Here is a 144,179-nt window from a genome sequence, read left to right on the forward strand (position 1 = left end):
GAACCCCGGTAAGTCCAACGGAGTGCTCCTGTCAATAACAAATGGTACTCCAGCAGCAATTGTTTGACACGTCTGACTACGCCGATGAGACTTCGTTCGCTTAAACAAAAGCTGCTCGCGAACGGCATTGGTCCGAAAAGCCAATAGGTTGATGGACTTACACGTCCTCATTCGTCCGTGCAGCTCTGCGCATGCATGTGTGATGTAAAATACACGTTGATCAAAAGAAGCACATTGATAAGCGACGATTCTCGTGCGCAGCCATACAAGACTTGCTTTGCTATCGTTGTCAGCCTGGAACGTTACAATGTTTACCAAAGTCCCCCCCCCCCCCCCCCAATGTGTTCCATTCTTTATTTTTACTTTGCAGCTCCTGTTAAGCCGCGGCTTCCGAGCGCCGTGAGGTCTTCCGCCTTGCTGACTTCTCTGCTGTGGTTTTCGGGGCCGTTCATAAATGACGTCACGCACCTAGGTGGGGGGGGGGGTCAGACATTTGTCACGATGTGTGACGAGGGGGGGGGTGAGAAGTGTGACGTCACATCAAAATGCGAAACTTTAAATAAATATAGACAACACGTTCTTGGTTCTTTCGGTAAAGTCACGACGTAGAAGGGAAATAATACAATAATAAAAATGAAACACAATAAAATATTAAAATAAAACATGATTAAATATTATGTTTTATTTGTATTATTTCCCTTCTACGTGACGTTATGTTTTATTATTTTATTATTTCCCTTCTACGTGACTTTAGCGAAAGAACCAAGATGAATCCCTGCAGTCACGAAAGCTTTAAATCGAAATATAGACAACACGTTCGTCTTAATTAAATAGACCTTTTAATAAATGTTTTCTCCTACAACATCAGAGTGCAGCGCCACATTAAATACGCACTACAATGACAATAGTTTAAAGCGATTTAAAGCATGTTTTTTTTATTTTTTGGGGCGCAATTGTTTACCTAATGAGGCTTGTTTTCTGGAGCACGGCGGCGATGTGTCGGCTATATGCGGGTTGACGTAGCTTGGATCGTTGCCAAGATAGTTGTTCAATGAATCAATATTATGATTCTGATTCTGTTCGATAGGTTTGCAAGAGGTGAGAGTGCTGCGTCGGTTTGTGTAAGGTGCGATGGTGTGAATGAATCGACGGAGAACGAGTGATTTACCACGCGTGGTTCTTTATTTTTTTTGCGCACGTAATTGTTTTTTTGCTTGCGTTTGATGTCGCAACGCGTACCCAAACGCATTGCCGCACGCGTCTGAACATCCGGTTGTTGAGGACGTTTGTCGTTCCGGACGCTTGGATGGCGAATCGAGTGGCGGGCGTCATCGGTGAACGTCGTGACGGCAGTGTTAGGGGGCGCGTGTTGGACGTTGCGCTGGAAAAGTCGCGGGGACGGGAGAGGTTTCTTTTTTTTACTTCGAGTTGAAATTTAAAATATAAATAACGCACACACACACGCACAATAAATGGAGAGCGACACGGCACCCTTTATTACAATAACAAAGGGGGTGAAATCATATGGAATAAGCTCAACAAAGAGGGATTGGGGTGATTATTTTGGACCCAAGAACGCAACCCTATTTTTCCCATGAGGTCTATTATTTGTCGAACGCGGTTTTTCCCAACACGATATTTTCCAGAAATGTAACCCCCGCTTCCGGCGAGGTCTGCCTGTATTGGGTCAAGTAACTTTAAATCATATCTGTTCAGTTGTATTGTGAAGAGATCAAAACTTGTAATTTTAGTTTACAGAAAGTGAGAACATGCCTAGTACACACACGCTTGCTTGCAACTTGACCTCAATGATTCACTCACGTCCCGCGCATATTTTAAAAAATATATATATGAAGCTCTGTAGCTCATGGACAACACCTGTGTTAGTTTATGAAACAGCTGATTCCCCACTCCCCACGCAGGCTGATAATTTGGCATGGTTAAGATGCCCTCTCGTATTTACATGACAATTGAATCAGTTGTTAGTTTAATAAAGCCCATCCGCAGTGTGTGCAGATGGAAGCAATTATCATGGGATTATCTGGTTCGCAGTCTGCTTCGTCTTAGGTTGCAGTTCTGCACGGGACATTCATCGAGGGCTCAGAAGCACATGAATGTAAACCTTCCACAAAATCAAGCATCTTCGCCTCTTGGAAGTGTAAATGTTTTTTTTTCATGTGTCCGCAATTACCCATCTATTATCTATGCTTCATTTAAATCCGGTCCATATTAGCATAGAGACCTGTGGGAAATAAGGAAATATTTGGGGGTAAATCCTGCATAAAGGCAAATGGAATTGCATCGAGACGGAAAAAAGAACACAAATTGGACGGCATGTGTAGGTTAATGATGTCACTCAAACTATGGTATTAAGAAAAATAATTAAATACGTATATTTGTCCCTCCAAATTAAGAGATAAGAATGTATATTTTTTTTTGCTGCGTATATTCTCCACGACGACGCTCGTGATCATTTTGCATGCTGGGAATGATGGGCAATGCCCAGAAATACGAATGGAAGTGGCAGCCCGAGGGATGGATCGCGTCTGTGAGGACACGTCTGTAGACGTAATACATTGATTTAAACTTTGGTGGTGGGGTTTTTTCCACCAGAAAAAAAAGGTGGAGTCATCGGGACCAAGGGTAAGGGGTGAGAGAGGGAAGGTCAGAGGGGACAGGGCCACAGATATAGAAAAGCAAAGGCTAAGAGGCGGATTAACACGCAGGCTGTCGCGACCAATATTATCCATTAAAGGTTTTTGGGTTAGATCGCGTGAATATAAACGTGTCGTTAAACCCGCCACCACCCGACACAGCCAATTAATGACGTTTGTCACGTAAACGAAACGTGCAAAATGTGTTACTAGTTCAGCACAACGGTGTGTTGCAGAGTAAACCCACAACATTTACAATTCGAGTATGATGTTTCGCCTGGCTGTCCTGCCTGCTGGTTGTAATTGCTGGCGAAACTTCGTAAATGTTGTGGGGTTTACTCCCCAACACACCGGTGTGCTGAGCTAGTAACGAATTGTCACGTTTTGTTTACGTGACAAACCTTTACTAATTGGCTGTGTCGGGTGGTGGTGGGTTTAACGACACACATTTATATTGACGCCATCTTACCAAAAAAAACTTTATACCTACCATAATCACCTAGAAATGTCTGTCCTTAACGCTCATAACGTCACTCCACATCAACCAGCCCCCCTCATTAATATTCATGAGCAGCTGACATCCTCCAAATGGACCCCCCCCCACCCCTCCTCATTAATATTCATGACCAGGTAGCGTCACTCAATATGGAGTACTCCCCCCCCCTCATTAATAATAATGAGCAGGTGACGTCACTCCACATCGAACAGCCCCCTCATTAATATTCATGAGCAGGCGACATCCTCCAAATGGACACCCCCCCCACCCCTCCTCATTAATATTCATGACTAGGTGACGTCACTCAATATGGAGTACTCCCCCCCTCATCAATAATAATGAGCAGGTGACGTCACTCCACATCGAACAGCCCCCCTCATTAATAATCATTATAAGGTCATGTCCTCTAAATGGACCCCCCATTCATAATAACGTCACGTGATCTACGTCACGCTGTTGAGACATCGAAGTAAAAAGGACGTCATGATGAACAAGGGATTGTAACCTTAAAATCAAATAGGTCTGTGTCACCGCGGCCTTACAAATTGCACACGAATTGATGCAATGAATACATCACGTGGCGGTCTGCTTTTCGCATGCAAGTTTCAGATTTACTGCAATACACCCGTCCTTGGACGGGCATAAAGGCTGGTTATGGAGAAGAGGAGGATATTGGGCATCTGCATGTGTGCCCGTGTCCAAGCCTTCAGCACGGAAATTGGGGCGTGGCAACTGTTTCTGGTGACAAAGTGCCCTCCTGTTCCCGAAGTGTATGGCAGAGTTTACTTAAAGGCCTAGGGAGTAAACAGTGTCTGCAGGCAACGCTGAATGAATGCAGAAACCATAAAATTTGTAGCAGAATGCTCACATTGTCTCGCCGTGCAGCAGAGGCAATGTTGTGCAAAGAGGTAAACATCATTACGGTCGAAATTTGCATCCACATATTCGGAGAGCGTAATTAAGGATGATTTGCATATGAATGGAGAGTGAGAGATATAAAATGTTGGCAGTTGTCTGCTACGACCAGGATTGTGAAGGCTGGGGTCTAGAGTTTAACATTAATCGCTTTCACCTCTACACCCCAAGAGAAAAAAAAGCCAAATTCCTCGAGTCATGTTTTGACACAAATATGGAAGCAGTAATACTTTGCTGTTATAGGATGTGTAGCTTGTTAACCCGCCCGTACTGGACATCTGTGAACAAGAGCTTCATAGCTCATCTGATTCAGATCTGCCAATGCAAAAGGGTGGCCTGAGGCTTGGGAACTGTGTTAGGTTCAAGGGGGGAGCAATATGTACTGTATGTTGAACTTCTTTCGCACAGTACGTAGCCATCAATCCCCCCCCCCCATCCAGAGAAAATACATTGAAGCTTGAAATTTCTTGACAACCCTTCCCCCTCCTCATCTCCCCCCCCCCCAAACCGCACCTCCGATTAGCACGGTTAGCTACGTACGGTGCGAAAGAAATTACAACATGCATACATACAAATTCAATGTAAACTTTCGTTGCACATCTTAACGAATTGGTCAATAACGCTGTGAACTCAAAAGGAAAACACATATATAAAAAAATAGATGACGTTTCAGGGCAATGCTTGTACTTCAAAGGCGACGCAGCACCACCAAATTATTTGTTGTAGACCTTTAATCATTGTATAGCCAGCACACTAACTGTTCATATCCACACACAGCACTCTGTCAAGAAATCTTCTAGATTCATATGCATAGTGGCTGTCCATTCATTTGTAAATCAGGCTGCATGCACTTTTATTGCCATCACTAAACAAATGGCGAGTGGACTGTGTTAGATGTGGGAATGGGATTGTCTTGGAAATCACCCATAATTTGAGATTTCAGCCGTGGTGTAATGGTGAATAGACTGGGCTGGGTCTCTTGTGAACGGTAATTTGCAACAATGGTGTTTTTTTTTAACCCACCCCACCCCACCTCCCGTAAATCCAACCAGCAGTTATAAATGTATGTCAAACTTATTGTGCACCGTACGTAGCCATGGGTACAACGCAGTGCAATAGGCAGGTCACGTGCGGTGGGGTATAGTGTGGGCACTGCCACCTTTCGCAAGACATCTGGCCAGTGTTGGGAGACTGGGACAAATACCATACAGAGCTCCCTCTCGTAAGAGGCCCTGCCTCCAGCAGTCGAGTGAACACACAATTACTGTTACCAATGCATTCTTGAGACTATAATTTGGAAATGCGGTTCAATTCTCGAGTTATCAGAATAATTGTTCTCGGAAAATGTAGACATTGTATGCTAAGAAATGTAAAATGCCTGACATTGTGAATATTATTCAAATAAGCATATCTGCTTTGAGCTGTATGCCACAGTACAAAGTCTCGAACTTGATTTAAAGCTTTCGTGACCGCAGGACTTACTCTTTGGTTCTTTCGGTAAAGTCACGTAGAAAGAAAATAAATTAAATAATAGAGTACGACGTTTCGATTGCAACACAAGCAGTCGTCATCAGGTAGAACTAAATTTGAGAGAGAGGCAAAAAACAGACACGGAGACACACAGACAGACACACAAGCAGAGAGACACAACACAGAGACCCAATGCCTCTGTGTCGTGGCCTTAAATAGATAGAGAGGGGGGGGGGGGGGGAGCAGGGAGAGAGGTGGGTCTGCTGGAGCAGAGAAATTAGCATGTCAATGCGAGAGCTGTGTGGAAATCCACCCCGCGGTGGCCGGGGGAGAGAAAGACCCAGCAAGTCTGGTATTGAGAGTGTTTCTCATATTAAAATTTTGTGATCAGTAGTTCACTGCACCAAATTTCTGAAATTCACCTAAGCTGCGGTTTGGTATTTTGGTTGTGACTCTGGAATCACATGGCGGGTGGGCTCTTTAGCGGCTGGCACGAAAGAGCCACAAGTACCACGTGGTAGGAAGCACGTGACCGTGAGGTTTTGGAGTCACTTTGTACAGTCTTAGGCGATAATAATTTCAATGACGATTAGAAAAAACACAGCTCTGCTATGGCACACATTTTTTTATTCGGACCACTGGCGCGGATGTAATAATTTAACATGCCCTCCTCATGACCAAAGCGATGTTACCCGATGCCACGTAACACCTCTTTTGGCGAGAAGAGCACGTACGCGACATCATAAACGTTACATCACTTCTTTGTTACGTCATGTTTTCGGATGAATCCAAAACACGACGTAAATTTCTGACAATCCCTACGTTTTCGTATATCGAGGCTCAAATTTTGGGATTTTTCTTTTTTTTTTCCTTTTTGATTCATGCGAATATCGTGAACGCAATCCCGAAATCTTGCTGCTCATTAGCAGGCACAGCGAGCGACTGCTCATTGCCGATCAAGGGCGATTCCCATTGCTCGCAGCAACACCCGACGGAATCCTAACACTCGGACACGTTGGTGGCACAACATTGAAAGTCTCCGCGCAAAGACGGAGGACATCATCTTTTCCGATTCAAGATCACTTCCATTCGCAACAGATTGCATGTCACGGTCGTGCACAACCCCCGACGTGTTTTTTTTTTCCACACGGACACGGTGGCTTTGCACGGCGAGAGGAACACCTAAGGCAACAACAGGGCACCGCTGAGGTGTGCGGAAAATCCCACTTGGAGTCGCTCATTTTAAAATCAGCCGGATTTAACCCAGGTTTAGCATTGGCAGGGAGCGCGGCATTTGCAACTAATCCGGCGTGGTCGTCATAGAGTCCGTATTCCTGCTCGCTGCTTCGCGTTGTCAAATGGATAGAGCACCTTCGGGTGTTCAACGAGAGCGGCGCGGGGCTTTAACTCGACATCGCGCGCGTGCTTCGTCACCTGACGCGTGCTTTCTTCTCCGCTCGCGCTCGGCTCGGCTAACAATGTCGAGGGCGATTTGACAAAGCCACCCGTTAAATAACTTTGCGGCGTTTACATCGGCAACGGCTACCATGCCGAGCCTTGCAGGGTGCGCTCCGTGCTCCGCCAGCGAATGTCGTGGCCGAGCAGGCAACGCGTCGTTTTGCCGCAAAGTCGCAGGCGCTCCGCGGTTCGAGCTCAGCGGTCGCCCAGGTAAACGTTGCGGGTGTATTCACGGCGAAATGCGTGTCACCCGCTTCAAAACCGACGTCAAAGCTCCCGTCACGTCATTCGAAGGAGCGGGCCGCGTGCGTCGGTGTCACGGTGAAAAAGGTGCCATGCTTTCCATAAATTACACATTGGTTTGGAAAAAAGCACGCAGCAACGTAGCCGCTTGCTGGCAGACTAATGCACATTTGCGGGCCAGTAATTACATTCAACTTTTGCCACACAGGGACAGCTGCCACTGAGGGTCTCCTTGTTTCGACTGCAGCAGGGCATTGAAATAGTTGAGATGAGATGGAGGGCTCTTTGAGTTGCTGAGACATTTAAGCACCATATCAATGAAAATTCGTATGATAATAATTTATAAGGTGCAATTTATCCAGGGAATTCAGTGTGCCATAATATAAATACTGCAATTAGTATAGACTATCAGTGTGTGTATAATGTAACCCATTTACCAAAGTTTTGACCAATCCTCTAATACATATGATTAAACTCTAATTGCACACGTAATTTTACATTTCCCCATGTTTGTAATAAATACACACTATATGAATTTCGCTAATCACATATAATGCTGTCATTTATCTTCATGATTATAAATTATCCTGCATAATAACACTCAAAAAACACAAATCCTACGAGTCCCCATGCCCAAATGAAAATTGGGGTGTGCGCAGCCTTGAGGCAGACGTATAAATTCCACATTCCTATGGCGGGCATTATAGATTACCCGCTGTGCATAGCTCACCCACTGTCGATTTCCTTTTAAGTGGTAGAGTGCTTATTTTATTGAGCCCAGACGGATGCTGCCGCTGCTGCTGCTGCTGCTGATCTTGGACGATGCCTGTTCCCTTTAAACAGGTATTTTATGTTAAAGCTGAAGTCATTGCCTGGAAAATGTGAGCATAAATGCTTTCTCGAGTCGTTTTAAAACTTATTTAATCAGTGTATTTTGCTTTGTGTTAGTCTTTCTCATATGGTAACGATGTTGACTTTTTTTGTATATTCTCAAGAATATTTTTATTTTTATTTTATTGTTCATATTTTTATTTTATTTATTTTTGTACTTTTTCACCTACGTGACTTTACCGAAAGAACCAAAGACTATGGATCCTTGCATTCTTGAAAACTTTAAATCTAGATTATTCTCAAGAGTTTAGTTTCGCACTTTATTATTGAACTTTCTTCGTCATGAAATTGCATGTTTTAGCCTTTGCCCTGGGATGTGAAATCTCGCTTGAAAAGAAGGCGTTATGGCCTCATTGGGCTCTTATCTGGTCTGGGCTTAATGTTTCACTCAATTTTTTCCAGAATTCTGCTCGGCTGGCTTGGAGTTGGGGTCATCAACGTAAGGCCCTACCACTAGAGTGCAATGTGGGTCAATATTCGTTCTATATCATTGCACCCAAAATTCCTCTAATCCAATTGAAAGTGTCACGAGGACAATATAAGGGGAGATAGCAGCGGCATCCCAAAATACGTCCCGGAACAGCTTTCCGGACTGTTCCGGCTAAAATTAAGCACTGATTTTTTTTTAAAGTATTTCTTTGAATCAACGATTCAGGTACACACAGAGGCCATGTATGAGAGTTGACACCAGTATAGACACAATGCGAAGTACAATGATTCTGGCTGTCGCCTGATTAGGCTGGTTCTAATTGCCGGCAAAACGTCGTACTCGATTTGTAAATGTTGTGGGTTTACTCTCCAACACACCGGTGTGCTGAACTAGTAACTAATTGGCACGTTTTGTTTACGTGACAACCCTTACTGACTGGCTGTGTTGGGTGGTAGCGGGTTAACGACACATTAATATTTACGCGATCGAATCCCAAAAAACCCTGGTCAAGGATTATTACCAACGTATATCGTATCTTGAACATGTCTGTTACATGTGTTTCAATAAACTCGACATCCCTGGGTGTCCACTTCCTTAACTCGGATAACTCTCGAGGGGAAGGACGGCGGTGTGGGGGGGGGGCAGGGAGGGGGTGAAGGGGAGGGGTGCATGAATGAATTCACCTTAAAAATCAATGGGCACAGGAGGAGAAGCCGTGAAGCAGTTCTCAGTTTGGCGATATGCTTCTGCCCTTCCCCCTTCAGTTTGCACGCAGCACTGCTTTTAAACCTCAGTTAAAAATGAGGCTTCGTGACAACGAATCGTTTTACGACACAGCGTCCTCGTACGCCATTGCGTCTCAGAACCGCTTCGCATCTCATCTCAAAGCATCTGAAAGGGCACCCCCAGTAGCAGCTGTCCTTGTGTGCACAATGTGTGGCCATTATGGCGAGATGTTAACTACCTCGCCTGGTATACAGGACGTCGTGAGTTCGATCCCGACCCTGGCGACTGCTGTATATTTGGAGTTTGCATGTTCTGCCCGTGGCCGCGCGGATTTTTTTGTCCGGGACCTCCGGTTTTTCCCTCCACATTTAGACTCAACACGCGTTTAGAGTATTTGGCTGCTATACATTTCCACGTGATAAGCAGCTTCGTCAGGCTATCGTTTGTGATGGCCAGTTCGCTTCTTAAAGAGAGCTATGCAGCTCAGTGGGCCTTACCTGGTAAAATAAAAACTGTTTATAGTTACAGTACGTTTGTATTCACGTTGAACTTCTTTCGCACCGTACCTAGCCAGCTGTGCCAATTGGAGGTGACTCAGCACTTGACCTGCAAAATGGCATTTGTCTGGCAGGATAAATTTTGCGGGTAATTTTCTAATTGTAGTCTCAAAGGTCTCTTAACCTGGCCACATTAAAGGAAGTTAATGAATGAATGATGACACCAGTGATGGTAATGGACTCAGTCGACCCCAAGCCAGGATTTGAACTCGTTACCTACTCCTGATTGAACTTTTTTTAAATGTTAAAAACAAAATAGATAATGCAGACAACATGTCCCCGCCATGTTTGTCCCTCCGTATAAAACATAAAGTTATTTTTTTACACAACCCATCGGTCGCGTGGTCTTCTGGAAGTGCATCATTTGAGAAGCATTATTTTAAGTGAACGCAAACTCTGGACCCGTTAAGCCATGCAGCGTCTCGTCAGCAGAGTCAAGCTCTCTTATATCAATGCTCGTGAACTGCCAGATATTACCCTCCCTTTAAGTTATGGATCCTAATTATTATTATTTTGAATTTTCTCATGTTACTTATACAACTCAAAACCCTTCACTTGGACCAGCCTAACGCCAGGGCCCCAGCCTCTCTTATTATCTCGGCTAACCCGAACCTAACCTCCGTCAATTTGCATTCTACCATTGCTCTAGGCGTCTAGGGGGTGACGTCAAGTTTCCTTTTTAAAGGGAGCCTCTCTTATTAGCCACTGCAACACTCTCCTAGAAGGAAGTAAATATATAAGGCGACGTTTCCAATCAACAGCTCCTGAGAAATCACGTCTGCTTTTGACTGTCTTTTTTCATGATCTTACACTGCATGACGCTCTGTTTAATAACGCTCGCTTTGCGAGTCATAGAAGCTTTATGCGTGATTGCCTGAAACAAGATGTGAATTATAATTTTATTTCAGGCTTCAGACCAATCTCTCTGCCATGAAGCGTGTATATATCTTACGCATATCATTTACTTTCGTTTCAGGATAGTGTTACTGTTGGCGGACGGGCTTGAGTTTGAGTTATTTGTGCTTTATGCGCCACTAGCAACGCGGTATCACAGAAGATGTTTAATTGGCCACTTGCTTCAGGAGACCCAGCTCAACCAGGGCGTGCATTGAAAGCCCCTCTCTGTTAGCCGTGCATTGTAGAAAGCTCTTCAGCACCCGGGCGCCCATAATTCACTCTCGCTCCGCCTTTCATTCCAAGTGAATTCACGATACCCGAACTTCCTGCAGCACAAAAGTCGACACGCCTGCCAACAGAAATTCCAGTGGGGAAATGTTGTTGACCTACTGGCGAATAAAATCTTGAACATCCATACTTCACCACACTGATGTGAGGACTCGAGGTTTGTTCGTCAGGTTCATCACGCAGCAGTGCTAACCAATGCACCACCGCTTCAACTCTTTCGTGCCTTAAAAGAGAGGTTATTTTGTTGGAAGTGGTAATTACAAGTGCTTCGTTGCAACAAGCAGAGCTGGGATCGCCGCATACACCTCGCCTTGGTCCTTTTTTTAATTAGGATTTTAGGAACATATTAGGGTTTTATAAATATAGAGTACAATAATATAGGATTATTATAGACGGTGTGTACTTTCTATGCTAGTGGTAGTGCCTTACGCAGATAATCCCGACTCCAACCCAGCCTTTGCAGCATTCAGGACAACATCGAGTTAGAAATTAACCTGGGTAATTTGATAAACGTTTAAGTGAACGTCGTTTAACAATGTGAATGTTGCCAAAGTTAATAGTATCGGATTGCAGTTTTTTTGCTGAATCAGGGCTACCTAAATTGCTTTCATTTTTTCCATTTATAGTTGGCAAAACAAATCTCACAATATTTTACTTCGGAACAGTTAATTCAGTCATCATACTGGCAGGACATTATTAATGCACTTTTAAAAATAATGAGAATATAAATGTTAGACACTGGTCTACCTGTATGCCAGAGGTTTTTTTTTTATTCGTTTCACGAGTGAGTTAAATATTTTAAATCATTACCGTATTCTTCTGATTATAGGATGCACTTTTTTTCCCTCTGTACTCTAAAGAGTTGTGATCGCGTCTTCATATCTAGGGTCTAACTAGGGTTGTATACGTGTATTGACTGACAGCGCAGACATTCGGCTGCGTCTTACTTTAGGTCAACAATTTCTGCTATAGTACGCACATCGTCCCATTGTTGCCGATAACGATGCTGATGCTACTGTGGTCGTGTGTATGTAATGAAAACACGTACATGTGGGGAGCGGTGGGGTCAAAAATCGTCCAAAATCGCGTGACGTCATTTATGGGCGGCCACTCAGAACCGGTCCGAGCTCACCCCTCGGTCTCACTCAGGCGCACACGACGGCACGGGGGAAGACAGGGCTGTATGTGCACGGTTTCTGGCCACAGAATCACCGTGGTTGCGTCCTCTTCAACTTAATAGGTGCTCGCAAACAAGAGCACTTGCCTCAAAAATCCCACGAGGTTCAATAAACAATTTGGTGATGCTGCATTGGCGGCGGCGTGCAAGCACAAGACAGCAAAACACTCGGGTAATCATCCGCATATACGATTAAAGCGGGAGCAGTCTTTTGTAAGTGGGTATGCACAGCGGTGAGCAAGCGCTGTGAGGAGAGGCTTTGTCAACTTTCGGGTTTATTGTCAAACTCCGCAGGAGACGAATTTCTTGGTTCACCAGCTATGCGGAAAGTAAGTGTTGATTGAATGATTAAACCCAATCAACATCCCCGACTCTAATTATTATTGGTATTCGTGACTCACGTTGACATGTCGTTTCGTTGTTTTCGGGACGTTCGACAAAGCATACGCTGTAGGTTACACAAATCGCAGGGCTTAGCCGACTAACCTACTAAGCCCAGCTATTATCTGCTCACGTCATTGCTGGCAGGATATTTGGTCTACTCTTCCACTCTGGTCAGGCGTCTTGGTGAGCGTAGCCACACTTTAACCCACCGCGCGCGGCCTGCCTGCTGATCGACGGGCTACTATGGTGTTGTACAGAACTCGCTTCTGGGTTGTTGGTTTTTTTATGTGTCCATTGACTTAACTTCCACGCGGGGTCTGGGGGGGAATTCGGAATTAGAACCAGCGAAGTCCACGGCATCATCTCTGCACACTCGACGAAAACTCTCTGTACCAGGGTAGTCGAGAACCAAAATAACAAGAAAATCAAAAAATTTTTGTTGGAATTCCGCGAGAAATGAAAACAAACTCAATGTTTCAAGAGACGCGGTAGTAATGCGTCGTGTGGTGAATACGAGACGGTGGTATGTCCTTAATAAATAACGCCACGAAGCAGTCCTTTAAGAGCCGCAGGTTGCCCACCGTACACAAATTAATTTGACGTTGCTGTGGAAGATGACGGGTAAAGGCCATGCACGGCACAGTTGTAAGCAAAAACGCCTTCCGTGTGCACATAGAGAAAGCCGATCAACATTTAGCGATCAGCAGCGGAGACAGCATTCCATTGAGACAGAAAGAGGAACCCCGCGGACAAGCTGATTGATTACATCATTCAGAACCAAGTGGGGTTTGGTCAGCACATGGCACGGCTGCTGTATGCAACCGTGCTCGTTGGAGGTGCTGAAAGGGATTGATAGACGATACGGTCAAGAATAATAACGGAATGGCAGCCCAAGGAATGGAACGCGTCTGAGCGCACGCAACGCCGAGGGAGATGGAGCAATGAATTCAGTTCGCTTGCAGGTGCTCATGGGCGTTTGAGGTGCTCGCTAATAGCACTTGCCCCCAAAAGTCTGTTAAGGCTATACGGGGGATCTTTGTCCTTTTTTTGTACATAGCAGGGTCGTGGAAAGGTGGCAGCGGCTTGAGGGGCTCTTCATCCAGCAGTGGATTGACTACGGCTGTTGCTGCTGCTGCTGAATTTCAGCAGTCTTTGTTTAAAATTCCTGACTATGCTGTTGGGTCCCTGAAGGTAGAGACCGTTCCAGAATGTTGCTCGCTTAAACTAATGCTGCTTTTGATCATAATGATAATATTGGTCTGGAAAGCCAATAGGCTGATGGTCTCGCCACAAACATTTGTTATTTATACGCGGACGCCGAGAACAAAAGGTGCTGCGCCTCTGTTTGCTTTTGTAGCTTATATAGTGAGTCAGTGCCTATAGCCGGTATCTCTTATCAGGTGACGCACACGGTGGGAGTAGGGCAATGGTGGTGGTAGTGGTGGGGAGGAGGAGAAGGGAGGGAGGGAGGGAGAGAGGGAAGGAGAGGAGGGAGAGAGGGGAGGAGGGAGTGAGAGAGAGAGAGGGGAGGGAGAGAGAGGAGGTGAGAGAGAGGGGAGGGAGAGGAGGGAGAGACACAAAGACTCCCCATCACAGGCGCGCACATTCGGACTTGGAGCTGCACGCGTGCGTCTCACTCCAGAGCCCGCACGGAGCGAGTGGGCGCACAACTCACGCTGGGTGTACAACCCCACAGAGAGAGAGAGAGAGAAAACAAGCAGTTGTATTAGATATACATCACTGTTCTATTTATCGACGCTAGATTTTTTTTTTCTGTTTACTAACAACAACAAAAACGATTTTTAATAACTGTTAGATTTTGTTATTTTCTAGTGCTTATTATTTCGCAGTAATTTAAAAAAAAATCAAGCAGGGATATTTACAACAGACTACGACGACTCAATTTGTGCACGGGAACAGGTTTCCCAAGTGTTTATCTACTAGCTACTACAGTCGTCAGTACGAGCATTACATGGTATGTGAGTCGTGCACCGCCACTAGAGAGCATTCGACCGTCCCTTTGCACAACACAGCTCGTGCCGAGCTGCTACAGTTGCGAGGAAGACACGCACGGCAATAGAACACCCCTGGTGACATCGGTAGTATCAGGCAGACTGAAGAACTGAGAACAACATCCTCGCACCGACTCGATAAAGAAGAAGAAGAAGAGCGATATCAAACAGGAGGAACTTGCGCGCTTGCGCCGAGATTTGAACTTTTATTGAAGTCTGCGCGAGAGAAACCGGGAGAGCGCTACTTGTCCGTATACCTCGTGCCACCTGCTTTCGTGTGAGCAAGGGTGGCACTGTTATTATAATCATCAGCAGCAGCAGCAGCGGCAAGCGATGGGCATCAGCAACAAGCAGCAAGAACGTGCCACCAACATCATGTTCCCGCAGTACCTCGCGGTGCTCCTTCTAACCTGCATCGCCTTCCAAGGTAACAATCGTCACGAACATCATCCGGCATCAGCAGCAGCAGCATCGTCACATCATCCAGCGCAGCATCATTCTCGTTGTGATTCATTCAATCGGCAATGACACTGTCATCCAGCCCTCATCGGCATATCAATCATCATCGGTTGAAGCGTCCGTCAGCACCATCATATAATCCGTAGAAGTAGTAGCAGCAGGGTTCCAACATCATGATTATCAGCAGCAGCATTCATTATAACCAGTCGTAGCGGTGTTAGTAATAAGTAGCAATAGCATTAGCAGCAATAGCTGACACCATGACTCGCATCATCAGCAGCGGTATGGGCAATCGTGATGATCAGCATTTATATATGACTGGCACACGTGGAATGAAACACGGTTATTCTTTACGAGTCCAAAAATGCAATGGTGCATCATCACTGTCGGTGGTAGCAACAGTCCCATCGCTGTCATCACAAGCACGACACAACACCCCACGCGCTGCAGTTCACTACACGCTGGCAAGAGCCTCAACGACACGCATATCTTAGCATAGAGCACTGAGGCACAGTGCTGTTCACAAACATCTATTTGGGTCGACACAGCACAGGACTCGGTGGCCAGCACCACGTCCGACCGCCGGTGTCTCCCGCGTGCTAATGTTTACACACCGCACCAGGTACTCAGTTGAGGCCGAGTAGACCTAGGGGGGGGGGGATGGTGGAGGAGGCCCAGAACTGGTTCAGATATTCGCTATTGTTATTGGTCTTCAGAGCTGGAATCTCACTCGGCTCGCAGGGTTTGTAGCGCAGTGCGCTAAGCGCTGCGCCACCCCTCCGCACGAGTAAGATCACCATCACGAGCATCAGCGAGCTCACTTATGTGCACCTATTAATCATCATCCGTCAGAATCAACACGATCGATCATTCGGTCAATCAATGCCAACGTTGCATGCCGTGTTCTCTCCGCTGCTGAACAAATGACTTTCTCACTTCGGCCTATCCGCCTCCGACCTCGTCAACGTACTGCAAACAATACCTTGCACATTGTACACTGTACGTGTGATAATTATTACAATAACTAAATAGCGAAAAATTATATACATATTTAATATACGTGTACGTGTTGGAGACCCAATTGAACTAACACCTACAGTAAGCTCCCACCACAATCGTGGCTGTGATGACTGCGCAACATATTAAACAATGTGCTGTCAATTGCACTTAGTGCAGTCTTGTAAATACGAGCATAGCACGTGTGATATATAACCAGTATTGCATCGACTAGAGTTTTACATTGTATCGCATTGTATCAGCCACAATTGCACGCACGAATGTGTTATGGCACAGTCACTGGACTGTGCCATATTGCCGTGGTTACATCGGCGGAGCTCCGTTCGTGAATCCAGGGGATTGGATGGATGGAGAGGGTTCTTCAAAGAGGGGAAATCTTGTGTAACATTCACGAATTCATTGGCTGCGTGCGAGGGAGCCAGCCTACTGTGAAATGTGTGATACGCGTTCCTTTAGCGCCCTCTCAAGGGCAGATGCCCCCACCTGTACGCAAGCGGATGCAGGCAGAACTAAGTCCCCTCTCGACACAGCTATACAAAATGTGTGTATGTTGAACTTACTGTCGCGCCCTACGTAGCTAACCGTGCTACTCGGAGGTGCGGAGTTAAGGGCCAATAGACTAAACACAAAAAGTGGTTCTGAAGAAATTAGGGGGGCGGGGGGGGTTCAATCTCGATTTAAAAGTGCACAGCTCCAGTCGCCTCGCAAACATCGGAAGGAGGAGCGTTCCAGACGGCCGCTGAACGCGCGCATCTGAACGCGCGCGATGCAGGGAAGGATCGTCCTTGGTTCGACGCCTCTTTTCGGCCATCAGTGACCGGTCTATTGGCATTCCAGACCGTGTATTATTATTATTATCATCAAGCAGCAAGCGTTCGTTTTAATACGCAATATTCTGAACGGGGCCCCCAACCTCATGGGGCTCAGCAGTAAGTGACAATTGTTGAACCAATGCTTCCTGCTTGTGAAGATGCTCGTGCCAGGGGACAGCAACCCGCGGCTCTATAAGATCTTTAAGGACTTTGTTGCGTCACGTTATTTATGAAGGGCCCTCCCGTACTCACATTCATTGAAATATCTTTAAATATTGAGACGGGTGGTTTTTTTTTTAAGTTTATTACAAATTCCAGGGAGAAAAAAATACGTCTCTTGTTATTTTGGGTAGCTTGTTAATTTGGCTACGGATGTTCCCGTTCAATGCGAAACAAAAAATGCAATACCGTACGCACTGGATGGGGAGATACGTGGTGGACGTTTACGAATTCAGACATTTATCCTCAGCCCCGGCAAGAATATCGTAGCGCGCTTAATGAATGAGATGCGGCCCTCGCCTTATTTTATTTATTTATTTTGCAACGGACGCATTCGATATGCCAAACGATCTCAATCACAATTAGGGTGTAGTCACGGTTAGGGTGTGGTCACGGTTAGGGTGTAGTCACGGTTATGGTGTAGTCACGGTTAGCGTGTGGTCACGGTTAGGGTGTAGTCACGGTTGTGGTGTAGTCACAGTTGTGGTGTAGTCACGGTTAGGGTGTACTCACGGTTAGGGTGTGGTCACGGTTGTGGTGTAGTCACGGTTATGGTGTGGTCACGGTTAGGGTGTAGTCACAGTTGTGGTGTAGTCACGGCTGTGGTGTAGTCACGGTTAGGGTGTGGTCACGGTTGTGGTGTAGTCACGGTTATGGTGTAGTCACAGTTAGGGTGTAGTCACGGTTGTGGTGTGGTCACGGTTATGGTGTAGTCACAGTTATGGTGTAGTCACGGTTAGGGTGTAGTCACGGTTAGGGTGTAGTCACAATTAGGGTGTAGTCACGGTTAGGGTGTGGTCACGGTTAGGGTGTGGTCACGGTTAGGGTGTAGTCACGGTTAGGGTGTAGTCACGGTTATTGTGTAGTCACGGTAGGGTGTGGTCACGGTTAGGGTGTAGTCACAGTTAGGGTGTAGTCACGGTTATGGTGTAGTCACGGTTGTGGTGTAGTCACGGTTGTGGTGTAGTCACGGTTAGGGTGTAGTCACGGTTAGGGTGTAGTGACAGTTATGGTGTAGTCACAGTTAGGGTGTAGTCACAGTTATGGTGTAGTCACGGTTAGGGTGTAGTCACGGTTATGGTGTAGTCACGGTTAGGGTGTAGTCACGGTTAGCGTGTGGTCACGGTTAGGGTGTAGTCACAGTTAGGGTGTAGTCACAGTTAGGGTGTGGTCACGGTTAGGGTGTAGTCACAGTTAGGGTGTAGTCACAGTTGTGGTGTAGTCACAGTTGTGGTGTAGTCACGGTTATGGTGTAGACACGGTTCTGGTGTAGTCACAGTTCTGGTGTAGTCACGGTTAGGGTGTTGTCACGGTTAGGGTGTAGTCACGGTTAGGGTGTAGTCACAGTTAGGGTGTGGTCACGGTTAGGGTGTGGTCACGGTTAGGGTGTAGTCACAGTTAGGGTGTAGTCACAGTTGTGGTGTAGTCACAGTTGTGGTGTAGTCACGGTTATGGTGTAGACACGGTTGTGGTGTAGTCACGGTTGTGGTGTAGTCACGGTTGTGGTGTAGTCACAGTTAGGGTGTGGTCACGGTTAGGGTGTAGTCACAGTTGTGGTGTAGTCACAGTTGTGGTGTAGTCACAGTTGTGGTGTAGTCACGGTTATGGTGTAGACACGGTTGTGGTGTAGTCACGGTTGTGGTGTAGTCACGGTTGTGGTGTAGTCACAGTTATGGTGTGGTCACGGTTATGACGTCGTCGCAGTGGTTTGCTGCTCAAATGAGCATCGAGGCAGTGTTCATCTCGAGGTCACAGCCCTGAGCTGGTGGTGGAAATTCCCCATTTCTATGACGGGGCGGGGAGGGCGAGTCTATCCATAGCACGACCATTATTGACCCTCCCCCACGAAGTGGTCGTCGTTGTATCGATCTACCCCCCCCCCTCTCCCAAACGGATAATGGGCTGAGTCAACCCCCAACCAGGATTTGAACTCGCAACATGCTGATTGCGAGCCACTCGATCTCCCACTGAGCCACCTGTTGCTATGGAGTGCATTTGCAGTTTTGCACACCAACGTGGGTTTTTTTTTTGTATTCTCAAGAGGAGATAAAAAAACATGATGTGTTGCTTATGGGGCACCCACACTATTTTCATCATAATAGAGACAGCGATTTTGTATTCGGCTTGAAAATGAGTTCCCAATTACATTTGTATTGTCTGCGGCAAACTCAACTTCCACTGGAAGACATCCCACTTGCCTATGCAGCGGCACTCAAGCACAAACGAGAGAGAGTTCTTAAATATGCCGGCTTGTACAATAATGAATAGGTTGAGGTGATGCCCTGCCATTTCTTGCTCACGCCACTGCTGGCAGTAACAGCCTCCAGTCAGACGTCTTGGAATGGGTGAGGCGTGGCCGTACGTCAACCCAGAAATTTGAGAAATCTGCCCACTCTCTCAACAAGGCGATCTCGGGATCGCCGGTTGTGACAGTGCGCGAACCATTATAGCACAGCGGCACCCCGTATTGTTATCAATAGCTCGCTTCCCGCTTAATGCATCGTGTTGTAAGGTTCAGACTGCTTCGCTGGACACATTGTACACGTCTTGATTTTTCCACGGGAGGCCATTTAAGATTGCATGGGAGACTCTCAGGGCGCAGAGATATTAAACCGCTATCCCCGTTGAATAAACGGCAATTTAAAAAAAAACAAATCTAAGCGTATTACAAAATTGTGCTCGATATTGGTGACAACGGAGATCTTTGTGAGGCCAACAATTGTGTGGACTCCCTTGTTGTAGGAAAATTACACGCAGGGCAATTTGGATTTTTTTGGACGCGTTAAATAAATCATTGTCGACTGAAATTCTCAACAACAACAACAAAAGATATTAGCCATTTAAATGCTAAAAAGTTGCAACAATGTAAGGTGCCAGTAATTCAATTGTATCAAGGTTTTCTGCTGATGAGCATTTTTTTATTTTGCTCTTCAATCGTTGAATCCAGCCAGGTGGCTCAGCGATGGTGGCGAGCGGTCCACAAACGCAATGTGCGGGTTCAAATCCCAGTTGGGGGTTAGTTCGGCCCATCGTATCTCTCCAGGGTCGATACACCGAGCGCCAACATTTTGTGGGGAAGTGAACAGCGGTTGTCCTACGTCTAGACTCACCCCGTCATAGTAATGTGGATTGACTCGCATTGGCTCAAGGCTGAGCAGGAAATCACTTAGATTTGTTTATTTTACCACATACCATTGAGTGTGTCTTTAACCTCTTGGTAAACTCACAATTTGGGTTTCTCATTGACGCGGGCGGCATGGTGGGCATGTCCGCGTTGTTTGAAAGCGCCCAGATACGGGCAGGGCAGCATTTTTCACGTCAGGTTCGAGCGCTGTGCCTTCACGGTTATTTACGGACCAGTGAGCACGCGCTCTTTCTTATTTATTGCCCTTTTGACGGTTCATCGCAGCGCTCGGTGGCGGTCTGATGCCAGCTCCATATAGCATGGGGTCGTTCGTGAAGAGTCGATTGATGCCACAAGGTGAATGTAAACGAGACGCTCAGAATTGACATCATTGTTTGACCGGGGAGTGAAATAAAGCCAGCGTCGTGGACAGGGCACACGGTCAGCGCCAGCGCCCACACGGCGCGTTAAAACAGCTTTCCTGACACACAAAAAAATGTAAATTGATTTAACGTGAAGCATTCCTCCTTGTCGGAGGAGCACAATTCAGATTTACGCTGCGCGGCTGTTTCAAGATTTACGTTTGTCAGAGGAGCACACTTTCCATTCATGTTTACGTTGAGTTCACAGACGTTTACGTTACCGAATGCGCAGTCAGTCCTACACACGTCTCGGGTTATGATTTAACGATGTCTTTCAAACAAGTTAAGGTTCAGAAGAAACTTAAGAGTTTTTCTTTTCTGTGGCTTGTTTCCCATAGTTTTGGGGGAAGTAGGTGCAGTGCTGTATGTGCTCATGTACGGACCATTTGTAAATCCACTATTGGATGAATACCTCCCCACATACTTCCCCATGCTGGTCAGTGCACATTGGTAAAGGTGGGGAGCATAGATGTGGGAGCAGAGTACGACAATTTTATGTTGCTGCACTACCCTCTGCTGTCCACAACATAGCCCCCGCAGCAGCCGATAGCACCTGTTTTAGGCATGGTGTCTGCCCATCCAAGCAGTATCTAGGCTCTAATCCACTGGCTTGTGAATTTTGACAGGATCGGGCATAAGACTGTGTCGTTGTGATATTTATGTGTACAGGTAGGGCCCACACATATATTTACTTGTTTTGTGTGGTGGTGAAGCACAGTTGAACAACCTCTATGACCAATATAACCTAGGGAGAACTTAACATAAGCAAATCTCTGGATGAGACGCCGAATGTCGAAACTTGCCCGACTTTATCTTTCACGTAATTGAACCAACGCTGCTGATAAGATGCACTCCCAGAAAGCTGCGTGGCCAATGGGCTGTGTCAATAATACTTTGACTTGTTTCATGTGGACAGACAACTATGGGATGGAAGCATTATTTATAACGCAATCTACTTAGTTTCCTCAAAGTTAATGGACAGCGGATTTGCTCTTAATGGTTGCAGCATTTACCGCGTCTCTTGACAGGGCTGGTGAATGTATCCGCTGGCAGTAGGAATGCTACGATTGAGGAATGGGGATAATCCTCTGTATTGGGTGGGGCCTAATGCATTCCTTTCATAGGGAGATGCATTACAAATCGTGCTACATTTCCATTGTACACCCAAACCTGTATCTGTGCTATTGTTCATGCGTAGCCCTTTTGTCATTCAACTGCTGGATGGGCCTGCCCACAAGGGTTATTTGATTATAAGTCACCTATCCTGGGCTTATGGGTTGATGAATGCGGGAACGTAGACATGAAAGCAACACTTAGGGGCTGCCACCTTTTTCCATCGGAGACCAAACCCGGATATGTTTCTCAGTCACCACCGGGTGTGTTTTCAAAACTGTGCAGTTCTACTCAAATAAAGTCCCAACACGATACCGATACCAGATCTGGGTACAAATCCCAGACTGATTGCGTCAAACCCGGAGAGGTGGCAAACCCTAGGAAGCATAGAAGCGCAGTCCAACAATGCAGTGCTTCACAGCCCGCAACAAAGCCCTGCAGCCACCGACCATGACAATCTGGCATGTTCAATGGTCTCCCGTCCAAGCGCTATCCAGGCTTCACCCTGCTTGGCTTCCGAGAACTGGGGGAGATCCAGTGTATTTATGGGTCATTTCTTCATTGCCCATCTGTACTACATTATATCTCCACAAAGTGTGCATGTAACATGTCCATTTTAACACGTAGGTTTTCGCTACCAATATCATCCATAATAGTTTTTTTTTGGGTTAGATCGCGTAAATATATAAATTGTGTCGTTAAAACCCGCCACCAGCCAACGAGTCAGAACGTGCCAATTCGTCACCAGTACAGTAACACAGGTGTGTTGAAGAGCCAAGCCACAACATTTACAATCTGAGTACGACGTTTCGCCAGTAATTACAACCAGCTTCAGTAAATGTTGTGGCTTGGCTCTCCAACACACCGGTGTGCTGTACTAGTGACGAATTGGCATGTCCTGTTTACGTGACAACCCTTACTAGTTGGCTGTGTCGGGTGGTGGCGGGTTTTAACGACACATTTATATATTTACGCGATCTAACCGAAAAAACCTCTATTTTGGATAACGTGTCCATGTTCACTTTCGCATGCAACTTCCGATGCAAGTCAGATCGGCAACTAGCCCTGATTAAACTTGGTTCTCAAGCATGAGCGGCTAATTCCGTAAGCCCAGTTACCATTGATTGCACAAATAAAAGGCACCTCCTAGAATTAAAGAAAAAATCAGTTGACCAACACTTATTTGAGGTCAGGATTGTAGGAAGGTGCATCCCGTCGTGTGTAGATTAAAATTTAACAAAACACCCCTCGAAAGAAGAAATCAATCAACCTCGATAAATTAGGCTTACATTTTGTTGTCCTTCCCCCGGGCGGTGACATGGCCTTCTCTTGTTGCCGAGGTTCGCGGTTCGAATCAGGAAGGCGGCCGTGGTTATTGCTGCCGGTGAAATAGCAGCAAAGCACATGCCGTCTGCTTCACAGTCAAAGGTGTGGACCCTGCGACGTCACGCGAAACGAGAAGGCCGTTATGTGCCAACGCCTCGGTCCAAATTTGTCAAATTCACAAAATTACTCAATTGAGATGAAACGCAGTCATCATCGCCCACCCCCCCCCCCCAACTGGCACATCAATGCCCACTCGCAGGCCAGGTGCCGAGTCTCCTTGCGCTGCACAGGGATGGCTGCCACTGGGGGCGCCCGTTCAACATTTGAGATGCGATGTGACGCAAGTCTCTTGTTGCGTGTAAAGTTACCTGAGACGCCCCAGCATAATGGAGAGCACTCTTTCGAAAGTAAAACAATCAGCATCGTTATCATTATCTGCACTAAAGTTGGATGAAATCTGCTTCTGTTAACTGTTCTCAAATACACGGGCGGTAAGCGTAGATTTTGCGAGAGTTCTGGAAGAAATTTTATTTTTGCCTCACAAACTTTTGATTGCAATCACAGATGCTGATCCACAGGCCCAAAGGTCAAAACAAGCAGTGAGTGACAAACATCTCCATTAAAGTTGTAATGGATAAGAGTTGAAACTTTCTATTAAAATCGAGCAAGTTTATACGAACCTGTGAAAGGAGTCGATTATGCAGATTGCTCAAAGGAAATAAAATTTGATATTTCTTTTCTTTAAATTTTTTTAAAAGATTTGTCAAGCATCAATCATTGTAGCACAATTGACGTGCAGTTTGCACCTTTAAATAATGGGATTTTTAGACCTAACATTTAGAGTTGCTCCGAAAAATGATTTCTGCCAGGAATGACGGGCCTTTTTTTAGAGGCCCAGATGGACGTCGATGAAACGCGTGGAATTATTATGATTTGGGTCGCCGCTGCGCGCAATGCATATAACTCTGAGAATTTGAAGCCTCGTAATAGGCGGATGGCAACGGCGCTACCGTACTGCATTGGCTGGCAGCAACGCCTGGAGTAATTAATGGGTTAAGTAAGTGCGGTGAGCGTGGTTATTAAACATTTAAGGGAAAGTTTTACTCCTGAAAAAAAGAAAAGGTGACATTTTTTTGGCGAGAGCGGACGGATCTTGATCCCTTTTTTTTGTTCGTCATTTTGCTTCCCGCGTGGTGGCTGGCTGTCTGTGTGCCCGCGCTCGTATGCGAGCGAGTCGCCGCGCTGTCTGCGGCGGGCAGTAGCGCAACATCACAGAGCCGGCGCGCACGTGGCACGAAAGGGCCACGTCCTGTTGAGCTTCAACAAAGAACGGCAAGTGCAGCATTGGGTTAACTTTTCATACGGCCACTGCGTCGTGTGAACGAGATAGGGCCAATTAAATAGATAGCGGACGCGCACCAGTGCACTTTTTTCACTAACGTTGAAGATAAGTCCAGAGGGAATGGAATACTGTACTGCATTTCATTCTGAACCCTGAGTGGCCCGAATTTTTTACGTGGTCAGATTTTGGCCCACGAAAGCGTTGCGCGCAAAAAATGAAAACCCAAAAGGGACCAGCTCCGAGTCGAAATCGAGTCGTAGCGTACGTACGTTGAACTGCTGTCGTAGCGTACGTAGCCAACCGTGACAATCGGAAGGTGTGTAAGTGTGGAAAGGCTTCTTTTTTTTGTGCAATGAACCTGCAAATAGGTAATCTTTGCAGATGGACAGCAAATAAAAACTTGGATCATAATTTTCAGTTGAAAAAGAGTTTCGCGGAGAGGGGAGCGGGGGAGGGCGGGGGGGTGCATTCACTGCTGCCGACTTGTGCCAAAACGTGCCGTTTGATTTTTCAACCAACTCCCAGTTTGACAGATCTCCCTCCCTTTGTGTCATCTTACGGCCTCCTCGCACAGAGCACACCTGCTGTGCCCAAAGCACCGCGGAGCCGCTTGCGGCCCCGCTTTTCGGCGAGGGCGGGAAGAAAATTCAAAGCGGAGGTTTTCTAAGGGGGGGAGGGGGATGGGCGAGCCCGCGCGTCTGAAAGGAGGCTTCACAAGCTCGGTCTGTCGCGACTCGCCCACACTGAACAAACGGCCATTTGATCAGGACACAAAGCGAACACTGACGTAAAATAGCACAGGACTCTCATCCTGAACGTGTGATCCCAACAGAAGCAGTTTTAGAAACCGGCGCAGGCTTCAATTAGGCCCTTGGCATGGAGCCGGTCCTTGGAATGTCACCTGTCTGCCAAATACCCCGCCAAACATGACAAGATCACGTTTTTCCTGCCATAAAATATCGCGTGAGCCTGAGCGCACGCGTGTGTGTGTCTTTCCTAACGCACGCGATTTAGGCGACGCTTTTGGCTCAGAACCGTAAGCAAAGATAGAGTACAGTGGTTTTTCTTTGTCATGGCCAGGTCAGGTTGGTCTGGAACAACTCCGTCAAGCACCGTGACCCTGGTTTTAATGCAGCTTCAGAAGGTGGCCGGCAGCGTAGCTCAAGAGTTTTCCGAGTGCTGAGCGCGGCACCAATGATATCCTGGGTTCCTAATTTAGGCAGCTACCTATTGGTTAAAATTGGGTTTTCAAGTTCAGTAAACTAATGGTCTCAGAATGATGATTAAAACTCTTCACATTAAATTTGGTTCTGCGCTTAATTCGGCTAAAATGCAGCCCTGAGAATTATAATATCGGTTGACTGTCACGTGATGATCCTCACTATCATACGCAGAAAAAAAGTGAGAAGGCTCATCTTCTGCTGTGTGGACCATAGATCACTTGAAACGATCTCAGAGATAGCTCTGTGATATCCACTTCCGTGGGCCATTATCCGCTACAAAGGGTGGGACTGCTCTGCGAGAGATCCGTAGGGGGTACTTTGTCTTGTGACATGTCAAGAGCAGTACAGTCGGGGGGGGGAGAGGGAATGTGGGGGGTGGGTGAAATAGTAAAACACACAAGTAGAACTCAGGTGGCGTCAGCAGAAGCTATGGTCAATATTTTACCAACTTACATACAGCAAGCACTGTTGCTCCTCCGGCACTGCTTGTTTTACACTTAATGTGTCATCGGTTATCATTGAATTACCAAGCAGCAGCAGTAAACAACCGGTCCAAACTAATCAAACACATACATAACTATTTTACGTATTTGTCACAATTGCAAGATGCTTCGGAAAGTAAGACGCATGCCAAAGTTACGTGCAGTGTCAATCAAGTTATATACATTTTATCACGCACCCCTACCCGATCATTACAAAAACCCACAACTACGTTTGCATTATAGTACAGGGGGGAAGAAAGTGTTTTATAATCCAGAGTATACCGTAGTACATCTGGGATGTTCTGTGCTCGGATTCAGCTGAATCGTCGAGTCTCTCTTCATTGGCTTTGGCTGTCTGTGCATGTACAGGTTTCCCTTACTTTGTGCGGTGAAATTCGTTCCAATAAAAGGGCACAACAATGCAAAAATCCGCGCGAGACGACTGCCTATACCGAGCAGTGCGTACAGTACACACACGCACAAGTTTCCCACCTCCCAACCGCATAGCCGTATATGAGCGGATTAAAAGCGCACGTAACGAATTTTGGGTAGAAATCCGTTAAAGCCGCGTGTATACGCAAAATCGCACAAACCGAAACCCGCATTAAGGCGAGGAAATCTCGCGTTGTCAAAAAAAAATTTACATTAAATTGGAGGGAACAAGTCGGGTACATTTTTCTTTCCAGCCTTAAACTGAATATTTGATCAACCTGCAAGTTTACAACAGAGTGAGCAAGGCCTTGTGGTTACCGAAGGGGTTCCCATCCGTAAATAAACAGCTGTGTGTGCTCGTGGAACAAGTATGATGGCCTTTAAACGTGTTTGCAACAAAACTGTTCACCGCGCTGGTCCGCAATGTTGCGTATTATTCACGTCAAATAGATAGCTTAGGTTATTATTGCCATGGCCTTTCATAAGCACACTAATCACGTGACCCGAAGGCCGGCAAGAGCAAGGGTGTGCTTAGCGTTTTTGCATCCATGAATGTGGACAAAGACGTTTAATTTCATCCAAGGCGTTAAGTTTTTCATTATAACCTTCACAACCCAGGCTCCGCTCAGATGTTTATCAGTAGAGGGGAGTAGAATAATAATATATTTTTATACACATATATAGTAATTTAAATAAAACGCGTTTGATTATAATTTGTGTTTCTGATGCAAGACCTTTACCGGTCTCGGTTACTCTCCACGCTTATAATGAGGTCTTTTGAACTTTGAGTGAGATCTAAAGAAAAGTCACTTTCCCATAGAACACACGGCGCCGTCTTGATGTACGCGACCAGAGAAGCCAGATGTTTCCACTGAGTGGAATCTAAAGAGGGCGGCAATTGTTGCATCTTGAACGTGAGGATGCCAAGACACCAAAAGCAGTAGAAGAAATATGATCTGTTTTTCTTTCAACAAAATATCTGAAAATAAATTGGAGCGTTGTTTTTTTTTCTCACACCGGCTTGATGTCAGTTCATGCCACATTTTTTCCTGTTATCTTGAAAGTCGGCACCGCAAAAACGGAGTGTCGCGGGGGCCGGAGGCTATCGTCACTTTTTTTTGGTTTCAGGAAATGAAGATTTACAAAGGTTTGAATCAACCTCCAGCAATGCTCGGCAACATCACAGAGCTCTTTTGCAGTCAGCTGCACAACAAGGCCGCTGCAGAATGAGATGGTGTGTAGTTTAGATTAATGTTTGGGGGGGTTTTTTTTGGGCCCCCCTGTCCCAAACCAGATTCTTACATCACAGTGGTTTGACCACTTCAGACCTGTCAACTCTTTGACTTCGAGGCATACAATGCCCCAGTGTGAATGGCCATTATGTGGCCGAGGATGCATTGTAGTTAGTGGTGTATTGGGAAGCTAATTTCACGCGCATACCCCCACTGTGGGGAACCACTTTCACGTGTAAATTACAAGGGCGGTTTCTGTTTAAGGCTTTCACAGCTGTGCTGATTCACATTGAGTTCAAGGGGATTGAATAAAGGAGCACGCATCAATCGAGCAAGAGATGACTTCACATTTTTTAAAAAAAAAAACATATACTGTACCGTACTAACATTGCTCGGTTTAGAAAACGTGATCGTTAAAAAAAAAACACAGCAAAATGTAAAATATCCAACGATGAATATTTACAAGTGCAAGGCCACGCCTCTCACCACGGAAAATCTTGAAGGCCTACGGTTTAATTTCATGTCGATTACCGTGGTTCGGGCCGCACAATAATTCCATTTAAACTTTAAATTGCCGGTCAATAACGGCATCCGTTGTCAGAGTGACGCCCCCCGTTTGGGAAAGAGGGTTAAAGCGAGGCTCAGTAGGCAGCTTTGCTGCTCCGCTACTGCATTGAGCCGTGTCAAAAGTGCTCGTCACACCTCCATTGAGCCTCGCGCTGACACAATTGGTTGGTTAAGCCAATTAATCAACTCGCACTCGTAATCAAACTGCTTTTTTTTGGTCGCTTACTCGAGCACCATAAAAAAAACAAATTGCTCCCCGGCTCCGACATCCTGCCTCTCGAAGGCAGGCAAAACCCTCAACAATCCACACCCCGCGTGATGCAAATAATGATGCCCCTTTTACATCATCATCATCCATTGTCAATACACTGCTGGATGGAGACCTGCCCAAGCCACCTCTCGCTATCCTGCCACTCCATTATTTTGCTTCACCATCGGCCATCATCCCATTCTTTTGATGTCATCTCGGGGTGCCACGGTTGTGAGATGTTCACTACCACGCGTGGTATGGAGTTTGCATGTTCTCCCCCGTGGTCGCGTGGATTTTTCTCTAGATCCTCCGCGTTTTTCCCCTCCAGATTTAGAAACGTGCGTTTAGACTATTTGGCCGCTATATATTTCCGCGTGATAAGCCGCTTCGTTGGGCTATCAAATGTGTGGCCAGGTAGCTTCTGAAAAGAGAGCTGTGGACCTCAGTGGGCCTTAGCTGGTAAAATAAAAAAAATGTTAGTCTCTTGCTCAAGTCCCACTCTCTTCTCTACAAGCCCGTCAATGCAACATGTCCGATAAGGAAATCTCAAGAAAAAAGCTTTAATCGCCAAGAGCTCGGACCCGAAATGTCGTGGCAAACAATAGACTCAATTGCTTTAACGAATCCCGAAGAAGATCGCGCGAGTCCCTGCCAACGTTGTTCGCACAGGCGGCTTGACGTAATGCAAATCGCTGTTAAATGCAACCGGACATTCAGATAGCAGACTTTAGCGTGAAGCACATTTATTGACATGTTTTGTTCGAGTACCACGGGCCACTTTGATGCTCGTTCGCATTACTTATCTCCCCGCAACAACTTGCCTGCGGAGCGGAGTACAGAGAGATAAAAAAAACCCTGCAAATTGCTTGGGGGCGCGCATCGTGGTTTGGTGCTAGCCCATTTTCGGACAACTTATGAATCTGTTAATCTCTTTCATAAAGCAGCCCTTTCATATGAAATGACTGCATGGGTAGAGTTTAACAATAAATTGTCTGGTATGAATGGGAGTGCACACATTTCATAATCTTTTGATTTGCGGCTCGCTGAGTGACCTCCTTGTCCTGTATGCAGAGGGCTTCTGCATGCGAGCCCTTTTCAACGTCACTGATATTAACAGCGAATGCAGGGCCCCAGCAGATTGTTGTGTGTTGTTATTGTTGTGAGCCTGTAACTTCCCACTGCTGGGCAAATGCCTCCACCCCCCCACTCCCTGCTACTTCCCCAGCTGCTCCTGTGCGGTCTTGGACTTCAGACTCTTGCGATGTCGCCTCGCTGCCACCATCTCTTCCGCTGATTCTTTTCTCCCTAGGTCTCTCCGCTCGGCCGTTACTTCGGTCTCTCATCGCTCGTCAGTTCTTCACACGGCGCGTGGTGCCCATTTCCTCGTGAATTTGTGTTTGACAAGATTATCCGTGACCCCTTTCATTGTCCTTGCTTCTTCTTTTTGTTAACCCATCTCGTCGGCTTACTCCTTGTCACACTTCATTCTTCGGCAGACCTGTCGCTTTTTCACTCGTGTCTTGGTTAACGGCCGCCTCTTTGACCCATTAAACTAAAACCGTCAAAACACACATATTCCAAGCTAGCAGGCAGTAGACATTGCTAGTTGCTAGTATTACTACATGCGTGTGTACCACAGCTGCAACAATGCTTTGGTTAATATTGATTCTAAAGCTCGTGATAGATACATACATCAAATCACGTGTGCATGGATCGATGGTTATCAATTTGTACATGTTGTGCGTAATGCATTGGCATGACCCCCCCCCTCCCCCCACCTGGCCCGCAGCCACTAGTGGCCGCTACATTCACTGCGTTGTTAAAGCAGATCGTGATCCTGAACCACGACACGGCATCGCAACAATTTATGGAATTGCCGGAGCCAGGCGGAACGTTACTCCGCTAAGGTCCACCGGAATTGGTTCACAATGCTGTGGTGTCTGCATACCGCATTGAGTCCATAGTGGCGCATGTGTGAATGCGACAACACATGTGTCTGCATACCGCAGTTTTGTTTGGCAGATAAAAACGTAAAAAAACAATTATCATATTTTGCTACTGGCAAAGGAGGTTCCAATGGGGAACACATGTGTCTGTTTCCGTGATACGCGCTCGTGAGCACATTTTTCTCGGATGCCCGCTCTTTCACAACGCTGGGAAGTGCCTTATCTGCAGCTGTCCTTGGCCTTTATAACAAATTATTTGGTGATGCCCACTGCATTGACGGTGGTGCACAAGCACAAATAACAACACAATAACGCCGTGGCCTTGTGTAAGGAGATGAATGTGGCGGCCAACGTTTCTGGCAATGGCCCTTGTTCGCAGCACATCCACAGAGAGGCCAGAGAGAGAGAGATATAAGGGTTGGAGACTGGACTGAACACCACGGAGCCTGACAGGGCTTAACTTTTTCAGATGTTTACTTGACCTTCTTTAGGTTGCCTCAGCGTCGAAACAACAAAAACTGCCTTTTTGTGTTCAGTTCGTTGTCCTTCCCCCGCACCTCCGATTGCCGTGGCTGGCTATGTACGGTGCGAAAGAAGTTCAGCATACATACATATATAATAAAAAATAATGAGTACCTGGTTCAGGAAAGGCGAACATCAGCACGAGGAAGGCAAAGATGGCGCGGCGGGCAGGTGTGGCCCTGGCCATGCCATTGTCGCAGTGTGTGTCGGTGTGTGCTCGCCGGGCTTGCCCGTGCGCACGACTAGTACTTTACTGGGGACCCTTTGTGCTTTCCTGCGTTGAGTCTTCTTGCTGTAGACTCGGCCAAATATTGACAAATGTGGTCCGCCTGAAATCCCGCTGACCGTCGGAAGGTTACAGAGCAATTAAATTGATCGGTTAACCTTTGACCTTTGCGAACCAAAAATGTTTGCGTGAGAATGCATGGGCATTAACCAGGGTCAAAAATCACAACAGAGCCCTTTGTGCTCCATTGGCATGAATGCTTTGTTCGCCAAGTTCTCCGTACAGTGCGGCGGAGCTAACGACTTCTCGTTCGTGTTCCTTATTTGGTGCGTACAGTGTAATGCGGTGCGGCGTTTTTTTTGTGGCAATTCAGCTGCGTAATGTCGAGGTTAGAGTGCGCGGACCGCAATTGAATCGCTTCATGTCCATATCCCAGCCGGATGTAATAAAAAGAGTTACCACTTTCAGAAGTCAACTATTATAGGGGTGGGGGGGGGCAACCAGATTCAACAAGAACCATTTTTATTTAATTTAATAAAAAGTCATTATTTTTGTGCTGAGCTTGTTGTCCTTCCCCCCGCACTTCCGATTAGCACGGTTGGCCGCGTACGGTGCGACAGAAGTTCAACGTACACACACACGCACGCAATATTTCAAGAGCCTTACCTGGTCAAATGAAAATAGCTTATAGTTTATTTGTAAAAAAATAAAAAAAATTGTTTGAATATGAGATGGCCCTTAAATAACTGAGCGGTCCTCTTAGAGCCGCGTCTCCCGTGCCGTAGGTTTGCCGACCTCAACACTACGACCTTTAACGTGCACCTGTCATAGGAAAGTTGGATTTGCACCACTGGCTCAGGGCTGGTAAACAGGAGATGAGTGCCGCCCATTGCTCTTCAGATGTCAGCATACAGAGGCAAAGAATGTCCTTCAAGTATTATTATCAGTGTCAATCAGCAGTTTGCCTCTCCGTTGTACCCAGAGGTCTCTGCAGCAAGATGTGCTGTAGTGCTTTTATGGATTCCTTGCTGGATTAAAACTAAGGGATTTATGATTGATTGGCAGTGCACATCCTCATTTTCTAGAATGCGAAGCGCCGGTGGAGATGAGTGCTTTGCGCCACTTGCCAGTTTTTGGCCTTTCAGAATTAATGGCCGGCACTATACGGCACTGTAAGCCCTGTTTCTTAGCTCCTGTGGGAAAGCTGGGGAAGGGTTCATCAGGGTTGCTGAGCACAGGGCCCAAATGCTCAAGACATTAAGCAACCAGCAACAAACAGCGTCGTTGAAGTTGTAATAGTCTAGCGAAGCGTTTATATATTTCTTGAATTGAGCAAGGTTATTATTACAAGAACGTATTCTTTTGTACGGTTAAGATGCAGAGCAAATAACTACAATTTCACATTAAGGCGGTCAAGCCAGACAAACAGCGTCATGAGCAGTGAAGTGTATAGCTCTGATGTCTCCTTCGTATTTGTGGATCGGGCATTCCATCGTTATATGTCCTACAGCCTTTTCCGGATGACCACACTCGCACACTGGAAAGTTGTTTTTATTTCTTTTCTATTTGTGCATCAGGTATCCGCATCTGCCATTATAAGGCCTTGGGAAAAAAGAGACAATGGGAGAACATTCCAATGTTTAGCAGACGTGGAAGGGACGAAGCGGATATAGAAGAGTTAAGATCTGCAGTGCTGTGGTTGTGGTTGAATCACGGGGTGCGGGATGAGACGTAACCAGCAGTCCAGCAGTCCGGGAGTCCTCAACATCAGCGGAGGAATCAATGATCGAAGTTCACAAGAAGGGTAACAACGATCGGAGTGATGTCAGAGTGATAAGGAGTCAGCTGACCGCTCGTGAGCCGAATGCAATGGATTCCCTATGTGGACCCCCTTTATTTATATGTCTGTACATTTTAGTAATTGGTAGAAAGTAAATGTGCGCACATGCCAATAGCACAACAGGTAGTTTTATTTTGTGGGGGTGGGTGCGGTGCTTAAATTGCTAATTATCTACATTTTCTTCAACTTGACCTTTAAAATATGTTGATGCATATCCTTTGGCAAAATTAAAGTTTTCTCAAACTTATGTATTGGTGCCCTTTGTTACTAATCTCCTGTCTTATCATTTTTCATAGCTCGGGGAAAAGTGTGAGAGAAGGCACATTTACATGTGCTGTTTAGAACCTTGCTCCTTGACAGGTAGAGACAAAAGCAAGATACAGCACTTGCACATAAAATGTAGATTTCAGAAGCCGAGACAATGACCCTTTTTTGCGGGGTGAGGCGACGTTGTAGTTTTATGCTAAATATATATTAATGGTTTTATGCCAAAAAATGTGCTAAATGTCTTTGAAAGTCTGAGGCCTTTGGTCATAATTTCATCCATACATTGGCCACGTGTTAATCATATCTGTGTAAACCTGACAATCTTCGCAGGTGGATGCGGGGGGTTAATAGCAAGAATGTTGGCAAAAAACTACCACCACATTGCATAACCCAAAAAACAAATATGGATCCGTGGTAAGCCATTGTCATATGTACTATAATTTGAACTGATTTGGGGAAGATCCAGGGGCTTAATTCCTCACCGAGTAATTTCCTGGGGTCGCTCAAAAGACCGGAGTGTGGGAAATGACCAGTAGCTGCGGCCATAGTCGAAATCTATTCTGGTCGTGGTGTGGCCAGGATGCGGGAACGTTTCACGGGCCGTCGACACAGGTGCCCTCAGCTTGAAGTCGAGCGCTGGCAAGAGTTTTCCATGGTTCAGAAACATGGTCGTCATCAAGAACAAAAACAACAAAAATATATATATGGAACAAAAACTGGAAAAGGGTGTTTGGAACAGATGGGTGTTTTGGAAATTTTGCTGAAGGAAAGAAAGAGGAGCCACGTGGCTTAGAGCACATATGCAGGTTCATGACATCATTCCAGCTACAGTGAAAGCGTCGTCGGGGGCGAAGAGTAACACCGGCGGTTTGAGGCTACCCGTGTTATAATGGAAAATGCTTTCTGGGAGGGTCACTTGAGCTGTACAAATGTCTTTCCAGTGTAGCACTGCTTTCAAGCGCCAATGGCCCGAGTGCATACCCAACCTATAGGGTACATGGTTGCACAAAAGGACACAAGATGGGCGTGCAACGATATGCGGAGGACTCAAGTTTACGAGTGAAATCCTTCTAGCCGTGCCACCCTCCGCAGGCAAACACGACACGGTCACTTGAGAAAAGTGAGTAGCCCTGGGCAGGACGTGTCGCTAGAAGGGGTTATGGTCAATGGTCAGAATAATAAGAGAGTGGCAGCCAAGGAACGGAGCACATTGAAGAGGATGTCCGCCGAGGATAATGGAACAATGATAAGGTCAGCTCATGTGCAGGTGCTGGGTGGGTCGAGTGGTGGTGCAGCGGTTAGCGCACTGCCCTACGAACCCAGCGACCCGAGTTCGATTCCCACTCACGGTTAACACCAGTGGTGATTATCTGAACCGATCCTTGGGCCTCGCCTGGGTCGAAGATATCGCCACTCGGGAAACGAAGGCCGATGGGCGTGGTGCTGGGCCACCACCACCTTGTCTGCCGTGCCGTCCTTCAAAGGTGCTCACGAACAGCACTTGCCACCAAGAGTCTTTTGAGGCTATACGGGGGATCTTTATCTTGTTACATTTCAGGGTCATGAGAGGTGGCGATGGATTGGGGAGGCCTTCATTAAGCAGTGGATAGAGCGTGGCTGATGATAACGATGAGTTTTACACTCTGGCAGCAAACGGCGTTCACTTTGCTTCTCTGTCGCCGCTCACTTCATTTTGAACTCGAAGGTTTTATTGAAGCCCTGAAAAAAATATTTTTTTTAATTGTCTTGTTAGCTTTTGGTGAAAGACGTTTCAAAGTTATCTGCAGAGAATATTAACGCTTGTCTTGATACGGACGATTAGCTGGTCAGTGTTCTGTTGAGGTTCTTGCCAGGAAGAAGACCCGTCAGCACATTTCCTCCTGCTATTGCTCAATTACACACGCAGTTATTGTGAGACTAATGGGGAAGCATGGTACCATAATTACACAATTCAAAGCCAAGAAAAACTTTAACGTTCTGGAGGAATGGAGCTCGTTGACTCAAGTAATCTTTCATGGAGAGCCGGTTCACAGTTGTTTTGTGATCGCTGTTAACAAGGGCACAACATGACAACGTTTTATAGCCTTGTTGCTTGATCGCTACACGGCGGCTTCTATTCATGGCAAGTGCCTGAGGTTCCTCAGCGGTAGAGCGAGAGCGGCTCGCAATCGAAGTTTGTGAGTTCAAATCCTGGTCAGGGTTTGACCCAGACCCATCATCCCTCCCTCTGGGGTCAATACAGTGAGTACCACTTTGTGGTTGATAGACCCACGACCTGCCATAGAAATGTGGAATTACCACCAATGGCTCAGGGCTGGTAAACAAGAGGTGGTGAGCCATTATGGACAGCTCTCTTTGATTCTACTGCTGGATGAAGGTCTTGCCATGCTGAGTCGGCAATGGGGTTTGAACTGATAATACTGTGTAACATATTTTTTTGTTCCTGGGTAGTAAGTGTTATTTCGTAATTGCTTATGCCTAAAAAGTATAGAAAATGGCTATTATTCCCCACAAACTTTGTTTTTGTGACCAGGACAGTGATATTTTGAAATGTACCTATTTTCAATGAGAAAATGGGCCAATTGGTGTATTTTCGTTCACATAAAGTCAGAAAAAAATAACATATGAATCAAAATTAACATTTCGATTTAAAGCTTTCGTGACTGCAGGGATTCATATTCTTGGTTATTTCGGTAAAGTCACGTAGAAGGGACTTTACCGAAAGAACCAAGAATACAAAATTAACATGTATTTATACTAAAGTAATACAAAAATGACTACAAAAGATTTAGAAGTGAGTAGTTTTTAGAGATTTACGATTATACTGTAAATCACTTTCACGAATCAGCCCCCAAATGTAGTCTCCCATCATATAATTCTTCATCACGCTGGTCAAAGCAGGTTTCTGAAGGGTGAGGCATAAGCTGTATTTTCTCAGACCTCTTTTTTATATGTTAAAGCTATGGTAGGCAACAGGTTTAGTTGTTGACGCATCAAATGAATACCGATCAGATGTGAAACCATCTGCACTTGAAGCACGCGAAGCACTGCGTGTCGTGTCGGCTGATTTCACGCGAAGCCTTCCTGCAAAGTGCCCTAATTCCCATCGCCCACATTATCACGCGAAGCTTTTTGTGCTCGTAAGAGGCATCGAATGTAAATCTGCGCGTGGATGTGCAGATTTTCGACGACAACAGTGACGTAATTTGTTCAATGGGCGTGCAATCATTTTGGATGAAGGCAAGTTTGCGAGATGCACGCGTTTAAGGATTTCAGCGTTCTGCGTGAACCGCATTATTTATTTATATATACAGGGGCGGAGCCAGGATTTGAGGCCGGGGTGACATTCAACTAATTTTTATTTCAAGAATGATTAGAGAGTCAGGCTGTTGAACTAGACGCCATCGGTTGGCGACACACTCTGACAATGCAGTTGCTCGGAGTTCTGCCAGACCGAGTGTCGTACACTTATACTCAGAATGTCACTCCTGTCACCCCCCCCCCCCCCCCTGGCTCTGCCCCTGTATATATATACGTGTGTGTGTGCTTCACCAAGTACGACGTTAAATGCATACATGCATTGGATGCATATATTGTCATGAATTATCATTCGATGCATTGAAAGGTATGATACCTTTTTCAAGGCATCGGGTCTGCATTAACCACATATACTCGTGGAACACCATGCAAACAAAGTCTGATAATATATGCATCCATAATCGAGTTTTTTTGGGGTTAGATCGCATGAATATAAATGTGTGTCGTTAAACCCGCCACCACCCGACACAGCCACTTAGTAAGGTTTGTCACGTAAACAAAACCTGCCAATTCGTTACTAGTTCAGCACACCGGTGTGTTGGAGAATAAAGCCCCCGACAATTTCAATTTATAATTGTTATTATGGATAATATTGACTATGTGCATTGTCTTTGAAACTGATTGTCCTACACCAGAGACAGACTTCTTTATGGCCTAGTCTCATCGATTTTAGACCAGATAATCCAAAAGGCAAACAACGCAAAGACAATGCAAGTATCGGAGCCTTTATTGTTCGGGGTCTAGCAGTGATATCTTCGGGACCTGTATAAGTTAAGAAAATTGACATGTCTCTACGCGTGTGATGACTTGTTTGCTACATACATGTCACTTGACACCTCTGGACTCACCTTGCAAATCAGACGTTCCATCTCAAGGGATTATCCAAGGGGAAATGTTTTTATTAATTTAAATAAATGTGCCCCTCCCCATGTGAAGCAGTCAAATTTATTTTTTTATATATATACGGTAAAACAAAAAATGCCACTCATCCTGCCAAGCCAGAATTAGCGAACACCTTTGGGTACTCAAATGCTGAAAACGAGTTGGGGCATTGATTTTTTGATTTGGTTCTTTTTTTTGAAGTGCGGATCCACTGTGGTCATAAACACGCGCAGGTAATAAATTACACACATACCGGAATGAATGCGACCCGTGATTCTCGAGCCCTGCAAACTTATCCGTAGTCTGCGCCGGTTGCATTGTGTGTTGCAGCATTTAGGACCACGTATCGTTGTTGGCTGGACCATCATTTGTTTGGGGGTGGCATTCAGAAACGAGGTCGTCAACACGGAACACAGAACAACGATTATTTTTCGCAGTGCGCGAAGACCCTTTTTGCCAAAATAAAGGTCGCCAGTCACTGGCAAAAAGTCCCCGTAGCTATAACCGCTCGACGCGAGATATGTGTTCCGATACTTGCATTGTCTTCGTGCTATTCGCCTTTTGGTGTTCTCTGGTCTGACACTTTTGCGACTGGGCCACAAAGAAGGCTGTCTCTGGTGTAGGCTGATCAGCCTCAAAGACAATGCATATGTTATCAGAGCATGTTTGTTTGCATGTTTTGCCACAAGCACGTGTGGTTGATGCAGACTCGATGCCTTTAAAAAGGCATTTATTCGGTGTTTGAACATCTTAACACCTTTTTTTATTGCCAGAAAGGGTCAAATCTATTCTCTTTCTTAGAACACATGTCCGAGAGAACGCATGCAGGTGAATGCCATCATCCAAACTGCTTACGGAAAAAAAAAGTAATCGGGCATGGGCACAGGGCATGTCGCTAGAAGGGACGAGGGTCAAGAGCGATATCGGAATGGCAGCGAAAGGATGGGACACGCCGGAGAAGATGCCATGGAGGAGGTGGAGCATTGTGAGGCCTTTATCCAGGAATGGATTGACCATAGCCGATGATGATGATGATGACCATTTTTTATTCATATAACCATCTAGCTTTTTGTTATAATCTAACTAAAGTATGGAACCGGGTCAAGGTAAACATGTGGACTGGCTTTAGCTTCCATGGCCCCTGGAGTAAAAATGATAGTCGTGCAAATGCAATGCATGAGCACGTAGGTATGGGAAGCGGATATATATAAATCGTTGGGCATGTGAGAGCGTCGGTGTTAAAACAGAGAAATGGATTAGAGAGCTGAGTGTGTGAGACAGCGTTGCCTCGCTAGAGGGCGGAGATTGTAAGCGGGGTTTTAGATAAGGAAATAAATATGTTAACTGCGGGTCTATGTTCAATCCAGAACTCATTTCATTGATGTCAAGTGACAGCCTTGATATAGAACACATTTACACGTTGTTTTATTATGTCTAGGCTAATATGCAATGCGGCGTTGTGTGGTCAGTTCTGTGTGAAGTGGAAGCAGAGAGAGGAAGGAGTGAGTTTGAGCAAAACTTCTCGAAGCCAGAGTAATTATGGGGGAGAGACTTTCCACTTGTGGGGCATGTGCGGTATGAGCAAGCAAATAAATAAATAACTTCCACAACACAGGTTTTTTAGGTTAGATCGCGTAAATATAAATGTGTCGTTGAACCCGCCACCACCTGACACAGCCAATTAGTAAAGGTTTGGCACGTAAACAGAACGTGGCCAATTCGTCACTAGTACAGCAACAGCGGTGTGTTTGGAGAGCCAAGCCACGACACTTACAATCTTGAGTACGACGTTTCGCCAGTAATTCCAACCAGCTTCATCAGGCGACAGCCAGATTTGTGGAGAAGCCCTCCTGTTTCGTTCCTTAAACAGAGACGTAGATGTGATGACAACACTTGTGCGCTCTGCTAATAAATGCTTCTATTGCTACATATAAAGAAATCTCACACGTACCAATTAAACATGGAAAGTTGGCCCAGTATTGTAAGTGCAATTAACGACCGAAATGTGTGAAATTGTGACTGTGCAGGTCCATCCGACTCCCTTCCCACCGGCATCAAGCGGTGGTGGATGTCTGGTTCATTGGGTGTAGAAGGCTCAGATTCTCTGTCAGGTTGATTGCAGTAAAAGCAAACAGCAGTGTATTTGTGGATAACTAATTAAAATAAAACATGTTATTGAATTCACGGCAATTACTTTTTTTGTTTAAGTGTAAACCACAAGAGAGAGGGAGAGGTCTTGGCCGAGGCATCAGAGGGCTCTCTGGTTTACTGAGAGTGGCAGTGCTCGGTATTTACTGCATATATTGTCTGAATAAATGAAATACCTGGGTTAATTAGTGAGACATATTAAACATATTTAGATACGTTTAACATATTAAAGACGAATGTCCAAGAACGTCACTCATGTGTCTTTTGTAAATATTGCAACACGTGAATTGTTGTAGGGAAATGCAATTATGTGCTTTTTTTTCCCTTGCCACAGACCATTCAGCCATGTCTTCTTCTAAGCCACCATTCCCATTATTGCATTGGCTCGGGTGCTCAGATTTGATTTCTCCGTGTACAGTATCTCTATTTTGTGTCTCTTCTCGAGTGACATCAACTGTCCTCATATCTCGTTCCACCCCATCCTGCCATCCTCTCTTCCGCAGTCTCCCTCTGTTTCTTCTGCCTTGTCCTGGCCGCATCTTCAATGCCCTTCTAAGCATTTCTACTCTCTTTGTCTCTTCTCAACGTCATTCAGCTGCAGAAATAGTATTTTTTTATATATATATTTTATGCTTCTACGGTATAAGGTCATACCCTCGTCATTGTGAGATATGGCACAATCTTTCTCTCTTTCTTGCTTTCATTTCCCCGAAGCGTGCTGTATTGTAAAAATTCCCTTTAGTAGCCAAACGCGCGAGCAATGCAGGCAGAGAGATGGGGGGGGGGGCATTGGTCATTACCACATGCCGGTCTGGGCAACATATATCTGAATTCATCGCGCGAACATTTACTATCAATTATGCGTGAAATTGCGGGCAGTTTCGACGTTGTGAATGCAAGCTGGCGGGGCACCAACGCACTGTGTGATTCACTGCATTACGTTGTGTGTGTGTGCGCGCTGTGTATCCGGCTAGGTGACTCAGCGGTAGAGTGAGGGGCCCCGCGATCGAAAAATGTTTCGAGTTTAAAAATGCAATTGGACGTGAACTCGGCCCTGCGGTGGTTGTCCTATGAATGAATCTGCCACCGCCGCCATCGGGAGGTGGAATTTCCACCACTGGCTCAGATCTGTGAATAGTAGACGAGCGCCGCCTCTGTTTATTTGAGCATTAAATCGCTTTTTGTGTTTGTTTGGTGTTACCCTGCCTGCCATTCTGCCTGCCCCACGGCATCTTCATTCGTGTGTGGACAGGTGTGTGCGTCCACTGAAGTGAAATTTTACATTAATTGGGTTTGATTAGATTGCCTTCTGTGACATTATTTGAAATTGCAGCATTTTCATCTCGGGCCGGTGTTGCACAATTGTGCACGCAGGGATATTTGTGCCCCGTGTTTGAATTCGCGTCATCAAAACATCAGGCGCCGTTAACGCCCACACGACCGCCGCCGTACGATGGGAGTTTAAAAATATGGTCCTGATATTATTGCGCACAGTGTCCCGATTCTCCGGTATCTTTCTTTGCCGCCCCTTACAATACGCCAGTGGCTTTGCGTTCACGTTCACGATGCGCCAATTAACAGCCTCGTCTCCCCCCTTCCGTTGTTCCAGGCACTCTGGCAGCAATCACCGTCAACGTGAGCCCGCTTGTCGAGGTGGAACTGGGAAAGCCTCTGGAGATCCCCTGCACATACAAACCATCCATCGGCAATGCTGTGAACGTGCAATGGTTCATCGTGAGTACCCCGCACTTCTGATTTTCATTTCCCCAAGCACCTCCGATTATCACAGTTGGCTACGTATGGTGCAAAATAAGTTCAACATACGTACATACATGCATACGTAAATGTTTATCACCTCTGTTTGGATAAATCATTGTGTGCATTGGGACAGCACGTGGGCATGCTGCTATGCATTGCTGTGTATCCATCCATCCATGTAAGTGTGACTCAGCCTCACCACTGGGAGACATGGGCAGCCAGGCGTGACACTGGCCACCCACCCCTTCGGCTGTCATGCTGGCCTTTATAGGTGCTCGCTAACTGCACTTTCCCAACAGTCTGTTGAGGCTATACAGGGGAACATTGTATATGTGTATGCAGATGTATTTGCGGGGAACGGTCGTGTAGTGATAACGGACCCAGCACTCACGGCTGACATCAGTTGTTGAATATCTGAACCTATCCTGCGCCTTCCTGAGGTCAACTCTGGCCGCAAACGGTGTCATGACATCGGCACTGGGGGAGACAAAGACAGCTGAGCGCGGTGCTCACCACACCGCTCCCTTGTGCACCGTGTTGATCTTAGCAGGTGCTGCCCAGCAGCACTTGCCCCAACATCCTGTACAAGGCTACACAGGGGATAGTTGTCTTTGCATGTTACTGTTTCAATTACATCGACGAGCTCATGAAGAGCACCATTATCATTTACATCATTCATTCATACCGTCAATGATGTGACGCATTTTTACAACACATTCTATACAATTTTGCACTCATTGTGATTGTGCCTTTACCTCCCCCCCCCCCCCCCCTGTCAGTGAGTCACGTACACATTTCCTTTTTGCACGACATTTTGGAGAAACAACTCGTGCACTTTGTGCGGCCGGAGTGCCACACGATACACCCGCTGTGGGGGGGACAACATATTTTTGGAAGTCATGCGTTTTGTTTTTGGCCCAAGCGGATTGTGAATTTGGCTCTGAACCAAAGCGAGCTTGCACGCCTGCCACGGGCCTAGCAGTATGCAATATATTTGCCCTTGGTAAATCACAACAGCGCTGTGGTCATGGTCAAATTAATAATTAAATGCTGCTGCATTATGCCACCTAGAATATTTATCTTGATATATTGCTGGTAAGGAAAAAATACAATATGCCACCTGCCACTCACCTATTGTTATATAAAGACTTCATTTAAGTAAGTCTCAACTTTGAATAACCAGGTAAATATATAAAGAGCGTTGACGTTATCAGGAATGTTGTTCTTTGAGGGGACGGGACGGTGTTTTGATCTTCTTTGAAGTAATTGTCTGATTTCAAACACGACGCTCCTTCTCCTCCTCCTACTACTTATTCTTCTTCGTATGGCTGGGGAAGCCGTTGTAGTTTGACGTCGAGATTCCTGATTCATTCGACAGCTTCAGGCGAGGCAGAGTGAATGGTCGCAATGCCACCGAGTACGGAGCTCTCTCAGTTCTCAGAGCGGGAGTTCGAGGGCGATCGTTTGACTTGGGGTGGCGGCCATGGTCACAATCTGGGCTGCTCCTCGCGTTCCACTTGTGTGGAGCGAGTGGCCACATCGTCTTCCCTGGCCCTGTCCGATACGCCACCTCACTCCCAACGACGCGTGTCCACCTGCGGCAGCACGCGCTGTTCGCCTCAACGTATTTATTACACGGCCTGTTTATGCCGCAGCACTCTTTTAGATTTATCTCCCCCGCAAATGCCCGCGGCATGCCCAAAAACAGCCTCAAGCACGTGCGTGCGCGTGCATGCGTACGTGCGTGCGTGTGTGCGTGTGTGTTTGAATGAGCGCCAAGTGCACAGGAGGTTGAGGCCTAGGGGCAGCTGGCTTCACAAACGGCAGAGCAGCAGGGCCTCGCTGGAAAATCGGGGGGTTGGACGCATGTGGCACGGGGCATGCCGCCCTGTGGGCAGGCACGGAGAAACGTTTAGTGAGCACGGGCTGCCACGATCCTGGCAAGCCTGGTTTAATTACTTGTCGTAGTACACCCTGGCATGTTGTGGTGAAGTATAGTTAAACACCAACCTCCACCCCCATGACCAGCGTGACTTGGGAAGACGTTCACGCAGCACACGATTGACGAAGGGCTCCAGAAATACTGTGTGGTTCATTTACATTTCAACTGTACATCTTCCAATTGTGAGCCGAGCACTCTAACCACGATGCTACCGCAGCTGTATTATAATAAAAACACGGCTCTGTGATTGACTATGTCCAGGGATTGGCAACCAAAAGAACAAGAGGAGCCATTTATTTGGAATTCGGTGAAAACAACAACTCAATATTTCAAGGGCCGCAACGTGCATGAATACGAGACATGGTTGGGGGTCTTTCATAAATGACGTCACGAAGCGGTCACTGAAAGAGCCACACGCAGCTATGCAGCCGCAGGTTCCCGACCCCTGATCATGGCCGATGGCGACGATGTTGATGAAACATCGCTTTCTGGTTGACCGTCGTGCAGATTTCGAAATTGACCCGGCTGAGGATCATCTACAAGGACATGAACGAGTTCCTGATCGACGATGGCACCGACTACTCGGACCGCATCAACAAAGGCACCGATTTCACCCTGATGTTCAACACGACGATGGCCATGGACGAGCGCGATTTCATCTGCCAGGTGTCGGCGGGGCCGGCGGGCGTGGGAGAGGCGACAGCCAGCGTCAAGGTGTTTTGTAAGTGAGCGCCTTCGCATGTCCCCACACGTCCCCTCTCGCCACCTGTGGCCCGGGCTGCTTATGCAAGCCTTCAAATAATGTAGAAGCGTGTAGAAATATTAACAAGAACGGACGTAGACTACGTTTACTGGAGCGGTAGTGTAGCGGTTAGCGAGCTGCGCTACGAACCCGGCTGCTCGAGTTCGGCCAAAAACAGTGATGATGATGATGATGATCTGAACCGGTCCTGGGCCTCCCCTAGGTCGACTCAGCCTCAAATGAGTACCTGGGTGCAGTCAATAAACATCGCTACTTGGGAGACAACGGAGGCCGGGCGTGGTGTTGGCCACCCACCCCCTTGTGTGCCGTACCAACCTTCATAGTTGGCCGCTAACAGCATTTGCCCAAAAAGTTTGTTAAAGCTATACACGGGGGACATATATATATTTTGTAATAGGGTATACGATGAGAAACCTAATATAATACATCATGTATGTTAGAGATGTGTTCCAGATATTTTTTGATTCGTCAGAAAAATCTGAAAATCAGGCCTAGGTGTGAAATTTCAAATCATCCGGAGAGGGGCCGAGTTGTCTATGTCTCTTATTGTCTCAGTTACATTGACGAGCTCACGAAGAGCACCACTGTAATTGACATCACTCATTCATACCGTGAATTATGTCACGCATTTTGCAACATATTTTACAATTTTGCAACCCATTGTGATTTATACGAAAATGTGACGTCACAGGAATGATGTCACTTCCACGATGTCACTTCCACGATGTCATTTCTGCTCTCCCCTGACCACCCCACACCCCCCCAGGGTCATGTTGATGAATAGAAATGTTAAAACGGTTACATTAAAATAATAGTTTTACCGATGGAAACTGTTAATTCAATTATAAATATTTAACATTCATCAAATTGTTAAATTGTGTGCATCCAATATGTAAGTTAGGAAAATGTAGTAAATGCAAATCTGAAAAACAAATGAAACACATTTGTGGCCTAAACATTCAACAATCCAATATTCGAAGGGGATGGAAAAAAAATGGAATCTTAAACGCAACCATAGTGCAGCATATATTTAGACAAGGAAGCAGATATGAGTAACCAAAGTCAAAGTGCCTCCGTGCGGAGAGAAAATGACAAATCACCTGGCACTCGTACGTGCTGGTGGTCTTCAACCAGTGGCGGAAATTCTTCCTGCCCGTCGCTGGGGTCAGTGCATCAGATATATAGGGCTAGCGATGTAGTAGAATATATTTGCCCTTGGTAAAAACGCGAGGGACTCTTAGCCATAGTCAAACGGGGAATGGAATAACTGCTACGTTACACCTGGAGAAAATCACACAGGGCTGTCACGTTTAAATGTCACCTTTTTTTGTATAAAGGCCTTCATTGCAGTAATTCTTTACATTGCTAATAGAAGTCTCCCCAGGAAGTGGACATTCTTGTATGTGTTGTGGCGTAAATGACGACTCCGAGGCAGGTTGCTATTAGGGGCTCACGCCACGTTTATTAGGGGCTTACGCCTACCCACCCCCCTAGCGATAACTCCCCAGGGGACAGGGGTACCCAGATTCAACCCCAACCTCGGCCCGTCGGGCGGAGTGGCCTCCCCTAGCCTCGGGTGAGGATCAGCTCCCCTGAGTCCCCACTCCTACCCCCGACGAGCCCTGTTACATCCCTGGGTCCCCCTTTAAATACCCCCCTGGGGCATGACGTCACCGTCCCCCCAGGGTCCGCCTGACGTCACATTCTGCGACGCCACTCTCCGAGGGCGAGCGTGACGTGACGTCACCCACTACTCCCCTACATATGCATTCCAGAGGAGTGGATTTCAACTCTACGACCTTCAATTGTGAGACTAATGTACTAACCACATTGCTACCCAGTGGCCTTCATAAGCACACAGCTAAGCTGACGTGTGTGGATGCACATGTTGACTTGAATAATGTCATAAAGAACTCAACATTTTGTAATAATTGTATTTGTCTATCCACTACTGGATGAAGACCTTCCCATTCCATGTCGGTGCCACTGAGGTTGTTTTACCATACTTCACCATTCTCGTCGTCATTCGTTGGTGAAGGGGAGTAGGTCCCATTCAAACATCACTCGCTACTCATGACAGCTTTTGCTAGGAATGTAACTCTTGTCGCTTGGTTCGCAGTGCAGTGCTCTAACCACTAATGGCTCTAACCCTTGCATTACCAACCATGTTTAATCCACTGCTGGATGAAGGCCTCCCCCAATCCGCCGCAATTTTTCACGATTCTGTGATGCAATGATTCGGCTTGCACCTGCACAGGAACTGATTTAATCACTCCGTCTCCTCGGTTTAACGTCCTCTCAGACTCGTTCCATTCCTTTTATAATAGCAAATATCAACAATTAATAATAATGACAGCCACGTCTCTGGACTGTGATACATCATGAGGCTTTTCACTCTACATTCAAAAACATGCGTTTCGAGTATTTGGCTGCTATAAATTTCCACAACGATAAACCACTTGGCTGAGCTATCATTTGTGGCAAGATCGCTTCTGCAAAAGAGCTACATATAGTAGCTCAAGTAGACCATACCTGGTAAAATAAAAAAAATAGTTTATCGTTTCGTTTTAAACAAAAAATGTTTAATGATGTCTTCTGCAGAAGCTTTTGGGAGGCTTTCCTCTCATGAGGACTTGGTGCGTGGCTCATGGCCGTGATTATTTACATATTGAACGCGATGCCTCTCTCCTTGTTCTCCTCCAGCGGCACCAAAGGTGGACATCACGGCGAGCACCCTGCCCGTGCTAGTGAACAAACAACTCTATAAGGTGAGGCTTACCATACATTGACATGTTTTGCTGAAGTCAAATCTGTTTATAATAATAATAGGGTTTTCCCCTTTTTTCTGGCAACAAAACTGAAACCTTTTTTACGAGGATTCATGTCTGCATTAACCACAATACCTGCAGTCAAAATGCAAACAAAAAACATACTATGATAATATATGCATTGTCCTTGAAACTGTTTGGTCCACACCAAGGGACGGCTTTCTTTTGAGCCTCGACCCAATTGGTGCTCGACCACATGACGCCAGAAGGCGTACAGCTCAAAGACAATGCACTATCAAAGTAATGAGGGCTCGGGGTGAGCATCTACATCATTAGACCTCCTTTGCCAGTACCAAAATGTAATAATAGGGTTTTTCCCCTTTTTTCTGGCAACAAAACTGATCAGATCCGTTTATTGCTCCATCCACTGCCAGCCATTTGTTTATTACAATGTCCCCTTTGCAAAACAATCGCACGTCCGGCTGTGCTGTGGTCACAACCAAATCGTGCAGTGTCCTCTTCATTTCATCCTGTTCAGAATCGTTATCAGAAGAATCAGAATTTTTCTTTAGACTGCAGGAATCTGATGAGCTATGAAGCTCTTTTTCACAGATATCAGGTCCACCTTCAATGGAGTGTCCCAGGTAGACAATGCTCTGCTATATTTTCCAGCTGTGTTCCTCTTACAGATAATTTCACAATGGTTTAGCGAACTTGTTGTCCTTCCGCCCCCCCCCCACCCCCAACTTCTTTACGCAGTTCTGCTAAACATTTCTTGAAGTTCATTCCCATTAGGAATTTTAATGGAAGTATGTGAAGTGCGATTAAAGAATCAGGATTTCACTAAACTCGCCTGTTTATTTACAAGCGAGGGAAACATTCGTGGGAAGGAAACAATGGATATATTATGTGGCATCCCTCATCACCCCCATCATCAGCCATTGTCTATCCACTGCTGGATGAAAGCCTCCCCGTGCTGCCATCATCCCTCGTGGTGCTGAGATGCCACAATTCATCTCACTTCTGCACGTTACCTGATCTGAGTGCTCTACCTCCTTTTGCATTCCATCACCAGTCAAATACCACTTTTCTTAAGAGTCCAAATTATGCCTCTGGCTTTTAATTGTTCCCTGCTCCACGCGTTCCTCTTTCTGCCTCTGTGTCATTCTGCTTCTCTGCACACTTCAGATTTTGTTCAACTTGCTCTTGTAAGCACCCGTGTTTCTGATTCCCGTGCCTTCATTGAGTAACACGCGCTGATTGAAAACGCTCTTCACGAGGCACGTTACTTTTCATGGTAGCTTTCAGGTTTCCGAAGGAGCTCGATCCTGTGCCCGTTTGCCTCTTTATTACGCGGCGTCAGTCGCGCGGTGATGTCAGCTCAAAGTGGGAACGCGATTAGAGTGCTTTAGATTTGAAGAGTGCTTTCCTTGCAGTTTGGTAATTGTGCTTTCGTTCAGTGTTCCATATTCAACAGAGTCCTTTCGGTTATGCTGTAAAGCCATCGCAGCGAGCATGTATCAATCTGATTAGAGCCATGTTATATAACGTCGCGTGCGTTGCGTGGCACTTTGGCAAGAACGGGCTCACCCGTTCGTAATACAACGCCACAACCGCTGCTACGAAGACATTCGTCACAACGAACAAAGACGGGCTCACTGCATCGCACGCTTTCAGATGCCCTTCTGCGGCCTTCTGCAACGCTCTTCCTACCGACACTTTTAAATCTGGATCGAAAAACGAATTTCTTTGGAACTTATTTTTGTGTTTAGTTTTGCCATCCTTCCGCCCCACCCCCAACCAACTCCGATTAGCATGGTTGGCTACGTACGGTGCGAAAGAGGCTCAACGCAGGCACATTCGCGTGTCGATGAGCACCACTCAAGAGAGCTGCTGCCTTCACACTGCCGTGCGCTGCTCCGGCCTGAATGTTAATGCGAGCCCCTCGTGTTTTGCGGGCAACGTTATCAGCAATCGGCTCTTGGTCTACTAAACCTTTCGCTCGAGTGGCTGTAGCAGGGTGGAGGGCCATTATCAGTCACATTTCCCGAAAGGAATGTGCTCAGCTCAATTTGATAGTCTATGTCCTCATTAGAACTTGCACGTTTTAAATTACCTACAACCAAATGTTTTTTATATATATAACAAAAAAAATAATTCCTATTATTGCCTGCCCCTCCATATCCGTGTTTATGCAAATTCGTTCTTTCGCGATCGAGAATCAATCTCAGCGAGCCCTTCCTTGGTTAAATGAAAGCGCTGTGTTTTATTTGTTATGCGTCGGTGAAAGGGAGAGAAAAAAACGTAACTAGCACTCACGTGCTTCCTTCGCATACCATTTGCCCTTTGGCATGTACATAAATGAATCCTACAAATATATATAGTACAACAAACACATGTTCTCTTAGAGGCCACCTGCCACCCATTAAAACGATACATTTTAGCATTGCGGTGGTGCCTCATCTCTTGTTTACAGCCCCTGAGCCTGTCGTGGAAATTCCACATTCCTATGGCGAGGCGGGGGGCTATATGGTGGGTTGTCAACTCCCAAACCAGGATTTTGAACTCACAAATTTCCGATAGCGAGCCGCTCTCGCTCTACCGCTGATGCACCATGGGCACGTGCCGTGAATGGAAGCTGTTGACTTCCCCCACGAGGTGATGCTCGTTTTATCGACCCTTGGGGAGATATGATGGGCTCTGTCCAGCCCCCACCGAGGATTTCAACTTTTGGTACCCTTCCGATTGCGAGCGGCTCGCTCTGTCTACTGCTAAGCCACCTGACTGAATGGCTCGGTGGTCTTTAGCCGGTAAATTAAAAATGGTTTAGTTTAATTGTCTTGATTTTGAGTGATTTTCATGACCTTTCCTAGACTTTGCACCCCTGCCGTGGTTGTTTGATGTATTGTGTGTTGTCGTAACTTTCTGACCCCCTTTCCCTGACTGGACATCTGTGAAAAAAGAGCTTTGTAGCTCGTTCGGATTCTCCCTCCAGTTATAAATAAAGATTCTGATTAAGCAGCCCTTGAACTTTTGGCTATGGACACGAATTGCCCTTTGCTGTCCCCTTTATCCCTCCAGCCGACAACAACACCAACAAGGCACGCACAAATAGCATCTGTCTTTATCGAGTCGGACTCGGGGGACTGCATTGCTAAAACATTATTACCGTTGGTGCAAGGAAGCCTGGATCATCATACAGCCTCGTCTTAGAAACCTGCAGGCCCTAATTATGCGTCAGTTGGCATTTGCAGCTTACGCGCTGCTTAAATCCAGAACTAATTAACCCCACGCCTGGAAATATCCCTAATGTATATGAAGCGCTTCATGAGCGTTCATTGATTTAAAGCGGCTTGATCTTGCTCGGAGAGTAAACGAAATGCATTCCGTTGCCCGGAGCCCGCGTTCTGAGTCTGTTAGAGGCAGTTGGCGGCGTTCCCGCAATGTGTGCCAACGTTTCTCAATCCTAAAGCTGCTAACTGGATAAGACCCTTATCCAAAAAGCATATTAATTGGGTTATTTCGCTGCCGATTCTCTTAATGTGTGCAATGACCGCAAACGCGACACCGAACGGCAATAACTGCCAATTTAGAGCATAAACACAAGTATAATTTGGATTTTGTTTCATGTTCAGTGGCAATAAAAGCGCATCCTGTCTTTAAGTATTATTTACGTATTATTCATTTTACCCTTGGGTGTTGCATTGCTGTACGTATGTTTGAACTTCTTTTGCACCGTACGTAGCCAACCGTGCTCATCAGAAGGTGCTCACTTGCCTAGATTGTTACTTCAGCGTACGAATGTTCAATGTTCACATGCATGTATGTAAATATGATACGTGTCAAACACGGATACACGGATATGCATGCACACGTGTTTATACAGTTCACGTGCACATCGTCCGGGTGTAAAATTTGACCCCAATAGTGGGATTTGCCCGCTTTTCATCGGATTCAACTTCGCACTCAATGGGAAGTAAATTACAAGGTTCACTGACGATGGCGATCACTTATTTTTTGCTTCACACGGCTCTCTCTGGCACCAGCATCTTCGTCACTCTTAGGACCTTTAGGATAAACAATGAGAGCAATACTCATCAGCACGTCTGTATTGTGATAAACGAGCGAGGTCTTGCAATACGAGCAGTACGTATACGCTTTGTCTGCCGAGCGTCACGTGATCACAACTGATATACGAGTGCTTTGATATACGAGTGCTTTGGATTACAAACACGTTTCCGGAACGAATTATGCTCGCAATCCAAGGTTTTACTGTAGTCTGCGGTCCCCCAATTGAGTAATTTGCCGATATATATTTCCTAATTTGGCGCAACGGCCTACACATCTCAAATGACGTCACTCGATCTGTAATGGTCCCCTGTGAAACATGTGCAGTGTGTTTACAGTAAATACACCTGCAGTATTAACCGGGGTGGCCTGCCGGAATTATACTGAGAAACCCTTGAAACAAGCAGCGAACATTTGGACGGTGACAATACTTTGAATGAACCAAAAAATGTCCTTCCACCACTGCAATGTGGAGCGCAATATGGGAATTAATTTAACCTTACTTTACGATGCATTTTCTCCAGAATGCAGGTTTCCTGTCGCATGCGTCGCAGCCGTAAAGCACCGAGGGGGCACCGCTGAGATCTGTGGGTTCAAATCCAGGCAGCTGCCTGTTTGGTCAACCAGGTCCTCAAAGTGTAATGAGTTGGTGGTGGCCCATGGTCTCAGTCCACTCACCAATGACTGCGCGAAAATAAACATGTCACGTAAAATTGAACTTAATGTGGCTTAAATCCAGCTCTGAGAAGAAAAATCCGGCCTACTGTCGTGAGACAAATATCACTCATATGCAGAATTGGTTGCTGCCCTAAACGTTGTGTGGACCCGAGGTCTCAGATGCAGCTCTGTGATACCCGCTTCCATGGTGCCGTCTCTCCAAAATGATGATTTTTCTCTGCTCTGCGAGAGGTCTGGACAGTTGCTTGATCTCGTGATGTGACGCCGATGGCACGATTGGGATCAAATTAGGGGAAGATGACAAAAAGTAATTGACCAAACAACACAATCTAGGATATTCATTAAAAGGTGTCAAGGTGCTCAGTGAGGTTTACCGTATGCGTGGAGGAGTGATAATATGCTTTTGTAATTCTCCTGCGGAACAGCTGTGTAAAATTGAACGTGCACAAACTGGCTGAGCAACACGCCGCACATTTATCGGGCTCTCCAGCCAATCGTCGTAACGGAACCCACATCTCACAACGTTCACGCTTTCATAACTAATTCTCGCCATCGCTTGGTGCGGACGTCACCAGATATATATATAAAACGTCTGCGAGGCTTTGGTGGAAATCAAGTTGGATTACTCGAGGCGCTGGAATCTTGCCCACGGTTGTTGAACGTCCACCAAAAAGGCGCGTGCCGACGAGCCACGCGGGAAACGGTTGTCACCCTGGCAATGCGCCACTGCAGCCAGCCTTCGTTGGCGCAGCACGCTCGGAGATCGGCTCGGGCTGCAGAGACCCAGCGCAGCTTTTTGAAAAATCCCTCCTCATGGGGGCGCGCACATGCAGCGAAGCTATTGTGGGGCCCCGTGTCAAACGAGTGCCCATGAATGCCCTCCCATTAACTGGCGCACCTGGTGGGTGGAACGTTAATATCGCGTGTCGGATCGGTCTTTGGTTTTCGTTCATCAAGGCAAGATTTAAAAACAAAAATTGTGTGAGTTGTTTTTTTTCTTTCTCCGTGAGTAATGTTTTTTTTTGTTGTTGTTACACGTTGCGACGCCGTCCTGCGGCTGTTAACGCGCATTCTTTATAGATGTTTAGCAGCGATACCCTGTTAAGCAAAACACTTTCTTGTCACGCGACATCAAAAACTGAACACTTTCGTCAATAATAACACTTCCATAAATGTTGCGGGGTGGGGGGTGGGGGATGTGTATGATAAGTGACATTTCAGGCAATGGAACGTTCTTCATTGTATGCATGTTGAACGACTCTTGCTAATCAGAGTTGTTATGGGAAGGGCAATGAACACACAAAAATCAGTTCTAAAAAAAAAGATTTGTTTCCAAACTATATTTAAAAGCACATAGCTCCAATGGCCTCCTAAGATCTAAAGGAAGAGCGTTTCAAGCGCATCATTGAAGAGAAAGCAACGTCTGCCTGAAGCTTCACTTATTTTAGGGCCTTGTTATTGACTAGCGTGGTACGTTTTTTTATGGAGGGGGATGGCGGGATTCAGCAGATAACGCCCACCCCCCTCACCTGCTGTGTGTGCGTTCATTTGTTGTCCTTCCCCCGCACCTCCGATTGCCACTAAAGAAGTTCAACATACGTACACCTCCATGCAATCAAGGAGCATCTTATTGAACCGCTGCTGAATCGTTTCTATCGGGGCATCCTAGGTCTTGCCCTATGTGGGGTGTGTCTGCCACGCAGACTTCAGCCAGAGCTGGGTGGGTGCAGGGGGTGCGCATAATAAATAAATAAAAAAATATAAGCCACCACCCTAAGCTCATTGTATACTATGGAATGTTGATTGATGAGCATTCCTTTGTCATTGTGTGTGTGCGCGCGCGCGCTGTTGGTCTGTTTGTTTCCACTCTGTGTAGATCGGGGAATGTTTGGTGCAGAATGCTTACCCAGAGCCCAACATCACCTGGTACAAGGGCTCCGTGCCCCTTTTGCCATCTGCTGGTAAATATCTGAAGCAATTCACCTACCGATATAATGTGCAAATCACATCTTTGCCACCCATGTTTGCTGCGAAGAAGGTGCCATCGGCGTACGCTTTCCCAGCCGCCCGTAATCCCGAGTGTGGTCGCCTGCTTCGGGCGGCATCTTAAGCATTGATTCTGCGGAGATTTCGCCACGCACGACTGTGGGCGCCACCACCTGAATGCGCCCGCAGTAGTGGGTGGCGAAAGCTTTCGAGAAGATCTGCTCAACCAGGCTTTGCGGGCGGCGATAGTGTCGGGTGTGTTGAGTTTTCGTTCCTGGCGCACCACTCCCAGGACACAAATAACAATGTGTAAATATTCGGACAGAAGTATCTCCCTATCTGCGAGTATTTTTTGCTAGTATCATACTTGCATTGCCTTAGCACTGTTCGCCTTTTGATGTCCTTTGGTCTAACATTGGTGAGACGAGGCAAGAAAGAAGGCTCCGGTGTAGGCCAATCAGTTTCAAAGACAGTGCATATAATATCGGATCATGTTTGTATTGTATTTTTCGCCACACGTATGTGTGGCCAATGCGGACTTGATGCCTTGCAATAGGCATGAGTTTGGCGTCTCAACATCTTAACAACTGTTTTATTTCCATAAAGGGTAAAGCCTATTCTTAAAAGTCACTCTCTACACACAAAATAACACATTGTAGTCTATTGCCCTATAGAACTCCCCCCCGGTACCCAATGCTTTATCAGCAGCATTTGTTACAGCAGCAAACTCCGAAAACGGTTTCGACTTTCTGAGTCTCATCAGCAATCGCGCCCGTCAAACAAATACCGCCGCATTTCGGGATGCTATTGGCAAAGGGGCGTCGTTTCTTGGCAATTTAGACGCATGCTTCGGCAGCGCCAGGCTGCGTCAAGATTCTCAATAGAGCAGCAGCAGCTTTTTGACCTTGATTTTTACCGCTCGGGTATTACAATACAACAGCGGGTTCCGGTAATATGTTGCACGCCACAATTTGGCCTGGTGCTGGACGTAAATATACCGCAGGTTAACCAAGCAGCCCTCGAAAAATGTGTTTCCCACCGATAAGCAAATTGATTTCCATCGGCCATCCAGACCCTGTCTTAGCGTGATAAAATAAAAAGGTCTTCTGAAGCTCAGGGCTAATGGGCCGATAAGTAAATACATTTGAATCTCCTGTAGCGTCCTTAAAATAAACACGTGTAACCCCGGCTTCACAGACCGGCTTCCATCACCGGCCGCTTTTGTTTGAAGTGTGTGTGTGTGCTTGCACGGCATTAGCCATACGTGTGCGCGTGCACGGAACCTGCTCCGTTGATGTGTGTTTTTTCTCTTTTAACTTTTCCATAAAAACGTGAGCAAAAAAGCACAAAAGGCCAAACAAACGCATGGTGCGTGCGATGAATGCAAACTGAACGAATTTTAATGGTTGCAGGTGGGACAGCACTTTTTGCTGCGACGTGAATGTATTGGCACATCAAGTCATGGCGCCTCTTTTATGTTTCTACTCTGCCTACTCGATCACATGTGATATCGAGCTACATCACGGGAACAATAATTGGCTCAACTGATGCATTTGCATCACCGGTAGTACTCTGTAATCAATGAATAATGCGTAGTCATAATTTCCAGTCTTGGTTCAACATTTGCAATTTTTACAGTTAGTGGCCCGCACTAACAATCACTGATTTTATTTATTTCAATTAACAGAGCTCATGGGCAGGAATCACAAATGCACATAATTTGATTGTAAATTAAGTTTGCGTGTTTGTGTGCGTGTGTTTGGTATGGTTAAGCAGTAGTGCAGTGGTTCGTGCCCTGTGCTACGAGCCTGCTTACACGAGCCTCCTCTAGGTTGACTAAGTATATAACTGGTGCGGTGTGTAAACATCGCCACTGGAGAGACAAAGACAGCCAGGCGTGGTGCTGGCCATCCACCCTCTCATGTGCCGTGCAACCTTTATAGGTGCTCACAAACACCACTTACCCCAACAGTCTGTTAAGGATATAGGGAGGATCTTTGTCTTTGTGGAATGGGGAGCGGTAGCACAGTGGTTAGTGCACCTTGCTACAAACCTGGCTGGCCAAGTTCGATCCCGCTCACTGGTATCGTGGATAACGAATGCCTGAACCAGTTATGGGCCTCCCCGAGGTGAACCACGATTCAAGTGATATCTAAACTTGTTCTGGGCCTAGTCTGCGTTGACTCTGCCTTAAATGAATGCTTAGCGCGGTATGTGAACATAATATGTTGACGTGGTTTTGGCCGCATAGTCTGTGTGTCGTGCAGGCTATAATAGGTGCTTACTGACGGCGCTTTGTGCCCACAGTCTACAGTTTACAAGGCTAAAGGGTGGATGACTGCGTGTGTGCATGGGTACTTGTGGCAGACGTGAAAGTGACGCCGACGGTCACGAAAGAGACCGACGGCACGTTCACCGTCACGTCCGTCCTGAACTACAAGCCGCAGAAGTCGGACGTGAGAGCCAAGTACCACTGCGAGGTCAACTACAAGATGCCAGGCAGCAGCAAGGCCATCGACTCGGAGAAAATCAACGTGACTATGCACTGTGAGTACATGGGACAGGCAAAGGGCATCTGCGTGAGTGTATACATCAGAGGTGGACTCCCAAGTGTCGGGTTAATCCGGCAAAATCCAAATGTCGGGCCTAGATATGGGAAATTTTGGGTGATTGGATTTTTGTTTTTGTTGCTTTAAATCAATATGACTCCATTCCAATGTTGCATATGATGACAATGCATTAGAACCCCTCCTAATGACGGTAATTGGTTCCACAAAACCGGCGTTAATTTACTTGGTCATTAATGCGAGTATAGGAAATACATGTTAAAGGCTTAATTCGTTCCGATAGCATCGGAAATCATAATTTTTCACCCGGCAACTTTGTTATAATATTTAAACAGCGTATAGTAATACGCAAAGATACTAACAACATTATAAACACATACTGTTAAAATAAACATGGTTAATAATGCATTAATTAATATTTACTGTACCTCCAACAGGCCGTCGTTAACAGGGGAATTCTACTAAACACTACACTACTATACACTACACTATACACTACACTACTATACACTACACTATACACTACACTACTATACACTACACTATACACTACACTATACATTACACTACTATACACTACACTATACACTACACTACTATACACTACACTACTATACACTACACTATACACTACACTACTATACACTACACTATACACTACACTACTATACACTACACTATACATTACACTACTAAACACTACACTACTATACACTACACTATACACTACACTACTATACACTACACTATACACTACACTACTATACACTACACTATACATTACACTACTAAACACTACACTACTATACACTACACTACTATACACTACACTATACACTACACTACTATATACTACACTATACATTACACTACACTATACACTACACTACTATACACTACACTATACATTACACTACTAAACACTACACTACTATACACTACACTATACACTACACTACTATACACTACACTACTATACACTACACTGCTATACACTACACTATACACTACACTATACACTACACTACTATACACTACACTATACATTACACTACTAAACACTACACTACTATACACTACACATTGGGCTCTATGGAGGCCCGTCGTTAAGCGATTAGTCATTAATAGGGGTGGTCGTTAAGAGTAATTCTACTATACACTACAATAAACACTACTATACACTACACTATACATTACACTCCTAAACACTACACTACTATACACTACACATTGGGCTCTATGGAGGCCCGTCGTTAAGCGGTCAGTCGTTAACAGGGGTGGTCGTTAAGAGGGGTTCTACTGTACACTACACACTACTGCACACTACACTACATTACACTCTTAAACACTACACTACTATACACTACACATTGGGCTCTATGGAGGCCCGTCGTTAAGCGATTAGTCATTAATAGGGGTGGTCGTTAAGAGTAATTCTACTATACACTACACACTACTATACACTACACTATACATTACACTCCTAAACACTACACTACTATACACTACACATTGGGCTCTATGGAGGCCGTCGCTAAGCGATCGATCGTCAACAGGGGTGGTCGTTAAGAGGGGTTCTACTGTACACTCAGGAGCTAGTTGCCAATGTCATGGTCTGCTCGCCACGACGAGAGGGGCTTCAGGAGAGAGTTCGTGTAGTTTTGCTGTTCCTCCGTTGGAGGAGCGCAGACTACGGTATTTTACCATATGGTCCATAGTTTGGGTTGCATGACCACAGTTGTACTACTGTGGCTCGTCTTCAATTTTCCATTGACCGGAAGTGATGTTTTTTATATGACATCACTTCCTTCCTTTTGCTGCTAATAGTGGTGTCAAGTGGCATTGGGCGATTTCACCAGTGTTCGCACATTGGTACAAAATAGATACGATCCAATTATTCAAAAAACTATTATTTGTTGATATAAATCTTACCTTTAGGATGTATTATGCTCAAGAATGCTTTTAAACTAAATATTTTACATGGAACACGCTCAAGGAGGGAATATAGAGACAAAAGTCAATCAATGTGATAGTCAATTAGCCTATTCAACCATGATACATTGTTTCAGTGAGTGTTTCAATTGTTTAGCTAAAACATCGGCTTTGTGAATCATGAAAATATTGGCGGCAACAATTTTTTTTAATGCCACGCACCAAACCTTTTCCTGCAGGAGGACTTTGTGGGAAATTGCTTTTCTCTCTCCCCATAGTGGGAGAAAGAGGTTAACTTCAAAGGAGCTCAGAGGCGGGTGCTGTGACATTGCCTTCACTGGACAGTTCCAATGACATGACACCAATAGCACAATCGAATGAAAATTGGGGAAAAGGCAAAAGGGTATTTTAAAGAAAGTGCATGGAGCCGCATCTGTACAGTTTTTAACTTCATAAGGGTTCATCAGCATGCCTTTACCGTGCATACTGAACACAATGATCACCTGAGTGGCGTATAGAGGCTGTTGGTAGCGAGCATCCATTAAGTCTGGAGCAACACACGAATGGGTGGTGTTGACCATCAGAATGCCCGCTGACGTTAGTCATGGCCGGGAATCAAACTCGGGCCGTGGGGTTCAGAGCTCTCTACACCTCGCCACACCACTGCGGTTCGCACACGCCACGTGCGCGCGTTCTCACACGGAGGTGCACGCTCTTCCTCTGACGATGTCGCACTCAAACCCCCGCGCACTTAAAAAATGGAAACCGCAGATGGTAATTGAAGATGTGGCGCATCGGGCCATCACCGCGGTGACAAATCTGCATAGCGGTTGCCGGGGTGCCGCGCGTTCGCGCCGGAGACGCGTCCGGCTTCCGACACTTATCCGCGCGCCTGGGGACTCCAATTTGCACGTGTCCCTAGAGAAGGACGAGTGGACACCGTTGGTAAATTGGAGGACAATAAATAAAAGTGTGAAGCGTCATCCATTTAGAGCCCACTCTGGTACCCCCCACCCCCTCCCCCCTGGGATTACTACAGCTGTTTGACTGGTCGACGGGTGTCCCAGTGTTTGGCGTGGGTGCTCGGGGCTGGGTGTGCGCACGTTGCGTGCGTGTCACATGACACGACCTACCTGGCAGGTGTTGCCGTGTCTCCGCGACGCGCATATTTTGTCCGCGGTGGCGAGATGTTAACTCCCTCGCCTGATATACAGTCGTGGGTTCAATCCCGACCCTGACGCCTGTATATTTGTAGTTTGCATTTTTTCCCTGTGGTCGCGTGGATTTTTTTTCCAGGTTCTCCGGCTTTTCCCTCCACATTTAGAAACGTGCATTTGGAGTATTTTGGCTGTTATACATTTCCACACGACAAACCACTTTGTTGAGCTGTCATTTGTGGCGAGCTCGCTTTTGAAAAATAGCTATATAGTAGCTCAGTGGGCCTTACCTGGTAAAAATAACAAAAAATAGTTTTAGTTTATATCATTCTCATAGTTTTAGTTTAGTTCAAAGGTGGCTTGGCGCGGCGTTGACAGGCTTCATTGGCCGCACGCGTGCTCCGTCGCATGGCCGTTTCCATTCAGGACTGCCGGATGCCGTTACATATTTGTGTGAAGCAAAGTAAAGGCGCAGCGCTGCAATTGCTTTCTCATGCCACTGCCGGCGGAAGGGGCTCCAACCAGGGGGTATGAAGACCTACCCTTTGGATGCTGGCCATGCATCTTGGAAGAGATGGGCGTACCCGCGATTCACCTGCGCCGCGCGCGATCCCCCCGCCCATCGACTACCCGCGGTGGACACGTGGATTTAAGAAACTTTGCACCGTTGTTTCAACTGCCGCGCCAGGAAATTGAATCGAGCCGGGCGACCCTCGAGCGTGCGGACCGCTACGCCGCGGCGGCAATCGGTGACATTGCAGCGCCCCGAGTTGCCAACTTCACTCGAACTAAATTGCAAAGGGTTGCACGCGATTCAAATTAACTTTAGGTGTATGATACAGCTGCTTCTTGATTTAATAATAGCTTCATTAACGGCTTTGATTTATAACAGCTACAAACGGACGCCGTTTAGCACGTGGCAAACAAGAAACGTTTAGAATGTTGCTTGGAGAATTTCAACGATGTTGGTTTTCCTGCACACAATAAACGTTGTCCTGTTGCATTGCGTGTGTGGGAAGGTGTTCTCCCCTATAGTGGGGAAGAGGTCACTTGAACGGATCTCTGAAGTAGTTCTGTAGTATTGCCTGTTAGCGTGGTGTAATACAACTGAATCCACCATGAGTGTACAATAGCTTTGCTAGTCATGGACACTCAATCAGGGCATTTGTACTTCGCAGAGTGTCGAGGGTTCATGGCCGGGATCTGCAGTAGGGTTTATGAGAACAACACGGCATGCATGTTAGCTCCTATTCAATGACATTATAGTGCGCTGGTTAACTTAACACGTAGGTTTTGTATTCGTGCTGCACTTTGAGGTTTGTTTTACAAAGGTCAATGATGATAATGATGGCAGTGAAGAGGGTGATGACAATATTTCTGATAATCATGACTACATTAATGATCGTGGCGGTAGCACCAGTGGTAATTCACGACGATGATTATGATGATGAAAGTGGCATTGTTTTTAATGGTGAAGATGAAAACAACGATGACGACGACGGTAATAACGGTGGTAAACTTAATTATGACGATGGGCGGTGGCGGCATATGATGATTTCATGTCTGTGGAATTCCTTGCGGTGAACAGATCCGCCTGAGAAGGTGAACCTCATCATTGAGTCTCCCAGCGTTGCCGTGAAGGAGGGGGACACGGTGGTGTTCAGGTGCGAGACAGACGGATTCCCCCTACCCGAGATCGACTTCTACCAGGTGAGAAGCTACTCTGTTTTATTCTTCTCATAGCATCCGGCAGTTAATAGACAATGAGGGCACATACGTGTGCACCGATACCACGAGACTCATAATGCCACGGGAGATTTTCAGCGGAGCCCTTTGAAGTTTGCGTTGTGTTCGATGGCTCTGCTGTTCGTGACCACTGACTTTGCTCGCTCCCATTTACTCGTTTCAGAGTTTGCCGGCGAAGTTCGATTTTTCCAGCATAGCCCGGAAGGACAGACTGACCCTGCCTGCCGTGAATCGGAACAACACCGGGACTTACGGGTGTCACGCTTTCAATCCCGACTGGATGGAGACGTCCATGAACAGCAGCAAGGATCTCGTGGTGAACTGTGAGTGGCGCGAGAGAGTTGCCAAACAATAATTGTCATCGTCAATGTGGCTGTCTCCATCGTGATTGTCGTATTTTGCTCTGACTTACAAAATGCGCATCCATGTTGCGTACGCTCGCACACACAGGATTTCGTGGGGAACTCAATTACGGCCGAGCTTAATCAGCCAGAGTCAATCAATCTAAAGGAAATTACGCGATTGACCCAATACCATAACACAAACCCACTACCCAATTAAAACAGCCACCTCAAGCCCACCAGTCACACAGAAAAGCTGTTTGAAACAAATTGGTTTCCGAATGAGATTTTGGAGGATATTGAAACGATCAATTTGATGAACTTGAAAGGAACCCTAGGAAGGAAGAAAAAAAATCATCAGTTGGAATTTCTCATAAAATAGCATGCAACCGCTAATGAGGCAACCGAAGGAGCCACCTGCCTTGGTTTTTCCCCCCATGCGCATCGCGACGTGGCTTAATTGAACCATTGCATAAAATTTTGACACGAAATTAGGGAAGCAGAGTGTTGCGCTATTCGCAAGCGTATCAAATTCCCACGTCAACAGAACAATAAAGAAACACTTTGCGTCAGCCTTTGTCAGTAACAAAAAAACAAACGTCTCGCTGCTCAAGGATGCTCTATGTGACGCTTAGTACGCTGAAGTGGGGGGGGTGGGGGGGGGGGCTCTTGCATGCTGGAAGCTGTCACCTGCATCGCAGGCACCGTCGCTTCGCATAATGAGACTGGCCATGCCTCCGGGCGGTGCGGCTGTGCATTACTCAACGGCTCAACACGGAGCTTGTGCCCCGATCACAGTACCGTATTAAACGTGCGCGCGCACACACACACACACGCACACGCGCGCGCGCGCGTACATGCATAAATACACGTGCGAAAAGCGTACCTAGTAAGGCTTGGATGTGCGCACACTGTGATGCAGGCATATCATCATCAGCCATGGTCAATCCACTGCTGGATGAAGTGCCTCCCCAAGCTGCCGCCACCTTTCACGATCCCGAGATGTAACGATCCATCCCAGCAGCTGCGCACTGGATCTTACAGCCATGGCATTGTGCGCATAGTCGTTTATATGGGTACCAAAGGCAAAGGCACAAGCTGTTCTGCATCGCGCGCTTTCAGATGCGCTTCTGCGGCCGTCTGGAATGCTCTGCCTTCCGAAATTAGGAAGCCACTGGAGCTATTCACGTTTAAATCGATATTGAAAATTAATTTCTTGAGGACTGCTTTTAGTGTTTAGTTCGTTGTATCATCTTCACCATCATCAGTCATGTTCAATCCACTGTTGGATGAAGTGCTTCCCAAGCTGGGGCCACCAATAACGATCCCACGATGTAACATTCCGCCATGCACCTGCGAATGAACTCGGTCCATCGCTCCATCTCATAGACGGACGTAACCTCAGACACGTTCCATTCCTCTTCTCTCAGGGATGTCGGCACGCGATGGCCTCCTCCTTCCGAATAATGCCACAGGTTCCTCAAAAGCGGTCAATTGTGTAGTAGACGTCGCGTGGTATTCTACGGGCAAACACTCGATTCGATTAGTGAACGCATTACCGCTGGGTCATGTCCACAGCCCAACGTTCGTCTCGGAAGGGGAAGGGCAAAAAGGAAACCTTGGTAATCCCTGCAGAGCCGACCAGTGGGAAGTGAATATTATATACAGGCTGCATTGATTTTGCTTTTGATGCATGGTAAGTGGTATGCGTTTCTGGAAAGACACGTGCCCTGCGTTTGAGAGTGCACTCACAGCTGCTGTGCAGCACTGCACAGGTGTCTGGTTTTATTTTACGCTGCTGTGACCCAGCATATTTAGAGGAACAATTTGAAGCTGTGGGCAGGCACGCGGGTTACCTCCAAGCATTGTTTATTGTCGTCAAAGATGCATCCCGATATACGTCAAATGGCACAATAAATGAAACAAATTACTCGAGCGTTAAACGTAGCAGTACATTGCCTTCTCAGATGAGCATTGGTGCCACTCTAATCTACATTAGCAGTCCTGAGCCAGTGGTAAAATCTCCACATTGCTATGGAAGGAGCCAGTCTTTTCATAGAATGAACATGAACACTGTGGACCTGTCAAAGTTTGATACCCATTTTATCCACCTGGAAGGGATTGTGGTCTTGAAGTTGACTATCCACCAAAACTAAACCCTTTGCACATTCCATTTAGAATATTTCGATTATTTCGTTGCTATACATTTCCACATGATAAGCCATTTCGTTTGAGCGCTCATTTGTGGCCAGGTCATTTCTGAAACAGAAGTTCAGTGGGCTTTACCTCGTAAAATAGTTGTGTTTTGTTTCTATTTGATTGAGTAATTGGCTTGCCTTTCCTATACTTTGAACTCCTATTATGTTTTTGTATTGTTTGATGTTGTAACGTTCTGAGCCACCCCTCCTGGGCATCTGTGAAAAAAAAGCTTTGTAGTTCATCGGATTCCTCCAGGATGAATCAATATTCTGATTCTAAATAAAATTAGCCTTCCGGTTTTGTCTTTCCATTGGTTCTCCCCCCACCAGACTTGGATGATGTGAAGCTTACCCCTTCCGAGCCGATCAAGGTCATGGCTGGAGTGCAGGTGCAGGTGACCTGCGCCACTCCCTCGTCGTCCGGGATACCGACCTACACGTGGACAAAGGTATCCCGTCGGCCACGTCAGCCGCCGCGGTTCTCAAAGAGACGCAAACATAACCATTTCGGGAAACTTCTTTAACTCCCTCCTGCTCATTGCCCCCGGTTTTTCTCGAGATCATTCATCACCGTGCCACCCCGGCGTGCACCTTTGCCCATCCGCGATTTTCTCTCTGCGCACGCTTGTGTTTGTAACGCCACGCGAGTGCGCCGTTCTTTTCCGATCGCATCTGGACCACGTGTCCAAACCGCGGGAGTCATCTCTCTTGGCTGTTCTCTCTCAGTGTCACCTCGGGTCCCAGTGGTTCTCTTATTTGTTCCTTGCTTATTTGCTGTAGTCGAGACACTCTTGGCATTCTACGCAGCGAGCTCATTTGTGAGGTTACTGTTTTTCATTGGCCGGATTTCATTGGTCGGATTTATTGGTCGGATTTATTGGTCGGATTTATTGGTCGGATTTCCTTGCACTCCAACACTCGGAGCCGCACATCAGCATCCGGCAATACGTGCCCACTGTTGCGCTATTGGCGGTGTGAAATGTGGTTTCAGGTGACCAAAGAGGCTGGTGTTGAGGCCACTGCTATGCATTCAGGCCTGATTTGTTTGTGTGCTGACATCATTATCTTGTAGCTTTTCTGAATTTAATCACAAACCTGGCCTCCCTGGTGTGTAAAAAGATAATTGCTTCTGTCAATAATTCTGCTTTACAAAGATCATTTCCGGTGATGTCATTCTAAGTCAGAGTGCATTACATAAGCAAATGGTTTAGTAAGCTCTGTGAGTGTCACTGTGTATTGCTCAGTAATATGTGTGAAGCAAAATGATACTGTGCAACTTGTGCGATTCTCTTGGTTGGCATTGGGACAACTGCATGCAGTTGAAACATTTCGTGCTTTAAATTGTTTTCTGGAAACCTACGTTTCGAAGTGCAAAGTGTCTCCGTACTTCCATAGCTTTAGCCTGTTGCGATTCATTGCTTATTTCTCCCTCTCCTTCTGTCTATTTTCATAAGAACTTGTCACAATTGATCCCGCACTGGGCTTAGCCTCAGACAGCTCTGCAAGAAGACATCTGAGGTCTTCTCTCGCATGTCTGGTGGTGTGTGAGTGCAACCTGCTTTGAGCAAACTCTCTGGTGTGCACGCTGCGACCGTGCCAGCAGGCAATTGCCTCTTTTGCCACTCTCGTGAGATCCAGACTCTTTTGCAGCAAATAAAATAAATCCCAATGCACGTTGCTACTATTTTTTTTATTCCGACGGCTTTGCCCGAAAACTGCTGTCAAGCTCCTCCGTGCATTTGGGAAACGTTCCGGATGAAGGAGTCGCGACTGCCATGTTTTTTTTTGTCGATTGGCCTGCCACACGTTCGGACTAGAGGTGTGGCGGGTGAGGGATTTTGCCTCGTTGGCGTCACGTTGGCATCGGCGCCCTCCTCGTGCCTTGCTCAGGCTCTCTTGGGTTGACAAAGAGTAACCTTGAAATTATCATGAGCGGGCGGGCGGGCGGGCGGGCGAGCAAGCGGGTCGCTCCACTCGAACAAAGCGACAAAAACCAGCTCGTGGAACAAAAAAAAATTACCTGGAAAGGCATTTATTCCTTTAACCTCAAGTGACGGTGGCTTTTATCCCAGCCAGCGAGACACTCGAGGGCAATGGAGTCACTGTTGATCATTATAGATGAGCGTCTTTATGCAGAGCCACTTCAGTTAACAACTTTGCGCCCAACGGGTTTGCATTGAAGTCTGCTTGTCTTTGTGTGGTTAATCTGACGTGATAACAATGGGCTTCGCTTGCCCAAAAAAAGGGAAAGTCTCAACACTGAATGCTTCAAGCAGAGCCAGCGAGAGGGGGGGGCTTTAGGATCCTTTGAAAGATGCTGAGCCCCACTACGCTGTTTCACCAACGACACAAAGGTGACACGGAATTGTAATTCTTGTGAGCGACGCTGAAAATCCATACAATACAGCATAGATCTATGGGACAACTTTCACCTAAGCCAATGTCAAAGCGCCGAGCGCACCGTGAAGCGTGCATTCACAAAGCCGAAATTCCCGAGACCGACTCGAGTCGCGGTGTAACTAATCTCGGCCAACCAGAGGCCTTATCGCGTGAAGCCTCAAGCTCAGATTAAAGAACGGGCGAGGAATCTGTGACTTAAATGTAAAAAAGGGAGTGTTTTGCATGGTTAATGAGCAAAACTAGCAAATGTGGCCAAATTAAATAAGTGCGTGTTGGAAATTCTGGGCCACTTTGTGGCTTGTGTCCATGCTACGCATATGCGTAGGTGGGCTGCTGTGCCATGCAAGCATAAATGTTGAACTGGAAACGATGTCGCTGCGAGCCAGCGTAGGTGGAGGGTGGGAGGGTGAGGTGGTAAGGTCATTCCTATTCTCCATTGGTCTTCTCGGCAAACGGATGCTGATCTAGTGCAATGGTTACTGCACTGAAGTTGCAATCCAGAGGTCGCCGATTTAACCTTCCTGCACGGCAGTTGATACAATGAGGCAAGTTTCTTAAATCCCCACCGTATACTGGTGTGCGTATCCTGCCATTGGGTAAGAATGAAAACGATGGAATTCTCTATACTCACAGATCACACTTTCGCCGAAAAGTTGCCCACTCTGTTTCTGCGCTCCGCATTGCAGGCCGGGAAGGTGGTGTCCAACGTCGCCACGCTGAACCTGCCGAGCGCGAAGCTGTCCGACATGGGCGAGTACTCTTGCGTGGCCTCGCTGCCCTCCGTGCCGGGCCTCGAGAGGTCGAGCTCCGTCAAAGTTACCGTGGAAGGTACGACGGCGTGGCGGCAGTGGCGGCAGTGGCGGCGGCGGCGGCGGCGCGAGTTTCGCTTCCTCCCTCTCCGGTCTCCGAACGAGCGAGCGCGTTAAACGACCGGCACCAAAGCCGCGTTTTGACAGCGGCCATTGCGCACGCGCCTGTCGCTTTGCATTGCAAATGAGAGCGTTGAACCTGTTAGCAATTCAGCAGAATGATTTTTTTTTTTAAATAATAATCTTCAGCGCGCGGGATGGCCAGCTGTGTTGTTTTAATGGCACGATAGCGGCTGTTTGCAATTACCTTTTTCACGAGTCTGGGGAGAGAGTGGGGGGGCGGTGGGGGGGCGAATTTCAGCGACGGTGGTCTCATCAATGCGACTCGCCCTCACCGCCCGCACCTTCCGCCTTCGTTATGAAACATTAAACGCGCAGCGCACACGCACGCTGGTGCACGCGGCCCTCGGAGCGGACGTTTAGTCTCACGTCTCACGGACCAGGAGGCTAATGCCCATGTCAGTGCGGTGGGTGTCAAGAGTCACCGATATTATGTGTCATAATCCATGTTTTAGTCACCGGAGCGTGGTAAATTGATGGTTTCGGATCAGTCACCAATGACGGCAATGAAAAAAATGTCTTAATTTTTTTTTTTTTGCTCGCAAAAAATTCATCGCAATCCCAACCACCGAAGGTCTTAGCTGCACACTTGATAAACTCTTTCGTGAAACGAGCTTTAAACTCAGTGCTGCTGTCCTTTGGATGGGTGAATCAAATCTACCGGAGGAATGGCATAAGTTGTTCTTTAGCTGTTGCTGTCATCCCACCGGTGTCATTCCCCAGTGCAAATGCTTCTATGCTGTCAGAGAGTGGGTCCATTCTATATATTTTTTAGCGATTTTTTTCAATTAGAAAAAAAAGTCGTGAAAATGAAAAAAGTCTAATGTGTATCTTTGTGAAGCAAATTCCCTGCTTCAAAGTGAATATTTTCTTCATCTTAAATGTTTAATTTCTCTTCCAACCCCCCCCCCCCCCCATTTTATTCCAATTGTGACACAACAAGACGAGTGTCATGTGCCCTATGTTAGAGAACGGCTCGCAAAAGTTTACATCAAAGAACTGCTTCTGAGAGTCTCAAGTGACTTATTTCTCACGCTCAGGAGAAAAAGGAACGTTACAACGTATTCCACCCTAAATTTGTTCTTCGCATAGCAAGCAATGATATGAAATCTTGATTTTTTTTAATCCTCAAAACTAGATTTTTTTTGTTGCTGCAAAACTAAGTACAAAAAATATCATATGACGTCTCGTATTTTGCAGTCATCGATGGCCAGGCTTAGAGAGTGAATTCGCTCGACTTGAAGATCCAGTTGAGGCGTGGGTAGCTCCCCAGATTCTCATTATCGGCACATTTTCTCTATTACTATAGACCGTCCAATTTAACAGAATAGTGTTAGACAGCTTAAAATGGAGCATCCCAAAAAAAATTACCCAAATTCAGATTCAGTTTATCAAAGCCTTTGCTGTAATATTTCACTTCCATAACTTTATTTTTCATTTTAAATAATTACAGCCTGAATTCGCTTGCGCTTACAAAATGTGGAACATTCTAATGGTACCCTAAGTGAGGAAATTAGTAGATGGAGGCGCAAGCTTGGTCACATTTCTCACGAATGTCAATGGGAGATAGTTCGGCAAAGTGAATGGTTCTGTTTTCAGATTACCGGTACAGTTTTTGACCTGTGACTTGTAAAGTTATCGCCAAGGGACCCCGAATTGTTGTCAAGATATATTCTGAACGCTTGAGTGTTGGCCAAATAAGAAGCGGACGATTACTCTAGCTATGGAGATAAAGGTTTAGTCCATATCGGTAACAGCTTTTTCCGGATTGTGTGAGATTCTCAGGAAAGTAAGATGTACCCCAAGATCGTGCCCGGTGTCACTTTCAGTTTTCAGTTTCATGTATCAGGTATAACCCTGTGAGCCATGATGCTCTTGACTCGGGTGCAACCGCAACAAAACAAAAATAACGTTATACTGAATCTGATCATGCACACACACATATGCACACTCCTACCGGATGATAAGATTTACCCCAAACTTTTGCTTTAAAATGCCAGACAATGATAAACGCAGGGAGATTCCCTTGTCAATTAATATCATGTAGCTGTAGACTATTGACATTATGATGATGAATCCATGAACTGGCCAGGGTGGCACAGTCCTTACCAGCTGGTCAACTGGCTCAACGCATCACATCCCTGCATCTAATAAAATGAGTGCCACTTTTAACAAGCCCTTTGGCTTAATTCATCCCCATCATGGGTTTGTGGAATTTCCCCCACTGGCTCAGGGCAGCCAACGGAAGATGAGATTCCCCCCCCCCCCCCCAATACCTGTCACTCGTTTGAGGATGGAAACTTTTTTTTGCGTGCCGGCTCCTTCAAACTGTGACCACGCTGTCTTCCAGGGAAGCCGACGTTCAACGACTCCAAGGATCACAAAGAGACGCGAACCTTGGGTGACACCACTAGACTCGTGTGCATCGTGTCTGGAAACCCTCGTCCAGTCATCTCATGGGAAAAGCCGTTGGACTCTGTAAGTGTTTCCTCGCTCCTTTCCAAATCCGCTTGCCTTTTTCTGTTCGTTGGGGGGCCCGGGCAGTGCACGCGCCGCCACGCTGTGTTCACCCGACTTCAGCTCTTAGAATCCTACCACGGGAACCCGATCGTACGATTCGCGACGTATTCTTCAGTCGCAACTCGTAATACAAATTATATCTCCGAAGAGTGAGGTGCTGTGACCCAACTGGAACGCGCGGTCTCTGCGTGCGTGCATCGCCTGAGCGTGCAAACGGCCGAGCGGGCAGCAGAGGTTCACGGTCTGAGCCCATGGTCGCCCTGGTAAATTCTGAGGGTGCATTAAAGATCGTTGCTGCACACATCGTCACCTTCACAGTTTGACGCCAAAGACTCCGTGACGTTTTTTAGGCGAGAGAGTAGGCCCGTGTAGGGTTTTTCCCCGATGAATTTTCTCAATTTGGAAACGCGTAGAATTTGTTACCCCTTCTGCAAAAAAAACTTAGCGGGAATCTCCTGAACTCTAGTCTTGAGACTCAGGCATTCCAGGGTAAACAAGCATAAAATAAGATTGTCGGGATGAAATATATTCTCCTTGATTTGGCGCTTTCGTGTCTGCAGGAATTATTCTTTGGTTCTTTCGGTAAAGTCACGTAGAAATAGAAAGTAATAGATTACATAATATCATACGACGTTTCAATTGCAACGCAGGCAATCATCATCAGGTACAAATGAAAGAGAAACAAACCTAGCAAAATTGGAAATATAATGCAATACAGCGCAGATAGTCGGCTAACATAACAGTCAACACACTGCCTGGTTGATTACGTTCTTCTAAAGATTGCTAGATTTAAGAGAGAGATAAGACACAGAACCGGAGACACATATACAGACACATAAGCAAAAAGAGTTAACACAGAGACAAAGAGAGAGAGAGACACACGCGCATGGGCACACAGAGAAACAACGCCTCTGTGTCGAGGCCTTAAATAGGTGGAGAGGGGGGACAGAGAGAGAGGGGGGGGGGGTTAGAGGAATTAGCATGTCAATGAGAGATCCTGTGCCACCGCTGAAGAAGAGAGCAACAACCGAGGGGAGACAGAGAGAGAAGAAGGCAACACTAAATCAAACAAACTTAGTAAAATTTGGAAATGTAATGCAACACAGAGAGTCGGTCAACACACAATTAACACATGGCCTGGTTGATTACGTTATTACAAAGATTGCTCAATTAGAAGTTAAATGTGAAATTTGAGAGAGAGACAAGACACAGACATGGAGACACAGAGACAGACACACAAGCAGGGGGAGACAACAACGAGACACAGAGAGAGAGAAAAACTATTTTAAAAAAAACTTAAAACCTCCGCGTAGAGGTGGTTCAAACTTGATTTTGTGCTTTCGTGACTGCAGAAATTATTCTTTGGTTCTTTCGGTAAAGTCACGTAGAATGATTGCTTGCGTCGCAATCGAAACGTCGTATGATATTATGTAATTTATTACTTTCTATTTCTACGTGACTTTACGGAAAGAACCAAAGAATATATACTCCTATCACGATTCTTTGAAATATCCTTTTAAAACCAACGCATTTTCATAGCAACACCTGGTTTATACATGACAATTTCTTTCTAAGGAAAATAAATGCAACTGAGAGTTTCACTTCCCTTTTGAAGGTTTTTTTCCGCTAAAGAGACGCAATTTGTCAGCAATTCGACGACAGTTCAATAACATATTCTTGGTTCTTTCGGTAAAGTCACGTATTATTATTTTTTTATTATTTTATTGTTTCCCTTCTACGTGACTTTACCGAAAGAACCAAGAACATGAATCCCTGCAAGTCACGACAGCTTCAAATCAAAATGTTCAAAAACAACTCGCGAGAGCGCGTGGATGCATTGCTATTTGCGCACAATTACGCACGGAGAAAACGAATCAAAATCTCGCACGAGGATCCTCGCTCGTCTGGGGAGACCCTAATTTTGTGGAGTGAGGAGCTGATTTTCACTTCACCACGTGAGCAATCGCTACCTGTGCGGCTGCGTTGAGTGCCGTCCTCGTTCACGACACAGGAGAGCCTTTTGGAAACGCTCCATAATGACGGCGGCGGACAGGTTAAGTCAAGTGAGAAGGGAAAACTGTTAATTGCAAAATCAATTGTGTGATGATGATGATGATGATTATTGTTAGCATTATCTTTCCCGGCAACAATGCTCATCAAAAGCACACGCGTTCAAGGATTCACGCCGTTCCCTAATTCCGTGCTTAAAGGCCTTGATTAAGTGAACCCACAAACGAGCTACGAGAATGCGCACCTGTTCAGAGGCGGAACGCGTGGCGCTTTGCCACTGTTGAAGCGTCATTTCAATAAACATTTCAGCGTGAGCCCCCCCTACACCCGCCCCCGCCCCCCCCCACCCACCTCCGTGTGTCAGGGCTGGCTACCGTTTTGAAGCAGAGACATCCGCGGTAATGAGGCACAATCCGAGCAGCTAACATGTCACCCCTCAGCGTACAAATGCGTATATTTAGACAGGCATCCATCAGCTGTAAAAAAAAATACCCCGTGTCCCGTGGCGCGGAAATGTCATTCGCGTGCGACTCGGGGTAGCGGACAGACAGCACCCCCCCCGCCCTACGCCACCCCCCCCCCTCCTCTGTTCCCTTGCACTCGCCGTCCCACCGCTCGCAAGCCGCAAACGTTTGGCAAGAGTTGTCGCTCTCTCTCTCTCTCTAAATGAATTGGGCTCACCAACGACTGAATTTTCGTAATCTGGCAGGGCGAGCAGAACGACAGCTGGGATGAGGCGACGGGCGTGCTGACGAGCGTGGTGATGGTGAAGGTGTCGGAGAACATCCCGCCCATCAACTGCACGGCTACCAACAACTTGGGCCAAAGCACCAAGCGCTTCTACATCAGCACGCGGCTCGGTGAGCTCCCCCCCCCCCGTCGCCGCACCGACACCGTCAACGATGCCGCCTGAAGTTCCAGCGACGTCGGGTTGGCGGGTCTCGCAAGGATGAGGCCATGATGTGCACGAGATGCCCTTACCGTGGGGAGGACACACAAATGCGATTTCCGAACTGTCTCTGCAGGTGTTTGAGCGTTTGATTGGTGGTTCTCTTTGGGCACAGCAGTTTCTTCCCTCCCACACACAACTAACTGAAGAAGGGAAATGGAAAAAAAACGTCCAGCAGGATCATCGTGAACATGACTCTAGATGTTAATGATTTGTGTTGAATTATCATCAACAGCATAGCCATGACGTAGCCACTGAAGGCCCTCTCCAAAACGTTGCCGTCTTTCACGGTCTCACGTAGCAACGAATTCATGAACGATTCATCTAAGTTCCTGCACTCCTGTTTATTCCATTCCTCCTCCTCCACAAGTGCCATCCATACTCTTGGGCCTGTTCTCCGCTTTGGCTACCCGCCCTGTCGTTAGTCTCGACACCCTTCGACAGATGCGTCCCTCCCACGCCCACTTGCTTCTCCGAATAGTCAATATGATATCTCAAACTTGTATACGCCACTTGATCTATGCGGTCCACTTTTGCGCGGTGTAATTCCAAGCGTGCGGCTCCTCCATATTAATAGTTAACATTCTGATTCTAACTATAACTGTTGGTGCACGGTGCAAAAAATTAATGTGTGCTCGTTGAAGAAGTCAGCTGAGGTCCTGTCTACTCTTCGGACGCGGGGGGGGGGGGTCTGTGTCACGCTCGCATACGTGACGGCGACTTATCGCTGTTGCGCCCACTCGGCTCCATAGTTGTACACCGCGTGTTAACCTCTGGTAGGCTGGCCGACCACTAGGGGGTGCTGGAAAGGTCAATGGTCAGCCCGCCTGCGATTAACAAACGTCCTGAGCCAGTACGTGCACTTCCTGCAACCCGCCCCCTCTGGTCATTTCTGCCGATAAAATCAACGCATCCTGAGCTCCAGTAAAATTAACATTGATCACCGTCTGACACGGTGAGGAAGAGCGGACCATTTAAAACTGGCCAAAATCCATCATTTTCATTTACACATTGCCAAGACCTAGGAACAGTTTCTCCCCGTATTTTCTGGATTGTGGTGCACTTTTTTTTATTCCTTGTATGTGAAAGCAAAAATGTGGGTGCCATCGTATGATCCAGTAGGTGGGTGTATGAGACCAGATCTTTATAACTGTATTGACACCAGGCACACGTTTGGGCTGCATCTTACGTTCCGGAGCATCTTATAATGTGGAGAATCCGGTGATTACAGTGACCTAGATACCTCTCTCAGAGAGACTCAGCATCGCATTTGCCGCCCTCCTGATTCAGCGAGCCCACACACGCGATGAGCTATTTCATGTTTTCATGCAAACCGACATATCATTATACTTCTGCCTGTACACAGTATTCTATCACCGTCGGTCATCTGTCCACTGCTGGATGAAGATTTCGCCAAGCCGTCGCCATCTCACATGGCCCTGTGAAGTAACAATTCATCTTGCACCTGCACACGTGCCCATCTCATCGCTCCATCTCCGCAGTGGACGGACTCTCAGGCGTTTGTTTTCTTTCTCCCATTGACTGCCTACTCCAATCATTGCCACCGGGCACCGTCCTCTCGAGCCACGTGGTCCTGCCTTGACGCCACTTGCTTTTCTTTGCAGTCAACGTTATGTCTCTTCTCTCGTCCATGTATGCATTCCCCTTTGTGTCACCTCACTCAATGCGAATTTCAAGCATGCGTCTCCACGCGCTTCTTTTCCATTTCTCTTTCCATTTTCTTTGGACAGTGTCCACGTTTCTGATTTCTGATACGTCACAGCAGTGAATGCACTCCGATTAAATACGTTGGCTAACTTTTCATTATGAAGTTCGTTTTTTTTTTCAAAATGACTTCAGCCTGCCGAAATCTCTCTATTTACAAATATTATCCAAGTAACCTTTAAAAAAAAACATCGTTACTTTTACCTAGGAAAGTATCAATTGAGTTTTTAAGCCGACTGTTTTATAAAAAAAAAATCCGAATTATTATTGTCAAGGAGATCGCTTGACTCTGCCCGATCGTCAACAGAGTAAAGCATAGGCAGGTAGCTGGGACCGACACTGAACTGCGTGTGCATGTGTGGGTGCGTATGTGTGCACGTACGTGTGTGCATGCAATCACCTACTTCCATCGTTCAATTTGTTATTGTGTCGTGGTTTCTTACAGGACCTACAACTGCACCCCCTGGTAAGTGCTTGTGGGGAGTGGTGGCGCAGTGGTTGGCGAGCTGCGCTACAAACCCGGTGACCTGAGTTCGATTCCCGCTCACAGCCAACACCAGTGACCATAATCTGAACCGGTCCTGGGCCTCCCCTAGGTCAAATCAGCCTCAATTGAGTACCTGGTGCAGCGTGTAAAACATCGCCACTGGGGAGACAAAGGCGTCCAGGCGCGATACTGGGCACCCACCCCCTCGTGTGCCGTGCCGGCCTTCATAGGTGCTCGCTAACAGCACTTGCCCCAGCAGTCTGTTAAGCCTATACAGGGGGTGGGGGGGGGCATCTTTGTCTTTATGTACTCATGTGCATGCCATCACCTGCTTCCATCATTTAATTTATGTTTCTTTTTTTTTTGCGGTTTCTTACAGGACCTACCACTGCACCCCCTGGTAAGCGCTTGTCCTTGCTCTTGAAGCATTCACTCACAACATTTGCATTTTCCTCGCGATCAGCACTTGGCATGTTTTACTTCAACAGGATTGTAAATGTGTCTTTTCCTTTCTTCCATCCTTTGCATTTCTTTCCATTTCAAAGACTTGGAAGCAGGTGTGTACGCATGTATGGGTGCGAGTGTTTGTGTGCATGTGCGTGCGTGCGTGCGGGGAGCAGAGATGCAGTGGTAGCCGCAACGCGATACAAACCCAGTGGCCTGAGTTAGATTCCCGGCTGACGCCAGTGGTGATTATGGGCCTCTCTTGGCATAACTTAAGTGGGGAATACCTGAGGTGTGGTGTGTAAATATCTTGACTGGTGGGGTGCGATTCCTGGCCACACCACCCTCGAATGCACCGTTGTGGCCTTTATCGGCGCTCGCTCACAAGCTATTGACCCAGCAGCCGATTAGGCTTTAGGGGCATTTGTCTTTTGTTGTTTGTGTACAATGGTCAATTTGGAGTTTCTTGTTAAAATTATTACATTCAATTTAGCCAACAAAGGTTTCGACATATTTACAGGAAATTACCTTGATACAAAAGTGTGTTACACATCCCAAATGTAAACTCAAAATGTGCATTTCACGACAATAAATAAATGTATTCCTTGGGTCTTTCGGTAAAGTCACGTAGATGACGATCGCTTGTGTTGTGATCGAAACGTCGAAGTTTTTTGTTCACTTAATATTTATTTTGATTAGTTTGAACCTATCTACGTGACTTTACCGAAAGACCCAAATAATACAATGACGAGTTTTACCTTCATATTTTTTTCCGTCACAAATGAAATCATGGACGTACCATGAAGATAATAATTCCGAAACAAATGTAATCTTTACAGCAACTTGTAAAGCACGGGTGCCAATCCTAATGTGCTGTGAGATGTATCACGTCATGCTTGGATTGCAGCAGATGTAAAACGGTTTTACTATCTCCACGTCTCACTGTTTCTCGATAATTTGCCGCCCAAAGTAATGCGGTGCGGGTTTGACTGATGGTGCATATAACCCACAATCGTTGTCACCTCTGTGCCAGTTAGGGGAGAGGGCTTCTGTCTCTCCCTCTTTATTACTGCCGAGCCTGTGCAACGGAGGGTGCGGGTGGCACATTTGCATCACAATCGGGCCCACCAGAGATGCGTTTTTACGGGCCTGACACAGTCGTGAATTCGTAAAATTACTGCGCCCACATTCCAGCCGAGTGGAATTTGTGGCTGGATTAACGGGCGGGGGAATCCTTGCATGGGTCCTTATTACCTGCGCAACCGGGTCAAAGATCACACAATTCCTGCCTAGCCGGAGCTCCGTTAGCTTCTCATCATCCCTCACACAGTCTCACCTCACGCATTTGCCATCCGCAAGAAGCCCTTTCTCTCTTTCTCTTCCGTTCCTTATTACATTGTCAGCGCTCATCACAGCCGGGAGAATGTAGCCTTTTTTCTTCTTCTTCTTCAAGTTTTACAGCTGTGCAAGTGTAATTTACTACCCGTTTGTATATTGCACCAACTTTTAGGGCCTTAACTTTTAGGGCCCCCTTGGAAATGCTGTGGGGTTATTACCTCAAACACTGTTGGCATTATGCAGCCATCTGCAGCTGGGGCAGGGCTCATGGGCCATTCATCTTGATCTTCATCATCAGCAGCAGTCAGCATCTCTCTACCGTTGGATGGAAGGCCCCCCCACCCCGAGCCACCATCTCTTATTGTCTCGTGATGCAACAGTCCGCGTCGGGCTTTCAGACCTTCATCAGCAGGGGGTCGGCAACCTGCAGCGCCGGAGGCGCTTGCGGCTCTTTAAGGGCTGTTTCATGGCTCTTGAAATATTGAGGGGTTTTTTTTTACCGAATTCGAAAAAAATGGCTCCTCTTGTTATTTTGGTTGCCGACCCCAGACCGTGGGAGTCCAGTTCACCATGGAAGTCCAGTTCACCATGGAAGTCCAGTTCACCATGGAAGTCCAGTTTACCATGGAAGTCTATTCTTTGGGTCTTTCGGTAAAGCCACGTAGATAGAAAAAATAATAATAAAATATCACGACGTTTCGATCGCAACACAAGCAATCGTCATCAGGTGAAAGAATATGGAAGTCCAGTTCACCATGAAAGTCCAGTTCACCATGGAAGTCCAGTTTACTTGGGAAGTCCAGTTCACCATGAAAGTCCAGTTTACCTTGGAAGTCCAGTTTACCTTGGAAGTCCAGTTTACCATGGAATATCAGTTTACCATGAAAGTCCAGTTCACCATGGAAGTCCAGTTCACCATGGAAGTCCAGTTCACCATGAGAGTCCAGTTCACCATAGAATTCCAGTTTACCATGGAAGTCCAGTTTACCTTGGAAGTCCAGTTTACCATGGAAGTCCAGTTTACCTTGGAAGTCCAGTTTACCATGGAAGATCAGTTTACCACGGGAGTCCAGTTTACCATGGAAGTCCAGTTTATCATGGAAGTACAGTTTACTATGGAAGTCTAGTTTACCATGGGAGTCAAATTTACCATGGAAGTCCAGTTTACCATGGGAGTCCAATTTACCATGGAAGTCTAGTTTACCTTGGGAGACCAGTTTAACACATAGGCTTTCGCGACCAATATTATTCATAATAAAGGTTTTTGGGTTAGATCGCGTTATTTATAAATGTGTCCTAACCCTCCACCACCCGACACGGCCAATCAGCAAAAAAAGTGTCACGTTGACAAAAGACAAATAATTCACTACTTTAGCCCACCGGTGTGTTGAAGAGTGAATCCACAACATTTACAGTTTGAGTACGACGTTTCGCTGGTAATTACATCCAGCATCATCGGGCAATTCGTCAGAATGGTAAAGCCCTCGCTTGCTCCCGCTCTTAAATAGAGCAGCAGGGTGACGTCATCATTTAACTCATTCAGGTGCAGTGATTTGAGGCGGAGGGGGGGGGTATTGTAATTATATAATCGATTAGTAATCAGTCAATGGTTATGATTAGTAATGAGTTGTAGATTAGTAATTAGTTGTAATGTGTGTTAGTGATTATATGCTATGTTAGTAATCCGTTAATTAGTACGTGTTTCCCCTATAAGGAATTGTAATGTGTATTATTTAATAATACGCTTCCCGGCCGCACTAAGCCTCGGGAGTCCAGTTGACCTTGGGCAACAGTCGGCAACCTGCAGCTCCAGAGCTGCGTGCGGCTATTTAAGGGCCGCTTCGTGACGTTATTTATTAAGGAGACCACCGTCTCATGTTGAGGTGCACTGGGGGCTCTTGAAATATTGAGTTGTTTTACCAAATTCGAAAAAAAATGTCTCTTCTGGTTACTTTGGTTGACGACCCCTGGTCCGTCACTCTTCGCTGACTCTCGTCCGTTTGTAAAGTTTCGCGCTACTCGCAACCCGCTCCTGCCTTTCGCAAAACTCTGCAGTTATACTTTCCTTCGGCATGAACACAATTGAAAAACGCCGCCGATGTCCCACACGGCGCTGTTTGCCGTCGCGTTGGAAAGTACTCAAAGACCGCTCCGTGCAGCTGCACTCTCGCTTCGCACACGAGTTGCCTGATGCTGCCACATCAGCTTTGCAGCGACCTGTCACATCCTTTAACTAAGACTATATATCTAAAGTTTCCTATTGCTTTTGAATTATTCTATTCAATTCTTTAAACACAAATGTACTGAACATAGGCATGTGGCTTATCCCAGACTCAATAAATGCCCTTTTTTTATCTGTAACGATGTGATATCGCCTCTGGAGGTGCCTTTATGCTTCAGTAATATTTCAAACTAAATTGTATTGGTTGAGAACGGTTATATAAAAAAAGTGTCTCGCCAGGCATTGTGGGAAAATATTGACTTGCTTTTGTAAAATTTTGTTCATTTTTCTCCCAACAGAAAGAAAGGTTAAATTGTCATATTTTAATTAAGATAACTGATGGTCCTCTTTGTTGTTGCTGCAATTCTATTGCCCAGAAAATGAACATTTTGTGCTGGGCTTGATTATTGGACGCGACAGTTTCATGTGCATTTAGTTTTGCTCGCGCATTTCAGCGGCTCGTGGCAGATACGAGGCAATTATTCCACTGCATCACAGTCACACGATTGCCTGCCACTTGTCGTTATGAAGAAAACATTTTTTTTTTATCGTTTAATTTCCAATAATTCTTCCCACGACATTTAGTATTATCTTGAGCAAGCATTAATCGGCCATTGTACGCTTTTCAACAGCGTACTTTAAGCACTTAAATCAATTTCCGTTGCTTAAAACTCAACGTAGTTTAACAGGCCGGCCAAATTTTTCATATTTTGTTTGAAGCACTTTGCGGGCAAATTTGTTACTTTTTGAGAATGTGATTTTGAGAGGGCGGTCATGTTCATAATTGTGCGAGTTAAAGAGATAATGTTGGACGAAGGTACGAATACAACATCAAATAGAGTTTACATGTTGCCCTTAGCATAGAGATTCATAAAAAAAAATGTTTTCACATTTTTAGGATTATTTCAAGAAAGGCTCTTTTAATTGACGTTAACCACTTCTGCTCACGTATCCTTGTGCAATCAGTGAGTCATCCGTGGAAGTCAAACAGTTGTATTTATGATTCTGCGTTGGCAGTGGTGCACAAACAAACAAACAACAACAACAACAACAAAAACTCAACAAATCTGTCGATAATACTCGGTCACATTTCTTAGCAGCGGCCCCCTTCCTCAAAGCACATTAAATATTTAAACCACAGAATACACATCCTATTAGTCTCACACGGCCTTCTGGGAGTGCGCAATTTCAGCAGCGTTGGCTCGAAACGAGCAAAGCAGGGGTCAGCCTCGCTTGAGCCAAGAGACTGAAGAGCCGCAGAGTTTGCTTGCGTTCAAGCAACGTCACTGAAATTATGGCTATTGGGGTGCGTGAAATATGCTTTTGTATTTTTTTTTACGTGGAAAGACACTCATTTGCTCACGCTGTTCACTCGTATTATTTCGAGCGACGTTAACGACGGTTATCATTTGGCCTTTCATTGCAAGCAGCTCGTTGACGCTTCGGGTAGCCTGCCATTCTTTATGCCACATCCCGCATTAGGTGTGAAAAAAAGGACCCAATGGCCAAAAAACGACCTATCAAATGCGTTGTTGTTCCTTTTTAGGGCAGTGTTATTGACAATTCGTTGAGCTTTTGTTAATCATTCGCGAAAGGGGCACGGAGCCACCTTAATTTGATCTTACCGTGCGCTCTGATTCAAAATCCGAACGCTGGGTGGGAGGTGCTGGGGGGGGTTGGGCAAATCCGGGCCGTCGCAGAAATTTGCGGAGCGTCAATTTCAATCGCGGCTCTCGCGCCGTGCGGTCACTGCCGTAGACACAGCCCGAGCGCGGGATTATTCTCGATCACTGCCGTCGCCTCTCCCTGTTGCATTCGCAGCATGCGATGCGCATAAAAAAAACGAGGAGCCATTCAGAATGTTGGTGGCAGCCCTTGACCTATGCCCGTGTCAGGGCTGCGGAGACGGATGATGCTGTGAGGCTGACGTGTTGTTGTGTATGCGGGTTTCCCTTGATATGAGATGGGAATGTGTTTGGCTCGGGGTGGTTTTGCGTTTTGATTTTCTGATCCAGGGTCAGATGAGCTAGAGATATCGTGTGTGTGTGTGTGTCTGTGTGCCGGGCATGGTGGGGAGCGATAGTGTAGCGGTTAGCGCGCTGCGCTATGAACCTGGCGACCCGGGTTCGATTCCCGCTCACGGCCAACACCAGTGACGATTATCTGAACCGGTCCCGGGCCTCCCCTAGGTCGACTCAGCCTCAAATGAGTACCTGGCGCGGTGTGTAAACATTGCCACTAGGGAGACAAAGGCGGTCGGGCGTGGTGCTGGCCACCCACCCCCTCGTGTACCGTTCCGGTCTTCATAGGTGCTCCCTAACAGCACTTGCCCCTACAGTCTGTTAAGGCTATATGGGGGATCTTTGTTATCTTTGTTGTGTGCCGGGCATGGTGTGGGCGACCCACCTCCTCGTGTGCCGTGTTGCACCTTAATAGGTGCTCGCTGACAGTACTTTCCCCAATAGTATGTTCAGGTAAGATGGGGGGTATTTGTCTTTGTATTGAGAGTGTGAGTGTGTCTATGTGTGTGTCTTTGTGGGGAGCGGTGGTGTAGCAGTTAGCGCTCTGCACTACGAACCCAGCGACCCGAGTTCGATTCCCACTCACGGCCAACACCGGTGACGATTATCTGAACCAGTCCTGGGCATCCCCTAGGTCGACTCAGCCTCAAATGAGTACCTGGTGTGGTGTGTTAACATCAGCACTGTGGAGACAAAGGCGAAGCGGGCGTGGTGCTGGCCACCCACCCCCTCATGTGCCGTTCCGGCCTGCACAGGTGCTCCCTAACAGCACAGAAAATTAGTGTTAACGTGTGCGTGTGTGTGTGCCCTCTCCTCCCTTTCCTGCTGTCCGGTGCGGTTGCCGTCTGATCAGTCAGTGACAGCGGCAACGGCCGCGTGATCATCGCCATCATCGTGTCGCTGCTGCTCGTGGCCGTGCTGGGCAGCTTCATCTACTGGTCGTACAAGACCAAGAAGTTTTGCTTCGGCCAGAAGAGGAGCTCCATGTAAGACAGCCTCTGCACCTCGACGTGTACAACAGACGGTTGCATATGTTCACCGGACGGACGTTTGCTGCAGACAGACCGATACAACAGACAGACATGTACAACAAAAAAACGTGTACAGCGGACATACGTGTACAGCGGACATACGTGTACAGCGGACATACGTGTACAGCAGACAGACTGATACAACAGACAGACATGTATGACAGACCATCTGGTTGGGTTAAGGCCAGATTAAACACCTTACATTGTTTTATATATATTTTATTATTTTATTGTTTCCCTTCAACGTGACTTTATCGAAAGAGCTAAGAATACCTTACATTTGTTCACGGAAACAAAGCAGGCGTGAATGAATGAAAGTTACACAGTATGCTCTGGATTATCAGACGCACCGATTCTCCCGGTATTATTTTCCTCCCGCGTTTGTAATGCAGAGAATGTGGTCAATTGCACACACGCTTTTGCAGCATGGGCGAGAATAACGCAGTTGCGAATGAAGAATTACGTCAATGAAAGTGTGATTTTCACATTAAGCTCATTGCACTTTTAAATTAGAGTTGAGCAATCGCATTGACAGCAGTGCCGTTTTGAGTTTTTTTTATATATATACTGGTGTGATGACAGATGTGGTCTCTGTGGGAGCCAGTTCATCATTCTGTTTCTGAACAAGCGCGCAAATATTAGGACAGGTGTTTTGGTGGCGATCGTAAAAATCAAAGGGTAAAAAAAAGCACATGCACGCGCTGTGTGTGAGTTTTCTCACCGTAATGAAAGCGATGCTATGGCTTCAACCAAACAAAATGCAACACTAGGACAACACATCGCACCCCAATGAAGGCGATGCTGTAACACTAACCAAACAAACACTACACGTGGACAACACTTCCGACAAGTGTGCAGCTGGAAGCAGGTTGATCTGCCTTGAAAAGGGCTTTTCCCTTCAACCTCTTTTGCAATTGGCTGCACGGGCAACACTATTATTATATCTGCGCAACCGCCCGCGAGCCAACAGAAACTCAAAGGTGTTGACAGTTTGCGATGAATGATAACTAAAACTACGTGCAACGTTGACTCTGCTTTTTGTTTTTTGTTTTTGTTCCCACAGGCCACCAGGTTCCAATGGCGCTTCGAAACCAGAAACGGAAAAACTGAATTCTGACAATGCGGTTTAGGTAACAATTTCGCGACGCTGCACGGTTGCATGTCATTATCGTGTTGTTTTTTTTTGCTTGCGACTCATTCGTTTAGTGAAAAGGTATAGAACAGGAATACATTATTTATCCCCTGGGGAAATCTCGTGACGACTTTAGCTTCCTCGGCGAACACAGGAAAATAAGTGCGTCCTCCTCCACATGGAAGATTAAATCGAACCGCTCATGGGCATAAACAAGGCAAGGGTAGCCCTGCAATTTCTTTCTCGCATAACTGTCTGGCAGAAGGCCTCCAATACAAGGGTTTTTTTGTTTGTTTTTGGCCTACTCTTCCACGCTGTGCCAAATATCATGGAAGATGTGGGAGTGGCCACACTTGACAAGCCCACTGCACACGACCTGCCGATCACCTAACCATGTTGCGTCCACTTATATTGATGGGGCGGACAGAGGCAGGGGGGACAGGTGGGGTGGGGGTGGAATTGGAGAAACTGACATCGTCATTTCAACTGCAGCGCCGGGAGATCCAATTCCTTTGGCGAGCACCTCATGGGGAACCCTGTAGAGAGTCCCGAAAGGGATCCATTCAGTTGTGCTTCACCTCTTTCCCGTTTCTGAGACGTCTGCAAGTTGCACGGTGGGGTGGTGTCCCGTTCACCGCTGAATCGACGTTAATTTTAATGAGAGAGGCATAGCGCCATTGTCTTTAAAGACGTTGTACTGCACTCAACGCGGAGAACCGTAGCAACACGCCCTCACTCTATGATAGCACACGCCCTCCCGCACTGCCTTGTGGGAGCCTCGGCACCGATCAAATTATTCTATTTTAGTTTTTCTTCCGGCTCCGTTCCGATGACGTACATCACATACATACGTGCACGTACATCATCGGAATGGGAAAGGGTTAATATTACGTGAATGCAGTTCATATGTTTATGAAGTGTATATTAATTAAGCCTCGTTAGTGTGTTTGTGTCTGCCACAGGTGCCTTGTTTAAAATTAAAGTTTACTTCATCTGGCTACCAATGAAATCTTATATGGTAGTACCTTCAATGCGGATGATACAGTATTTGTATTCCAATGCGGATGATATTCGTATATATTACGTGGGCAAGTTTCTTAAATTCCACCACCTCTATTCAGGTACACCACCATTAGTCAATCGGCAGGTCACGTGTGATGAGATGAAGTGTGGGTACTCCCACCTCTTCCGAGATTTATGGCCAGCGTGGAAGGGTAGGCCACGTACCCTCTAGAGAGCATCTAGAGCTCCCCCCCCCCCCCTGAGTGGAGACCTTTCCACCAGCAGTGGTGTGAGCAGATAAATGCCAATTATTAGCAAGTATGAACGAGGTCCCTGTTTTTTGACAGAAGGGGTCATTGTGTAGCCGTTATGGACAAACGTACGTACGTATGTTGAATGTATTTCGCACCATACGTAGCCAACCGTGGTTAATCGGAGGTTCGGTAATCTTTAGGCCCTAGGTTTACATTCAGTATGTTTTTCCTTTTTCAGTGCAGCTTTAAGCTTACGTATCTCAAAAGTTGCTTTGGCATGAGCTTGCGGGGCCGTGAAATTGGATGTAATTTAATATTTTCCAGCGTTTTCAGTCTGTGAGCTATTTTAATTATCTTCGGGGGAAGCGGCGGTGGGAAACTTAAAAGTTAAATCTGCCCACGGGAAACGAAGTGACCGTTATCAGTGTTTTCGTGAGTCAAGCAACAATGCAGAGGAAGGAGGGCGGTAATATGATCCGTACCCTTTTTTTTAAACGCCCTTCTTATCTTGCCCTGATTTCGATTTTTTTCCCCCTTTCAGAAATTTGGCCAAGGTATTCCATTAAGTTAATAAAAAAACATAAAATAAATGCAACGGGGTTTTCCGCTACAAAGTGAACTCTGAAATGCACTGCGGCTGTGACAAGTTATGGCTTGGTGCTCAGATTGGACTGTGAGGCTCGCTCGCTCGCTCACTCGCAGTGATTGTAGGGTTGGCGTTACAACATTTGCTCGATGTATTGACGGTTATCCTGTGCTAGCCTTTGAGATGGATGTGGCTTTCGATGAAGCACATTTATTCGGCCAGAGCCTGTGGACTCTCGACACTGCTCGATAGACGGAGGGGAAGGGAGGCTACCATGGTGTGTTGGCTCTCACACTTGACTTAACATCCAAAAGGCTGCCCGTTCAATCGGATCTCCCAGTGTGGCATTTGAAACAGTCGTACAAAGTTTATTTCAAAACCCCTTCTTGTTAGTCGATTGGCAGGTCAGGTGCGGTGGTGCAAACATGTAGGCAATCCCACCGCTCCCCAGACATCTAACTGGCATGGAATTGTATGATAAATACCCTTGGAGCTCACTTGAGTAGAGTCCGCGAGCAAGTAAATTGCAGGGTTGGTGCCTTTTAACTTTGGACAGAGAGATTCGGAATTGGCTTGTAACGGCTTCGCTTTATTCTCAAGCATGAATTTCACATGCTCGGCCATCAAAAGCTTTATATAAAAAAAAGAATCACCGCAGCCTTTATTGCCACAATAATCGCCAATTGTATTGCTTGTTAAACGTGTGATATCTATTCAAGCACTTGTGGAAAGTCTGGGATTGCTAGATTAGTTGAAAGCAACTTCCATAATCGCGTTCTGTACGAGCCGTCGTACGTCTTCTGTTAAGCGTGTGCTATTAAAATGAGACTTTAATACAGCTATGATTCTTGGCACACGTGTACTGCTTTTGAAGTTTTTTTTGGGAGATCATAACAGAAATTAAACGGCAAAAGTTTTGCGGAATTCATCGCTAATGAAAGGAACAAGACTTCTCTTGCCGAGGTAAAACTTGGCAAAGCGAACGTGCAGAGGCTAAGGGTGTATTAGCACACTAATTGTCTTCTTTGGTTCTTTCGGTAAAGTCACGTAGAATGAGAATAAAATAATAAATTGATAAAATAAAATAACACAATAATATTCTCACGACGTTTCGGCCACAACACAAGCGGCCTTCATCAGGTGAAGGGGCGAGACTGTCTGGTAGGACAGCGCTGGAGTGAAAGGTATCGTGAAACGATGGCAGTGTCTTAATAATATTTAACTTTCTTTTCTCTGTTCACTTCGCAGATCACGGATGAACACACCTTAACTTTTACCTCTCCCCATCCCATCCTGACCCGTGAAAAAAATGAAAAAAAAACAAAACAAAAATGACAAAAAAAAACTTAGAATAATTTTTTTGAAGCTTAATATAAAAAAAAATGTCGATGTTTTTTTTTTCTGTATTATAAGTTGTGTAGAAAACTACCATGTTAATCAAGATTGCTACCAAAGCAATTGTGTTTGTGCGAATACCGTTGGGGGGTGTCTGTTTTAAAGTTTTAGCAACGTAAGTACACGATAGAGTTTGGGGTTCTTAACAGATGCGTCGCTTGGTGAAGGGATGTTTTTCATTTTTTTATGAGTTTATGTATCGGTGCGCTACTGTAATAATACAACAAATACTGCTTGCTGGTGAAAGTGTACATGCAATCGTGCTGGTTTTGTGACTCTTTAAGAGATCAGGTGATATAGGGTTGGAGTCGGGCTAACCTGGCAGTAAGTCACCACACCTTGTAGGTGCAGTTAAAAGCTCTCACAAGCTCCAGTGCTTTAAAGACAATTGCCCTTGGTCGTGGCTCACAAGAGGCAAATTTTCCATCGGTATATGAACACTTTTTGTGGCCCCATAACGAGTTCGGACCGCTGCTCATTTTCCATTTGCGGTCCCCAGTCGGTGGTGGAACTTCCGCCCCTTTTTTATCAGCTATGATGGGACGATGAACTTTGTTGAACCTGAGCTGGATTTCACCTTGAGATCCTTTGATTGTGAGATACGTTCTCTGCAACAGCGCGGCGACCCAGGCTAAATGCTCGAGAGAAGCCGCTAAAATAAAATTTATATCCACTTTTCATGAAGCGGTCGCAATCCCAAACACCCACCTGCCCGTAAGCCCTCTTCGTTCTTTAACCTCGCCACCTCCGCAATAATAACGGCATTGCTGCCGTTATTCACGCGGCACTCTCCCCTGCCGATAGCAGAAGTACAACAGCTGATGAACGGCTAAATTCTCCTTCGTGCTGTAGATTCCCTCTGGGCGAACGGTTGAAATGAAAATATTATTCTATCAACACCTCCTCGCAGCGGAATACGCACACAGTGGGTTTGATCGGCTGGCGGTTTGTATGTTTTTACGTTGAACTTCTTTCGCACCATACCTATCCAACCGTGCATATCGGAGGTGTGGGGTGAAGGACAACAAATTAAACACAAAAAGCAGTTCTGACAAAGTAATGTTTTCAATCTAGATTTCAAACTGCGTAGCTCCGGTGGCTTCCTAATATCGGAAGGAAGAGCGTTCCAGAGGGCCACAGAAACGCATCTGAAAGTGCGCGATAAAGTGAAATGCAGGAGACCTATTTTCTTTCTGATCCAGTGAAAACAAACCCAGCCTCTGGGTGGAATGGAAGCCACCGTGCCTCCCGAGAGCCGTGTGCTGTTCAAAACGGATGAGCCTAGCGCCAGCTCGAATCGCGGTCCGATGGACACGTGGGAAAAGAGACCGGCAGACAATGGACATTTGTGCGTAACGGCATCTGAAACGAAGCCACGCACTCCACGCCCCACCGTACACGATTACGCACCAGTTGGCTACCTCATGGAACGGGATGGCATGAGTCATGTGGCATTGTACTAAATGTACTACGAATTCGGCAAGTAACGGAATAATGGTGGTATGCCAAAGGGATTGCAATTGCCCCATGCTAGGTGTGTAATTGGAGTGGAGAGCACGGGCAGGAAACCGGCGCATCCCTCCCTCGTCAAACTGTGTTGGCCACACTGCGCCACTTGACAATAAGACAATTGGGAGGAAAAAAAAATATGCGATAGCCTCTAACACAGGTGGTGAACTCACCCCCCCCCCCCCCCCCACCAGATTAGACTTGCATCCCTCACCCACGCTCGAGAAGAGATTAAGCTGCTCGCAATTGAACGCCTTTAGTGACCCCCACCACCACCGCCACCACCACCGCCACCACCACCCCAGCACGATTTCGAGTGATCCACGCAATGAACCCCGCACGGCACTCTCACAGGAAATCTGATGGCCTGGAGGCACCTTGCAGACGTGCGTGCACGCGCGCACCGAGAGGATTATTTTGAGAAAATCGGCGAGCCGCGTTTCAAGTGGTGGCTTTTTCTTTTTGACTGTCTCTGCAAAGGAAATAAATAAATGGCATTCCCAAGAAATTGATACGGTTATCTAAAAGGTTCTGTACATCCCCCCCCCCCCCCCGCCCGCCCAACTGATGTTGTACGGGTGAGCCCTAACAAAGGGGGGCTCAGCAGGGTAGAGATGCGCATTTATGTCATCTGATACCTCTAATGGCATGTGCCGTACATATCGGGTGGTCGGATGATGGCACGGCGGCGCGGCAGCACTTCGGAGGCAGAGGTTGGCTCATTGCGTAGATTCGTGAAGTTTCCAAACACGCTGGACTGCGAGGTGGCCAGGAGATGAGAGTACAGGCAAGTGGGTTGTGAAAACGCGAGCGCAGACCTTTTGAGTGCTGCGTGCATTTGTTTTATTTTCCGCACGCGACATATGCTCTAGTTACGGTGTTGGACGAATGTCCAAATTCAGGAACCGTAAAAAGAAAGTCTTGAAACATAGTGGGGGCTCTTCTGGATAAATTTGAGTAATTAAAATATATTATTTTTGTTCCTGGGTAGTAAGTGTTATTTCTTAATTGCTTATGCCTCAAAAGTACAGAACATGGCTATTATTCCCCACAAACTTTGCTTTTGTGACCAGGACAGTGATCATCTACATCATTAGACCTCTTTTTTCCATTGCCAAAATATAATAATAGGGTTTTTCCCCTTTTTTCTGGCAACAAAACTAAAACCTTTTTACAAGGATTCATGTCTGCATTAACCACAATACCTGCAGTCAAAATGCAAACCAAAAACATACTATGATAATATATGCATTGTACTTGAAACTGATTGGTCCACACCAAGGGATGGCTTTCTTTTGAGCCTCGACCTAATTGGTGCTCGACCAGATGACGCCAAAAGGCGACATCTGGTCGAGCACCAATTGTTGACCAATCAGTTTCAAGGACAATGCATATATTATCATAGTATGTTTTTTGTTTGCATTTTGACTGCCAGGTATTGTGGTTAATGCAGACATGAATCCTCGTAAAAAGGTTTCAGTTTTGTTGCCAGAAAAAATGGGAAAAACCCTATTATCAGGACAGTGACATTTTGAAATTTACCTATTTTCAATGAGAAAACGTGTGCATTTGTGTCGTTCCTTCACATAAGGTCCTGGTCACAAAAGCAAAGTTTATACTTTTGAGGCATAAGCAATTAGAAAAAATAACACTTACTACCCAGGAAGAAAAAAACGTGTTACATAGTGTTATCATTCCACCGGCTTCAAAGCAACGTGAATGGCGAGTCACAGGTGTGAGTGATAAATTACTGCCAGTTTAGGTGAAAATCTGCCGTTCGTGTCGTGTGGTGCCATTGGCACCCTTAGGAGACGATCGCAGGTAATTTTACACTGGGTAGACCAGAGGGACTATATTGATCCAAGTGTTGTAGATTCCAGTTGCATTCCACGTCTGAAGAGTTTTGGCTTTTTTTTACTCCTAAAATCCAATTCGCATCAGGTGACTGTGCGGCACGAAACTAGCCCTCGATTGAATCGGTTTAATTTGGAAGCAAAATCTGTATAAATAGGTGTATATATTGAACATTTTATATTTAAACGTTGGTTTCCACCGTGCTGTGTACTTCACATGGGAAATTCCAAGCCGTGGTCACTTGCTGATATTTTCTGTTAGTAGAATAATCTATAAGCCTTCGCTAGCTTTACACGTTTTATAAGTTTTAAGCAAGTGTATCGTTTTATTTCCTCGTTTTGACGCACGTGGAAATAGGCAATGTTTGACGCATGAGAGTTTTGGTTTTTATTTTGAGTTCTTAATCAGGGGTAGAGTGATCACTCGGTCGTGTAGTTGACGTGTTACCTTCAAATCATGCAGGTCTGTGTGCGTGTGTGTGCGTGCGTGTGCGTGCGTGTGTGTGCGTGTGTGCGTGTGTGCGTGTATGTGCCTGTCTCAGGTACAGCTCTTTATTGATTACGCAACTCACCTTTGTCCGCCCCGCCGGTTCCGCGGAAGCCGAGTGCCGGCTGCCCGTGAATGTGCCGTTCATCGTGCATGCCTCGTGCGCCGTTTTCACACCTCCCCCCCCCCCCCCCCCCCCGGTGTCTGGTGCACTGAAGATCGGAGGGCAGGACGTTTACTCATGCCATTTGTAATACGGTCCGGCAAGCTGCGATGTTCACTTCACGACTGCCTCCCCCCAAAAAATGTCACATCTCCTTCTCACGTTCTTGAAGTTGTGACAAGTCTCATCTAAGACCGAACTTAAGGCCGTTTCTGGAAAGTCACGAGTCATTCTGGACTCTGGCCCCAGAGTCTGAAAAAAATCTGCCCCAACAGGCACAGACGTCCTTCCCACTCTACGACCAAACTCAGGTTTTTACGATGAAAAGAGGAATAGGCGTTGCCCCATCGCAGTGGCGGCTTTTCTAGATACATTACACAATTATCATTCAAACCTACTTCAAAGCAACGATGAATGCGAGTCACAGATGCGAGTGATTCCTTACGGCCAGATTCGGTGAAATCTGCCAGCCAGGGTGAAGGCTAGTCCTCTTTTTCATCGTATTGATACTGGCAAAAAGGTCCCTACGATATCTGCTTTTATCTCCATTGGCTGGTAACCTCCCATATGCGTTGGGTGTTTTGTACGAAACAGAGTGACAAACGTCGTTTTCAACACCCTTGCATTATTAATTTTCTGAGTGGCGTTTGGAGCTCCGTGCCTACTGGAGTTGTACTTTCATTGCGCTCCGGTGAAGACCGAATGTAGTTTTAAAAAAAGAGCACGTACACAAAGCTCGACGTGAACGGCGGACGAAACGCACCGCGGGCACAGCACCTGCTTCGCAGAACCAATGCACGTCCCCCCCCCCCTCGTCCCCCCACCGTTACAGGCGTAGTGGAGTCTGCTGGTGCTCAGCATCGCGCGAGCCATGCTCTCATCGGCGGTGCTTTCGTAAATGTAACTTCTCGCGCTGTGCTTTTTTATTTTAAAGGCTTGTTCGGTGTCGCAGCCCAGCGATTAACCGCATTGGCCGGCACCGCGGGGCCACCACCCCCACCTCCCCCCTCGCCTGAGATAGAACCCACGATTTTACACTCCGGAGCAAAGGGACGGCACGCTCCGGTGCCTACGCTCACCTGACGGAAAAGTGCGCGCGGGAATTTAATTTAGAGAGTTTCATTCATAGCATCGCAAAAACGAGTTTCGGATCCGAGCCGCCAGGTGATGACCCGGTTTGATGAAATGCTCATGCCCCACGAAGCCACCCTAGTGGGAGTTGAGCGCTTTTTGTGGATGATGCGCATCAGAGAATCGCATATGAGGCTGCTGCATTAGACGCGCGTGGGGATTTTGAGGTGGCATTTGTTAAAGCCAGGCCAAAGCACTAACCGAGCTGAAATTTGCTACGCTTTTTTTTGTATGAATGCTTTGAACACAAAAGCTTTTCCGATTTAACGTTTTTTTTTGTTTTGCATTGAAGCTCCGTTACATTTGCGTTGCGTGGAAAGTTGTCGCTGTGGGAAGTCTCTCACACGGGTGAGTCCGTGCACGTTTTAGCGTCCGGGTATTATTTCTGCTCGGTTTGGTCACGGGCCTTCAAAAGTCTGAGTTTGCATCGCCCATACCATTCCAGTATGGAATAGCGACCACCGTCCCTCAATGGAGCATTGCGTCTCTACGAGCACAGAGCAGGGGAGGGGGTGTGCATGGCATAACCACGTTGGCGCACACCATCAGTTGAGTGGAGGCATCTGTGGGCAGATCTGACGCAGCCGATGTGTTATTCTCCTTGCCGGGTTTACACAATAGCCACGTGCTGTGGTGGAACGCGAGCCCCACTCGCTCAGAAAGTGACTTGATGCTTCGTTTCGGGAGACCGAATGTAAGGCCACTCGCTTTGATCAAAACGAGTTTTGGGGCATTTTTTGACATTGCCAAGACAACGAAAAGTCGCTGTCTCGTTCATAATGTGCGTTCGACACAAAAATTGTAAACGAATTCAGCTCTGCAACATAACCAATCTTGCATGAGCTTGTAAATTATTGAACATAGCTGCGAGTCGGTTAGTCGGGGGGGGGGAGGGTGGATAGAAAAGCCTATTTTATTTTGCCGTTAGTCCAAAATGGGTAGCCTGGAGGAAATTAATTTTAGATGGCCACTTCAAACACTGAGCCGTTGCTAAACTTCAATCACTCGCGAGCCTGAGGGACGTTCCTCAGTATTTATATAACGCCAAATTAAAACGGCAATGCCTTCTTCATCATCGGCTGGAACGGAGCCACAAGTCTGCATGACGATGTCCAGTGAGTGGCTTAGCATGAGGTCTCCTGACCCATGATGTTTAAAGTCACAAAGTGGTGCTGTGTCCCATATAAGCCTTTAATCAACTCGGTTTTTTTTAATGTATGTGTTAAAAAAGAAAATGTTGGCTTGGAAGGGTTGATGAAAGGGGGAGTATAAAATATGTTCTCATTGTTTTTGTCATTGATTATTTTGCGCCGTTGCTTATTTTTACGTAAATATACGATGGGAGCTCTGGAGACTTTGGAGAGGAGATACAAGACATAATGGGTGAATAAATGAATGAAAAGTGGATTTCCTGCTTGCGAGCGCACATATCCTCACCACCAGCAGCAGCAGCAGAAGGAGTCGTCACTACGAAGCAGCACACACCACGTTAGTCATGAGCTGTTGAAATTTGAATCTTAGTCGGGGTCAATTACCGTAGGTTTGTTTTTTTAAGGCAGCGAAGGGAAATGCAAACCTGGTTAATTTTAAGCAGATACGAGCATCGTCTCTCCACTCCTGCTGTGGAGATGGCAAGCTGGTAAAGGATACAATGACAGTTTCTCACAGAGGTCTGCGTTGATAATAATGAGCATGACGAAAATAGAACGGACAAAAAGGTGCAACCTCCCAAACCGCCACGCACAGTGGGGGGGGATTACGAGATGGTGAAAAATAAAACTCAAACAAGTTTCAAATAAATATTTTTTTTCCCTGTAAAAATTGGCTTGTGGCATGTGTGCATATCCAGTGTGGGGGCGCATCTCATTTTCAGGATTACACTAATGTATCGCTTTACGTCGGCAGATAATCATTGTACATTGCCCTCCGAAAACGTAATTCCGTGCGCGTGCCACCCATAATTAAGTCTCGGCTTTTGTCGTCGCGAAGAATCGGACGCGATTCTGAATCTTCGGTTGGGAGAGAGTTGCCGACGAGGGAACAGTGGAATTGCTTTCGGCCAAAATTGGTTGCGATGCCTCGAGTTAATATGATCATGAGTCTCTCGTGTCATTCATCATCACTGTAAGTCACATGGCTGCCTTTTGACCGAGGTATGAGCAAATGTTTTTTTTTGTTTTTTTCCGAAAAACTGTATAGGCTTCTTATGGTGGCACATGGGAACAAAACCAAGCGTATCAACTTTCAAAGTACAACTTGCGGTGTAAACATATATACACACACTGCATACTTTCTGATAATATTTTGCTTGCAATATTCACCGTGCAGAGTGAATAGCCAAACGTGTTTACTCCTGGTTTTTTTTTTAAATAAAGTGACACCTGAAAATCCGACGCCTTTATTTCGTTGGGAGAATTTGTTCACTGGTTTGAGTTTTTGGCAATGAATGCATTTCTTGCGATATCGTGGATATCGTGGATGACATGATCACGTGTACACGTTTGAATGTTGATACCACCTTCTTCCCACAAAAAAGTGGCTTTGCGAAGTTGAAGTGATTGAAAAGGTAATGGAATACAAAAAATATATAATAATGAAAGTTGGATTTACAAGCCTACAAAGTCATGTGGTTTAAAGAAAAAAATAAATGCCACAATTAAGAAATGTCTGTTTCCTTCCTGTGTGTGCTTTTTTATTTGTAATCTTGATTCATTTATTTTACAAATTACTGCCAAACCCCGCCAAAGTGTGCCTGCGTCCTGTAACGACGGGTGGAATCTGTGGTTACGAGCAGGGCATCGTTTCTCTACGAGTTTTTTCTGCCCCCCACCAACCCCGTGGATGCCACTGTTGGGAGAAGCTGAGGTGGGGGGAGACTTTTCTGGAACTCAGCCCAGGGACGGATCTGGCTGAAATTAAGCCGTGGTTAGAAATTTGGAAAGAATGCAAAAGATGTGGAGGTGTTTTATTTTTTTTTTAAGCATGGGTATTAAAACATTCAAACAAAGCCTAAGTCAAATTGGCTGGAAGTTAAAGTAGGTGTGGGGCACCTTTTGAGTTCTGGTGGAAATTTCACATTAATTTGTAAGTAACCAATCGATCCACAGGATGACCCAGGAGATAACCTTAATGAGGTCTTTTGAGCTAAGATATAGAATTGAAATGTGGGAATCGATATACATTATGTCAATAAAATGTCGTCCTTCCCCCGCACCGCCCGATTAGCACGTTTGGCTACGTACGGTGCGAAAGGCGTTCAACATACCTACATTTGCATTATTAATTATAGTTTAATTAGCCGACAGAATGAGCTTGATTGATTAAACGAGACACACATACCAGCTACAAATGTGAGACGAAAAGCGTGCTGCATCTCAGAACGTGAATAGCTGTGCATGGTTAGAGGTCTACCACGAGTTTAATTGAAGAGTTGTGGATGATGGGAGGTGGAAAGGTGACTCGAGGGGGGTTTGAGAAATGTGACGTCACATCAAAATGCGCAACTTTAAATGCACATAGAATTGTTATAACAACACTAATTGTTATAACAACACTCCTACAACATCAGAGCGCAGCGCCACATTAATACTCAAGACAATGACAATAGTTTAAAGCGATTTGAAGCATGTTTTATTTTCAAAATGGAAATATGGTTTTGGGCGGGGGGGCAGAGCTTTGTGACGTCAAATTTGAGGGGGGGGTCTGACTTTTTGTGACTCCGTGTGACGAGGGGGGGTGCAAAAATCGTCCAAAATCGTGTGACGTCATTTATGGACGGCCCCTTAGTCTCGTGAAATAAAGCCAATAGCACGATTGTGATAACATTGAGGGGGGTGTGGGGTGGTGGAGGGGGGAAATGACTAAAAAAGTAAATCTATATTTTTTAAGAGTTGTATTAATGTAAGGTGGCCAAAATACACAAAAAATAACCAAGCAGCTTGATTTCCAAATGATACAAGTATTTTTTTAAAGACGAAAATAGCAACATCCTCCTGTAATACTCTGGTTCTATTCGGTAAAGTCACGTAGGTAAAAATAAAACAACAAAAATCACGACGTTTCGGCCACAACACAAGTGGCCTTCATCAGGTGAAGGGACCGGACTGTCCAGAGGACAGCGTTGGAGTGTCCTCTTCACCTGATGAAGGCCACTTGTGTTGTGGCCGAAACGTCGTGATTTTTGTTGTTTTATTTTTTACCTACGTGACTTTACCGAATAGAACCAAAGAGTATGGATCCTTGCAGTCACGAAAGCTTCATATCTAGAATCCTCCTGAAATGTTTCAGCCGACCAGAATTATTGAGGCACTGGCGCTCTGTAGTTGTGTCACGTTGAGAGAAAGGATGGGTGAGGTTGGGGGCCACGCTCCTGGTGGTGGTCAGGGCTCTTAATTGTGATGAGAGAGGGCGGTGAACATTGCCAGCAAAATTCGCTTTCCCGAATAGCTAACTTTTGAACATTTTGCTTGTGTAACAAATTATAAAGTATTAAAGCTTTCGTGACTGCATAAAATTACTCATTGGTTTTTTCGGTATTAACATTCTACATACGTGACTTTACCGAAAAAACCAATGAGTAACCAATTATAATTAATTGCTTCAGTATTATTATTTTTTTACATCCATCAAAGGTACCTTGTTTTTTGTGCGTCTGCTCCACACATTCATATTCATACACAGTGCATATTTAATTACGAAATGCATTTTTTTTGTCCGTGTGGATAATTGCCAAATTATGAACAAGGCTGGTTTTTACCGTAAGTGACAGTCAATTTCCCAATCATTGCCACCGTGTGATGGAATGTAACCTAATTGACTGTGCATCATTCTGCTTTTAGGCACATTTCCACAATTCCCCTCTCGCCTTCAAGTTAAAGTGCTGGCTGCAGGTAATACGACTAATTTGCGGCAGACATCAGCACTAGTGTATGAAAACTCACCTCCGGCGACATACATTTCTCTTCATTTGTCACGTACTGTTAACCACCTTGCATTACCGCTCAAATGGAGTGTAATCAGGGCTTCGCCAAAGTACACACCTAATTCACGTGATTACAGCTGTCACTTTGCAGCAATAAATTTGCACTCCGGCGAACATTTCAGCGAGATATACTTTCGTCTTGTTTTCTTTTTTTTTATTCTAGTTGCTGCGAAAAGGGCCCAAAACGCCCAAAACGCCGAGCAGCCAGCAATGAGCAGCACTTTTAAAGTTGAAACAGATGGGGCACGTTTCTTGGAATTGAGCAACGTTCTTACAATAACTTGGGGAAGACGACGGTGGGAGGGAATTACAAAGTGGAGCCGTGCGAGGGAAGAAGAAAAAAGAGGCGAGGTGACCTGCAGTGCGGGTGGGTGGGCTGGTTCGTAAATGGCTGAATGAATGTGTGCTGTTGTGACCTGCAGCGTGGTAGGTGAACCCAGCATGGGCGAGACAAAACGGTCATTCTGGTTCACCGAGTCATCACCAGAGGTGGAGGAATCAATGAGTGAAGAACACAGGGACTGTACCCATGGGCAGAAGCGACAGAAGTCGGATAAGGAAGAGAATGAGATATAGACTTGATTTGAAGCTTTCGTGACTGCAGGAATTACTCTTTGGTTCTTTCGGTAAAGTCACGTATAAATAAGAAATAATAAAACAACATAATAGCGTACGAGAAGAATGAGATATGGTGGTACGTGCCTCCAGATGCTTGGAGACAAAGTTGATGGATGATGCTGAAGTAATGTGAGACCCATCTGCATGATTAGTCAGATGGCTACAATAGGCAGTGCAGCAAGTGCGTTGTTTACCTGTGTTTTCAAAATTACGAGTATAAACGGTGAAAGTGCAGTCCTGCATTTGCTTGCTCGCACCACTGCTGACAGAAAGGCCTCAACTCGAGGCAGCCCGAGATAATCGCTCGAGAGAGGGTATTAGAAATTATTCTTTCACGCCGATCAGATGTATTGGAGGTGAGAGTACCCACACTTTACCCCACCACGTGAGTCTTGCCATTCGACTGGTGTACACATTTATACGGGGGGGGGGAGAGGATTTAATAAACGTGTACCATTATTTAAACTGCGACACGTTCCTTTTGAAGCACGTCATATAGGGCACTCAGTGCCCATTTCAGGCTGAGTTCGCTGCCTTGGTCGCAGGAACCAGGTGAAATTGACGGAGGCTGGAATTTGACTTTATCAGCCTCCTCAGCGAAGAAGCCCAATCTCCGTTATCTTTAGAGCAGCCTTCATTATTGCCCTACCAATCTAATTACGCACAGCATGCCAATGGGACACCTATTAGCGTCAACTCTTTAAATCTTGGAATCGTTTCACGTTTAACTCGTCCCGTGCACACACTGCTCATTAGCAATTTGTGACCGGTAAACATAATGCACTTAAAACAATTATGCCACGTTGAAACATACGTGAACACAAAACCTGGTCGGTTGTTTCCTGTGCAATTGAGCGTAGTGCAGTGCTAATCTCCTGTTTGAAGTCCTTAACCAGTGGAGGAAATTGCACATTCTTATGGGGCATGGGGGAAGTTACCCCATAGGACAACCACAGATGACTGCACACAACGTGGGACTTATTTGTATTGTGTTCCCAGAGCGATGACCAGAGTCATCCTTTCAAATTGGGATTCGAACTTGCCACTTTCTGATTGCAAGCTGGAATTGGACACCTGGGATGGATTTTGGACTTCGGCGTTCAGATTGTCAGATTTTTAAGAACAATTTCGGGCCTTTTTTCAATGGTTTTATTCCTTCTTCAAATCTTCAAATCGTTTACATTTTACGATGGACAGAATGTGTGTTGTGGTGCCACGACCTCGGAGCAACTCTGCAAGCGCCGTGACTCCCCCCTGGCCCCCACCCTGAGCACACACACGCAGCGCACACTTAGTAGTGTCCTGGCGGGAGATTGCCTGGCACAACGGGTTTTCATCCGAAGGGTCCCTAGGAGGAAAGTCCCACGGTTTCCCGGTGCCAGGAGATTGGCCGACCCTCACAGGACAGGTCACATTGCGGTGCCGCTGAGTTGGCTTAAAATTGTATGGGCGCAAAAAGGTTCACCGGGCCAGCCGCAATGAGTCATACGTGACATCGGGAGGGGCTTGGGGAAATAGAAAACGAGCAGAGCAGACAACAAAATCGGGGGATCGCAGCGCCACGACCCCCATACCGAATACACACTCGCAGGTGTGCGATTCGCCAGCCGGGCGCCCGTCCCGATTACCCAGGGTGCATCACAAAAGGAATACGGCTGGACGGACAAAGGGTAGCAGGGGCCACCGGCGCAGCTCTCCATGCTAGGGAAGGGAGGCGGACGGTGGTCGCAGGTAGGCGCACGATTGGCCGCGCGGTGCGGCGTGGCCCCGGGCTTTTGAAGTGAGGGAGATAAAAAGGGGAGCCTGGGACAATTCACGCTCTCTCGTCTTCAACCTCTGGGCCGCCAAGCCCCACTCGCTGCCGTCCTGCCTCCTCGAGCCGCTCGCAGCATCCCGTGTGATGCCAGCGAGTGCCGCTACGAGGCAGCGATAGGTCAAGTTTTCTCTCGTCCTTCTCCCTCCGACTCTCAGTGTCCGTGCAACGCCGTGAGTACAGCTTTGAGGTATGTGGCAGGACGTTTGAGTGACTGGAGACTTAGGCAGCAGTAGGCGAGGCTCTTGTCGCAAAATATTCCCCCAGGGAGTGTGTATTTGCGCCGCGGATAAAAGTCAGCACAGAGCATCGGTGTGGTGTCTGTGATTTGTGTGTGGAGCGACTGCGTGGGAAAAACGCGCTACGAGAGCGGACGCGGAGCCGCTGCACGGGCGCGCGGTGAGGTAATCGCTCGCAGGTATGGGCGCTCGCGTGCCGCTGTCCGCTGCGATCGCGTTAGCTGTGGCGTCCGCGGGTGTGTGGGTTAACTCCATGCGGCTGTGAGCCAGCAGCACGAGTATGTCCCTCAGAGAGGGCGCTAGTGCGGGGGGCCCAATCACTCGGTCGGAAGGGGCCCGGCAGGAGCGGAAGGCGCGCACCCCAACTGCCTAGCGAGGATGGTGGGGTGGACGTCGGCTCCCACAGTATCCGTGCGCACGAAAAGTAACATCGCACCAATGCCACCTTCATGCGGAAAAGCGTGAATATGGCGCGAGATGTGACGTCGTTTCCTGTGACATCACATATCTTTTATCAATCCAAGAGGACAACAAAATCTAAAATGTTGTATATTGGCCTGATGTTCAGATTTCTTAGATTAATCTAAAAACGATTATTCAAGTGTACGGATGGTGAACAAGTTTTAAAAGGAAAATAAGTGCAAGCCACATTCAAAACTTGTTTTCATATTGTAACCCTAAATATATTATCAAAAGTGCTCCTGTTGTTGTGCAAGCCGAGAATACTATACCATAGTGTTTCATTAAAAAGCACGAGCTTATACTTAAAGTTTTGAGCAATGGCCTCTTTCAAAAGCAGAGTAATTTGTACATAAAAATAGACCCTCAGGAGAAAATCTAATATTAGGTGGATGAAATCTTTTAAAATATATTGTATTCCTATCAACACTTTTTACTGCATTTTATATATGCCTTAATGATGTGCAGACTGGAAAGTAAAGGCTTAGCCACCTTTGAATCCAATAGACATTTTAAAGGGAGGCTGTAAACATTTATAACCACCATATCAGTAAATTGACTACTCCCAAACACTCAAGGTGAAGAGTGGAGAAAGGTAATTGCCCCAACAGCGTACCCATAAAAAAACAAATGTGAAATACGAACCAATAAATCACGCCCTTATAGATGTGTCCAGCAAAGATTGACCTCGCTAGCGGTTAAAAGATGTGGTTAAATGATCTTGAATTTCATAGCATTGTTTTGAATGATGGGCAGTTTATTAAGACTAAAGTACAGCGGTAGTAATATTTGAATATAATATTCAAACTCAATTTTATGTTTGCCGTCTCACAATTATGCTAACCACGCTTTGTATATATATATTTTATTTGCCGATAGCAGCATTTGTGCAAGCTGCCTGAATAGCCACAATAGCGGAGTACATCTCTTAACATCGTTGGCTGAGCCCATATCCGTCTGCTTTGTCCAAATTCTTCACCAGGAAAGTGGCAGGTGGCTGCATGCAAGCAGGGCTTGTCAATGCAGTGGCAGCACGAGACCCAAGCAAACAAAGTAAAATCTTAGAGCCCCAAGTAGCACAAGGGGCTCTGGATTCATGAAAATAATAGGGGGTGCAATCGAATATATATATACCAGTCATTCCACTGGTGAAAGCCACTCCATGCTTGACCATCTCGCCACGCTGGTCAGTGTGAGTTGGTGAAGGCGTGGGGGGGACGCACCACCGGTGAAAGTCGTGGTCGGGAATTGAACCTAGGTCACCAGGTTCACAGCAGAGTGCGCTTAGCATTGAATCACCACTCCCTCCAAATATCAGGTCAAATTTAATTCCTAATAAACTTGACAAGTATTTCAACATAAACAAGCCAATTCCATCTCTCTGATCTCCATCCTATCTGCATCTTACTTCTCTAACTATATCTCCTGTTTATACCCTACTGGGATTTCATAAATTAACGAACAAAAACATTATTTCTGCTTCAGGCGCCCAATGGGTCAATGGGTCCATTCAGGATATCGAGCAGAGAAAAAAATTCACACGTGAATGATAGCCACACACTGTGGCGGCGGAATAATAAAATGCCCGAGCCCAGTTGTGTCTGGGCTTTCGGGGGCGGGGGGGGTGCGAGTGTTAACTTTACCAATGCCGCGTAAATTGGGTAAACGCTTTAACGCGCATGAGGTGTACAACTAAAACGGCATAAACAATGCATTCTGGGCAATCAATCCGCTCTCGAATTGATCCCTTTGTTCGGAACTGCAGGAGAGGCCATTAGGGCTCGTTTTTCTGGTTTCAATGGTGATGATGCATGCCTGAAATGAAGTGTGACTTGGGAGGGAGGGTTGGTGGATCACACAAGAGTTGGAACCCATGTGGGACACACATCGTGAGACACGTCGTGAGACACACATCTTGTCGGGCAATGGATGTGAAAAGTACTTTATCCAGCAGTGGATTGAAAGGGAACTGTAAATTATTTATATTATAATAGGCTGTAAATAATAATTATTATTTAATAACAATTATTATTGAATAATTATCATTTACAATAATTTACAAAAAATATTGTATTTATAATAATTAAATAATAATACTCATTATTTGCAATAATAATTACAATAAGTATTATTTACAGCCTTTGCCAATTGACACTACATTGGGGGAAACAGGTCACAAGGTTAATCTGCCATGAGTTAGCCACTGTCTTTATTAAGAAGTGCATCTCAAATGAGTTCTGCTTTTGGCGTCCTCTGGTTGAACACCGTTTGAGACGAGGCTCAAAAGAAAGCCGTCTCTGGTGTGGACCAATCAATTTTAAAGACAATGCATATATTATCATAGTACGTGTTTTGTTTGCCTTCTGACCACAAGCATTGTGGTTAATGCACACATGATTCCTTGTAAAAGGTTTCAGTTTGGTTTTTTAACATCTTAACACCTATTTTGTTAAACTTTGATTTAAAGCTTTCGTGACTGCAGTAATTCATATTCTTAGCTCGTTCGGTAAAGTCACGTTGAAGGGAAACAATTAAATAATAAAATGTTTTATATAATAAAATATGTTTTATATATATTTTATTATTTTATTGTTTCCCTTCAACGTGACTTTACCGAAAGAGCAAAGAATATACCTATTTTGTTGCCAGAAAAAAGGGGGAAATCCCTATTCTTTAATTATGGATGTTGCCATGGTGCAATGGATAGCACATTGGACACCACGATTCTTTCCCTTAAGATTGGTAATAGGTATGGCACTGGTTACTTTTTTAATGAAATTAAAAGAGCGATTCGTGATCGCGAGCTTCTGAGGCAGTTTAATTTGCTCGGCAATCCACGACAACCACTCATTCTTGCAGCACCACACGGCTCTCAGAACCTCTGAACGAAGATTAACTTCAGTCTCAGAAGTGGGATATTGTATGTGTGTAGAACTTCTTTCGCACCGTACGGGGTGCAGAGACGGTGGGGGTGGACCTGTTGCTTTCTCTCAGCTAACCGGAAGACCTCCTCTGTCTGCCAGGGTCTCTGGTGTGGTCTGAACCGCATACCTAATGCAGCCATTGCAGCGACATGAACCACAGTCATGAACCTCACCAATTTCCCCTTGGCATTCGGAGGAGGGCGGGGGGCAGTGCCGGATTATCCTAAGAGCAAAAGTAGCTACGCATGTAGTAGTAGTAGCTACGCATGTAGTAGTAGTAGCTACGCATGTAGTAGTAGTAGCTACGCATGTAGTAGTAGTAGCTACGCATGTAGTAGTAGTAGCTACGCATGTAGTAGTAGTAGCTACGCATGTAGTAGTAGTAGCTACGCATGTAGTAGTAGTAGCTACGCATGTAGTAGTAGTAGCTACGCATGTAGTAGTAGTAGCTACGCATGTAGTAGTAGTAGCTACGCATGTAGTAGTAGTAGCTACGCATGTAGTAGTAGTAGCTACGCATGTAGTAGTAGTAGCTACGCATGTAGTAGTAGTAGCTACGCATGTAGTAGTAGCTACGCATGTAGTAGTAGCTACGCATGTAGTAGTAGCTACGCATGTAGTAGTAGCTACGCATGTAGTAGTAGCTACACATGTAGTAGTAGCTACACATGTAGTAGTAGCTACACATGTAGTAGTAGCTACACATGTAGTAGTAGCTACACATGTAGTAGTAGCTACACATGTAGTAGTAGCTACGGGCCCCGCACTTTCAAGGGCCCCGCGCTAAATGCTTTCAAGCTATCAAGGTTCAGTGATTATGCACTTGCTCTATTACTATAGTACTATACTGCCTTCGACTTTTATAAACGGCTGGGTGTTTAACGTTAGCGATTTGTCGTATTATCTGGCTGTATGGCAAATTAAAAAATACAATTACTTTACTGTGCAAATTAAAATTTGTGTTTTAATATTTACGTTTTTTTTTAATTTAGGGCCCCTTCATGACATATGCTACAGGCCCCGCACTAGCTTAATCCGGCACTGGGGGAAGGGGCGATGCAAACCCGTGTTACAAACGATAATTACATTTTTCATCAGCTAATCAAGACCAGGCTATTTTGGGTTTGAGCAGGGTCCTAGGTGGGTGCCCATCACCGCAAAGAATAGCAGGCCCATCATACAGCTGACAAGCCAAATGTCAGTGGGCAGATCCGCTCCATGGAATGTTCTGGTGTCAAGGACATCGGCCCACGTCCACGCTTCGATCACTATAGAGTCCTGCAAATGTTCTTGCTTGAACCTGACATGCATCCACGATGTTGTGTGGTTGCGCAGATGCCAGCAGAGCGTGTTGGTAATCACAATCCCTTGGGCTGGAGAGATGTCGAACAGCTTCCTACCGTTTGTTATTGACGTGATCTGGTTCATGCCTTCCAATCACTCCAATCCAGGCTCCTAAGTCATGACCAACTTGGGACATTAAAGTCACCCAACACTTTCAATAACACAGAGGACAGGTCAGCTTGTCTACATCCCTCCACTGATGTTCATCTTTGGTGAAGGCATAAGCCACTACCACCATTACCACCATCACCACCATTCCCCACCTCCCTTTAATTGAAAAGATAACCCATAGTATCCTTGGACTCACAGTTTCCCAGACAAGTTGCACTCACAGTAAGCCCCGGGCACTTGGTTTTCTCACACAGTGTAGCCCGTTGGAGCGACCGGCTGAACATATATTTTCGTTAATCGTACTCCCGGCATCTTCTGTTCTCTACTGAGGGACTGTCATTTTTTTTATTGTCCCTCCATGGGATCAATTCGCTAATGGGCAACAACACCACTGGTCTCACCACATCCACCTTCCCCCAGCCTTATTGGCAATTACACTAAGAAACAAAGGAGCAATAATGGCAATGGGCGCACACTCTACCAGTCCAACCGTATGCACCTGCCCCTCAGCCTTACTTGCAATTCCACGCACTTAATGGGGTAATTGTGCTTTTCGGCTGAACATAGTTTGGGAGTGCAACCTCTCCTCGACAATTATACTTAACCCCCCCCCCCCCCCACTCCAATGGCCCATTTCATGTAGGCCATTGTTCTAACGGAGAGGTGCAACATAAGATAACTCCGTTAATCCAGCTTGTATTCAGTTTCCTTAAAAGGCACCCGGTACAGTTAATGACACAGGTCTACAACACCCTGGATGATACTGGGTTGCTTCCAATATCCAGCTCGAGCACCACGGACGCTGAAACCGTTTCTTTTGTTATTTCACTCTTAGGGCATTGATATGACGAATGTATTGAGTTTTTGCGACGTGTGCTTATGCACCACCGCCAATGCGATATTGCAGATGTACGTTTTTTTTTTATCTTTTCACTACCATACAGAAAGCAGCATCGTAACTCCAATCCGTGAAGCAGCGTATGGTTGAGCCACTTTAAAGTGGAGCATGTGCGGGTGCATGCGGTGGACACGGAGCCGAGTAACCGCAATGAGACACGGGGAGCCCTGGGTCTCTCACTCGAGGCAACAAAGCCGCTTGTGTCGCTTGCCACAAAGCCCTGGGCTAAACAATACAAATATAATACATTAGGTGAAAAAAAAAACTTCTTTTAAATGCACACTTTTATTTGCATTCGAGTCGAAAATAAATTATTTGACGCCCAGAATTAATCAAATTTGATGTGCTGAATAAAATTGGGTGGTTTCCTTTCGATGCGATTAACTTTATTTATGCAAGCCATCCACTTTTATTCAGCACATCAAATTGCATTAATTTTGGGGTCAAAATATTTTTCTACTTGAGTGCAAATAAAAGTGTGTGCATTGAAAAACTATTTGGTTTTTTTACCCAGTTTATTACACAATATTTTAATCTTGCAAAAAATATTTGTATATGTACATATTAATTCAACGATCTCAATCCAAACAATAAAAGTTCATTAGTCTGGATAATTAACATATTTTTGAAATTGTGCAATAACATTTTCAGTAAAAAAAAAACAGGGGCCCAGAATAGGCAGGGCCTGGACCGATTCTTAAAGTGGCATCTTACATTCTCATGCGATATGAGTCAGTATACAAAATTTCAGCTCGTTAGGCTTTATAGATCCGAAGATATTAAGCGTCCAATATTTTTAAAATATATAAACAGGGCAAGTTGAATAAAAGCGTGTAAAAAAGTGCGATATGGTGGCACCGTTTGTCCATTGGCAGCAAGGGGACACCGAGACTTGAAATTTGGCCAACCGCGATTTTTTTTATCTTCAAGACTGACGGATAGAAAAGCGACCTGCGGAAAGGCATGGCCGAGTTGAAGCTGATTAACGGAAAGGTGGGGTGTGGTTGGTGGTGCGCGCCTGTAACCGAGCGACTTAAATAAGCTGCGATGGTAGATCGTCCCGAGATTGGGTGTGCATGGCATGACACGAAGGTACAGGCCAGGGAGGTGGTGTTTCGTTGTAGGGTGTGAAGGATGTTAAAGGTGCAGCCCGGCAATTTCCTCCCTACGTCGCATTTCCCAAGTCCTTGCTCAATGCAATAGAATCACACAACTTTAATATCGTTTTTTTACGGGCTGCTTGGTGTTTTGGGTCTTTGCTCAGCAAATCAAACCAAACATATCTCACATGTATGACCCACAGCTTGAAAGTGGGATACACACATGTATAGACTGAAAACTTGTAATAGATTTGCACATGCCTGCTCGTTGGCTATGAACCTCAAGGAGTCATGTCCAATTGCTAAATAATGAATTGGTGAATCTGGACACAAACCACACGTGGTCAAATCTGCGAAGGCGTGTCCTGTGGTTATAACATTTCAGACTTTAGTAATGTCGGTAATGGCTGGCAACTTCAGGTATTCACTCCATCTGCCTGCACACCTTCTTATGCGTTCACCAATGTACACGGCAAGACAGTTTCTTCTGAAGATAAAGGCACACCACATTGATCATGGTAAAAACATTCACTCACGTCTCACTTAGCCCCTGCGCAAATGTGCGGCTTGGTGTGTGTACGGTATGTGCAAGTTCTGCACCAGCTGGGATGCACTTTATTTTTTACCAGTCACAACGCTGCTTTCGATGATGTCTGCTGGAAGAAAAACAAATGCTCTCAGAAACCAAGTTCTGGCAGCATATGCAAAATCTACCCACCGTTGAATTCCATTACACCAGAGACTGCCGTGTGCGGTGAAATATTCATATTGTGAGAAAATAAATGCATTATAGATCACATGGGGTGGGCAGCTAAAAGTAGTTTTGGATCATTGGGACTATCGTATGCACTTTCAAGATGCAGCTTAACGGAGCGAGGTTGAGTGGGTGAGTGGTCTTTAATATTCTTGGTTCTTTCGGTAAAGTCACTAAGAAGGGAAACAATAAAAAAAAAATTTTAGTTTTGTTTCCCTTCTACGTGGTGACTTTACCGAAAGAACAAAGAATATGAATCCCTGCAGTCACGAAAGCTTTAAATCAAAATGGTCTTTAATAGTTGTTTTATATAAAAGACAAGCTAAGCTTTCCTTGTACAGTAATTTAAACAAGTTCAGGATGGACAGCAGTAATGTTCGTAACTGCACTAACATTTGCTCATAATTTTAGGTCATACGCTACTCTTAACGGTAATATTTAGTGCATTCTCGAAAACTGGGATATCAGCAAAGCCCATTCTTTTACCAGGTGAGAACCGAGAGGAGCATTTCCTCGGGTTGTGTAATATTTTTACATGAAGCCGATCTTATTTGCGATTAATTTTTTTGCAGTTAATGGCACACAAAGGTCAAAAGATACCAGTCTCCGTATGTTGATCATTCTCTTGCAGATATAACCAGAGGTTTACAAAAATCAAACCATAAAGCTTCTGCCCTGACCCAGTTGCAGATGAACCACAAAACGAATCCAGCCACCCAGGCAGATAAAAAAATATTCCGAGTTACTGTAAAAATTCAAGACACTACAGCAGCCAAACATTACACTCGACTTAAGAGCACAATACGTGCATCAATACACATGTTTGGAGAATGACTATTAGCCATGATTTGTGAGCAGCCCCAATTCTGCCAACTCCAGCTCAACCAAAGATCCCATCAGTTTCCCTGACACTTAGCATGGAAAATGGCCACGAGATGTTCAGCACGTTGTCAAGTTTGTTCGTTTCTCAATCCGCTTGTCCTTTTGAGGGTCGCGGCGGCAGCGTGTCGAGTAGGGCGGTCCAGACCTCCCGTTTTCTGGCGACAGACTCCAGCACTACATAACTATACACTACACTATAAATTACTATAGACTATACATTAAACTACACTGTACACTACTATACACTACTACACTATGCACAGACTCTAGCTCTTCCCGGGGGAATTCCCAGGCCAGCCGAGCGACCATTGTCCCGCCAGCGTGTCCTGGGCCGGCCCCAGGGTCTTCGCCCAGTTCGAAGACCCAGGGGTCTTCACACGTTGCCAAGTACACCCATTGATTGCAAACATATACTGGTGACAAGTTCCTTTAAATTGAAACATAACCCAACACAAATGCACTTGTATAGTTTTTACTACAGGTTTACTTCAGCCCCTACAAGCATTCAAAATACACAAAACACAATGCAACCATTTGCATAATACCAAGCCTACGTGTTAAACTAAAACATACTACAAGTTCCACTAACATTTAAGCAAATACGTCTTTGTGATAGGGCACATATGGTTTAAGTCGGTTGGTGAACACCACATTTAGTTTTAGTGTTAGCAAACACATGCATACAACCTTACGTGTTCAACACACAAACATGCAAATTTCATGGGACCTCCTTTGCCAGTACCAAAATATGAGAATAGGTTTTCCCCTTTTTTCTGGCAACAAACAAGTGTTGAGATGTTAAAACACCAAAACTGAAACCTTTTACAAGAAATCATGTCTGCATTAACCACAATACTTGTGGTCAGAATGCAAAAAAAACACTGATAATATATGCATTTGAAACTGATTGGTCCACACCTGGTGCGGACCAATCAGTTTCAAAGACAATGCATATATTATCAGTTTAGTGTTTTAATATCTTAACACCTGTTTTGTTGCCAGAAAGGGGAAAACCTATTCTCAAACATGCAAATTGTTGCAGCTATGGTCTTTCTATTCCAGAGCTGCAAAATACAGTTGATTTACTTGATGTTGCAGGCTTAGAGTGGTGTCAAGTTTGCCAACACCACAATGTAGTCTTACAAGTAATTTGAAATGCACAGGAAGCAGGCGGTGATTCATTTTCAACGTCCTGGCAACACCTGGTGCTTGAAACTGATCTTTTGGCAACAGACACAGAAGTAACGTTAGTCTATTAGTATTACCTTTAAATATGGGAGTATACTCAATCATGGCTATGTCTAAACACACAATGTTTAAGAAATCCACCTACTTATTACGAAGTTTAAATGTTTAAAACAAAAACCACATTCATTGAGTTAAACTTGAATTGACTGACATTTCCAAATGAAGGTAAAAAGGTCATTATGCACAATTCAATTGATGCCACCACACACTGCAATTACCTCCCTCAACGCTAGATCATTCAGCTGTTACGACATATTACACCACCTGGACATAGGTTTCCCGATCACCCAATTAAAAAAAACCTCTGCAAGCCATTAAAACAGCAGCCAAGGGGAACAGAAACACAAAACACACAGAAAATGCCATCTTAAGACCTTCTTTTTTAAAATATGAAGTACATTTTTTTTGACAAAACCAATAATACTTATTCGGTCACGCACCAGAGCTAAACTCGATTCCAATTTATGACGAGGGAAATGGCTAGCGTTACTGTTTATTACTCTCTTTTTCACGCTTGTGTAATTTCTTAAGCATCACGGGCGCCCTCCAGTGACCAAATAAAGCCACACAATGATGGCGAGAATGTCGGAAGGGCAAGTCTGAAATGGATGCGAGAAACAGATTTCTTAACATAGCGCCAATTTCCTGAAAGAGCACCAATTGAATTCTATATTGTCCTCATTCACCTAGCAAAAACAATCAATGCAACAAGTCATTTGATTAATGTAGCGAGACAAAATGGCGTTGAAAAGGAGAATGAAGCCACCTATCACCACATTAATTTGGCTGAAAATGTAGGATTATTAAATGACCTTTTAGCAGTAATAATTCACATTTATAATGCGCATTCCATAACCAAGGATCACAAAGCGCATACTGCCTTAGCACTATCTAGTGATGAAATATAGGCGATTTCTAAAACAATGTCAATGCATACTGCACCACTTCAAAATCAACAAAGCACAATACGATTTCATCTGCCATTTGCTACTTTCCTCCTGGCAAAGCTTCAATATAAAAAAGCACATTACACATTTTGTTAGGGCTCTGCAATTATAAATTGTAAAAGGTTATAAAAGCCTTTCTGAGAAATCGTGGGTGTAATTATAATTATCCAACTAGCTGCACAGTTGATAAATGCCACGTTAAAACATAACAATCAAATAGTCGGCAGTTATGTTTTATGACCGTGTTTTCTGGATTTTTTCCCTCACTTTCAAAAACCACAAATCTGGCTTCTGCACACCAATAATGATGACCATAAAAGCTATGAGAGGTAACAGTGCTGTAGAACAAGCAGGTTATAGGACTTCTTTTTGATAAAGTTCCGCTCACTTAATTCTTGCAATCTGTAAAATAAACAGAGAAAGACTCACATTTAGCTCTTAATTAGCACTAAACATGTTGTTCATAGAATGCAATTGACACATTTACAATGACAAACAACAGCTTGTATTTATAAAGCATCTAAATCTCACACCGTATAATTACAAGCGTGGGTTTTTTTTTCTTCTGGGTGCTCCGCTTTTCCTCCCATGAAAATTAACACGCGTTAATTGGCTGAAAACATCTTAATACAAACAAGGACTACAGAGCTCGTACAACTGTTGACGCTGGCTCACCGCCTGGCTGCCTTCGAACTTGCCTGTGGTTCCTCAACAATTATGAGAAGGAATTTGCATGAACGTTGCTATATACAACAAACAATTGTTATTAAAATATGTGCGGCTAGACAATTTTTTTTGGGGGGGGGGGGGAAGGGAAAGAAGGGTAGAATGCTACAGGCCAGAAAGGTAATTCAGACAGTATGGAAGAGAGCATATGAAAACCTTTCAAAGACAGAAAGTCATATGCATGCAAAAGGGTATTTAATAGTACCCATTACATCCATTATCTAAATGTATTGTGAAATGTAAAAACATAAGACAATTTAGGCTTTCACAACGTATAAACAATAGTTGCGTATTATCAGAGGTTTTTCAGACATTTGTAAAGTTAGCAAAAAAAGTGTAAAAATATATTCAACTCTTGCACAAAATCCCTTTCTTCATACACAACACTTGCACACTGTTACGTGGTGGTATGCACTCATTGAAGGAAATGCTACTACGAGACAAAGTTGCGGCGAATTATCTCTTGCCACAATAATAACACATTGCTTGACTTTACATCCACAGTGCACAAAGAAACCCATTTCTGCAGATAGCACTGGCAGACATATTGGCAAGATGCCGGAACAAAATTCGGCGCACTCCGAACCTGCGAGATTTTTACGCCGGTCAGTCTCTCCACGCTCTCGGGCAGCTTGCTCATGATGTCCAGCACCTCGCTCGTCAGCTTTGAGGCTCCCACCTCCCCACCACCGCTGGAAATCATCGTCACCTTCCTTGCCTTGCTCAGTGGCTGGCTCACCTCTGTGGCAATCTGCAGGCCATCGCAGAGTGGGAGAAAAAAAAAAGATAAACATAATTGGCAACGCTGAAATGCCGATAAGAATAATAAACATTCCCTACTGCTGCTGCTATTCCTGGCAAAGAAACTCCGTAATTTTTGGCAGCGAGGTAGAATTTCTATACTGTACAGGTAATACTCAAATGGTACAAGTGTAAATAATTCCTTTATGTTACTGGTAAGGAAGTTGTAAAATATATTCATTGTAACTATTATAAATGTGCACCCTCAGTTAAGCTGTAAATTATTATGGGATTTTTCATGAAGCTATTCAGCCTAAAATTTTTAATACAACCATGAATTTGATCTAGTATGTTATATTTAAGGTGTCACCAATGGGGAATAATTTACTACATGAGATCTCCGTGTGATCCTCAGTCAGTGTGTGTATGTACGTGTGCATGTGTGCAAGCAGTAGTGTAATAGTCAGCATGAACGAACCTGGCAACCTTAGTTCCAATTCTTGCTCAGGGCCAACGTCGGTGGAAAGCGATATCCAAAACGGTCCTGTGCCTTGCTTTGGTCAACTCAGCCTTAAATAAGTAGCTGGTACTGCGTGTAAACGTTAGCACTGGCTCTGGGCATGGTGCTGGCCATAACATCTCAATTGCTATGCAAGCCTTAATAGGTTCTTGGCCATAACATCTCAATTGCTATGCAAGCCTTAATAGGTTCTCATTGACTGCACTTGCCTCCCCCCGCCCCCAATAGCCAATGAAGGCTACACGGGGGAACTTTGTTTGTGGGAGAGAACCTTAGGCAATGTCTCCAGCAGCAGGTCCACCATGGCAGCCTCTTCATAGTCCTTGAAGGCCTGGGCCTTCTGCAACATCTGCTCTGCCTCAGCCTTGGCCTTGGCCTCAATGGCATACGCCTCTGCCTCCCCCTTGATCTGTTGCGCACACAACGTGACAGGGAGCAGAACACAATATAAAGACATCAACCATCCACCACCACCACCACCACCAAACAAGTACTGCTGGCATGCTTAGTGCGCTTGAGACAATGGAAGGGGCACACAATTTGCCGTTCAAATATTTGCCAACACACACCCACACCAAATACGCTGGGCACTAATTATTGCGACCGGAGCCGAAACAAATATAGGAATCTCAGAAATTATAGAAACGACGTGCAGTTTTATTATAGAAACGACGTGCAGTTTTATTAAAAGCACTGCAACAAATGGTGAAGGAAATATGAAACCTCTTACCTTTATGGACTCAGCCTCTGCTTCCGCTTCCATTATCACACGAGCCCTGCCAATAAATCATTCCCAAGGGTCATTAACACAAGCATGGTAGCAGGGACGCACCTTCAGAATGGCTGAATTTTTAACGCTCAATCAGCCCGTGGTCATGGACCGACGTCAAGATTTGACAAAAACTTGCCACATGATGCCAAGTGCTAAACAAAAAGAAGTATTCGTGAACACAAATATTATCTAAATTAATCAAACACCCTTCAACAAAAAATACAAACTTACCCACTTACGGGACTGCCTACATATTCCACTAACACAATCGTTTGATCTACAATCAAGTAATATACAAAAAATTCATACAAGTAAAAAGTACTGTCGTAGTGCGTATAACCCACGTGAGTTTTAACATGCCAGATAATCTGCATTCCTTACACGTGTAGTGACAGAATCGGTCACGTAGCAGCATAGCGCTGGCTGCTGGCAGGGAAGGGGATCTGCAGCTTACAGCAGCCCTGACTGACAGCAGGCCACGTGATAGACCAGAGAGGGGTCTCGGGGAAAGGTTACGGAAGGGGCACACCGAGAACCCGCTGGTAGGTTCCAGAAGGGGGTGTGGCCGGGGGCGGAGCCAGGCCACGCTGACAGTATAAGAGGGGCCCCGGGAGGGGAGCTCGAGGCTGTCATGTGGAGTGTGATCCCATCGTGCTGATGGAGTCTCCACCGTCGTCTCAGTCACCATCTCGGCCGCGCGTCTGGCAGTCTACCAGCTGTCCTGACTGGGAGCCGTAGTTACCAAGTGTTAACTGTTAAGGCCGTTTAATAAACAGAGTGCCTCCTACTCTTAGTGTCTCTGAGTCAGTCACTACACATGCATGCATATGGCATTTTTAGTATGTATTTTGGGGCACATTGGCATGTTAATTTCATTATCAAGCACAGCTTTACAAACATATTTCAACCTTGCCCACATCCCCTATTAATTGGATATGATTTGTTTTTATGAAGATAAATCACCTTCCATGGCATTTTAATCTTTAACATACACTGATAAAGAAAATGGACAAATGACGAAAAGTGTGCAAAGAAGCGGTGCCATGCTTGAAATTACACTCGGGATGAAGGACACACGTGGATGAGGAATCACGAAACATATCGACTCTTAAGAAAGGTAGGTAAGTGGACTTAGACAGGAGACCTGGCTTAAATAGATGGCAGGCAATCAATAACTAAAATGGAGTGGTAACCAGAAAATGGAGAGTGTCCAAAAGGATGTTGCACTGCAGAGATAGGGCAGTGAAATTAGCTCATGTGCAGGAGCTGGACGGATTTAGCATCGCAAGACTGTGGCAAAGGCTTGGGGAAATCTTCATCCAGCAGTTGATAGATTACATGAAATTTCGGGGTGGGTACTGTGAGAGAGAAACTGCTTTGACTTACAATCACAATAGGCTGGTAGGGGTCATCAAAATGCATGCCCAGCCTCCTTTGTCTCCGCATTTGTGCTGCCGATACTATGCCAGGAATCCCAGTCAACTTAAACGAGGCCCCATGTTATCTGAATACATTTGCAAATGAAGTGTGTCGCGAGGAATGAAATGCAGACTGGTGCAACTATAAGTGTTGCGTGATAAAACACCATGCAACCACTCTTCAAACACATACACACACACACACACCTTCCCGCCTCAGCCAATTTCTCCAAACGATACTTCTCCGCCTCAGCCGGTTTCTTGATCTTGGCATCCAATTCCTTCTCGCGTCTCAGGATCTCCTGCTCCTGCACCAGGATCTGCTGGGTGCGCTCCACCACCAGGATCTGCATTTTCTCCTCTTCGATCTTCTGCTTGGTCTTTGCCACCTGTGATGGCACACGATGCAGTTCCAGAATTCATATCTAGCCAGCACGTAAATCATGCCTTTCTGCGCCTTCCTTTCCAATGTAAGAATAATTGATAACTTAAAAACTACACTAACCAAATTTTTTATTTACCAGAAAAGGCCCAGAGCTATATAGCTGTTTTCCAAAAGCATCCTGGCCACAAATGATAGCTCAGCGAAGAGGCTAATCATGTAGAAATGTATCACAGACAAATACTCTAAACGCATCTTTCTAAATGTGTAGGGAAAAACCGGAGGAACCAGATAAAAATCCACGCGACCATGGGGAGCACATTCAAACTCCAAATACGCGCATCAGGGTTGGGATCAAACCCAGTTCTTCCTGTATACAAGGCCAGGGAGTAAACATCTCGCCACCGCGGCACATGCATACCATCTTCAAGAACATAACTTTGTCACAAATGTCTTTAAAGCATGACATTGTTGTCAATATTGTTTAGTTTCAGCGCTGAAATTGTATGATCCAGCCTGGTGGCTCGGCGGTAGAACGAGCAGCAGAAGCGTCCTGCGAGTTCAAATCCTGGTTAGGTGCCGACTCAACACATTATCCTTTTCAGGTCGATAAAATGAATTGTCAACAGCATTTGTCCTGTGGAATAAATCACCGCTGACATAAGATTGTGGTATTTCCACCATTGGCTCAGTGCTATAAACAAGAGAAGAGCACTGCCTCAATGCTTATTGGGCAGGACTTTTAAAAGAGTATTGTCTGTTTGTGGTTCTCTGTTCGTACCCACCTGCAGCTGATAAGCAAGGTCCGCCTGTGCCTTTTGGGTATTGACTTCCATGTCATAGGCAGCCGTCTTCAGCTCGAATTCGAGCTGAGCTTTGGCGATTTCAATCTCGTTCAGGTACTGTGCAGCCACTTTCTGCTCCACTGCCATGGCTTCCTGCAAGGGCCCATGGACGTGCGTGACTTGCGGCATATGCATGGGTGCATGGTCAGTTATCAGTTATGGGCAACCATAAAAATCCCCAACATGTTTTGCAGGAAGATGACGCATACACGCATTCAGACTCCCCCCTCCCCAAAACCAACTTGTGCCTTGAAACGAATATCCCAACAAGTGCACACTTCCAAAGTTTTAGCTTATTGCTGCTCAGCAAGTAAACGATGACGAATGCCCATTTTGCAAGTCTTAAAAATGGACCAAGAATAACATTTTGTAATGAAAAAAAAGTGTACATTACATGATTAACAATGGTTACCGGTTGGCTACGTACGGCGCGAAAGCAGTTCAACATATGTACGTACATACGTACATACTGCAGCTTTCAATTCCCATTCCGCGGTTGTTTTCTAAGCTGCACGTCTCTCTGGTAACGCGCTTCGACCCACCTTGATGCCGGCATCTCGCTTCATTTCTGCCTCTCCGATGCGTGCGTCTCGCTGCACCTGGGCTGTACGTGCTTTGCCTAGTGACTTGAGGTAGTCCTGCGTGCCATCACACAGACAAGCACGTGTGTGCGTTTATCACTCGCGCAGCTTAACTCACGTGTGTGGCATGTATCGGTGTTAACTATTTAATACATATAAAACAACTTGAGAATAATTAAACTCCAGCCAAAATTATATTAGATTATAATAGAGGATAGGTAGGCCCAAATACACTCTTTGGAGCAGTGGTTCTCAACCAGGGGGTACGCGGACACCTGGGGGTACGTGGCATTGTCCCAGGGGCAAAGTGAGGTGACTTATGTGTGAAATTATATTATACATGAGTCATTGTTGAATAATCATGTATGAATCTGCGAATATAAAATTACTACAACATTCTACTCCATATGGTAACATAGACCGATATTAAAAAATACCTTTCTAAACTCAAGGATCGTAAACAATGTTTCCAAGAGTAACCAGTGAGGGCGAACAAATTATGTCACGTGTGCAGAGGGTCCATTAAAAAAAAAATTGTATTCGCTTGCATTAACTAGCTAGTTAGGATACCTCACAAAATTGAGAATCAGTTCAAATAGATTTTTCGATTTAAAGCTTTCGTGACTGCAGGGATTCATATTCTTGGTTCTTTCGGTAAAGTCACGTAGAAGGGAAATAATAAAATAATAAACAATTAAATTCTCACGACATTTCGATTGCAGCACAAGCAATCATCATCAGGTGTGAAAACCACAGCAAGAATTTTTTTTTTTAAACTTACCAAGAATATCAAATATTGATGTTTATCAATTCATACATTTATTTCTCAGAACCTTGTTTGGGTCCGGCAAGGGGGTACTCGGTTAAAACAAAATTCAACAAGGGGTACAGGAGTCAAAAAAGGTTGAGAACCACTGCTCTTGAGCTCCTGCTATTGGAGGCTGTTCCACCAGCATGAGCAAGAAATTGCTAAGCTGCATCTTTCAGTCCAAGTATCTTATTACATTTAAGGCAAAAAATACAATTAAACTGAAATAAAATTCAACTAATATTACAACACTGTAAAACAGATCAGCTAATATTAAAATTATGTTTTACTGGAGTGAAATAAGCAAGGGATTAAAATAATAAAATAAACTCGATTGCAGTTGAGTCACGCAATAAACATGTAAGAGTAGATTAACATCAATTCTTTACACTCACGATACATTCGTGGAATAATTTGTGCGATAGCGTGTTATTCATGGTTTATGCAAAGTATATGCATTTTCTTCCATTTGGGTTAATAGAGTAAAACTGAAACAACAAAAAGTAATTATTTGAATAAATACGACAAAAATAAATTTAACTAAAATCTATTATTCTTCAATAAATGTGACAATTTACCAAATTGCTGTGGTAGGTGAAACTTCATATGCCTAGTATGCATCGTAGTCAAAAGCTACAAAATTTACATAAGCGTTACAAACCAAAATTACTCAATGGACAGGAACCAGATAGAGTGCATGTTCAAGAATCCAGAAAGGAAATGCCGCACCCTTACCTCATCATCACGGACATCCTTGAGAGTGTAGCTCACCACGCTGATGCCCATGTTGAGGAGATCAGAAGAAGCCACGCGGAATACCTCCTGGGAAAACTTCTTACGATCCTTGTAGATTTCCTAAAAGCAGGAGCCGGTTTAATAATGCATCATGATGTGCACTCCAAATCAATTAAGACAGACAGACAGGAGAAACACTTGCACAGAAGAATGGCAAATGAGAGGCCACACCATAAATGCGAGTTCCGTGCCCGCAATGCCGCGAAAAGCACGTGGAACAAGGAGAAGCCAGGCTAAAGGACAACCCAGACAGAATCAGCAAGGGAGTGACAGTCAACCTCGCAGATAACAACAGCGGCGGAACAGTGATGCAATTGGGACACGTCTCAAGACTATGGCAGATTACAGCTGCACAGGACCAGGAACAGAAAGATGGAGCAGAAACGCAGGGCAGCGTTTCGCGCTGCCGTGCATGGAAAACGTTCCCATTGTAAAAAAAAAAAATTCCCCTCATCTGTCATTTTACCTAGATGGCAAACAGACATCTTTCAATATAGTTCAGGTTCATGGTTGTTAATTTCAAATGGGAAAATGGCAGCTCAGGCAAATTGATGCGTCACTTGTGGTGAGAAGAACCTAGTCCCTTATTAAAATTTGCACTTTTATATTTTATTCATGCATAATTTGAATAAGATAACCGATAATGGTGATTAATAAATAGTCAGGGATTTATTTTTTGCATTAACTGCAGCTTTTAAAACACAGAAACGAGTGACCTAGCCTGATGACGATGAAGCCAGTCTCTTTAAGTAAACCCACCTCCACGGTCATGTTGCCCATGATTGCACGCTGGTGTCCTTCCAGTGTCTCCAAAGCGATCTGGCTTATCTCCTCGTCCCCTTTCCCCAGAAACATCTGGCAAGCAGCTGCTAACATATCCTTGTTTTGTCCTTGTATCTTCACCTGGGAGCCAAGATACAACAGTTGTGACACAATTGAACCCATTAAAGATACGTTATCACAGCTCAGGAATGGGCATCGTAAAGTGAAAAGCAGAAAAGAGCAATGTGTTTTTTTCTGTTTTTTGTTAGACAGATTTTTTTCAGTCCAAGTGATGTCACCTGTTATGCATACCAATGCAAAATAATTTTTAGCTCATTAATGCCAAACGCTTACAAGATCCGAAGGTGTATGTTTGTATGAACAAAGGATGTTTTGTTTCAAATAAGTTCCTGTTCAGTGATGCTTCTGCAACTGTTTAATCCACGACTATTGTATGTTATAGGAGAAAGGAGATAAGGATAGCCTATAGCTTGTGTATATAGACTGCATTGTTCCATTCCTGCAATGGCTCACAATTTAATTCAAGCAATTACCCATTGCAAAAATTAAGGCCTGATGTGGTAAAAGTAACCGTTTGTCAGGAGATGACTAGACAAAAACCCAATCTTGAAATTAACACTGTAAAATAACCGTTTCAAAGCAGTGATGGTTGCCTAGACCTCCCATGTCAAGTTGCTGAATTCTAATAAGCTTTGCCTGGTTAAAATTGGACAAATTAGTTACAAAACAAGTAACCAAGATATTAAAAACCCATCATTGCATATCACGAATGACAAGAACATGAATAATATTTAATGCGTCACTAAAACGAAGCATTTTCTTCAAAAACATTCAATGGGTGCACTTGCTTGATTACTCATAAATAGGGGGACTATGGTGATACTTAAAAGAAGCAGTGTCTGCATCGAATGTAAGCCCTAATGAAAGTCATGGCTAAATTAACTTCACACCAAAAACCTCTTAAATGTCTCTCTCCAAAACAAACTGTGCCTCTCGGAGATGTTATAATCGCATCGTTGGTGAAACGCTAAATACTTTGAAAGCCACATTGTGACTTTGCTCTTTGGGTAAAGCATTTGCTCAAACAGGCACCACATACATACAAAGCCAAGGATCCCTTCTTTAAAAAGTAGGTGTAAGTGGTTTTAGAAAGCACCTAGTAAGAATGGCACAACACATGGGAGTGGTGCACGGTCAGCACCATGCTAAATTAACACCATATAGGCGAATACAAATATCCCTATGGTCTTAATAGACTCATGGGAGTAAGTAATGCTAGCGAGCTACTCGTAACCATTTTCCGTTCCAAGATGTCTGCAAGTTGCAGGGTGGGTCCCGTTCACCTCTGAATCTGAGGAAGGCACAAGCGGCTCAGCTTAAATTTTATTTAGAGGGGCATAGCACCGTTGCTTTTAAAAACATTGTAATCACCACAGAGAACTGTAGCAACACGACCGTACTCTCTGATAGCTGGCGACAAAACTTTACCAAACGCCCTCCCGCATGGCCATTTACTTCCGATTCCATTCAGAATCGATTCGAGTCGGCTCAGAATCGATTCCGTTCTGATGACATCATCGTACATAATCGGAATGGAATCGGTAGAAAAAAACGGAACAAGGAAAGGGTTAAGGCAAGCCACTTGTTTTAACGAGAGTGGTGTGGTCAGAACGATGCCCGACCACCTTTGTCTCCCTAATGATTACGCACCACACCAGGTACTCATTTAAGGCTGAGTCTACCTATGCATGGCACTGATGTTAGCCGTGTCCGAAAATGAAACTCAGGTGAATGGGATCATAGCATAGTCCACGTTTCCCTCGCTTTATGCGGGTTTGTTTTGTGCGATTGTGTACATGTGGCTAACCTATTTGTACCCAAATTTAGCAATATGCGGTTTGAATTTACTTATATGCGGCTATGCGGTCGGACAAGAACATTATTGCATGTACTTTATGCGCTACTCGGCAGGCAGCCGTCTCATGAAGTGCATTCTGGGTTGGGTGACTGTGCGGTCTATGCTACACAAATTTGTTTTGTGTCCCTTTTTAGGAACTCATCTACCACGTAAAGTGGGGGATACACTCTCCACTGAAGCACAGCTCAGCACATATACAAACAAAGATCCCCCGTATAAACTTTAACAGACTGTTCGGACAAGTGCTGTTAGTGAGCACCTATGAAGGCCGGGCTCAGCTCACGAGGAGGTGGGTGGTCAGCACCATGCCCAGCTGCCGCCTTTGTCTCCCTCATGGCAATGTTTACACACAGCACCCGGTACTCATTCGAGGCCGAGCCAAACTAGGGGAGGCTCAGGACCGGTTCAGATAATCGTCACTGGTGTTGGCCATGACCGGGAATTGAACTCAAGTCATCGGGTTCGTAGCGCAACGCGCTAACCGCGACCCTACCACTCCACCACACATACACAAGCAGCCATAGACACACATGCAACTGCTCCATTATCACATAAAAACCCTCATTGCACATTTAAATACTCAATTACCTGCGCTATTCCCGTTACCGAGATGGGAACGCCCTGTCGCGTGTAAACTTTCTCGCTCCTCACATTCAGAGTCATGGTGTTGAGAGAAATCCTGCAGAGGTGGCAAAGGCAACACAGTTTAAATGAATTCATTTCAGGGATGTTGAATTGCCTTTTACCTCTTCCTGTGCAAAATTATTTTATTATTCCGGAACATTAGACAAAGCTTATCGTTCAGATATAGTAAAGGTCTTCTGTCTTATAATGTGGCAGCAATATTCCCAAGTAAATTATGGAGATTAGCATGATGACATTTTCAGGGCTCAACTTGTCATGGAATATTTTTTGAAGCCCCAAGACCCTGCCCCCTCCTGACAGTGATTCACCTTTCGTCAACATCCCCTTGCCCACCAGTATCTACGTTAATCCTCTATTAATTACGCACCATTACATGCAAAATTGTAGAGTACTCAATATAATAGTATTTTTTTTCTCCACTTCATCAAAGCACTCTGCTTTTAATTATTCTTCTCTAATACATTCTCTGATCTGCACCTTGACAACAGTTTTTAGAATTCATGTGTAGGAATATTTTTCAGAGCTCAGCCCTAGACATTCTACTTTAAAAACAGATTTTACTTGCCAACCAGGTCGAGCACAATATCTACCATAACAATGGTGTGTGGTGCAATTTGTATAGCTTGTGATCCAAAACCAGCATGGGGATAGTTTAATTTGAATATAGTCAAAATGGTGGCTCTTTCAATGCGCCTTTTGGAATCATGTTTAAGCTATTTTGCTTTCAGATTACAAACGCAGCTTTAGACACCTGTACAGCCTCAAATACCACATAATACATCAGAATTAATACACTCTCAAATAACATGGATGTAATATATCTCAACATAAAAGGCAAACGATAAGAGCCTCGAAGAAGAAAATTCAGACAGCGATAAAGCTAAATAGGATTTTATCATTGTACGAGACTAATATGTTAACAATGCATGACCGCAGCTGAAAATAAATTTGTGAAATCTTACCTTTGCAATTGCTGGATGATTGGCCAAACGAAAACTCGGCCACCTGTAATGGTGATGGGAGGGGAACGGCCACAGCCTGGCGATAGCACAGCAAAAGCTCAGTTAATCAAATATGCCAGTTTAAACTCATGGTTCACCCTACAACTCTTCAAGAAATAAACTAAGCCTGCATTATAACTATGATATTATAAATATTCTACTCTTTTTTCAGAGGTACTCGCCAGTCACTTGTAGAGAATTTTAAGTTGATTGTAGAGAAAGTCAGGCCGTTTAAGAGTACAGTATACGGTAGTGCAGTACTGTATGTATAGTGGCGATAGCGTCACCACTGTACTACATACTAAAGCTTCCGTAAACAACAGATCTATGATAAGCGCACGGCAGATGGGTGTCGGAAATTTTTCCGGAAACATTAAACATTATATTGCCGTCTATGACAGATGCCGGTTAATAGAGCATTCCGGATGGTAAAGTGCCAGATAACAAAGGTACATGTTGAGATACAGTGGACGCGTAGGCATGGGAAACTGTACGGAGGAATATTCGGGAATGCACACGTTGAGTTGATTGAGAGTAGGTGGCCTGTCCATGTGGGGACACTAGCTGATTGAGGGCAGGGCCTACAGAGGGTATATAAAAGAGAGCCTGAACTCAGTTTGGGGTGCAAGACTGAAGAGAGACGACCAAAGCGGGGTGCAACGGGTCTGGGTTCAATGGAGCTGTACCGACTATCTACACCGAAATAAAGACTTACCCTTGTTAAAATGGATGCCGCCAAGGGACTCCTTTACACTGGTGGCAGCGGTGGGATGTCATCTTTGACATCCCGACAAAGAACCCGAAGAGGAGCTCGACAAGAAGAGGAGGCGCCATCCCTAAGCGCCCCAGGACCCTGAGATTCAGATACCAGCGGGAGCCGGGCCCCGCTGGCCGCCACGTTCCCGGAAGAAGCCGAGATACCTCAATTGGAGAGCTCAGATGAAGGGTGAAGACAGCTGGCGGAGAAAATAGATCGCCTCACCTCATCGATCGATCAGCTCATAACGAGGATCGTCGACGAGAGAGAACTGGGCCGGGTCGGCCACCAGAGGCGACTGGGTAGCCTTCATCAAGCGCTTCAAAGCGGCCATCAGGGTTAGCGGGTTGGAATGAAGAAGAGGCCCTCCGAGCACTGTCCACGGTGCTCAATGATGGGGCGCTGACGGCCTTCTGCACCTTCCCGGAGGCTCAGCGCGCCACGCTACAACAGGCCTATGCAGAGATGGCGGAACTTTTCTGCCCGCCATCCAGCGGCAGGCAACGGTTCTCAAACCGGCGGCGGGAAGAGAACAAGCCGCCGATGGCCTTCCGTAGCACCCTCGTGATAAATCGCTAAGGTTACGTTCCCCAGAATGGACAAGGCGGCCAGAGACGCGCTGGTGGCAGAGAAGATATGGGGCCTCATCCAAAGAAGCAGAATCGTACAGCCCATCGTGCCGGAGAGCGACCCGACTTCGCTGTTGTTCACGAGGTGCCTCCGGGCACATGAAGAGGCAAAAGCACTGATCTTTATGACGGCGCAGATAACGGAGACGACGGAGAACGGAGGAACCCGGGAATCTACGGAACAATCGGGAACAACATCTACCACCAGACCCAAAGTGGCCAGCGATCTTCAGGCTACCTTGGGGGAGATGGCGTAGCCATTCGCGAATTCACCAACCCAAGGCGCAATCGACAGGAGCAGCGACCATGGAGGGACCGGGGAGGAGCAAGGAAGTGACCGGAGATCAACTGCTACCCAGGCGTGGTTCGTCCACTCGAGGCGTTGGGGCACCGTCTCACCAAGCAGCTGGAGATACTTTTCTACAAGTTGTTTTGTTGTGTTTAAAATGATTCCTTCAACGTGAACTGTATAATGAAGATAACATTTTAAGTTGTTTATATTAGAAACCGCTGCAAGTCTCATTTGTGCCTCGGGGAGGTCTCGGGGAGACTGTGAAGGCGTACGAGTAAGAGATATCCCTTAATTATTTGTGATTAGCTTAGCATTTTAGCCACGCCATTTGAGACCATTCAGTGCGGTGTAATTACTATGTCACAACGCTAGGTTGCACTGTACAAATATAGCAGGTCATGGCTTACACACTCTAGGCTTTTGGCAGTCAAAGGAGTTGTGTAGTGTGGACTTGAGGGTCATGGGGACAGCATATGAGTGCTTTGTGGTTTTGTTTTGTATTGTTTATAATTGCCTACCGTTAGTAAATAAGCCAGTTATATCACCTTGATGGGAAGGCCAATAACATGACGAGGTTTTTCTTAATTAGAACATCATCTTTTCAGAGGTCACTCACAACAGCCGCATCTAGTGGAAATGTCCCAAGCCGCCACTGCAGCTACCGCTGCGGGAAACCGGGCCATATCACAAGAGGATGCCAGGGTAAAGTCGACCGGGCACAAGCAAGCTATCTCCAACCACCGATGCGGGACTTCCCAAGAAAGAAGCAGGCCAGTCGCGATACCACGGGCACTCGGCCAGATTATGCACACACCTCATCATAAAAACCCTCATTACCATCATCACCAGCACCGCCCACTTTGTCGCGGCGATCCGGTGCGGCACAACGGGACGTAATTGGCCGACGTCTAAAATGAAATGGAAAAGGTGAGCGAGAAGGATTGTAGCAGAAGCCTTAGGGACGTCCGTGTTAGCAGGAGTGGTAGGGGGAAATCCTGTAAGGGCGTTAGTGGATACGGGGAGCCTCGGTCACCATCATATCCACGCTCGTGTATGAAATGTTACCGTCGGCTAGCCGTTGCTTAAGAGCCGGTGTACAGTAAATTTGTCGCAGCAAAAGGCGGCTGATACAGACTGAATGGATCCGCTTACAAAAGGAGGACGACTCTCTGGGAGTCCCTTGCCGCACAGGCGACCGAAACAGCCAAGAATATATAGCCAGGCGTGTCATTTGTAAAATGGCGAGGATTGTTGATAAAAATGGGACCCCTTAACGGCAGCGTCGCTGTATGGTGATACCCACTCTCCTGTGCACCAGTTGTTGTCAGAGGTGCACGCTGAACAGCTTATGCACAACTGGGTCACCGAAAAACACTGTGTACGTTGCAATCTCGTTATTATTGGCCAGGGATGACAAAGGATGAACGGGATTGGGTAAATCGATGACAGGAGTGTGTGAAGAGCAAACCTCCTTCCCAACCTGGACAACCTCCCCTGCAGTCAATTTCAGTATGAAGGGTGAACGAGTTGGTTGCGCGAGACACTCTTGGTCCGTTCCCAAAAACGCCTAGAGATAATAAATATTTACTGGTTGTGATGGAAAATTGTACTCCATGGCCCATGGGATGGTCTCTGCCAGACCAGACGGCTGCATCTATATCAGAAACCTTCCTCCACGGATATGCCTTGTACAAAGGTCCCTCTGACAAACTGCTCACGGACGAGGGTCGAAATTTTTCCGCTAAATTACTGCATGATGTATGCAAAATTATGGGTGCAAAGAAAATGTGAACATCGCCATACCACTCCCAGTCCAACGGACAGGTGGAACTGATCAACTGCACGCTGACTGCGATGATGTGTCACGCCATAGCTGACCAACAAACTGACACTTGCACATCCCAGGAGTCTTAGGGGCTTATCGGAAAGCACCGCACTCGTCGACCGTGCTCTTCCCCTTCTTTTTGATGTACGGGAGACACGCAGAGCCAAAAATTGAAGACCAACTCGTGGGTCTCCTGGCTAAACCTGTCACGTGGCCGGCTTCCCTCAGATTGCCACTGGAGAGGCTGCAGGAAGCTCGGGAGGCCACAATCGAGGAATCGGCTAGATCGTAATCAGCAAAGGAACGCGTGCAAAATAGAAAGGAAACGCCATTGCCATTTGAAAGGGGGGATTCTAACCTGGTTACACTGTCCCCAGGTCCGTGTGGGCACATCGGCAAAATTGCACCGTCCCTGGCAAGGTCTTGTTGAGATCATCCAAATTCTCTGCCCGCAAAGTGTACGCATCCAGATGGGGCACCGGCGATGGGTGGTCCACCCGAGTCACTTGAAACCATATAGAGAACCATTGGCGCAAACGATCACCCAGATTTATAAGGGCCATTCTCTCCTTTTTGCAGGGGCCTGTGTTCAGCGTAAAATAATCCCATACTCCCAGATGATATCCCCTTGTGAAACTCGTACCTCAAACGTCAGGGAGAATATACTTCTCCCTTATGAAATCCTATTGACTAAGTTGTTCCGTTATGGTTATTATATACATCCCCAAGTGTAAGATAGTTGTAAAGCCGGGACAGTTATGTTCGTCGTCGGGGGGGGGGGGGGGGGGGAGTGGGGAAGGTGTAGGGGACTATATCGGAGTTATGGTTGGGGTACACGTTGAGAGTGGACGCGTAGGCGTGGGAAACTGTACGGAGGAATATTCTGGAACGCACACGCTGAGTTGATTGCGAGCAGGTAGCCTATCCACGTGGGAACACTAGCTGATTGAGGGCGAGGACTACAGAGGGTATGTAAAAGGGCTCCCTTTTACATACCCACACAAGGCTGGAACAAGACTGAAGAGAGACGACCAAGGCAGGGTGCAGCTGGGCTGGGTTTAACGGAGCTGTAGCGACGATCTACACCGAAGGGACTCCGTTACAAGTGTATACATAAGGGAGCTAACGGTTCCCAAATGACTACCTTTAAATAAAAAACACACATCAGCCGGTGGCCTCAGTGTAATCACAGCCACTTTAAATACCAATTTCTGTCTGTTTGATGATCAAGTTTTTTATTACTTAATCAAAGATGCGTTTGTGTTCTTTGTTTTAAAGTGGAATGTGCTGCCAAAGTCATGTAGCTAAAACATAAAGAATATTTCATGTACAAAAACGATTTGTATTATTGGTTCTTTCGGTAAAGTCACGTAGATGGAAACAATAAAACAATACAAATATAAAACAATAAAATTCTCAGGACGTTGCGACTGCAACACAAGCAATCATCATCAAGTGTGAAAACCACAGCAAGAAATTGAAAAAAGTGGCGGGTTTTTTTATCATTAGCACCACGGAGAGCGATTTGACAATTTGTTCAGATGGACGAGTCCATCTATGTTCGGAAAAGAGGGGGGAGACGAAAAATAATGGATGCGGTCTGAAAGCCACCTTAAGCGTGATCAATCAATTAAGACCCGAAATGGTTTATCAAATCCTTCCAATGATTGCTAAGCCAGAATCCATCTTCTCGGTTGAATTTGTCTGTGTTTGTATATGTGGATAGCCTCATGAACAAATCTCTCATGGTAGCCAGATGGCTTGCAAAGAACCTCTGTCTTAAAAAAGTCAATGTCATGTGAGCCTACTGAATTATAACAGTGATCTGCCACGACCGAGGTGTTGGTCCTACCGTGTATCAGGTCTGCTTTGTGTTCACGAATGCGGTCCGAGACGGGTCGTTTGGTTTCTCCAATGTAACTACTACCACAGAGGCAACTTAGTTTGTAGACGCCAGGGTACTGTATGTCCGGAATCACATCTTTTACAGACAGAACCAGATCACGGATTTTATGTAATGTGTTGAATCGGACCTGGATCTTGTGTTTATTCAAGATTTTGGAGATCTTTTTTCTGATCCCCGCAATGTAGGGTAAAGTGATGGTTTTGAAAGGCTCCTCAAGAGGGTCCTTCTTCATGGTTGGAGTGATAGCTTTACGGATTGTGTAGACGGAATAACCATTAGCCTTAAGAGCTTGGTGTACGTGCTTGAGTTCACTGGCTATGTGTTCCTGGTCGGATATGCATTGGGCTCTATGGTGCAGAGTCTTGATGAGGGAACTCTTCTGGGATGGATGGTGGTGGGAATCCGGTTTCAGGTAAGCATCCATATGGGTATCTTTCCTGTAGACAGAGTGGCTCATTGAACCATCAGGTCTCTTTTTTTATTAGGACATCCATCTTTTTCGACTTCCATGGTAAATGTGATGGCTGGGTGTATGGAATTGATGTGGTCGAAGAATTGGTCTAGAGCAGGCCAGCCATGTGGCCAGATGACAAGTGTCATCCACGTACCTCTTCCATAAGGTTGGGCGCAGAGTGGCAGTCTGGATGGCGTCAGTCTCAAATTTCTCCATGAAAATGTTGGCTACAACCGGAGATAGGGGGGAGCCCATTGGGGTGCCCTCAGTTTGTTTGTAGAAAGTTCCATTGGAAGGATTTGATAAACCATTTCGGGTCTTAATTGATTGATCACGCTTAAGGTGGCTTTCAGACCGCATCCATTATTTTTCGTCTCCCCCCTCCTCTTTTCCGAACATAGATGGACTCGTCCATCTGAACAAACTGTCAAATCGCTCTCCGTGGTGCTAACGATAAAAAAACGCCACTTTTTTCAAATTTTCTTACTGTGGTTTTCACACCTGATGATGATTGCTTGTGTTGCAGTCGAAACGTCGTGAGAATTTTATTGCTTTATATTTTTATTATTTCCCTTCTACATGACTTTACCGAAAGAACCAATAATATGAATCCCTGCAGTCACGAAAGCTTTAAATCAAAATTTAAAAACTATTTGATTAAAGACTATAATGAAATTAATGACTGAGAACTCACGCTATCAAAAGTCTGATAAATATAGATGCACTAGGAAGGGTTAAAACAACCACCTTCAAACATTTATTGTTTATTGCTGAAAAGGTTATTTCAGATTATGAGTCTTAAGGAACTCCTGCAAAACCAAATTATAATGGGTGTACATTTTTGGCCGAAGAGGCTTGCATTGAAATGTTGTTTTTGGAATGGCGTAAGCAAGCGTGTAAACCACTAAAGCCTTATCGAACTTCAAACTTTATTAAATAAACAAAATAATTGGCTGATTACACAAAGGATCCAAGGGAAAGTTTTTCATGAATGACACTTTACACAAATGCAGTGCTCCTACTTTACTGTCAGGGAGATGCAGCACTGACATTAATGAAGTACAGTCGTGTTTTTGGACGATGTCATGTTTTTTACAGTTTGCGTTCATGTTACTCCGTGCATTCAGAGCCAGGCTTTGTGACTTCAATAAAAAGAACACTAATTACATTTGGATACCACTGTGGTTTGTTAGAAAATGCTAAGGTACATCTGGGTCCATGCATATCATTAAAAAAACATCTGACATGTGACATTTTTCATAGTAAGCAGACATTTTAAAGCAAATCAAATTTCAAATCCAATACATACAAGTTATATCGAATGCGATTCTGTGGATGCGTTTATTTTGCAGAATTCGCATATTGCATTTGTGCCTTTCACGAATAGTAAACGTTAAATACATTCTGAAAGGCAAATTCTGAAACAGTGCATGAGAACACAACTAAAATTGTACAAGGTGCTAAGCAAAAATTGTTTAAAATTTCACAAAATGTTCAACCTTATTTAAGAAAAGGGCCATCTGGAATGGCGAATAAACTACATTTCCTAATTAACGACATTCAGGCTGGTCATCTACTCATATAACACACTAAACATTACCCCGCACAAATAACAGCGAAAGCTGTTTACAACAAATGTGAAAAACTAGGCCACGCTTGTAGGGTCACTCTTGCATACGAAATATACGCCCCGAAATGCACCACTTAAAATGAAACAAGAGCTGTAAAAAATAAATGCCATCTTGTTACAGGTAAAATAAACATTCAAATGGCCAACATGGGCGACTATACTTATCTATGACTTAGAACTTTCGTGACTGCATGTATTCATATTCTATTAACATAAGGCAGAGTTAAAACATAGTAGGACCAATACTTCTGCCGTGGCTGATCATTATTTTAATGCAGCTGGCTCACACGAAATGGATTTCTCTAAGACGATGGTACTTTGCAAGCATACTGGCTATCAACAAAGATTCGTTCATGAAGCCATCCATATATACAGACACAGAAACAATTTCAACCGAGAGGATGGTTATAAAATCATTGGAAAGATGTCATCGACCACTTTGGGTCGTGACTTGATTTGTGTTTTCTTGTCAACCTCCAGCAGTGTGGGTGTGTGGAGGAGGCGCAATGATTTGATTGGTGTAGACCTACTAAGTGTGTCGGAGCTTTCGCCTATATTAATATTAGCTGCCCCGCCCATCTCTAAACCTTTATAAACAGCTTGCCCTCAAAGGCTATCCTGTTCCTGATGACGACCGCTTGTGTTGCGATCGAACGTCGTGATATTTTTATTCACTTTAATTTTATTATTGTATTGTTATTTTTTTTCTATCTACGTGACTTTACCGAAAGAACCATAGAATATACTTATCTAATGTATTTAGCGTGCTCCATCACCGTGGTATATTTAAGCTCTCGTGTAGAGACACCCCCTGATTGCATTCCTGTTGCTGTACACAATTCTCTCCACGGTTGTAAAGATGACCTCTTGTTAAAAGGTGTCGTAACGTCAATATCTGCATGTTGGCATATCTGCTACAAAAAGTAAAGAAATTAAACTAAAAATGTTATAAGTTTTTCTTAAATTGAAAACTTAATTTATTTAGAACTGCTCTTTGTGTTTAGTTTGTTGTCGGTCAACACGATTCGCTACGCGCGGTGCAAAGGTCCAATGTACAAAAATCACGATGATTTGAGAAATGGAGAATGATTAATCAAAAGCATCCCAAACCTCGTTACTCCATGGACACTCAAGGCCTGCAAAGTCTCCCCAGATGTCATGTATGTTGAACTTGTTTCGCACCGTACGTAGCCAACCGTGCTAATGGGAGATTAGACTAGACCAAGCAGTGATTGGTGCAAATGAAAACAGCGAATGACAAGAGACAGGTAATAAGTGCGTCTATGGGAGCCACGCCCTTACCAGACACCACCATTGCCTCATTGGGACCGCACGTGTAGAAACCCATTGTTCAGAGGCCGACTCACTCCCACGTGAAGGACAAGCGCAACCACAAAAATCTGGAAATATATGGACACACGGAAGAATACGCAACAGCTGTTACATAACGTAAATACCTTGCCGATCCACTGTGGAAAGGCCCTCTTGAACGCTGCTTAAATGCTGGTTGGTGAAGGCGCGAGAGCACAGTAAACCAGTATAACCATGGATTTTAAAGCACAGACTTATGCTGCCCACAGCGTTGCCCCGGGACACACAGCCTGCAATAAACGATTCTATAGGAAGTGTGGTCGCCCATCCAAGGACTACCCAGTTAACATTAAAAACGTTGGAGTAACGTTGGTTGGCATGTGGTTGAACGCGTTGGTGCAACGATTCCTCGTTTACTGGGTATCCAGGCGTAAATTAGCTTAGCTTTCGGGACCTTAGGATTTACTTGACAAAAAAAATCAACACAATTCGTCAATATCACTGCATGAAAAGTAAAATATTAAAACAGCCGACGTTTTGAGCAACGACCCTTCAAAGTACACACACATTATTCAGAGGATGTTACATAATAACAGTGTTTTTATACGGATACGTTTGTTTTGAAACGTCACAATTCACTTAACCCTGTTGGCTATGTTATCACGAACTTATTAACCAAACGTGCTATAGACATCATCAGCCATGGTCAATCCACTGCTGGATGAAGGCCTTCACGAGCCGCCGCCGACTCAAATGACCATGCGATGCATAATAATCCACCTCAGCTTCTGCAAATGTAATGGGTTTTTTTTACGTGATCGCTCCATCTCTTCGGTAATATCCTTTCCTAAATGTACTTTTGTTTAATTTTCCAAATGCCAGGCGAAAAAAAATAAAACCCCTCGTACGCCGCAACACGCACGGCGACATATTTGCCTCAAAATGTACGACCTCTTGCAAACCGCAAACAGGGTCATTTCAGCAAATATAATGCAAAGCAAGTGGCGTTGCTAAACTGATGCTGCGCTTTCAGCAAAATTACTGAAAATTATCGCGAATTATTTGCGAAAAAACCGCGGACTTACCGTGCCCGCTCGCAAACAAACAGAAAAAAACGATTCGGATTGCGTAGAGCGCACTGGGAGCTGCCTTATTGTTCCTGATCCTATTGGCTCATCGCGCACACGTGGGTGAGAGTTGGGCCAATCAGCGCCCGGGCACGAGCGCGGCGCTTAAGCGGTTTAGGAAATTTGATTACCGGGGTGTGTCCGCCGTGACGTCACGTGACCTCCAATGCGCATGCGCGGGGCACTTTCTATTATCTGCGACCCTTCCTATTATCCGCGACCCTTCCTATTATCCGCGACCCTTCCTATTATCCGCGACCCTTCCTATTATCCGCGACCCTTCCTATTATCCGCGGTCCTGCGCCAATTCGTAAAATTCTTGCTACTGCAGTATTTCGCATCACTCCCCGCCATACGCCGCGAAACACGTGAGCGATCAGTTGTGTGCAACCAAGTTGAATCGCTAATGTGGACATCTGCGCAACCGTTTTGCTCACAGTATAGAGAGCGACTACTTTCAAGCAAAAACAATCATTCGCGTCGTATATGGAGAACGTCGCGAACTGATGTCTGTCCCTCTTTAAGTGTATTTTACACATTTCATCAGCTACGCGGCCTTTCTGGGATTCCAACAGCTGCTATAACATGATGAGCCACTTCATTGCGCTATCATTTGTGGCCAGGTTGCTTGTGAAAAATAAGCTTTAGCGGGCTGCACCTGGTAAAATCAAAGAAATAGTTTAGTTCTGTGTACTTTTAAGTTATTTGTTTACCTTTCCTATATTTTGCACTCCAATTGTGTTTTTCTACTGTTTTTTGTAGTAACGTTCTGACCCGTCCCGACTAGACATGTAAAACAAGAGCTTTATAGCGCATCTGATTCCTCCAGTACAGTAAAAAATAAACAGGGTGACTTCTAAGGAAATTCTGGACATGGCTTGATAAAAGCTGGTTGTAATCACCAGCGAAAAGTCGTTCTCGAATTGTAAATGTTGTGGGGTTTTACTCTCCAACACACTGGTGTGCTGAACTAGTAACGAATTGGCACGTTTTGTTTACGTGACAAACCCTTGAGCTATCATTACTCATTGGCTGTCGGGTGGTGGCGGGTTTAACGACACATTTTTTATACGCGTTTTAAACCCAAACCTTTTAGTGTGGTGCGGATAATATTGGACGCGAAAGCCTGCTGCAGTGTTAAAGTAATAAATATTCTGATTTAGCAAACAGCAGAGACACACACACACGGCCGACATGACGTCACCATCATCGCTGCCGTCAGCCAGCAACACGATGAGCGCGGCCGTGACGTCAGTATGCTGACAGCTACACGCCCCGTAGGAAGATGGCCGTCGTGACGTCACTTTCACGCACCACCGCCAATAAAGCAGCGTTCGCCCCCTATCCTCACCACCAGCCACACACCCTGTAGTAAGATGGCCGCCGCGACGTCACTATCACCCATCGCCACAGCCGATAAAGCGGCGTTCGCCCCCTATCCTCACCACCACCCAAACACCCCGTAGCAAGATGGCCGCCGCGGTGCCGCGCGCGCGCCCTCAGAGCGAACAACTACCCCCCCCCAGCCCACATCGTCTCAACAGTGGGACGCTCGGGCTAGACGACGACGAGAAGGTGGTGGAGTGATGTGACAAGAAGCCTCCCCGCCCCCTCCCCAAAAAAATCTCTCGCTCCGTCACCATAGCGGCGGGCTCTCAGTCGCGTACGGTATCCCACCCCCCCCACCACCACCACCACCAACCAAACACCGGTCACCATCGTCGACAGCTTTGGCGGCGGCGGCGGTTGCCGTTAGCTGCTGCTGCTAAATGGCGGCGTGGAGCGGCGACGCGCGCGAGTCTGAGGGCGACCGTCAAGAGCGCGAGCACTTCTGGCGCGTGGTGAACGCCTTCCGCTACTACCGCGCCTACGCCCTCGAGCGCGTGCGCCGCGCCGAGCGCGAACTCCGCGCGCTGCCGCCCGCGCATCGCCGCCTCCTGCGCGACGCCGCGCTGCCCGGCCACCTGCAGTGCGTGCGGGCGCGCGTCGAGCACAACCAGGTGCGGTTGGGGGCGTGGGGGGGGTCGTGTTGGTGGTGGCGGTGGTGGCGGTGGGCACGACCCTTGTAACACAAACGCGGGCGCTGCTACACGCCTCGGTCTCGCCTGTCTCTGTGGCCTATGTCCACTAGCCTGCTTGACTTTTGCATGTGCTGGTGTGGCCTAATCTCCACTTGTCTGCCTGCTTCACGTGTCTCTATGGCCTATCTCCACTTGCCTGTCTGCTTCACGTGTCTCTATGGCCTATCTCCACTTGTCTGCCTGCTTCACGTGTCTCTATGGCCTATCTCCACTTGCCTGCCTGCTTCACGTGTCTCTATGGCCTAATCTCCACTTGTCTGCCTGCTTCACGTGTATCTATGGCCTGTCTCCACTTGCCTGCCTGCTTCACGTGTTTCTATGGCCTAATCTCCACTTGTCTGCCTGCTTCACGTGTCTCTATGGCCTAATCTCCACTTGTCTGGCTGCTTCACGTGTCTCTATGGCCTATCTCCACTTGCCTGCCTGCTTCACGTGTCTCTATAGCCTGTCTCCACTTGCCTGCCTGCTTCACGTGTCTCTATGGCCTATCTCCACTTGCCTGTCTGCTTCACGTGTTTCTATGGCCTATCTCCACTTGCCTGCCTGCTTCACGTGTCTCTATGGCCTATCTCCACTTGTCTGCCTGCTTCACGTGTTTCTATGGCCTATCTCCACTTGCCTGCATGCTTCACGTGTCTCTATGGCCTATCTCCACTTGCCTGTCTGCTTCACGTGTTTCTATGGCCTATCTCCACTTGTCTGCCTGCTTCACGTGTCTCTATGGCCTATCTCCACTTGCCTGCCTGCTTCACGTGTCTCTATGGCCTAATCTCCACTTGTCTGCCTGCTTCACGTGTCTCTATGGCCTATCTCCACTTGCCTGCCTGCTTCACGTGTCTCTATGGCCTATCTCCACTTGTCTGCCTGCTTCACGTGTCTCTATGGCCTATCTCCACTTGCCTGCCTGCTTCACGTGTCTCTATGTCCTATCTCCACTTGTCTGCCTGCTTCACGTGTCTCTATGGCCTAATCTCCACTTGTCTGCCAGCTTCACGTGTCTCTATGGGCTATCTCCACTTGCCTGCCTGCTTCACGTGTCTCTATTGCCTAATCTTCACTTGTCTGCCTGCTTCACGTGTCTCTATGGCCTGTCTCCACTTGTCTGCCTGCCTGCCTCACTTGTCTGTATGACCTCTCAGCGCTTGCCTGCCTTACCTGTCTGTATGACCTAACACCACGTTGCTTTTCTGATATGTACAGGGTGTTTAAAAATCAAGGACCCGATTTGAAATCGCTATATCTCTGCAACCACGAACCGCCCATGAATGAAACTCTTACCACTTGAAAGGGCGGGGCATAGAGTTTCAAATGACGGAGCACCGCCGCATTGGCACCTGCAGGTTGGACGTTTTCTAAATGACACACTGCCTCCAATACTTGGTGCTACACTCTTGGCTCCCAAGATCCCCAGACATCACACCCGTGTTTTTGTGCGACCATTAGCGGCTTATCTGGATGACTTCAAAAACAGAATCACGGCAGCAGTGATTTCAGTGGAAGAAGCCACTTTGAGAGGCGTTTGGGACGAATTTAACTATTGTCTCGATGTTGTCCATACAGCAGGTGGAGGGCACATAAAGAATTTATAAAATGGTTAGTAAAACTTTATAACTCATGAAACCGTTTGTAACTTTTTGTGTAATTGTAACATGTTGCCATCGTGAAATTAGACTGCTGTGAAATTGGGTCCATGTTTTTTAAACACCCTCTAAATAAGGCCCTTCAACATGTGCTTGTCAAACGTGGCTCTGACCCCTCTACACATGTCTGCTTTCTTCAGTTGTGTACTGCATATAACCTCAACACATGCCTGCCTGACTTGTATACAAGGGCCTTTCGCAATCGCCTGCCTGAATTGTTTACATGGCTTCTAAGCACTTTACAACCTTCCCAGTCTACGTAACATGTCTACTTATCCGACTTTCCATTTGACGTGTGTACATGACCTGCCAACGCTTGCATGTATGACGTGTGTACTCGTCTAAAACACTCCCCTTTTTTATAACAAAAAATATCCTATGCAAGCAATATTGAAATATTACTGGACTGGAGTATGGGTAATGCAACTTTACAGGAGAGTATATGAAGGTAGTAGTTATAGACTATAATATAATTAAGAGTTGGAGACTGGCAATGTAAATTAGCTACGAATACTGAGGGAGACAAATGAAAGTTCTCTCCCGAGTGCTACATATCCATGTCTAGCAAATACTAATATAAGAATGTACACATTGGCCAAGTTCATTAGCTCTCTGTGTCGGTCAATGTAATGAAACGGTACGCTGATGAACCTGATCAATGTGTTCCAACATCAGAGAGCTGATGGAACACCTTGGTGAGGTTCATTTTCTCTCCACTTCATGCATTGATCATCACTCCCTGACCCTGTTTATTAGACGCTTCATCAAGTTGTTTTTTTTAACACTGAATGCCCGAAACTCAAACCAGGAGCTGTTGCACGACATCATCCTGGGCACGGCCGAGCACATGTTCGAAAACAAGCGCTACCGTCCGCTGGCCCTAGAGGCTGAACCCACCCCGGCCACAGCGTTCGACATGGACAAGCTGAAGTCGACGCTCAAACAGCTGGTGCGAGACTGGAGCTCCGAAGGGCAGGGCGAGCGCGACTCGTGCTACCGGCCCATCCTCAATGCCATACAGACGTACCTCGGAGCTGCTAGCGGTCACAGTGGCAGCAGCATCAAGAGCAATGGTAACAGCTGTTGCGATGGCCACAGCAGTAATGGCAGCAATAACAGTGATGGATGCCATCAAAACCATCGCCACCAACAGCAGCAGGAGAATGAGCAGCAGCAGCTGAATGAGCAGCAGCAGCTGAATGAGCAGCAGCAGCTGAATGAGCAGCAGCAGCTGAATGAGCAGCAGCAGCAGAATGAGCAGCAGCAGCAGCATAATCACAAGCAACAGCAGCAGCAGAGAAGCCCCCGAGTGTTGGTGCCCGGCTCGGGCCTCGGTCGCCTCGCATGGGAAATCGCGCGCCTTGGCTACAGCTGCCAGGGCAACGAGTTCAGCCTCTTCATGCTGTTCACATCGCACTACATCCTGAACCGCTGCCACGAGGTGGACAGCGTGCGCCTCTACCCGTGGGTGCTGCAGTTCAGCAACACGCGCCGCGCGTGGGACCGCGTGCGGCCCGTGCTCGTGCCGGACGTGGACCCCAGCGCGCTGCCGCCGGGCGCCGACTTTTCCATGTCGGCAGGCGACTTCCTGGAGGTGTACTCGCTGGACATGGACGTGTGGGACTGCGTGGCCACGTGCTTCTTCCTCGACACGGCGCACAACGTCATCGCCTACATTGAGCTCATCTGGAAGGTGCTCAAGCCGGGTGGCGTGTGGATCAACATGGGGCCGCTGCTCTACCACTTTGAAAACATGGTTGGTGAGAGCTCGCTAGAGCTGAGCTACGACCAGATCCGCCAAGTGATCGTGCAGGTGGGCTTCGTGTTCGAGGAGGAGAACGAGTGCGTGCACGCGACGTACACGGAGAACGAGCGCTCCATGCTGCGCTACATCTACGACTGCGTTTTCTTCGTTGTGCGCAAGCCGGCGCTCAAGAGTGAATGCTCATGACAGCTGGCAGGCGCGGGCCCAGCACAATCGGGGAAAAACGAACCGGAATTAAATTTAGCGTCCCTCCGCCGTTGAGGCACGTGCGTGAGCTGGCTTTTTATTGTCATTATTTTGTCGTGATATTTACTATTGTTTTATGCCATTTGTGCTCTTGGAGACACGTGGAGTGAAAGCACGCCCGTTGTGGAACACCTTCCCACTTCGCGTCGGGGAAGAGTACCGTGAAACTACTGCTGGAGTCAATTAAGCCTCTGTCACCCGGTGCCGATTAAAAAATAGTTCAACGCATGCCCGGTCATCCTTTGTTACTGTTTTGTGCCCGGTCATCCTTTGTTACTGTTTTGTGCTTGGGCCTGGGCTTTGGCAAGTAAAACCAATTCTGTACGATGTGTTGTTTTAGTCATTGGTGACCAGGTTGAGCCAATAAACTTGCCACACTTGAGAACCTGGTTTAGTTGTGATTGGCTGCCTATGATTTGAACCCAGAATGCCATTGGTGCCAGCTCGTTGCTATTGACATAAGACCCACGAGCCAGCTTAGCCACCTCAGGTCTTATATTAATGTAAAATCACAGTGTGATGGATTTTATTTTTAAACAGCTAAAGCCATTTCAAAGTAAATTTGGTACTATATCCATTGTCTTCATGATAATCATGGTGAGATTGGTTAGTGGTACAGCCATCAGAGGTAGATACCACATCCTTTATTCATGTCTACCAACTGTTAATCTTCTGTAATGTTTTATGAAGGACTTTATAAAACACCTTTAAAAAAATGTATCATGATTGTGACTACTTAAATTTCTGCATGCCACTATTATCTCCCATTACTGTTGGGTTTTTTGCTTGATGTACATACATCTCTTGAAATCCTTTTTGCCGTCAATCATAAGACATGACCAATTGAATGGATTTTGTTCATGCTGAATTATTGCACTAAGTTGTATTGTGCATGTGCTGTGGTGTCATGAGTTGTTCAATGCTGTATACTTGCCTTCTTCACAGAGGCATATGGCAGCAGTGGACATTGATGGCTGTACTGCACTGATGAGTACAATTCAGGACATAATCGGTGTATCGTAGTCTCGTTTCACTGCTGCCAGTTGGGATGATCACGTTCCAACTATGTTTGAGTTGGCAGCCCAAACACTACGGCCGCACATTCATCTCGCGAGGTGGTGGTCTGGACAAGGCTGAGTGTTGTACATGCAATGTGATGGTCACGTGACATGCATGCAAGGCATGATGGGAAGAGTACCTTTCTGCTGCTTGTGAATCCACATTGGTGTATTATTAAATCTATACACTGCCATTAAATTCGGATTTAAATTGTCTTCGTTGCAGCACATTGTATGCATGCACAATGAAAACCTAAATATGACTTGGCATAGTGCGGGTGATTTTTTTCTGTCAAGGTAATTTTACTTGTATCTAAATATTTTGTATTTCATATTCAGTTTTGCATTACTTTAATTCAGTCGGGTGGCGATGGCGCATGCCTGCAATCCAGCACTGCGGAGGCGAGGGTTGGTGAATCTTACAAATGTTGTGAAACTCTCCCTATGTGTGTCGAGGTGCCATCTACCCTGACTCGCCAGAAGAATTTGGTGTACAGAATGTGGAATAAGCTCCATCTGTCCCATCTGGGATGGTGGTGCACCCTCGAATATGTTTTGTTTTTTCCCCCCACGTGTAAAAACACGAATTGACTAAAAACATCTTCATATATGCGCCTTGGTGTTTGCGGATTGCATAGCATTGTGTAATACAGGTGGATAAAATATGCTATATAAAAACTAGTAATACAAGAAAAAAGTGAAATTTTCACCCAATGTTTTTTTTAAGATAAAAAATAATTTGCGTACAAAGAAGGCACAACATTGTGTTGAACGCATATACAGGTACGGTAATTAGGCAATTGGTTGAGGATGCGTTTTAAGGAATGTAACGCAGTCCAAGAAGATAACCATGGAGGATGGAGAGATGAAGCTGGTTCATGTCAAAGTGCTATGTGGATTTTCACATAACAGGATCATGAGAAGTGGTCACGACTTGAAGGACTTCATCCAACAGTGGATTGAACATAGCTGGTGGTGATTGGTACATTTTAATGGTAGGAATTAGAAAAATGATGGCCCTAGAATGTGTCAAAGTAGGTGCTATCTAACAATTCCCAGAAAGCTATTATTTAAAGGAATCTTCCTGGTTACAGGCAGCGTATTTTGGTCAGGTTCAGTTTAAATCCTTGCCATATACTAAACTAGCTTTACTACCTGGCTTCGCCCGAGACTTGGATTCTTGTCTTGGATTAAGACATGGCCTCCGCTGAGGGTGGGGCGGGGATGCGTGACGTAGCAGGCTCATTGCGTAACGCTGCCACATATGGATGACATCACAGATGTGACGTCACCAATCACTTGCCGTGCAAACTATCCATTATTGCGCCCCCTCCCCCCCCCCCCCAAAATACAAAAGTCTTTTTTTTAAATACTTTTTGCATTATGTACAATTTGGTAACTACCCACATGCCAAATTTCAAGTTTGTTGCATGTCGGGAAGTATGCTAAACATTTAGAACACACATTCACAAATTTCCCTTTTTTATATATAGATGTAATTAGTTTGGGACCTTTTGATTTAAAGCTTCCGTGACTGCAAGGATTCATCTTTGGTTCTTTCGGTAAAGTCACGTAGAATGAGAATAAAATAATAAATTGATAAAATAACACAATAATATTCTCACGACGTTTCGGCCCCAACACAAGTGGCCTTCATCAGGTGAAGGGACGAGACTGTCTGGAGGACAGCACTGGAGTGAAAAAGCCACGCTCAGATCGCGCCCTTTAAGCTGTGTGAGAAGAAACAAAGCACCTTGACAAAGGAATTAGCATAGAATTTAGCATTGAAATGGCTGAGTGATTAGCTTGTGACTGGTCACAGAAATGGCTATGTTAAAGTTAAAGCATACACATCCGCAGAGGCACCCCTTGACTAAGGAATTAGCATAGAATTTTGCATTGAAATAGCTGAGTGATTAGCTTGTAACTGGTCACAGAAATAGCTATGTTTAAAGTCAGAGCATACACATTCACAGAGGCACCTAGTACAAATCAAACAGGAGAATTTAGCATTGAAATAACTGAGTGATTAGCTTGTGACTGGTCACAGAAATGGCTATGTTGAAGTCAAGGCCTACACATCTGAGCTATTCACAGTAACTGGGTATACACTACAATATATAATGAATACTATATAGTGAACCAATAAAAAACTAAAATATAAATTACCTCAATGTTATCAATAAACTCTATATATTCTCCAATCAGCTAAGCTACCAACAATAAGTCGTTATATATTAGCAACACGGATAGCTACGGGCCCCGTTCAGACGGACGAGTTCATCCATGGTCGGAACAGAGGAGGGGGAGAGAGACAGCTGCGAGGCGCTGTTATACTCCATGTTGTAAACCATACTATTAACCGTGGTGTGAGAGGTATTAAGAGCCAATGTCAGCGAAAGAGCTGCGGTCTGAAGGTCATCGTAAAATACAATTAATTAAGAACGGAAATGGTTTAAAACATCTTTCCAATGGTTACTAAGCTTAGCAGGCCCGTAGCTATCCGTGTTGCTAAAGTTGAGGGTAAGAATCCACCCATTTTTTCGCCATATAGCATTGTGATATATAACGACTTATTGTTGGTAGCTTAGCTGATTGGAGAATATATTGAGTTTATTGATAACATTGAGGTAATTTATATTTGAGTTTTTTATTGGTTCACTATATAGTATTCATTATATATTGTAGTGTATACCCAGTTACTGTGAATAGCTCAGATGTGTAGGCCTTGACTTCAACATAGCCATTTCTGTGACCAGTCACAAGCTAATCTCTCAGTTATTTCAATGCTAAATTCGCCTAGTTATTTCAATGCTAAATTCTCCTGTTTGATTTGTACTAGGTGCCTCTGTGAATGTGTATGCTCTGATTTTAACATAGCTATTTCTGTGACCAGTTACAAGCTAATCACTCAGCTATTTCAATGCTAAATTCTATGCTAATTCCTTTGTCAAGGGGTGCCTCTGCGGATGTGTATGCTTTAACTTTAACATAGCCATTTCTGTGACCAGTCACAAGCTAATCACTCAGCCATTTCAATGCTAAATTCGGTGCTAATTCCTTTGTCAAGGCGCTTTGTTTCTTCTCACACAGCTTAAAGGTCGCGATCTGAGCGTGGCTTTTTCACTCCAGCGCTGTCCTCCAGACAGTCTCGTCCCTTCACCTGATGAAGGCCGCTTGTGTTGTGGCCGAAACGTCGTGAGAATATTGTGTTATTTTATCAATTTATTATTTTATTCTCATTCTACGTGACTTTACCGAAAGAACCAAAGAAGATAGTTTGGGACCGTCCTGCTTTTACAACCAATCGCTTTTTTATGCTGATATGGCCACAAGGGGTCATGAGTAAGCATTTTAAATTAATGTTCAGCTAAAAGCCCTTGTTAAGCGGCACTTCTATTGCATATTGTAATCCAATGACGACCACTCATTGTGGGGAAGAAAGGCATATGGAGTCTAATTTATGTATAGTCAGAAGGCCTTCCCATTGATATATACGGCAGAAAATGACCATGTTTTTTTCCACGATTCGGGCAGCCATATGTTGAAAAGTGCTTTCCTCTCATTAAGTGAAATAGATACATGGAATTTGTATGCAGAAAGTCCAGCCGGTGTTTGATGATTAAACCACAAACAGTTATAGCATCAGGAACCTTTGTACCTGTGTAATTGTTTTTAATAGTAAGTATGATGTGGTATGCACAAGCATCGTGTCGCGAATCGCAAACAGGTCCGAGGCATTTGTACATGCGTATGTAAACCAATCTAGAATCGGTCTATTAATCAATTAAATAGTTTTATACAAATTTTACTTAACTTTCGTGGCTGCAGGAATTAATATTCTTTGGTTATTTCGGTAAAGTCACGTAGAAAACAAAGTACATACAAATAACGAAAAAAACCACTGGTGTAGACTGTAGCCTGGTTCTTAATCGGAGTGAGTGTACTGGCAGTCTATAATGTAGACCGTAGCCTGTTTTTTTTAAGCTGATGAGCGTATTGGCAGTCTGATGTAGACTGTAGTAATGTTTTTTTATTACTGAAAGAACCAGAATAAGTACATTATAGACTGCCAGTACACTCAGTTTAATCAAATTTGCTACAGTCTACATCATAGCCTGCCATAGGCCTCGGCAAGGTAAGGTAAAAGGTAAAAACAACGAGCCTACCTTTAACGAGCCTACCTTTACCCTACCATTTCCCTTACCCCATACAAATTACCTGATTACAGGGTAATTACTGGGGTACTACACATGAACAAGGTTTATAACGGTAAACGCTAGGTAGAGTGCTTTATTCACATAGAATACTCTCGATTATTCCAATTTTACACGCTTTCTTTAAACTCACTCTGTTATTGTATCCTCAAATCTTGTAACTCAATTTTAACCCACTTCCCTATGTGGTTTCGACTGCGAACTTGGTATATTTATGTCATACTGATGACAATACTATATTCTATCATTAAAAATAAAATAAAAGTATTTTTAAACATTTTTTTTATATTATGTTTCGGCTTGGGTCTAATTGTCCACTGTCAACTGACGTTGGCTGTAATTGCCCACGGTCTGGCAAGCTCGGGTCCACTTCCTGGAGTCGTGGAGTTCTGCCATTACTCGTAGATTTCATAACAGCGTGTTTTTTAAAAAGTTGTGTTTAAAATATTACTTATTAAATGGAGGCCACGGACTGCGCCACGGAGCTTTTAGCAGTAAACAGGGCACCGTATTTACCGGGTAATAATACTTCGCGCTACCTTTTCCCTACCGGGTAATTCTTCCGAGCTACATTTACCCTACCCTTCACCTTACCCCTTGGCATGTCGACACCTTTACCCCTTTTACCCGGTAAAAAAGGTAAATTACCTTACCTTGCCGAGGCCTAGCCTGCCAATATGCACACCAGCTTAAAAAAACAGGCTACAGTCTACATTATAGACTGCCAGTACACTCACCGAGGTTAAGAACCAGGCTCCAGTCTGCATTATAGACTGCCAGTACACTCACTCCAATCGAGAACCAGGCTACAGTCTACATCAGTGTTTTTTTAGTCTTTATTATTTTTATTCACTTTTTTTCCACGTGACTTTTACCGAAAGAACCAAATAATAGTTTGATCATTATGTCTGTGTTTATAATTTTAGTTTTTTTTTCCTCCGAAGTTTGACAAATAAAACTGAATATTGTCACTTTCGAATCCGTATATATTTGCTATTCGTTACTCGTGTTTTTTTGTTTGTTAGACACTTTCATCCGACGGAAACACTCCTCCTGAGTTGAATTCTAAATATGTTGTATGTCACTATGGCAACGCTTGAGTTGTACCAGCATCTTTACATCAACACAAGTAAATGTTGCAATAACCTTAATAAACATGTTAGCACATAATCTACTTTCATTATCCATAGACAAACTGATGATTATCACTGAATTATGATTTGACCTGTGGACTATAAGTGGTGTGGTTAAATTAGCGATGGATGTAAACGCATCCGTGTGGCTTATATTGTAATAAGCAAAGGCCATGTTGAGTATAGAAGCACATTTTTATTGTTAAAATACTACATAAAGCGAACATGGCCCAATCACTGCTTGTGCAACAGAAGGTGTCGCGTGTCTGCTGTGCTGCTGGTGTACATTAGGAAGGACACAAAGCCAAGATCTGGACATCCAGTCTGTTATGATTTAATGATTGTGGTACAGAGAGAGTTTAACATACCTTCCAGTGATTTTGTATTCTCGACAAAGGCTGCAACTGTTAAATAATATGGCATTAATATTCTGGCAATATTTTTACGAAAAAATCGAGAATTCTGTAAGAAATAAGAAGGGTGCGAGATGCCTTCCAGAATTTTTTATATACTGTTTATGATTAAGCGGTTGGGAGCAGTGGTTCTGTGCTATGAAGCCGGTGACGCAAGTTAAATTCCTGGCCACGGCTATCATTC

At 45.5% G+C, this 144,179-nt stretch overlaps 3 protein-coding genes across 7 annotated transcripts; 2 read left to right on the forward strand and 1 right to left on the reverse strand.

The window, feature by feature from the left end:
- The first annotated feature begins 14,158 nt into the window (after positions 1–14,158).
- LOC116948094 (CD166 antigen-like) lies at positions 14,159–93,922 on the forward strand. Of its 3 annotated transcripts, XM_032964430.2 has the most exons (17): positions 14,159–15,025; positions 41,377–41,501; positions 43,975–44,188; positions 46,934–46,998; positions 53,621–53,705; positions 56,098–56,277; positions 60,975–61,096; positions 61,296–61,455; positions 64,002–64,120; positions 66,758–66,899; positions 69,351–69,478; positions 72,240–72,390; positions 74,650–74,670; positions 75,071–75,091; positions 81,569–81,701; positions 82,810–82,876; positions 85,969–93,922. In XM_032964430.2, the coding sequence occupies exons 1-16, from the start codon at positions 14,932–14,934 to the stop codon at positions 82,874–82,876; spliced, it is 1,827 nt and encodes a 608-aa protein (XP_032820321.2). In that variant the 5' UTR covers positions 14,159–14,931; the 3' UTR covers positions 85,969–93,922. The 3 variants fall into 3 exon arrangements, with proteins under 3 accessions (XP_032820321.2, XP_032820324.2, XP_032820326.2); XM_032964433.2 differs by lacking the exon at positions 74,650–74,670; XM_032964435.2 differs by lacking the exons at positions 74,650–74,670; positions 75,071–75,091.
- A 13,917-nt stretch (positions 93,923–107,839) lies between these two features.
- On the reverse strand, positions 107,840–131,534 carry FLOT1 (flotillin 1). The gene is made up of 13 exons (XM_032964436.2): positions 131,401–131,534; positions 130,307–130,404; positions 121,473–121,548; positions 120,454–120,544; positions 117,924–118,067; positions 117,105–117,224; positions 115,523–115,618; positions 114,921–115,073; positions 113,961–114,142; positions 112,294–112,339; positions 111,835–111,972; positions 110,889–111,053; positions 107,840–109,978 (listed from the first exon to the last, which is right to left on the reverse strand). The coding sequence occupies exons 2-13, from the start codon at positions 130,350–130,352 to the stop codon at positions 109,961–109,963; spliced, it is 1,275 nt and encodes a 424-aa protein (XP_032820327.1). The 5' UTR covers positions 130,353–130,404; positions 131,401–131,534; the 3' UTR covers positions 107,840–109,960.
- Positions 131,535–132,779: 1,245 nt separating this feature from the next.
- CARNMT1 (carnosine N-methyltransferase 1) lies at positions 132,780–138,495 on the forward strand. 3 transcript variants are annotated; one of them, XM_076071235.1, is made up of 3 exons: positions 133,424–133,442; positions 134,724–134,863; positions 135,972–138,495. In XM_076071235.1, the coding sequence occupies exons 2-3, from the start codon at positions 134,789–134,791 to the stop codon at positions 137,112–137,114; spliced, it is 1,218 nt and encodes a 405-aa protein (XP_075927350.1). In that variant the 5' UTR covers positions 133,424–133,442; positions 134,724–134,788; the 3' UTR covers positions 137,115–138,495. The 3 variants fall into 3 exon arrangements, with proteins under 3 accessions (XP_032820328.2, XP_075927350.1, XP_032820330.2); XM_032964437.2 differs by lacking the exon at positions 134,724–134,863 and having other exon boundaries at positions 132,780–133,442; XM_032964439.2 differs by lacking the exons at positions 133,424–133,442; positions 134,724–134,863 and adding an exon at positions 134,871–135,116.
- Positions 138,496–144,179: the final 5,684 nt, after the last annotated feature.

This window comes from Petromyzon marinus, chromosome 32 (assembly GCF_048934315.1).
Source record: "Petromyzon marinus isolate PM22_M1 ecotype Great Lakes invasive population chromosome 32, UKy_Petmar_22M1.pri1.0, whole genome shotgun sequence".
Lineage (NCBI taxonomy): Eukaryota > Metazoa > Chordata > Hyperoartia > Petromyzontiformes > Petromyzontidae > Petromyzon > Petromyzon marinus.

Excerpts from the sequence above, each read along its gene's own strand:
- LOC116948094 (XM_032964430.2), top strand. The coding sequence starts at position 14,932 with ATGGGCATCAGCAACAAGCAGCAAGAACGTGCCACCAACATCATGTTC. Across the intron at positions 61,456-64,001 it reads CAAGGATCTCGTGGTGAACT|ACTTGGATGATGTGAAGCTT; the intron begins GTGAGTGGCGCG and ends TCCCCCCACCAG. Across the intron at positions 75,092-81,568 it reads ACCTACCACTGCACCCCCTG|TCAGTGACAGCGGCAACGGC; the intron begins GTAAGCGCTTGT and ends CCGTCTGATCAG.
- FLOT1 (XM_032964436.2), bottom strand. The coding sequence starts at position 130,352 with ATGGGTTTCTACACGTGCGGTCCCAATGAGGCAATGGTGGTGTCTG. Across the intron at positions 118,068-120,453 it reads CGGTAACGGGAATAGCGCAG|GTGAAGATACAAGGACAAAA; the intron begins GTAATTGAGTAT and ends CTTGGCTCCCAG. Across the intron at positions 115,619-117,104 it reads AGGATGTCCGTGATGATGAG|GACTACCTCAAGTCACTAGG; the intron begins GTAAGGGTGCGG and ends GATGGCACGCAG.
- CARNMT1 (XM_032964437.2), top strand. The coding sequence starts at position 133,212 with ATGGCGGCGTGGAGCGGCGACGCGCGCGAGTCTGAGGGCGACCGTCAA. Across the intron at positions 133,443-135,971 it reads CGCGCGTCGAGCACAACCAG|GAGCTGTTGCACGACATCAT; the intron begins GTGCGGTTGGGG and ends AACTCAAACCAG.